This window comes from Arachis stenosperma, chromosome 2 (assembly GCF_014773155.1).
Source record: "Arachis stenosperma cultivar V10309 chromosome 2, arast.V10309.gnm1.PFL2, whole genome shotgun sequence".
Taxonomy (NCBI): domain Eukaryota; kingdom Viridiplantae; phylum Streptophyta; class Magnoliopsida; order Fabales; family Fabaceae; genus Arachis; species Arachis stenosperma.
Genome location: NC_080378.1, coordinates 18,425,785 through 18,569,963, shown reverse-complemented (window position 1 = coordinate 18,569,963; position 144,179 = coordinate 18,425,785). Strand labels below are relative to the sequence as shown.

Below are 144,179 nucleotides of genomic sequence, written 5' to 3'. Positions count from 1 at the left end.
AGCGCTTGTTGGGAGGCAACCCAATGTTATATTTAATCTATTTCCCTTTGTTATTTTATGTTTTCTTTAGGTTGATGATCATGGGAAGTCACAAAATCAGTTGAAAAAGCAAAAACAGAATGAAAAATAGAAAGAAAAATAGCACACCCTGGAGGAAGATCTCGCTGGCATTTAAACGCCAGTAAAGGCAGCAAATGGGCGTTTAACGCCCAGTCTGGCACCATTCTGGGCGTTTAACGCCAGAAAGGGGCACCAGACTGGCGTTAAACGCCAGGAAAGGGCAAGAAGCTGGCGTTAAATGCCAGAAATGGGCACCAGCCCGGCGTTTAACGCCAGAATTGACATGAAGAGCATTTTTGCTCGCCACTTGGTGCAGGGATGAATTTTCCTTGACACCTCAGGATCTGTGGACCCCACAGGATCCCCACCTACCCCACCACCCTCTCTCTTCTTCCTCATCCATTCACCAATCACCTCAACCACTCTTCTCCAAAAACTCCTCACCTATCAAATTCCATCTTTCTCTTCACCACTCACATCCATCCTTCATAAAACCCCACCTACCTCACCATTCAAATTCAAACCACTTTACCTCCCAAACCCACCCATTCATAACCGAACTCTACCCCTCTCTCCACCCCTATATAAACCCATCTTCGCTCCTTCATTTTCACACAACCTAAACACTACTTCTCCCCATTTGGCCGAATCACAAAGACATCTCCATCTCCTCTATTTCTTCTTCTTCTACTCTCTTCTTTCTTCTTTTGCTCGAGGACGAGCAAACCTTTTAAGTTTGGTGTGGTAAAAGCATTGCTTTTTGTTTTTCCATAACCATTTATGGCATCCAAGGCTGGAGAATCCTCTAGAAAGAGGAAAGGGAAGACAAAAGCTTCCACCTCCGAGTCACGGGAGATGGAGAGATTCATCTCAAGGGTGCATCAAGACCACTTCTATGAAGTTGTGGCCATGAAGAAGGTGATCCCTGAAGTCCCTTTCAAACTCAAAAAGGGTCAACTTTGATCAAAGGTTGGACCAAGTCCTCATGGATACCACTAAGAAAAGGATGGAGCAAACAAGAGATCTCACTCATGGACATGAGCATGAGAAAACTCCTCATCATGAAATCCCTGAGATACCTCAAGGGATGCACTTTCCTCCACAAAATTATTGGGAGCAAATCAACACCTCCCTAGGAGAATTGAGTTCCAACATGAGACAACTAAGGGTGGAGCACCAAGAACATTCCATTCTCCTCTATGAAATTAGAGAAGATCAAAGAATCATGAGAGAGGAGCAACAAAGGCAAGGAAGAGACATTGAGGAGCTCAAGCACTCCATAAGATCTTCAAGAGGAAGAACAAGCCGCCATCACTAAGGTGGACCCGTTCTTTAATCTCCTTATTCTTTATTCTTCTGTTTTTCGAATTTTTATGCTTATGTTTATCTATGTTTGTGTCTTATGATCATTAGTGTCTTACTGTCTATGCCTTAAAGTTATGAATGTCCTATGAATCCATCACCTTTCTTAAATGAAAAATGTTCTTAATTGAAAAAGAGAAGAATTACATGAGTTTTGAATTTTATAACAGATTAATTATTTTGATGTGGTGGCAATGCCTTTGATTTCTGAATGTATGCTTGAACAGTGCATATGTCTTTTGAATTTGTTGTTCATGAATGTTGGCTCTTGAAAGAATGATGAAAAAAAGACATGTTACTGAGGATCTGAAAAATCATAAAAATGATTCTTGAAGCAAGAAAAAGCAGTGAATACAAAAAAAAGAGAGTATATGCGAAAAAAAAGAAGAAAAAAAACGAAAAGAAAAAGAAAAAGAAAAAATAAAGTCGTGATCCAAGGCAAAAAGAGTGTGCTTAAGAACCCTGGACACCTCTAATTGGGGACTCGAGCAAAGCTGAGTCACAATCTGAAAAGGTTCACCCAGTTATGTGTCTGTGGCATGTATGTATTCGGTGGTAATACTAGAAGACAGAGTGCTTTGGGCCACGGCCAAGACTCATAAAGTAGCTGTGTTCAAGAATCATCATACTTAACTAGGAGAATCAATAACACTATCTGGATTCTGAGTTCCTATAGAAGCCAATCATTCTGAATTTCAAAGGATAGAGTGAGATGCCAAAACTGTTCAGAGGCAAAAAGCTAAAAGCCCCGCTCATCTAATTAATACTGATCTTCATAGATATTTTTGGAATTCATTGCATATTCTCTTCCTTTTATCTTATTTGATTTTCAGTTGCTTGGGGACAAGCAACAATTTAAGTTTGGTGTTGTGATGAGCGGATAATTTATACGCTTTTTGGCATTATTTTTAGTATGTTTTTAGTATGTTTTAGTTAGTTTTTAGTATATTTTTATTAGTTTTTAGTTAAAATTCACTTTTCTGGACTTTACTATGAGTTTGTGTGTTTTTCTGTGATTTCAGGTATTTTCTGGCTGAAATTGAGGGACCTGAGCAAAAATCTGATTCAGAGGCTGAAAAGGACTGCAGATGCTGTTGGATTCTGACCTCCCTGCACTTGAAGTAGATTTTCTGGAGCTACAAAAGCCCAATTGGCGCGCTTTTAACTGCGTTGGAAAGTAGACATCCTGGGCTTTCCAGAAATATATAATAGTCTATACTTTTTCCGAGATTTGATGGCCCAAACTGGCGTTCCAAATCAGCTCAAAACTGCTCGGCATTAAACGCCGGAACTGGCACAAGAATGGGAGTTAAACGCCCAAACTGGCACAAAAGCCGGCGTTTAACTCCAAGAAAAGTCTCTACACATGAAAGCTTCAATGCTCAGCCCAAGCACACACCAAGTGGGCCCGGAAGTGGATTTTTATGTCATTTACTCATTTCTGTAAATCCTAGGCTACTAGTTCTCTACAAATAGAACCTTTTACTATTGTATTGTCATCTTGGTTCTTCTGGTTCCCACTCTGTGGCCGAAGCCAATGATCACCTTTGTTCTTATGTATTTTCAATGGTGGAGTTTCTACACACCATAGATTAAAGTGTGGAGCTCTGCTGTACCTCGAGTATTAATGCAATTACTATTGTTCTTCTATTCAATTCAGCCTATTCTTGTTCTAAGATATTCATTTGCACCCAAGAACATGATGAAAGTGATGATTATGTGACGCTCATCATCATTCTCACTTATGAACGCGTGCCTGACAACCACCTCCGTTCTACAAGCAAACAAGGCTTGAATGTTTATCTCTTGGATTCCTTAATCAGAATCTTCGTGGTATAAGCTAGAACTGATGGCGGCATTCAAGAGAATCCGGAAGGTCTAAACCTTATTTGTGGTATTCTGAGTAGGATTCAAGGATTGAATGACTGTGACGAGCTTCAAATTCCTGAAGGCTGGGCGTTAGTGACAGACGCAAAAGAATCAATGGATTCTATTCCAGCCTGATTGAGAATCGACAGATGATTAGCCGTGCTGTGACAGAGCGCGTTGAACATTTTCACTGAAAGGACGGGACTGTAGCCACTGACAACGGTGATGTCCAACATACAGCTTGCCATGGAAAGGAGTAAGAAGAATTGGATGAAGACAGTAGAAAAGCAGAGAGACGGAAGGGACAAAGCATCTCCATACGCTTATCTGAAATTCTCACCAATGAATTACATAAGTATCTCTATCTTTATGCTTTATTCATATATCATTCATAACCATTTGAATCTGCCTGACTGAGATTTACAAGGTGACCATAGCTTTCTTCATACCAACAATCTCCGTGGGATCGACCCTTACTCGCGTAAGGTTTATTACTTGGACGACCCAGTGCACTTGCTGGTTAGTTGTGCGAAGTTGTGATAAAGAGTTGAGATTTCAATTGAGCGTACCATGTTGATGGCGCCATTGATGATCACAGTTTCGTGCACCATCTTTCCATCCAGGGACCCATTTGTCCCTAACTTCAATCCACCTTATTACATGTGCACCGTTACGGTGATCTAGGCCCAACACACGCCAACTCAGCGACACATCACCCCTCTCCGTTACGTTTGGGAGAGTATTTTGCACGGAAGGATCGATCCGTCACATATTTTGAATAGTGAGGGGCGTTTTTGTATTTTTAGATCATGAGGAACGAATTTGTCTACGATTTAAAAGCTCAGGGACTAATTTGTCCTTTTTCCTAAATTTTAAATCTGTTACTGGCTTGTTCTTGTTTGTTCTGGGTTGATTAACTGTTACTGGCTTGTTCTTGTTTGTTTTGAATTGATTTACTGGCTTGTTCTTGTTTGTTCTGGGTTGATTAACTGATACTGGATTACTGATTAATGATAAATTGATACCGATAAATTGTTACTGGTTTGTTCATTCTTTTATTTATTTTTTGTTGTTAAATTTTGTTAAAGTTTCTTGATGATAAATTTGAGTTGGTGCTTAATACTCTTGTTGTATCACATAGCTCACTACTAGTGCCTGCTGTTCGTGTTTGTTTTTTAGTTCAGAAATTATCAAATTATATTAATTATTGAATGGCACTGCTCACTACTACTATGCTGTGTTGTACTCTGGTTTGTGTCTTCTTCGCTGCTGTGCTGTGTTTTTTGGCTCTCTGCTGTTCACTGCAGAGCTTTTTTGTGTTTAATTAAGTTAATTAAACCTATGTTTTGGGCTTAATTGTGCCTAGATTGTTAAGTTAGTTAATTCAGCATATGTTCTGCTATGCTGTTGTTGTGCTGATGTTTTGTGTTTTGTGATTTCTTTGAGTAGTGATGTGCTGCTGAAAATTGAATTGCTGCTGTTTTGTGTGTGTTTGTGTTTGTTTTACTATTTTGTGACTTAATTATGCCTAGATGGTAACTGTCTTCAAGATTTATTGATTTCAGTTATGTAGGATTTTGTGTTTTTCTTTGCATAATGATGTGCTGCTAGAGACTCGATTGCTGCTGTTTTGTGTTTGTATTTTACTGTTTTTGTGACTTAGTTATGCTTATATTGGTGACTGTTTTTATGATTTATTGATTTTAGTTATATAGTATTTTGTGATTTCTTTGCGTAGTTATTTTAGAAAATAATTTTGCCTAAAGATTTTTTTTAAAAAATGAAAAAATATATACTGAATTTTTTTCTCCGATTTTTTTTATAGTACTCTCTAAGTTACTTTTGAAATATTTTAACTAAAAATTAGACTAAATAGCAAATACATAATAATTTACAACAAATAGAAATATGATATATCAACTTGAGCCAAAATATTATTTTTTTAAAGAACTATTTTTAAAAAATAAAAATAGAAAAACTTTACTTACACCATGGCTGAAAAGTGACATCTTGTGTGCCAGTCCAAGACCTCCCTAGAAGAGACGAGAAAACAGTGACAAAAGAAGATACTCGGCTCGCAGGCCCTTCTCCCTCTCCCACTGTTGGTCGCGGCGGCGCTCTCTTCCTCCTCTGTTGCCATCTATGACAACTCGAATAGCACCCGGTGTTGGCGCCAACTTGCTTGGCCAACACTCTGCCGAGAGGAATCAGGACGCCACCGCCTATGTCGGCAATCTGGACCCCCAAGTTCCTGAGGAGTTGCTCTGGGAGCTTTTCGTTCAGGCTGGCCCTGTCGGTTCGTCTCTTTCTCTCTCTTTCTCTCTCTATCTCTCTCCAAATCTGCTGTTGTTTTCATTAGGGTTTGATATCATTCTTGCGCCTCTTCAGTTAATGTCTATGTTCCCAAGGACAGAGTCACTAACCAACACCAGGGATAAGGATTTGTTGAATTCCGTAGTGAAGAAGATGCTGACTATGTAAGTCACTACTACTACTATTATTGTTATTCAGTTGATTGTTATGCTTTGTTCTATTTCTCTATAGGTCATAGTTGTATCAGCTGCTTATTGAATTTCTTTTCCATTGCAGGCCATCAAGGTGCTTAATATGATTAAACTTTACGGCAAGCCAATTCGTGTAAATAAGGTCTGTGGTTTTTATTATTATGACTCTCTTTGTGCGTTGGTATTTAAGTATGAAACCTTGAGTGTATGTAGAATGTTAAGGTCAAGCATTTCAAATGCCAAAAAAAGATGCAAAATAGCTGTGAGAAAGTATAGGGAACAACTTGTAGTTGGCCAACATTAGCTGATCTTTCTTTTTTAATTCTAAAAGTTCTCATTCTGTGGACGATTTGAGGTTTAGGTTTTATAATTTAGTGTTAAGGATTTAAAAACAGTTGGCAGATGTTGGCCAAAAAAAGTTGTCTCCCTAGAGTTACTCAATAGCTGTAGGGAAATTTACAATGTTAAGTTCGATGAATGAATAGATGAAAACAGATACGGTCAGGACAAAGCTAGAGTTGTGCCTATTGAGGAGAAAATGATTATTAACCCATCGAAGGTGGTTTAGTTATGGGAGGAAATGACCAAGTAGATTATCTAGTGCGAGAAACATGAATCTGTTAGATGCTGATGTGGTTGATAAGGGTAGAGGAAGGTTAAATATAGAGGAAACCATTAGAAGTATCTTTTGTTCAATGATTTTGCTAAAATATATTCTTTGTGGGATGGCATTGTTTTATCCATACAGCCAACCCACGTTAACTTGTGCTAGTGGTATGAGATCTGATTGTTTTCCTTTTTAGACTTTAGAGGTGCCATTCCATGTATTGGTCCATGAAACCATCACATTTGTCTGGCAGAGATGAGTAGCGAATGTGTTTGGTTAGTGGATTGCCGTGATTCTTACAAAACTTTAAATGTTTACTTTTGGAATTAAGTGATTCGAACGTTTAACAGTAGAGTATGGAGGCAATAAAGGAAAAAATTATTGATCTAAAACTCAACCCTACACTTCATTGAGACACAATGAATACTTGCTAGTGCATACAGTAGCACCCTCGCACCTTAAAAGCTCTCTGACATTCACAAGCACTATACACTTAAAGTTCGTTTTTTTTGTCGCACACTTCTCACTTCACTTTGCACATGCTAACTTGACATGATACACACTTCCCTCACAGCTGCTCACTTCACAGTTCACTCCTTATTGTTACATACCAGTTCTATGCAAAATATTAACCTAAATCATTTTCCCAAGTCATCTCTCGTTGCAAGATGTTAGTATGTCACTTTTTCCTGCGCATGGAATAAGTCCTTCGTATTTACATTAGTTTGTATGAACATTCGTGTTTTCCGTATATGCCCTGCTGTGTTTCTTCTATCTCATGTCAATGTCCTCACCATATGATTAGAGTATTGATTATTTTATTTTATTATTTAAATTTTTAAGGCAACCCAAGATAAGAGCTTGGATGTGGGGGCAAACCTTTTCATTGGCAACCTTGATCCTGTAAGTTACCAAGTTATGCAAGTGCTCAACAAGTTCACATATGTTGAACATTGAAATCTAACATAATTGTTCCTGATGTTACTACAGGATGTAGATGAGAAGCTCTTGTATGACACTTTCAGTGCATTTGGAGTTATTGTTACTAATCCAAAGGTTATTTTCTTCTAATATCTTTCATTACTTCTAGAAGCATCATGATTGTATAGCTTAATTAACGGCTTCTTGCAAGTAGCAGTTGCTAAGTACTTTTCATTTTCCCCTTATCTGCATTTCTCAGTAGAACAACCAGATATTATTGTTTTATCCTCTGATCACTGGTCCATTCATTTTTGAGCACTTAGCAGTTAGCTGTATACTCCTAAAATGTTTGTGGTCTTACTAAATGAATTTGATGCTGTTCCAATGTATCCTCCAAGAGAAAAGTTTTCTAATTAGTTTTCCATTAAACGGGTTGGGTGGATCCATAAAGTGGAATTTTGGTTTAGCACTTTATTTGATTGGTTGAGTGTTTGATGCCGGTTGAAACTATTGACAATTTTGATTCTTTGATAATTGTCTTAGTCTCTTGTAGTTAAATATATGCTGTCAAGTAAACAATAATTCTAAATCCTCCTAAGCTACCCTTCTAATAATGCTTCAAATTACTAAATAAAAAAAATTCTCGAATGCTTATGTTCCCAAGTATTGATTGCTCATACAGTTTTTCATGTAATATTTTCCTTTTAAGTACTTAGATGATTATTAGGAGGATATAGCAAAACCTAAATCAAATTATACTTCCTTGCCCATCTCAACTCTGCATCGTACAGGGATTGATTTCCCTGAAAATTATGCACATGATCTGATGTTCAGGCCCCTTTTCTTTATACAGATTATGAGAGATCCTGATACCGGAAATTCCCGTGGTTTTGGCTTCATTAGCTATGATTCATTTGAGGCATCTGATTCAGCTATTGAGTTATGCCAGTATATTTGAAATTTCGGATCATTTTTAGGAATGTAGGTGACGACTTTCATCCATTATGCTTGCAATTTCAGCCTTGTTTTTATGCTTTGGCTAGTATCAGCTGCAAATACTCTAGACAATGTCCAAAGAATACTTATACTTGTTTGTTCCCCTTTTAAAATAAAATGTGTTTTGATTTTGTTGTCAATTCTGAATCAAAATCATTCTTAATTATAAAATATGATCTGGACGAAGCATTCCTGTATCACTAACAATGATATTATTTTACACTCCATAGGCGATGAATGGGCAATATCTTTGCAATCGCCAAATTAGTGTCATATGCTTACAAAAGAGACACTAAAGGGGAACGGCACGGAACGCCAGCAGGTCAGCCCCTTTTTGTTTTTGTCACTGTGATTAGGTCGCCTTTTGTCACAATACCATATGCTTATGTTTTATGTTTGATGCAGAAAGAGTTTTGGCTGCAAGCAATCCCACTGCGCAGAAGAGTAGGCCTCATACGAGATTCGCCAGTGCACCTCCAACACTCGCTAATATGTTGCTCAGGCTAATGGTACCGTTGCTGTTCCGGTGCCTCCTCACCCGTTTGCTAATGGAGTTGCTCCACCTCCCATTCCTGCCCTCCGACCACCACCACCCCCACCTCAAGCAGCAGCATTTCAGCCAATGCCAGGAGCTGGGCAACCAGCATGGCATCAACAGCAGCCTGGCTCCCGCCTGGAATGCCCCCACCTCAGGTCCAGCAGTTCCGGCCACCTCCATCTGGTATGCCAATGCCGCCACCTCCACAAGCTGTTTCGGCTCCTCCAAGGCCTCTTCCGCCACCAGCAGGAATGGTACGCCAACCACCTGTTTGGCGACCACAACCACCACCACCGCAGCAACAGAGTGGACGACCTATGGCATATCCTCAACCCTCAATGCCTCCACCACCTTCCTATAGCCAGATGCCGCCACCTCAATGAAGGAATTCAACCCGTTTGGAAGGATCCAGTGTCCTATTATATTGAATTTCGCCACTGATTTTTAGCGTTATGTTTCTTAATTAATGTGGTATTAATGTGGTATTAGATACAGTTGCTATCGGCATCCTTGACACTAGGACAGTTAACAATATAATTAGAATCCAAAGGAGAGATGCTCAACTCTTTAGCCTTGGGTTTGATATTGTTTTTAAGTCACTAATTTTCCAGAGTTCTTTCAAGCAATGGTGAATTGTGAAGGTGAATGAAAAATAGGAAGTAAATATCCAATCTGCCTGTTTTATTTCTGCGATAGACTAAGCCTCCCCTAACAAAAGAACAAGTGACAATGCGGCCTTAATCTTTGCTTTGTGAGATGCATTAGATCTTCTGAATCTGATAGTGAAGTCTGTTAAGAGTAAGCAGAGTGAGTTTTTGTCATGTGAACTCTGTTGTGAAAATTGAATTGGTAATTGAGTTGGTTATATTATTGGTTCATTAATTTATTGGTTTAATTAGTAGATCACTTATTGATTTGGTTAATTTGGTTATTATTAAATAATTATATAAAATTTGAATATTTTGTATAATAAATATTTTTAATATTTTTTATATTAAAATAATTATTATTTTTTAAATTTTTAATAACAAATTGATTATTCTATATTTATTATATTATTATATACTATGTGCAATTATTAAAAAAATAACACCGATTTCATGGAAGACTTTTTCTTGAAGGACCAAGCAAAAGTCGTTGAAACTCTCATGGTTGATGATGAATGAACGGTTATGAGAAAAGTTTTGGATTAGAAGAAAATGAGGAAATGCTATTGGAGCTCTCTGTCCCATCACCGAAACTTTTTCGATTGATATATTAATGTTTTTCTTTCATCATGACGTCATGCTTTTACGTTTAGGTATTTTTGTCAAATTTTAAAATCTTTCGAGAGTTATTTCGGTGCTTTCACTATTTTGTCTTTCACGTTTAACAATCTTTCGAATTTCGATTTTAGTAGTTTATTCTTTTTTTTCTCTCCAATTTAGGAGAATTAAGGAGAGAGAAAAAAACTCATACATTGTCATTCTTTTTAATCGTAAAAACTATTAAACATCCAAACAAAAGAATATCATGTTCCTCATCATTTGTTTTTCTACCCTTCTTTTCTATTTCATTGTGATTTAACAGTAACTGAAATAATTTAAAATTAAAACTTATATTGGATATCATATTTGAAATGATATTAGTATTATATATCATGTTATTTTAATAAAAAATTAGTGAAATGTTACCACCTGTGTACTATTAAATGAACATTGTAACGTTATTATTATAATATTGTTATTATAACGATGTAACAAAAATCTAATTAAAATATACTCAAATAAATTAAATGTACTCGGTTATGCTCTTGCATTTTATTATTCTATTTTTTGTTATTTTATTATCAATTTAATAGAAAAATAGATTCAAATCAATTTAACGTAGGTTTTTTTTTCAATTATTTACAAAATTTTAATTTTTCTCTCAATCTAAATACATAAAAATTTCAATTTTCACGTCCATAAAATTATTAATTTTGTAATTCTATATTTTTTATTTTAGTTAAATTTTTAGAATTTAATTAAAATTATTTGAAATAATTGAAATATAAATTAAAATGAGACTAAATATTGAAGTGACAAATTTCACATTAAATTTTAAATTAAGTTTTATGGTCAAAAAAATATGTTAGATGGTATTTTATAAAATCCAAAATAAAATAAAATAAAAATAATGCATTAAAAATGCTCTAAGTAACTCTCTCCTTCAAGAACTTGGATAACTGGTTTTGAAAGTCGGATTAAACCGGTCGATCGAATCAATCCAGCCAAAAATTAGAAGGTTTTGCAGTTCAATCCAGAAAAAAAATCAGTTGTTAAAACCGTCCTAAATCGGCTCGGTCCGCTGATTGAATCAAACAAGGTTGAGAACCGGTACGAACTGGTCAAATCCAGAGTGAATCGGTAAAAACTGGTCAAACTCGATAACACTGGTTCGACCGAACCGCTGAAAGTTAAAATTTTTTAAAATAAGTGGGGTGGATTTCGAACCCCTATCCTCAAAGAAAAAACAGCAAGTCACAACCACCAGGCTGTCACACTTCTAGTTAATATCTTTACAAATTATTTTATATATATAGATATCTTTTATCAAATAATTTATTTCTATTTAATTTTAGTTATAAACTCACTCATTTTTAAATTAATTATATTTTTATTTAACAATAACTATAAATTTACTTATTTTTTCTTTTCATAATCATATAATATCTATTAATATTATTTTTTAATAAATGCTTGTAGTATATAATAGATATAAATTAATTAATAAATTATTAAAATTTGAAAATAATTATATAAAATATTTATGATAGAGTAAAATTAACAAAATACTTATTATTCATGTTTCATATAATTTTAGAATAGCTAGATATTATTAAAATGTTAGTAAAAATATGTATTTTAAATTTTAATTTTAAATTTTAAATTTTTGACTACTTTTTATTTTTTATTTACATAGGATCGGGTTAATCGGTTCAATCAGTAACCCACCGGTTGAACCAATAATCCAGTAATCTAATAATTTGACCGATTTGATTACTGGTTCGGCTCTGACAACTATAAAAAAACCATTATTTTAAAAATCATTTTAAAATTATTGAACCGGTCAGAAACTGACCGGTCGAATCGAAATGGGACTCGGCCGGTTTTTATGAAAACGGCGTCGTTTTTGCGTTTTGTTTAAAATAGAAGTGCCCGTTCTCGTCCGCAGTCTAAGCCCTCCCCCCCCTTCTTTTCGAGCCCCATTCCTCAGTCTCATCTATACTCTCATTATTTCTCCCCAAAGCACAACCCTAGCCTCCATCGCGCCGCCATTGCTCACCGTCGCCGCCTGCTTCGACGCGGTCGTTCGCCAATCCTCCATTCCCCCAACGCCAGCGTCTCTAGGTCCTGCTCCGCCGTCGTCCCTCGGTCGTGTTCATCGCCAGCTCGCCAGTGTTCGTCGCCAGCTTCCCGTCGTCTGTGGCTCTCCCTCAAATCTCTGGTCACTGCCCTCGCCGAAGGTAGTGCTCGGATGCTCCGTCAGTGCTCGGTGCTTTTTCTTGGTTGATTGGCTTTGCTCACTGCTTGATAATAAATTTTAAATCTGTTACTGGCTTGTTCTTGTTTGTTCTGGGTTGATTAACTGTTGGCTTGTTCTTCTTTGTTCTGAATTGATTTACTGGCTTGTTCTTGTTTGTTCTGGGTTGATTAACTGTTACTGGATTACTGATTGATGATAAATTGATACCGATAAATTGTTACTGGTTTGTTCATTCTTTTATTTATTTTTTGTTGTTAAATTTTGGTAAAGTTTCTTGATGATAAATTTAAGTTGGTGCTTAATACTCTTGTTGTATCACATAGCTCACTACTAGTGCCTGCTGTTCGTGTTTGTTTTTTAGTTCAGAAATTATCAAATTATATTAATTATTGAATGGCACTGCTCACTACTGCTATGCTGTGTTGTACTCTGGTTTGTGTCTTCTTCGCTGCTGTGCTGTGTTTTTTGGCTCTCTGCTGTTCACTGCAGAGCTTTTTTGTGTTTAATTAAGTTAATTAAACCTATGCTTTGGGCTTAATTGTGCCTAGATTGTTAAGTTAGTTAATTCAGCATATGTTCTGCTGTGCTGTTGTTGTACTGATGTTTTGTGTTTTGTGATTTCTTTGAGTAGTGATGTGCTGCTGGAAATTGAATTGCTGCTGTTTTGTGTGTGTGGTGATTGTTTTACTGTTTTGTGATTTAATTATGCTTAGATGGTGACTGTCTTCATGATTATTTATTTCAGTTATGTAGGATTTTGTGATTTCTTTGCATAGTGATGTGCTGCTGGAGATTGAATTGCTGCTGTTTTGTGACTTAATTATGCCTAGATGGTGACTGTCTTCAAGATTTATTGATTTCAGTTATGTAGGATTTTGTGTTTTTTTGCATAATGATGTGCTGCTGGAGACTTGATTGCTGCTGTTTTGTGTTTGTGTTTGTGTTTTACTGTTTTTGTGACTTAGTTATGCTTACATTGGTGACTGTTTTCATGATTTATTGATTTTATTTATATAGTGTTTTGTGATTTCTTTGCGTAGTGATTTTAGAAAATTATTTTGTCTAAAGATTTTTTTAAAAAAATGGGAAAATATATACTGAATTTTTTCCTCCGATTTTTTTATAGTACTCTCTAAGTTACTTTTGAAATATTTTTTTAATTTTTTGCCCACTATGTGTGTTTTGGTTGTTTTTAATTATGAATTTTGATGTTTAAAGTAGTTGTGAATTTTTAATATTAAATTATGAATAATTTATTACATAAAATTGTAAAATTTTAAATTTTATTAAGTTAGGAATTATTAAATTTATATATTTAAAATTATATATAAATTTTTTAATAATTTTATTTAATATTTAATTAAACCAGTTGAAACCTGGTCGAACCAATAAATTATTAAACCAATGATTTTACCTGTTTATTGACCGGTCCGGTTTTCGCAACCTTGATTATTTGTTTAGTCCTTAAAAAATATCACTGAAAAAGATATTTTAACAAACAAGAAAAGAAAAAATATTTTCAAATATTTGTGTTTTAAAATAAAAATATATAATTAAAAAAACTAGATGTTTTCTTCAAAGACCCTACAAGAACCCTAATACCGAAGCATGAGTTGCAAAACACCATAACTGACACGACAAGGGTGCTTTCTCTTCTTTCTCCTACTCTCTCAATCGGCTTTCTCACCGGTAGCATGAATTCCGGCGGCGGAGCATAGTCCATCGGTGACTTAACAGCACTTATAGGTTCTTCTCTCTTCATTTCCGCTCTCTGACTCTGCTTTCTTTTCCCTTTAAGAATCTCATCCTCTGTTTACTGTTTTTCCTTATTTGGGTTTCTTCTTCTTCTTCCTGTTTGTGTTGGCTGTTCAGTGGTGATTAAGTTTAATTAGGATTCGACGATGTTATCTACATGTTCTGTTTTACTTTTACTTAGACTATGGAGGCGATTATGATGATGAATGGTTCTGACAGTGTACGATTTCTTGTTTTCGAACATTTGTATATGTCATATATAGATACAGAATGATGTTACGTGTGTTTGTCCAAATAGCTCTTGATAACGTGCCATCTTGCATGTTGAATGGTTGATACTTGTTATGATACTGGTGTTTATTGTGGATGAACTTTGATGTGATGCAGTTATAAATTTATTTAGTTTCAGCAATGTCGTCATCATCCGAAGACGAGTCAATGTCCGAGATGGAAGAACAAGAGAATCAGAATAAAGAAATGAAGCATGAAAATGGAGTGCTTGATTGTATAATGAGCATGGAAAGTGTGCCCACAAAGCTCCCTCCACATCTTGAGCTTCTCAGGACCCGGGTCCTCTACAACAACGATGTTCCTCAGCATGTAAAACCTTGCTATCTCTATGTTCATTTTTTATTTTAGTCTGTTTTTTCCTTATGGTTCTCTCAAATCCAGTTTGTAATTTTGTTATTTTGGAATTTGTGTTCTGTGTTTGTATGATAGGAGTTAATGAGTTTCAATGAAAACTTGTAGTTTTTTTTCTCAGCTTATTTCACTTTTTGAGTGATTAAGTAATAAGTATATGCTGGTTCTAAATTTTCTTTTCTTTTTCTTTTTTATCGGTTGCTTGCTATTTATGTTTTCCTATGTTGATGTTTGTAGACAGATACCATACAGTATTCTGGTGCTTATGCAGCATTAGGTGTTGATAATAGCTTGCGGTTAGATAATTTCAATCAAAACTTCAAAGTTGAAGTGAAGCGGCTCACAGATGATGACATAGAGTTTGATATGATTGGTATTGATCCTTCACTTGCCAATGCATTTCGAAGAATCCTTATATCAGAGGTGAAATGTTTATTTAATACTTTCCTCAATATTTATAATCAGTATGTCAGACTTGTTTATCTTAAATATTGCATCATTTATAGTCCATTTTGAAGTGCTTTGGTACATTTGGTTGGAATAAAAGGTTCCTTAATGATTCTTTTTTTAATGCCTTTGATGTTCCTCTCTAGCCGATATTAAGAGGGATTTGCATCCATTGTTACATAGTGTACCCATGTAGGTCTTAGCTAACTTTCTCATATTTATTTGTGGATTTCGTATCCTCATCTTTATGCTTTCTCCTCAATGAAATTTCTTTTTCTAATACAAAAAGTATTTATTTAATTTTTTTCACAATCTCAGCCAAATATTACGTTCAAAGAGTTGATGAATGAATTCCAACTGGCTATTGTTTGTCTTTTCTTTTTTTCGGTTGATGATGTCAAAAACAAGGATGTTACTTTGCTTTGATGCTTTAGCCAAACAAAAATTTCTTTGATAAACTGTGGACCAGAATTACCCCTGGGAGTGTATAACATCTTCTGGCAGTGTTATTTTCACCTTGATATGTTGGCCTTTCATAGTTTCTTTCTCTCCAATTTTATGTTTTGCCATTAATAGTTTGATGGAGATTATCAAATTCTGACGTGATTGTTATAAATTTAGGTACCAACAATGGCTATTGAAAGAGTTTACATTGCAAACAATACATCACTTATACAAGATGAAGTTCTATCCCATAGATTAGGCCTCATACCAATCAGTGCTGATCCCAGGCTATTTGAATATCCAGGTCTGATTTCTATGTTGTCACCTAATTTGTTTCTGATTACGTAAATATCTTTCTTGTATGGCAGACTTGAATTTGTGTAGATCTCGTAATATGGCAGACTTGAATTTGTCTCCCTTTTTTTGTTGTGAATAGATAATGCTGGGGATAATAGGAATGAAAAGAATACCATTGTCTTCAAACTACATGTTGCTTGCCATAAAGGACAGCCACGTATGACCGGTAAATGAGTCTGGCTCTTGCTTGATATTCAAATGTTGCATTTAATTTTATTTGGCTATTTTAACTTTAATCATATTAGCAATCTTTCTTGTTTGATGATGTTGCAAAATGCAGTGAGATCAGATCAACTAAAGTGGTTACCTAATGGGAGTGAGCTTATAGCTGAAGATGCCAAACTAAGTGCAAGTTCAAAACCGAAGACATTTACATCTTTTACTTGCAGTCAAGAATCGATTCCCGAAATTTCGAGCAATCCAATTGGTCCCAAATATTTGGATATTATATTAGCTAAACTTGGACCTGGTCAGGTAAAAATTCTATCTACCTCACTATTTAGGGTAACATACATTTCAATTGAGTGCTTGGTAATAAATAAACTGGAAAAAGGAATTTATATTGGGTGAGTTTTATGTGTTATATATACTGCGTGCCATTTGTGTGTACTGATGTAGTAGTCCTACGTGCTTTTCAATTGGAAACTTATTGAGCATAGTGCTTGAATAAGCAAATTTGAATTGGAAACTATCAGGTCTCCCTCCCCCTTTCTTTCCGAGAAAGACTCACTAGCAGTAATTCTAACCTAATATTTGGTTCACTGTATATGTGTTTTATTAGGAAATTGAACTTGAAGCTCATGCAGTTAAAGGTGTTGGTAGAACACATGCAAAATGGTCACCTGTTTCCACTGCTTGGTATCGGATGCTTCCGGAGGTAAGGGAATATAAGATATCAGTGTTGCTCAAATTTACGCACTACCAGAACTTACAGAAACTTGGCCTCTGTATGTTTGACTTATATAGGTTGTCCTCTTGGAGAACATTGAGGATGATCTGGCCGTCAAACTACAAGAAAAATGTCCAGTTGGATTATTTGACATTGAAGATATTGGGGAAGGTATTTTTGTTTTTAGATCCATGCTTCTTGCATCAGATATATCTTTCAATTGTTGACCACATATTCTCTGGAAATTGCCATTGCTTTTGCATCAATGCCTTTTCCGTATTGTATACAACGTTCTGTAAATTACGCAAATGATGTAAAGTTTCCCTGTTCGGTAATAACTAGATACCGAGTTAATGTTGGACAGGCAAAAAAAGGGCCACGGTAGCCAGACCACGAGATTGCACTCTGTGTAAGGAATGCATTAGAGAGGGAAAAGAATGGGAAGATCGTATATCGTTACGTCGTGTTAAAGATCACTTCATTTGTAAGTACTATGGTTCTTGCTGAAATTGTTAAATTAGGCCTTCAAATTGTCTAAAGTTGTCTAATTTTTTTCTTTTCTTTTTTGTATAAAAAATACTAAAGCACATGTAGGGCACTGAGAGACAATTCCAAATAACAATGAGTAAACCAAAGAGAATATAATACTGTGTAAACCAAAAACATAATGTGTAGTGCAAAATTGCATAACAAGCATTCTGCCACCATATTTGACCTCTCTCTCTCTCTGTCCTTATTTTACTTATGTTTATTTGAAAATCTATGTTTCAAAGTAATCTTGTATAATTTTTCTGATAGGGATTATTATTTTGATAGGTTCTCAAAATTACTTGTATATCTTTTACTTCTTTTTTTCTTCTTCACCCTTGTAGTTACTATTGAATCAACTGGAGCATTGCCCCCTGAAGTGCTATTCACTGAAGCTGTGAAGATTCTGGAAGACAAGTGTGAACGAGTAATTACTGAGTTCTCTTGATTTTCTGTGTGGTATCTTGCAACGAAAGTAATGGTGAAAATGTAGTAGTGCATGATTACACATGGTTTGTATTGTTATTATCTTTATCTAGTCCTCTAAGAATATTTTTTTTTTTTTGATATAAAAGCTCTCTTTTCTTGTAGTGAATTCAACCCTTTTAGCAAATAGGAAAACTGATTGGAGATTTTATAAAAAAAACATTCCTCGTTTTAACAATCTAATTAAAGGCTGAAATTGTTCCCAAGGTGGAATACTTGATTTAATTTATACCTCTGAAGCCAAACAAAAAGATAATTACAAAATGGGAAAATAACTTTTTCCTTTGAAATTAATTTATCCCCTATGAATCCAAACCAAAATAAGCTTAACATATAATAAATAATTACTGTACAGCAATTGAGCAACGCATTTTAAGTCAGTTAGTTACCCACAACTGAAAGGTTTAGGAAACTTGAAAGGTAGAAAGTCAAGTAACACTACAGATAGTAACATGAAACCATGCTAGTCTTTATATCCCATGTGGTATTGTCCCCCCGTACAATTGTAGATTTAGATAAATTATTTTAGTATCACATGGTTTTATAGGTTTAAGAAAATTACTTAAAAATGACTGGAGTTTAAAAATGAGTTTCCGTCACATTACCTTTGACTTCATCCCACTCAAAAACTAACATGAATGATGTAGAGAACCACAAATATTAGTGTTGTAAAGCTGTGTTTGGAACAGAGACTGAGATTGAACTTAATTTAAATATTGTGTTTGGTGTAGAGTATATATGACTGAGTTATGTCTTAATATCCTATTTGATTTAAGATAGAAACTGAAATGATTCAAGTTACCTTAATAACCCTATTATATTTCAGTTTAAAAAAAAACCTTAGCCCCTGTAATTGAAAGTAGCATTCAACCCCCTTCGTCAAAGCACTTCATCCTCGTCGCTGGCAGCAAAAGACAAACCCAGTGGAGCAAATCTCGCACGTATTTTCTTGTGTGCATTGCTTCTCAATCACGGCGCCATGAATCATGTCACAGAATTGTGATATCGACGCCTCCTCTTCCCATGACGTTAGAGCACACCACTGCGAAGAGACATTGATTTCGGCGGCGCTTCTGGGTACCACGTTGCTGGTCACTGCCGTGATGTTAGTGGGTGTTTGCCGTTGAATCCTTCTTTGTCTCTTTCTTTAATTTACTGTTTGAGAAATTGAACCACAATGGAAATTGAGAAAGAAGACAATATTTTACCCTAAAAATTTCATTAAACAAGGGTAATGAATTATTATAAATATAGTGGGGTACTTTATGCAGAAACTTACGTAAATTTTAGTCTTCATCTCCAAAAATTTCAGTTTCATGTGTCTCTATTTTTTAGAGAGACTGAAGAGACTAAAATTTTAGAGACAGAAACTAAAATTTTAGTATCAATCTCTTGTCACCAAATATAATACTGAATCCTAATTCTCCAATCTCAGTCCCAATCCCCACTATCAAATACAGCCTTAGTGTCATTAAAACTATTTTTAAATATGGGATAAAACTACAAAGTAAACAACAAAAATCAATTATAGCAAAACATTACACTATATGATCTACCACATTACGAAGGTAACAAAAAAATTGCTTACAAAAAATAATGATTATATTTCTGATTCGTCTGAGTAGGATTTGCTGAGGTATAGCGTTCCCGAGCACTTCGTTTTCTCCTGTGAAGAGCTATACGTCGGTCCTGGGCGAAATACCGCGGTGGGAATACCTGCACAAGATACTCCGACGCTCAAGTCAATAGAAGGCTATTTGAATATAATTAAAATAATATGAAACTTAGAGAAGAACTTGATTCTATCGAGATTGCATATTCGGCTTTATAGATGAGTCCTCTTACCCGTTGCATAAGTATGTCCGAGATATTTGGTTGTTTATTGAGTGTTCGTTTGAGGGGAGCGGATTTCGCTGACCATCTTTGTGTTATTCAAATATTCGGGTCCGATTATGTCGAGTTTATTATTTTGTTCCGAGCTTCTAGGTGGCCGAGGTATGCGTTACGTATCATAGCCCCCAAGCTTGCCTTGGTTTTAAACAGAATCAAAGTGAGCTTTATATAGATTTTGTGCATACCCCGGCCAGTTAGATTTGGTGTTTGTGTTGTGTCTGTAGCCCCCAAGCTCGGCTTGGTTTTGTAAGAAATTTGAAATGTTCCTGCATTTAATGTGTGTCTTGTCCTTCGCGCCATTCTGACTTGATGGATGTGAAACATGTCCCGCTTTTCTAGGTACCCTTGTCCGTTGCATTTGGATGAGAGTTAATGCTCCTTTTTTCGACGATACCGATTAAATTCTGGTGGTTTTGTAACCATTTGGTTATGTAGGTGTTATGTTTTCTTGTACCTTTTGAGCTTATTTTGCTTTATTGTTGATTTTTCCTGAAGAGAACTTGTTTCCTCTTTTTCTGAGAATGAGTAAGAAAGGTCAGTGTTGATTTTTCTTTTCTTACTTGTTATTTCCTTCTTGCTGTTTATTCTGTCTCTTGATGGGGAAAGGGAATGAAAGTGACCCATGTGGTTGGGTTGATGCCAGGGTTAAAGGTTATTCTTCTCAATTCGATGATGATGAGTCTGTGAAACTGTTGGGGTCGGATTTATGGGTTAGGGAGGGGAGTAATATTAGAATAGAATTATTACTTTGTCAAAAAGATGACCGTGTCTGTGACCAACTGAGTGACTGGTCCTTTTTCTACATGTATAGCTGTCTTTTTACTGAACTGGGTGTCAGGCTTCGCTTTACCGAGTTTGAGTGTGGGGTATTGTATTGGTTAAATTGCGTTCCAACCCAACTTCACCCAAATTCTTGGGGATTTGTTCGGGCCTTTGAAATATTAATGGAGGTTTTAGGTCATCCTCCATCTCTCAGGTTGTTCTTTTCACTGTTTCAAGCTAAAGGGGTGGGTCTAGGCTTGTGGGTGAATTTGAGTAGCTATCTCCGTCGAGCGATATTAGGCTTGTATAAATCCTAGTTCGAAGATTTTAAGTCTATGTTTGTCAAAGTTAGGAGTATTCCTGAGAAATTTTCCTTTTATCTGAATGAACATCTTATAGAGAAGTTCCCCTTGTCGTGGTGTCCGGAACCCTACCAAGTGTTAGATGCAGACGATAGGTTCCCTGATGATGATATTGTCATGGAGTTTCTGTTTAAGTCTCTAGGTCCGAAAGGGTTGTTGTCAATTGCTGAACTGTTGAAGTGGGACACTGATAGGCAGGCTGTGTTGGATCATATAGGTAATTTTGAGTTTTGGTGTTTTGCGATTTCTTTTTGTTATCTGTTCTGATTATGCTTCATGTTTTTGTCTTTGTAGCTGAGAAAGCTCCCACCATCACCACTGCTGGGTTGAAGTCGTTTTTTAGCCAGCACAGGAAAAATGAAAAGGAAGCCTCTAGTAACGTAGAGAAGGATGCTGCAACTGCTTTTGTTCAACATGGTCCGAGTATAAAACCTAAGCAAAAGAGGGGTCAAGTGGAGGGTAGCGTTGCGGAGATGTTTGAGGGTTAGGGAGTTTCGCGCCAAAACTTCTCTGTGCCAAACACACAATAATAATCTAATTACTATATATACCCATATGTATTTTTAATTTTTTACCCACTATGTGTGTTTTGGTTGTTTTTAGTTATGAATTTTGATGTTTAAAGTTGTTGTGAATTTTTAATATTAAATTATGAATAATTTATTATATAAAATTGTGAAATTTTAAATTTTATTAAGTTAGGAATTATTAAATTTATATATTTAAAATTATATATAAATTTTTTAATAATTTTATTTAATATTTAATTAAACCAGTTGAACCCTGGTCGAACCAATAAATTATTAAACCAATGATTTTACCGGTTTATTGACCGGTCCGATTTTTACAACCTTGATTTTTTGTTTAGTCCTTAAAAAGTATCACTGAAAAAGATATTTTAACAAACAAGAAAAGAAAAAATATTTTTAAATATTTGTGTTTTAAAATAAAAAATATAATTAAAAAAACTAGTTGTTTTCTTCAAAATCCCTACAAGAACCCTAATACCACAGCTTGAGTTGCAAAACACCATAACTGACTCGACAAGGGTGCTTTCTCTTCTTTCTCCTACTCTCTCAATCGGCTTTCTGACCGGTAGAGTGAATTCCGATAGCGGGACATAGTCCATCGATGACTTAACAGCACTTATAGGTTCTTCTCTCTTCATTTCCGCTCTCTGACTCTGCTTTCTTTTCCCTTTCAGAATCTCGTCTTTTGTTTACTGTTTCTCTTTATTTGGGTTTCTTCTTCTTCTTCCTATTTGTGTTGGCTGTTCACTGGTGATTAAGTTTAATTAGGATTTGACAATGTTAACTGCATGTTCTGTTTTACTTTTACTTAGACTATGGAGGTGATTATGACGATGAATGGTTCTGATAGTGTACGATTTCTTATTTTTGAACATTTGTATATGTCATATATAGATACAGAATGATGTTACGTGTGTTTGTCCAAATAGCTTTTGATAACGTGCCATCTTGCATGTTGAATCGTTGATACTTATTATGATACTGGTGTTTATTGTGAATGAATTTTGATGTGATGCAGTTATAAATTTATTTAGTTTCAGCAATGTCGTAATCATCCGAAGACGAGTCAATGTCCGAGATGGAAGAACAAGAGAATCAGAATAAAGAAATGAAGCATGAAAATGGAGTGCTTGATTACATAATGAGCTTGGAAAGTGTGCCAACAAAGCTCCCTCCACATCTTGAGCTTCTCAGGACCCGGGTCTTCTGCAACAACGATGCTCCTCAGCATGTAAAACCTTGCTATCTTTATGTTCATTTTTTATTTAGTCTATTTTTTTCTTATGGTTCTGTCAAATCCAGTTTGTAATTTTGTTATTTTGGAATTTGTGTTCTGTGTTTGTATAATAGGTGTTAATGAGTTTCAATGAAAACTTGTAGTTTTTTTTCAGCTTATTTCACTTTTTGAGTGATTAAGTAATAAGTATATGCTGGTTCTAAATTTTCTTTTCTTTTTCTTTTTTATCGGTTGCTTGCTATTTATGTTTTCCTATGTTGATGTTTGTATACAGATACCATACAGTATTCTGGTGCTTATGCAGCATTAGGTGTTGATAATAGCTTGCGGTTAGATAATTTCAGTCAAAACTTCAAAGTTGAAGTGAAGCGGCTTACAGATGATGACATAGAGTTTGATATCATTGGTGTTGATCCTTCACTTGCCAATGCATTTCGAAGAATCCTTATAGCAGAGGTGAAATGTTTATTTAATACTTTCCTCAATATTTATAATCAGTATGTCAGACTTGTTTATCTTAAATATTGCATCATTTATAGTCTATTTTGAAGTGCTTTGGTACATTTGGTTGGAATAAAAGGGTCCTTAATGATTCTTTTTTTAATGCCTTTGATGTTCCTCTCGAGCCGATATTAAGAGGGATTTGCATCCATTGTTACATAGTGTACCCATGTAGGTCTTAGCTAACTCCCTCATATTTATTTGTGGATTTCGTATCCTCATCTTTACGCTATCTCCTCAATGAAATTTCTTTTTCTAATACAAAAAGTATTTATTTAATTTTTTTCACAATCTCATAGCCAAATATTACGTTCAAAGAGTTGAAGGATGAATTCCAACCGGCTATTGTTTGTCTTTTTTTTTTTAGTTGATGATGTCAAAAACAGGGATATGTTACTTTGCTTTGATGCTTTAGCCAAACAAAAATTTCTTTGATAAACAGTGGACCAGAATTACCCTTGGGAGGGTATAACATCTTCTGGCAGTGTTATTTTCACCTTGATGTGTTGGCCTTTCATAGTTTCTTTCTCTCCAATTTTATGTTTTGCCATTAATAGTTTGATGGAGATTATCAAATTCTGACGCGATGGTTATAAATTTAGGTACCAACAATGGCTATTGAAAGAGTTTACATTGCAAACAATACATCACTTATACAAGATGAAGTTCTATCCCAAGCTATTTGAATATCCAGGTCTGATTTCTATGTTGTCACCTAATTTGTTTCTGATTACGTAAATATCTTTCTTGTGTGATAGATAAAATTTTATATAGGTTGTTTTGCTGTTTGTGTAGATCTCGTAATATGGCAGACTTGAATTTGTCTCCTTTTTTTGGTTGTGAATAGATAATGCTGGGGATGATAGGAATGAAAAGAATACCATTGTCTTCAAACTACATGTTGCTTGCCATAAAGGACAGCCACGCATGACCGGTAAATAAGTCTGGCTCTTGCTTGATATTCAAATGTTGCACATGATATTGTGCGTGCGCACAACTTGTAAATTTGAAGGGTGTGTGTGTACACCAGAGTGTGCGAACGCTCTCAACTGTAAGCATCTCCCTTTGTGTGCGTGCGTACCTGTGTGCGCATGCACGTTTTCAAAGATTTACAGGGTGCACGTGCGCACAAGGTTGTGTGTACGCACAAGTAAAGATATGACCTTTGTTCAGAGCACACGCACGGCAGTGTGCGTGGGCACACACACCAAAAATTACAAATTCTGCAACATCATAGAATTTCAGATTTTCGACACCAACTTCCAACGATCATATATTTTTCTACAAAATTTCGATTTCCACAAAATCTATACCGTTTTAAAGCCCTTTGAATTATCTTTAATTTGATATAAAATTCAATCAAATTCAATAATTGTAGCTCAAGATATGATCCACCAAAGTTGGCCTAAAATCTATTTTTACCGAAAATACTAAAAATTCAACTTTACCAAAACTCTCAATTCAAGCAAAGTTACTCACAACCCAAACAATACCCAAAACAACACAAAAGTCCATACTAATCATTCATCAACTCAACCATCAATAATGTCCCAATTTCACCAATTCCACACCATCAAAATCATTAATCATCAACAATATCAACAAACCCTCATCAACAACAATAAATCACAACCTTCATCAAACCTCTATAATCATTAAAAAATCAACAATCAGTATCAATAATATCATATATCCTACATCCCAAAACTCTATATCATCATCACCCCACAACTTATATTCAAACATCAAATTCACACACAATTAAACATACACCCAAACATTCAATCCCATCTTAAGGTCAACTAGCCTAAGTTTCACGAAACATTACATATTACATAAAGAAAATCGAAACCATACCTTGGCTGATTACCCTCCACGCACAAAACCACTTCACCACAAGCTTTCAAGCCTTCACTCAACACCAAATAACACCAAGAACACTCTATAACATGAAAAAAAAAAAGAATCAAAGCTAGGGTTTATGACATTCCACTAAACACAAGGGTAGAGTGATATCTTACCTTGCCCAACAAGTTTTGGGGTAAAATCCACTACTTAGCCAAGCTAGATTACACCTAAACAACAAGAACACAAAAAAACTCAACAACTCAAAGAGCCATTTTTGAAAATGACATAGGGTAGAGAAACTAGGAAGGAAAGAGTGAGTTTCTTACCACTTTGTTTTGCTAGAAACGATGGGCTCGACAAGAGTTTTGCGTGGCCGCAAACGGCTCGTCAATCAGAGCACCGTAGCTCAAGATATGGCTCAAAGAAGGAGAGAGTGAATAGTGTTCTTCTTCTTCTTCCTCTCTTACCTAAAAAATCAGCGCCCCTTGTGTGTGTGTTATGAGCTGAAAAAAGGCTCATTAAAGGGTGTATATGTGTTGGGCTTAGGCCCAACTTGGACCCAGTCCAACCGCGTAGCATTTTTGGTTCGTTTGGCCCAACTTTGGGCCAAACCTTTAGGATAAGTGTCTGGTTTGCTATTTCAAATACTTTTCTAAGATTTGCTACTGTTTTATTCTCTCTCACGCAGCGCTAGACAGACTTAAGCCAGTACTGCCGGCTAATCTACCGGTACGCGTTTTTACCCGAAAATTTTCAAAAGAAAACATTTTTCCACTCAGAAAAATCCACAGAATCCGAATCTCACATTTATATTTTAGAAAAACAATTTTATTTCGAACTTATTCCAGGCCATAAAATTATTCTATTCTACTTAAGCGGTTTTTTGTGAAAGCCTCGGTTCTTACAAAAAACCCGTTTTATTACTAACTACGAATAATAAAATTTTGTACTCTAACCGACTATTTGTTCTTTCTCTATTAATTTTTAAATTAAATTTTTTTATGAACTTTATATGTATTTTTATATATATATATATATATATATATATATATATATATATATATATCCGGTGGGTACGTTTAGAACCTGGCCGTTGTTCCGAACAAAACCTCAAAACCTGCCTGAATTGAGTAGGGACGGAGCTGATACCCGCAAGTACTGGTTAGATTGTCATTCTTAAGCTTGAGTAGATTTAAAATGGCTTAAAAAAATGTACAAAAAAGGGCAAATAACATAGGTACCTGTTCATACTTTGACCCAAATAAATCATGACCAAGGACTTTACAAGGATCTTGTCATTCTAAGGAATCTCAATAAGCTTGCAGGTCCAATACAACAAGACTATGAATCCACCGACCCGACTTGTGTTGAGAAACGTGGTTTATAACCCATGCTCAACCCGATTTGCACAGTAAGCAAAGCTTGGTCATCCTGCTACTTCAGACACTATTTGCATATCATTACCCTTCACTCTTCACAACTTAGAATAACCTCCCAAGATACAAGAAAAGAAAATTGTCCACTATCCATAAATAAAGTGGTGACTAAGTCATCACACTTTATAAATATCCTGTTCAACTCAGGTATTTCTTGATCTCAATTCACTTAAACTTGCATGAACTCTTACTGATTTAAATATCAGAGTCCCTTGCATGTACTCCCTACCATTATTCATACAAGAAATTTGAGAGATTCCTCGTCTCTAGTGGACAAATCAAAAAGATTTTAACTCAAAGGAGTCTGGACCTCACGTTTAGGCCCACTTCAAGTATTTTCTTAAAATAGTATCTTAAAACATAGTTTTTACCAGAATGTAGTAATAACTTTAGCCTATGTTTGAGAGTATTAAAAAAAGAAGTAGCATAGAATGGAATGACTAGGTGAATCATGTTTGGAAGAACTTTTAGAAGGAGAAATGACATGTTCAAGGTGGATTGGTGGAACAATGTTCTGTTAAATATTACCTGTCATCCAAAATTAGTATTTTTTTACGAATAAACTACTAAAAGGATACCCAAAAAATTTTAGCTTGACAAAAAGGAACATGAAAGTTGTAAAAAGATAAAATAACCCCAAAAAGATTTTAGAGTTTGACAAAAACACCCAACATAAAAGCATGATATCACATTGAATAGAAATACTGACTTGACTACCGAAAGTGTTCAGTGAGAGAACCTTAAATCCTAATTTTTCGAAATCCCGTCCTTTACTTTTTTTTTTTACCTTATTACCTTCCGTATCAAACAATCATGGAAGGTTTTTATCGTCACCATCACCATCCCCATCCTTTCTTTTACACCTTCACCATCACTAGCACCACCACCACTGCCGTAGCAACAACAAGCACCTTCAACATCGCACTATGGATGAGCAACAGAATATGCAGCAAGCTTCCTCAGAGGCTCATCGATCGCATCCTTGCCTTCTTTCCTTTTTCTGCTTTTTTTCCGAGCTTGTTCTATATACAAAAGATGGTATGCCCTTCTCTTCAAGAACTCTTTTCTTGAATTGTACCTTCAAGTCTCACCCAAACACCATTGATTCATCTTCTTCAACTACAAAATCCGCAAAAAACTACATCTACAAGAATAACAACAACAACAATGGTGCCACTTCCACTTCCACCAACCACAACAATAAGGATTCACCAATCTCATGGAAGACCTTTTCTTGGAGGAGCAAGCAATCATGGATTTCATTGAGCAAGATCATCTTGCAAAGGTATGAAAAGGGTTTTGGATTGGAAGAAAAGGAGGGAAGGTATTGAAACTCTCATGGTTGATGATGAATGAACAGTTATGAGAAGTGTTTTGTATTGGAAGAAAATGAGGAAACGTTATTGGAGCTCTTTGTTATATCACCGAAGCTTTTTCATCGACAAATCCATAGTTGTCAGAATTGAACCGGTGATCGAATCGGTCAAGTCACTGGATTACTGGATCATTAGTTCAACCGGTAGATTTCTGGTTGAACCGATTGATTCGGTCCTATGTAAATAAAGAACAAAACATATTCAAAAATTTAAAATTAAAATTTAAAATATATATTTTCACTAATATTTTAAAAATATATAGTTATTCTAAAACAATATGAAACAAGAACAATAAGTATTTTGTTGATTTTACTCTATCATAAATATTTTTATTTTGTTTTTATATTAAAATAACTATTATTTTTGAATTTTAATAATTTATTAATTTGTTTTTATCTATTATACTATTATATACTACAAGTATTTATTGAAAAATAATATTAATAGATATTATAAAATTATAAAAAAATAAGCAAGTTTATAATTATTGTTAAATAAAAATATAATTAATTTAAGAATGAATGAGTTTATAACTAAAATTAAAATAAATTAAATAGAAGTAATTATTTGCTGAAAGATATTTATATGTATTTTAATTTGCATATGTATTACTACCAAGCTTAACAGCTTGGTGGTTGTGACTATTATTTTTCTCCTTGATGAGGGGGTTCAAACCCCATCTTTCACATTTTGGTGAAATTTTGAAACTCAAGCGGTTCGGTCGAACCAGGCTTACCGATTTTGACTAGTTCACTCTGAGTTTGACCAGTTCGTATCGGTTCGTTATCTGGTGCGGTCTGATCATCGAATCAGACCGATCAAGAATTCGGTTCACCAATTTTTTGGTCAAACTGACAGGTCCGGTCCGGTTTTAATAACAATGGACAAATCAATGTTGTTTGTTCACTATCACGCCATGATTTTACGTTTGGGTATTTTTGTTAAAATTTAAAATCTTCCGGGAGTTATTTTGGTGCTTTCACTATTTTATCTTTCACGTTTAATAATTTTTCGCGTACCATTTTTGTAGTTTACCTCCTTTATTTTTACCCTCCAATTTAGGAGGATTAAGGAGAGAGAGAAAAAAAAACTCATACATTATCATTCTTTTTAATCATAAAAGCTATTAAACATCTAAACAAAATAACATCATGTTCCTCATCATTTTGTTTTATTACTCTTCTTTTCTATTCTATTGTGAGTCAACAATAAACCGAAATAATTTCAAATTAAAATTTATATTGGATATCATGTTTAAAATGATACTAGTATCAGATATTGTATTTTAATGAAAGATTAGTGAAATGCTATCACTTGTATACCATTAAACGAATATTATAATGTGTCAACGAGCTATAACTCAAATGGTATCGTTTCTTCATCCTCATCTAGAGGTCTTGAATTTGAGTCTCACTCTTAACTTTAAAAAATAAAAAATAAACATTTTATTATTCTATTTTTTATTATATTCTTATCAATTTGATAGAAAAATAGATTCAAATCAATTTAACATAAATTCTTTTCTCAATTATTTACAAAATTTTTATTTTTTTTCAATCTAAATACATAAAATTCTCAACCTTCACATCTACAAAATTATTAATTTTGTTATTCTATATTTTTTATTTTAGTTAAGTTTTTTCAATTTAATTAAAATTATTTGAAATAATTAAAAATAATTTAAATGTAAATTGAAATGAGACTAAACATTAAATTTGACAAATTTTACATTAAATTTTAAATTAAAGTTCATGATATATAATAACATAAATATTTTATATGGCATTTTATAAAAGTCAAAATAAAATAAATTAAAACATTGCATTAAAAATGCTCTAAGTAACTCTCTCCTTCAAGAACTTTGATAATCATTTTTTTCCTTTGAAAGACTTAGGTCCAGTTCAAATAAATAATTTAAATAAGTTCTTTTGAAAAAAGAGCTTAAAGTATAAAGACTTTTATTAATATCAGCTTATAAATAAGTTATTTTGTGTTTGGATTTTTAGTTATAGAAATACTTATTTTAAAGTTGTAGCGTTTGGATAAATAACTCAAAAAATATAATTCTTTTACATAAGAAAATGGAAATTAAAATAACGATGACAATAAATACTTCAATATTGAATGTTGATTTTACAATATCTAATAATTAAGATTACAATCGTTTAGGCAATTGATTCTTTATTTGCTCTCTTATTAGTTCTATTTTTAGACAATTGATTCTTATCACGTAATATCATTAGAAATTGGTTCTTCTACTTCACTTTCACCCATAACGGTGTTCTTGTATGTGGTGAATAATAATAAAATTTTAATTCACAATAATCTTCTTGATGGCAATACCAAAGAAATTACTATGTAGTTAGTGTTTGCTGTTTTATTATGTATGATATGGTAGGTAAAAATAAAAAACAAATATAAAATGTGTGTCAATGTATATTTTGTTGCTATTTTTTATTTTTTATTTTTACTCCTATTAGTCTCCTCCTTTATTGGAGTCAAGAACTTGTTATAACTAACTATAAAAATAATAGTAAGATATATAAAAATAAAATCATATGTGAAAAAAATAAAATTAAAATTGAAATTTCATACCACACACGATGTTAAATACAAATTTAATAATAAAAATAAAGTGACAAAATGATAAAAAAATAATTGGAGGGAATATATGCTAGTTCAGATGGAACATTATTTTAAGAGTAAAGGACAAATAGGTCCTTAACCTTTTTCCGCGGACATTTTCGTCCCCAAGGATTGGAAAATACATTCATGTCCCTGACCCTTCCAAAATGCGGACAAATTGACCCCTCCATTGAAGTGACTCTGTTGGACTCAACGGAAAACGCTGACGTGGCTCCCGTGGCGCTGACATGGCCATTACGGGAGCACACGTGGCATGTAGAGATTTCCCATCACAACAAATCCTGGGTTTTTAGACATTTATTGGAACCATTTTTAGTTCCTCCATTTCGCAAAGTTTATGCCCATCACTTATAATTAGCACCTTGTAAGTATCTTCTTCCTCACTCTTGTAAATCAAGGAAAATTACATACCCTTTTACTTTTGTGTAAGGAAATGAGTGATTTTTAATTTTGGAGTGTGGCAAAAATTGAATTTGGGGATTTTAGTTCATGCACGGTGTCTGCGTACCCTTTTTGCTCCAATGATTAATTTTTTTCCTTCAATTTGTTTCAACTATGTTATTTGCAATGTAGGGTTTGTGATTGGGTTCTGCAGGAAGAATTTTTGTTTAATTCAATGTTGTTTTAGGTTCTGCAAAAAGTGATTCTACAACTAAAAAATTGCTATATAATTAAAAAAGTTTGAAAGTGAATTTTTTTAATTTAACCAAATATAAGAAAGAAAATTGATTATTTTTAGTATTTATTTGTTTATTTTGGTTTTTTGGCTGAATAAACTGAATCAAAAACACCATTATTTCTCTGAAATTCCAAGTTGCTAAAACACATTTTTTGCTTTGAAAGAGTTCTGTTTTTTTGAGCTTGCATTGTAGTAGAGGAAAAACATACATCAACATTGTAGGTTCCGCCCTTACTATGATCCCACTGTGAACGGTGACAATGTTTGGATCTTTTTAATTGAAGGAGGAACCAAAGCAAAAGAAAATAATAAAGTGGAGAAGTACAAAATAATATGTGAGTTGTTCGAAGAAGAAGCTACCAGAAAATATAAGCCTTCGAGGTCCTGGTGATGCCTTGTGGAATATAGGGTTGAGAACGAGAGATGATACCTTGTTTCTATGCATATAAACAGTTTCCCAGTGATTCCACGGGTGTGCTTCGCGGCGACGTTGTCACGACGCGAGGAGCACTGAACAGTCATGTGGAGGCAGTGCTGAGTTCCAACGGTGGTTGTGGAGGGTGCGCATGGGGAGGGGAGTAGAGTGTGTTAGGGTAAGCGAGGGAGTGGAGAGGGAAAGAGATGGGGCAAGGAGAGGAGGGACAGCGTAGGTGGTGGTAGAAGAGGGAGTCAGGGGGCAGGAGGTGGTTGGGGTTGGAGGTGGCTGAGGACAGTGACCCACTTCACCGTTTCTGTGGAAGGATTAGGGCTCATAAATGTGAAAGATTGCGGGTTTGGGTGAAACGACACCGTTTTAGGGTGGGAGGACTAATATGTCCGATTTTGAAAAGCTACACATTTTGGTGTGAGAGGACTAATATGTCCTGTTTTGAAAAGCTACATGCCACGTGTGCTCCCGTAACGGCTAGATCAGCGCCACGGAGCCACGTCAGCATTTTTCGTTGAGTCCAACGGAGTCACTTCAACGAAGGGGTCAATTTGTCTACATTTTGGAAGGGTCAGGGACATGAATGTATTTTCCAATCTTTAGGGACGAAAATGTCTGCGAAAAAAAAAGGTCAGGGACCTATTTGTCCTTTACTCTTATTTTAAATGTTGGTAGAGGGTTAATATTTTCAGCAGATGAATCGTTACATAAAAATGATAGTAGAAGGCTAGTGCTACTAACAGATGGAACCTTGCTTGAAAATGGTGGTGGAGGGCCAGTATTTCTAGAAGAAAAAGGAAACATTTTCACAAAGTCAAGAATGAAAGTGGATCTTTCTTGTTTTGAAGTCAATTTTTTTTAAGAAAGAGATAGAATGACTTATCGAAAAGGAGAAGTCATGTATTTTTACTTTTTCAAAAAACTGTGAATTAACTTTTTAAAAAATTAAAACTTTTTTTTAAATGATGTCAAACATGTGTATTGTGTTTTTTTATAATTCAAAAGCAAAAAACAAATAGCTTCTACTGTTTTCAAATGGGCTCTTACTCCTTGTTGACGGGCTTTTATTTTTTTTAAAAAAAATGCCCGTAAGTAGTTTTTATACATGGTTAGTGATAAAGTGAAATACAAAAAGTTTTTCAAAAGATATAAATATATTTTTGTTATATTTTTTAAATTGTTACCTGTTAAACCATAAATGCTTTTATTTATAGGTTTAAATAAGTTTTTTATCCTTATAAATTATCTATCTTTTGCATAGTTCTAAAAATTGAACTAAATCTATCGGCTCAATTAGATTAACTAAAAATTGGTTGCCATTTTCTAGACCAATCTAATTGACTTCATAAATTATTGGTCAAAAAACTGGTTGAGACAGTTAACTGGCGAACTGTCGGAACTAATCGGTTTTTTAGAGGGTTTTTGATTCAGTATTACTGATGAACGGATTTTTGTGTGGTAAAGAATTTCACAATAAATTCTCGTTGCGAGTATAGTTTCTAAACCAACAAAGAATCCTTTCATACAAAAAATTGGTTGTCACAAGTACAAACCCCTAATAAAACTAATAACCGAAGTATTTAAACCTCGGGTCATTTCTCAAGGAATTGCACGGAAGTGTGTTACTATTGGTTATGGAAAAGTATATTTTTGGGGTTTTTGAGAAGGGAAACAAGAAAAGTAAATTGCAGGGGGATTTAAATGATAAAACGGTCTTGGCAAGGTTGGTGGTCAAGGATCTCTATCCGTATCACTAACCACAACATGAGAATTGGCAATGATCAATCCCATTAAATCATCCTCTAACTAGTAGTAAAGGAAAGTTAAATGAGCTATATCAATCCAAGTCTATAAGTCCTAGCTCTCCACCAATTCAATTAGTGAGAACTAGAGTTAATGTCTCTAATCATCAATTACTTGGACATTAGTAACTCAAGAGTTCCTAAGTTACCTTACCAATCCAAGAACATAAAATCTACTCTAACATCCTTCCAAGAATTTTATCAAACACTTGGTAGGTACAAAATAAAAGTATAGAAAATTAACAAGAGAATATTAAATCTAAACAACTAATTGCAAACAGATGAAGAGAGAAACAATAAACATGAAATACTTCAAATTGCATTAAAAGGGAAATTGAATCTAAAATGAAGAGTTCATAAACCAAATTAGCAAAATAAGGAAATCACAAAGACAATTAGATAACTAGAGTGCTAGAATAGTAGAATGTAGAAGAGAAACTAAATTAAAGGAACATTGAACCTGGATTTGAGAAGAAATAAATCTAAAACTAAGATAAACCCTAAAACCTAGAGAGAGAAGCCTCTCTTTCTAGAAACTACATCTAAAACCTAAATTGTGAATAATGATTGAATCCCCAATTCTGCTCCACTTCCAGCCTCTAATCTATGTTTTTCTGATACGCTGAACTTTTGCACGATCAACGCGTACGCGTGATGCACGTGTGTGCGTTTTTAAACGCAAGGCAACCATGGCAAATTTTATATCATTTTGAAGCCCCAGATGTTAGCTTTCCAACGCAACTAGAACCGCCTCATTTGAACCTCTGTAGCTCAAGTTATGATCGATTGAGGGCGAAGAGGTCAGGGCTGACAGCATTAGCAATTCCTTCAATTTCTTGTATTCCTTCCACTTTTGCATGCTTCCGTTCCATCCTCTAAGCCATTCCTGCCCTATAAACCCCGAAATCACTTAACGCACATATCAAGGCATCGAATGGTAATAAGAGAGGATTAAAATTAGCAAATTTAAGGCCAAAGAAGCATGTTTTCAATCATAAAATCAGGAATGAAAATGTAAAACATGCGAATTCAATGAATAAGTGTGAGATTAGTAGATACAATCCACTCAATTAAGCACAAGATAAACCGTAAAATAGAGGTTTATCAATCTCCCCATACTTAAACATTAGCATGTCCTCATGCTAAGCTCAAGAGAACCTATAAGAGAGTGAAGAAGAATGGTAGAATATATGAAATGCAACCTATCTATATGAATGCAACTAAATGTGAAATGCTTTCACCTACTTGGTTAAAAATAGATAAACCTTTTCAAGAACAAATATGAATTGGATTTCACTAATTCAAATCATAAAAATGAAGTACAAATAGACTTGCAAGAAGAAGATAGCTCATGAAAGCCGGGAACAAAGAATTGAGCATCGAACCCTCACCGGAAGTGTATACACTCTAATCACTCAAGTGTTTAAGGGTCGATTCTCTAAATTCTCTACTAATCTTGCTCTCTAAAGCTTGCTCTTCTTCTACCAATCAACAAATAATTTGATGCACAAATACACATATCAAGAGGTCTTTTAAGGGTTGTAATGGGGTTAGGGTCAAGGTAGGATTGTATTTAGTCAATTGGACTAAAATTTGTATCCTTGATTAACCTAAACTTACCACCTAACCTAAGACAATCCATGTAATTACAATGCAAAATCCAACTGCCCATTAACTGTGTTTACCACATATTCATGCATTCCAATTTTGAGTACAGCACATATGCATTGCTATCACCATATACTTTGGGGCATTTTGTCCCCCTTTTTATTATTTGCTCTTTTTCTTTTCTTTTTCCCCTTTTTTTTTCTTTTGTTTTTCTCAATGTATATGATTAAATTATTGAATGCAATAAAAAGTGCTCAACTATTGTTTTGCACATTTTCACAAGAATATACAACACCCAATTCTCAAACCGAATATTTTCAATCCCAATTTCCCCACACTTAATTCGTGAGCACTCTCACTAGTCTAAGCTAACCAAGGATTCAAATTAGGGACATTATTATTTTCCGATTAGAGTTAGTGTTGAGCTAAAGTAAAGAACAAATGGGTAAAATAGGCTCAACTTTGGTTTGCAAAGGATAATGAAAAGGTAAAGGCCATATGGGTATGTAAGCTCAGTGAAAGAAGGCCTCAATCATATAAGTGTATGCATACACCAAATAATGGAAATATAGAATTAAGCAAGGCAAAGATCACAATTATAGAGAGAACAACACACACCAAAACAAAATATTGGTTGATAAAATGCAACCAATCGAATAGGCTCAAAATCTCACTGATTTTGTGTGTTCGAGCTCTAAACCACGTTCCAAAATAAAATTTCCTCAAACAAGTTTAACAAAAATTTAATTCAAATTAGTGAAATGCTATAAAATAATTTCTTGGAAAAGAGTTCATCACTTCAACCAAGCAGTGGTAGAATATGCACGAAATCAAACAAACATGCAAATGTAGCAACTAATTTAACAAAGAAAATATAAACGTTGGTGTTGGGACAGGAAAGTAACTAACCCACGGAGATCGGTATCGACCTCCCCACACTTAAAGATTGTACCGTCCTTGGTGCATGCTGAGATGTGCAAGTGGACGGGTTGCTACAACTGATGCTTTTCACCCAAGGTTGTTGGTGGACGAAATTGTGATCACTACAACTTCTCACAACTAACCAGCAAGTGTACTGGGTCGTCCAAGTAATAAACCTTACGCGAGTAAGGGTCGATCCCATAGAGATTGTTGGTATGAAGCAAGCTATGGTCACCTTGTAAATCTTAGTCAGGCAAACTCAAATGGTTATGAATGATGAATAAAACATAAAGATAAAGAGAGATACTTATGCAATTCATTGGTGGGAATTTCAGATAAGCGTATAGAGATGCTTGGTCCCTTCCGTCTCTCTGCTTTCCTACTGTCTTCATCCAATCCTTCTTACTCCTTTCCATGGCAAGATGTATGCAAGGGTTTCACCGTTGTCAGTGGCTACCTCCCATCCTCTCAGTGGAAATGTTCAACGCACCCTGTCACAGCACGGCTATCCAGCTGTCGGTTCTCGATCATGTCGGAATAGAATCCAGTGATTCTTTTGCGTCTGTCACTAACGCCCCACAATCGCGAGTTTGAAGCTCGTCACAGTCATTCAATCATTGAATCCTACTCAGAATACCACAGACAAGGTTTAGATCTTCCGGATTCTCTTGAATGCCGCCATCAGTTCTAGCTTATACCACGAAGATTTCGGTTAAAGAATCCAAGAGATATCCACCCAATCTAAGGTAGAACGGAGGTGGTTGTCAGGCACGCGTTCATAGGTGAGAATGATGATGAGTGTCACGGATCATCACATTCATCAAGTTGAAGAACAAGTGATATCTTAGAACAAGAACAAGCGGAATTGAATAGAACAATAGTAATTGCATTAATACTCGAGGTACAGCAGAGCTCCACACCTTAATCTATGGTGTGTAGAAACTCCACCGTTGAAAATACATAAGTGATGATAGTGATCATTGGCTTCGGCCCCAGAGAGGGAACCAGAAGAACCAAGATGAAAATACAATAGTAAAATGTCCTACTTATAGAGAACTAGTAGCCTAGGGTTTATAGAGATGAGTAAATGACATAAAAATCCACTTCCGGGCCCACTTGGTGTGTGCTTGGGCTGAGCATTGAAGCATTTTCGTGTAGAGACTCTTTTTGGAGTTAAACGCCAGCTTTTATGCCAGTTTGGGCGTTTAACTCCCATCCTTGTGCCAGTTCCGGCGTTTAACGCTGGGAATTCTGAAGGTGACTTTGAACACCGGTTTGGGCCATCAAATCTTGGGCAAAGTATGGACTATCATATATTTCTGGAAAGCCCAGGATGTCTACTTTCCAACTCCGTTGAGAGCGCGCCAATTGGGCTTCTGTAGCTCCAGAAAATCCACTTCGAGTGCAGGGAGGTCAGAATCCAACAGCATCTACAGTCCTTTTTAGTCTCTGAATCAGATTTTTGCTCAGGTCCCTCAATTTCAGCCAGAAAATACCTGAAATCACAGAAAAATACACAAACTCATAGTAAAGTTCAGAAAGGTGAATTTTAACTAAAAACTAATAAAAATATACTAAAAACTAACTAGATCCTACTAAAAATATACTTAAAATAATGCCAAAAAGCGTACAAATTATCCGCTCATCAGTTGTGCAGATGGACTTGTTGGTTGCCCCATTGAGAAGCTTTCCCTTACCCTTCTCGGTGGCCATCCTGAAAGAAGAGAAAAAGGAAGAAAAGTAACCCAGAAACAAAGATAGGAAAACAAATAGAAAATGGGTGAGTTGATGCCAAATAATGAGGATCTCAACTATATGGTAGCTACAACATGCAAGTGAGAAAATAGTAGAAGCAAATGGCATATGAATAGTGCAAAAATTGCAATAATAGGGGAGAGAGTGTGGGTAATGAAAGATAATAGAAGTGCATATCAATGCAAATAGGATACAAGTATTATAAAAATTAGCATTGACTTATAATTAATAACACCCAACAGTTTAAAATAAGTCACGAAGCACCAAAATAATTCAAGAAAAGATGCAATAGTTGAATAAGAACATTTAACACCAATGGTAAAAGAAGAAATTAGAAAAGGAGATAAAAATATGAATAAAATTAAAATGCAATGAAGGAAAGTATGCAAATGCAGTACGTAAAAGGGAATAAGGATGAGAAGAACGTGAGAAGAAAGAATTAGGATTGAGAGAGAATTAAGATTTGGGAGGAGGGTTTGAAATCTGGGCGGCGCGCTGGTTTAGTGATGCGGCGCATGCGACGCGCATGCGTACAGCACGCGGACGCGTGGGGCACGATAAGATGAAGGGACGCGTAAGCTTCCAATGCGCGGACGCGTGCCTCAGGTTGTGCCAGTCATGTGAGTCCAGCCTCGCGCACGCACAACTTTCTATTCATTGCGCACTGGGGTCAAAGTTGCACGCGTGGATGGGCAAGTGTTAAAAAGGACGTGCACGCGTCAGGGACGCGTACGCGTGAGTGAATATGTGCCTCTAGCACAGTACCAGCCCTAGATCAGCACAACTCTCTGGTCAAACACAGATTTACGCCGATTTCCTCATCCACGTGGACGCGCCATAGACGCGTTCGCGTGGGTCGCCAAAAGTGGAAACGACGCGCACGCGTACGGTAGGCGTACGCGTGGGCTTGATTGTGCCTAAAGCACGTTTCTCGCCCAGCTCCTGCGCCATTTTCTGTTCAATCCACCATATTTCGCATTCATAGAGGACACGTTCGCGTACAAGGCGCTTGCACGTCGAATGCCTCTTTTTTTTTTTATGCAGAATGCAAGTGATGATGCAAAATGTATGCATGACACTGATAAAATTAAAACAAAAGAAAACTAAGAAAGAAAAGGAACGATCATATCATGGTGGGTTGTCTCCCACCTAGCACTTTTAGTTATTGTCCTTAAGTTGGACATTTGGTGAGCTCCTTGTCATGGTGGCTTGTGCTTGTACTGATCCTTGAATCCCCACCAATGTTTGTAATTTCAATAGCCTCCGAGGTCCCAAACTAGGTGCATACAACCTTTAAGCAAGTTAAAGCAAGTGACAAGTCCCCAAGAGTGTTGATTGTTGGAATGAATTCCGGGGTCCCAAACCTTGCTTTTACACCCGTCTTCTTGTTGATCATCATTTCTCCACTTGGGTTGTAAGCAGGATGATTTCTTATTGAAGCGTCCAAATAACTTCCTAGACCCATTCAATTGAGCTCTACACCAATCCTTGCACTTCAATTTGGAGCATGCAACCATATCGAACCTTGCCTGACAATGCCTACCACCAACCATCTCCCTTTTACTCTTAAAGCCACAAAGAGTTCGAAGTTGACCATCCGTCTCAAGTAAACCATATTCAAGTGGGAAAGTAAAGGTTAAGGATAAGAATTTTACCCACTTAAATATTGTATTGGATGGTGATGGCTTTGGGAGAGGTGTTTCTAATGATCTTGCAAGCTCCACTCCCTTGTGTTCTTTCTTGACAACTTCCACCTCTTTGCAGGCTTCTTAAATTTCAACCTCTTCCTGTTGGTAGCTTTCTTCCAATTAAATCTCTTCATCATTTCTTACCAAGGGCATGGGAGGTTGTGCCTCCTTTCTCTTTAATCTCCATCTCTTGATCAACTTCTTCAAAGTCTTCAACCATGATATGCCTTGGAGGTTGTTCACCCTCCTCAACATCAATTTCAAACGTCGTGGAAGGAGGCTCTATGACTTGTCTTTCCCATGGAGGTTCCGCATCTTCTAAGTCTTCAACCACTTCCTCTTTTTTGATAATTTTGGCCTTCTCCACTTGCTCTAATATAAAATCAAACTCCTCCTTGATGTCACTTAGTGTAGAGTTGTCTTCAATGATGGAGCTTCCCTCTTGTTCAACCTTCACTAATTCATCAACTACTTCATTTTCAAGGGTCTCTCCCACCTCCACCTTTTGGGCCTCCTCTTGCTTCTCTTGAAGTATGTGTGTGTGAAACTGATCCATTACGTCCCTAAGGCGATCCCTTCACTATTGTTCCAGGTCAGTAGTACCATTGGGATCATGTTGCTCTTGGATTGATGGATATGGGTATTCTTACACGGAGGGTGGTGGTGCATTAAAGCTTGAGGGTTGAATAGTGGAGGTAGAGAGCTGGTCCATGCGGGATATAAGATTTTGGATTTTAGAGGTGTGACCAATGAGAGTAGAGATAAGTGTGGTTGGAAGCTCTCTTTGCCCTTGGCGAATAACACTAAAGGTATCACCTATGGGAGCTTGGGGTGGATAGGAAGGTTCATTTGTTGGAAGAAAAGGCTCATAATACGGAGATGATTCTTCTTGATAAGGGTGTGGAGATGGTGTATATTGAGGTGGTGGTTCTTGGGAGTAATTATGTTAGAATGGGGGTGGTTCTAAGTATGGCTCATAAGGCTCTTGGTATGGTGGGTAAGGATTAGGGTCATATGGGGGTGTTTGGTGGTAAGGGGCTTGTGAGTATGGTGGTTCAAAATTATGTTGAGGAAGGGGTTCATAGGCATATGGTGGTGGTTGTTGATGCTCACCATAGGCATTATCTTGGTATGTCTCTTGGATGGGTGAAGAGAGAGACTTTTGCGTGGTATAGAATTCAGAATAAATTCCTGTTGCAAGTATAGCTTCTAAACCAACAAAAGTCCTTTCTTACAAACGTTTTGGTTGTCACAAGTAACAAACCCCTGAATAAATTGATAACCGAAGTATTTAAACCTCGGGTCATCTTCTCAAGGAACTGCAGGGAGGTATGTTCTTATTATTGGTTATGAGTTTTGTAAACCAGGGTTTTAAAGGTAAGGAGAGAGAGTAATTTAAATGGCAATTAAAATGAATAAATAACTGTATAATAAACTCTTAGCTAGATATGAGAAATTGGAAGTCCTATCCTAGTTATACTTATTAATGGTGATGAGAATTGAGTTTTAATCCCACTTAGTTAGCCTTTACTAAAGCAAAGGAAGGTCAAGTGACTAATTAGTTTGATCCTCAGGTCTTAGTCAATTCCTAAGAAAGAACTAGAGTTATTGGAGTTTAATTCAATTAGCAAAAACAACAATTATCGATCACGTTGAGTTTGACAACTCATGAATTACCAATTGCTTAACCAAGGCCAAAAGGGGAAAAGTAAACTTACTCGAATAAAAATGTCTTCAGATTGGAAGCAACAGCAATATAAATGAAAGAAAGCAATCATCAACTCAAATACCTCAAATAACATTTATTAAGAGAATCATATGTAACATGGAAGAGTTCATAAATTAAATTGACAAAGTAATTAAAAAGGGAACATTGAACCTGATAAAGAGTTGGAATACTAACTTGAAATAATAAGAAATCCTAAACCTAAAACCTGAGAGAGAGGAGAGAACCTCTCTCTCTAAAAACTACATCTTAAACTATGAAAAGTGAATAATTGAAGACCTCCTTCTGAATGGATGCATTCCCTCACTTTATAACCTCTAATCTGTGCTTTCTGGACTTGGATCTGGGCCAAAAAAGGCTTCAGAAATCGCTGGGAGCGTTTTCTGTAATTTCTGGTGCGTGACGTCTGTCACGCATCTGCGTGGATCATGCGGTCGCGTCATCTGGAGTTTTCCTTGTCACACGTTTGCTTCGGTCATGCATCCGCGTCATCTGTGTTCTGCTTAAGGCGCGCGTTCGCGTCGTTGCCTTTTCGCGCTGGGTATGCGGCCGCGTCGTCCATGCGTTCGCGTCGATGCCAGTTTCTGCAGAAACTCCATTTTGTGCTTTCCTTCCATTTTTGTATGTTTTCTTTCCATCCTTTAAGTCATTCCTACCTTTAGAATATCTGAAACTACTTAACACAAAAATCACGGCATCGAATGGTAATAAAGGGTAATTAAAATAAATAATTTTAAAGCATAGGAAACATGTATTTCACATATATCACATAATAAGGAAGGGAAAATAAAACCATACAATTTACATGAATAAGTGGGTGAAGGATTGAATAAATCTCTTGAATTGAGCACAATATATATCATAAAATATGGGTTTATCAATGGGCGCTTGGTCATAGTATGTTAGTGGAGGTTGGTGCCATGAAGGTTGTCCGTAAGCTTGAGGCTCCTCCCACCTTTGATTGTCCCATCCTTTATGCATGTTCGCAATGTAATCTCCATTTCCTACAACAAAATTAGATCCAAACTCATAGCCAAAGTTGTGAGAATTCATAGTAGCAAATAAAACAAAACTAATGAAATAAGTCCAAAAACTAACAAAAACTAACAAACAAGTAAAAAGCAACTATTTACAATAACCAATAATAAGGCACATGTTTGCATTTCTCCGGCAACGGTGCCATTTTGATGAATGGATTTTTGTGTGGTAAAGAATTTCACAATAACCTCTCGTTGCGAGTATAGTTTCTAAACCAACAAAGAATCCTTTCATACAAAAATTTGGTTGTCACAAGTACAAACCCCTAATAAAACTAATAACCGAAGTATTTAAACCTCGGTCGTCTCTCAAGGAATTGCAGGGAAGTGTGTTACTATTGGTTATGGAAAAGTATATTTTTGAGGTTTTTGAGAAGGGAAACAAGAAAAGTAAATTGCAAGGGGATTTAAATGATAAAACGGTCTTGGCAAGGTTTGGTGGTCAATGATCTCTATCCTTATCACTAACCACAACATGAGAATTGGCAAGGATCAATCCCATTAAATCATCCTCTAACTAGTAGTAAAGGAAAATTAAATGAACTATATCAATCCAAGTCCATAAGTCCTAGCTCTCCACCAATTCAATTAGTGAGAACTAGAGTTAATGGCTCCAATCATCAATTACTTGGATATTAGTAACTCAAGAATTTCTAAGTTACCTTACCAAGCCAAGAACATAAAATCTACCCTAACATCCTTCCAAGAATTTTATCAAACACTTGGTAGGTACAAAATAAAATTATAGAAAATTAATAGGAGAATATTAAATCTAAACAACCAATTGCAAATAGATGAAGAGAGAAACAATAAACATGAAATACTTCAAATTGCATTAAAAGGAAAATTGAATCTAACATGAAGAATTCATAAACCAAATTAGAAAAATAAGGAAATCACAAAGACAACTAGATAACTAGAGTGCTAGAATAGTAGAATGTAGAAGAGAAACTAAATTAAAGGAACATTGAACCTGGATTTGAGAAGAAACAAATCTAAAACTAAGATAAATCCTAAAACCTAGAAAGAGGAGCCTTTCTCTCTAGAAACTACATCTAAAATCTAAATTGTGAATAATGATTGAATCCTCAATTCTGCTCCATTCCTAGCCTCTAATCTGTGTTTTTCGAGCTTGAAATTGGGCCAAAAACAGCCTAGAAATCGCCCCCAGCGATTTCTGATACGCTGAACTTTCGCATGATTCATGTGTACGGATGATGCACGCGTGCGCGTCCTTAAACGCCAGGCAAATATTTCAAATTTTATATCATTTCGAAGCCCCGGATGTTAGCTTTCCAACGCAACTAGAACCGCCTCATTTGAATCTCTATAGCTCAAGTTATGATCGATTGAGTGCGAAGAGGTCAGGGTTGACAGCATTAGCAATTCCTTCAATTTCTTGTATTCCTTCCAATTTTGCATGCTTCCTTTCCATCCTCTAAGCCTTTCCTGCCCTATAAACCCTGAAATCACTTAACACACATATCAAGGCATCGAATGGTAATAAGAGAGGATTAAAATTAGCAAATTTAAGGCCAAAGAAGCATGTTTTCAATCATAGCACAGAATCAGGAATGAAAATGTAAAACATGCGAATTCAATGAATAAGTGTGAGATTAGTGGATAAAATACACTCAATTAAACCCAAGATGAACCGTAAAATATAGGTTTATCAATTACTATTCAAAACGGCAACGTTTTACTTTTTTTAAAAACCCTAAAACCCATGACCCCCATGCCCCAACGCAGCAGTCGCACTCTCACCCCTCTCCTCTCTGAAATTTTGAAATTGGAAGAACAATAAACTCAGAAAAGAATCCTAGCCACCTAATCCAGCCGCCCGCAGCCACCTCAGCCACCACATCCGCCACAATCCCGTAGCCCCGTCGTGTGTACAGGAATCGCGGGTTGAAGCTCCGTCGCCATCTCAGGAGCTGTGTCGCCATCGTAAGAAGCTCCGTTGCCGTCCTACGAAGCTGTGTCACCGTCATAAGAAGCTCCCTCGCCGTCGTGTGGAAGCTCCGTAGTCGTCGCCGTCTCCTCTGTTCGAGCTCGCTCTCTCTGTGTTCACTGTCTCCGCTGTCGTCGCCGTCACTCCCCTTCCACCTGCCTGCTGGTAAGCAGTAAGCACTGTGACTTGAAATCATTTTTGCTGGTTTTAGTGTTTTACTGTTGTTTGAAATAGAGTTGTTGAGTAGCTGAATTTTGTTTATTGAGTTGATTTTGTTTGCTAAAGTTAATTTTATTCATGATTCTTTCAAATTTGTTTGCTGGGTTAATTTTGTTCATGATTTTTGTGAACTGGATTTTGCTTGCTTCAGTTAATTTTGTTCATGATTCTGTCAAATTTTTTTGCTGAGTTAATTTTGTTTGCTTGAATTAATTTTGTTCATGATTCTACAATGTTGGATCATATTATATATGGTAATTTTTTAATTTGTAAAAATTAGATGGTATTATTAATATTGTATGTTATGAAATTTGAAACTCTCTTCTTTTTGATAAAACATTTTGCGAGGTGAATGTAAGTATGAAAAAAATAAAGATATGTTAAATGTAAACATTAAGTGATTTAATTTTATTTATAAAAATGAATTTATCTTTTCTCCATCTACTACCACAAGATAATTTGAGTCTTATATGTCTAACATAAACACATCAATTATGGGTTCAAAACTTCAAATAAATAGTATAATTGCTTAAGAAATTAATAAAAAAAATTGTATAGACATGAATATAATAATGAAAATGTGTACATGCCTTCGTTATGCATTTAGCATTGTCTACGATGCACATTATCCTACTATCTGCCAAAGAAAGTGCCTTGTTTGATATTATGTCCATGATTTCCTTTTTCTCCATTTTTGCAACAAGATTTGGATCAAACCCCACAAAAACTTCTCTGTGCCAAACACACAATAATAATCTAATTACTATATATACCCATATGTATTTTTAATTTTTACCCACTAGGTGTGTTTTGGTTGTTTTTAGTTATGAATTTTGATGTTTAAAGTTGTTGTGAATTTTTAATATTAAATTATGAATAATTTATTATATAAAATTGTGAAATTTTAAATTTTATTAAGTTAGAAATTATTAAATTTATATATTTAATTAAACCACTTGAACCCTGGTTGAACCAATAAATTATTAAACCAATGATTTTACCTGTTTATTGACCGGTCCGGTTTTCGCAACCTTGATTTTTTGTTTAGTCCTTAAAAAATATCACTGAAAAAGATATTTAAACAAACAAGAAAAGAAAAAATATTTTTAAATATTTGCGTTTTAAAATAAAAAAATATAATTAAAAAAACTAATGTTTTCTTCAAAAACCCTACAAGAACCCTAATACCATAGCATGTGTTGCAAAACACCATAACTGACTCGACAAGGGTGCTTTCTCTTCTTTCTCCTACTCTCCCAATCGGCTTTTTGATGCGTGAGCATCTTTCCTATCTTTTCCTAGTGAATTTGCATTTAAATTATTGGGTTTAATCAAGAATTAATTATCTTTTAGCCACTATGGATGCTACTTTGAGTCTTGTGCAATTCTGTTTATTTTAGGTAGCATTCAGCTGGATTTGATGGAGTTTCTGCAGAAGAAGAGATGAAGGCGAATGATGTTGCCAACCCTAACCTCTCTGCACTCAAACCTAAATATCTCGAGCTACAGAGGTCTAATGGACATGATTTTAGTGGCGTTGGAAAGCTAACTTCCAGAGCTTTCCAACAATATATAATAGTCTATACGTCTTCTCTGAACTCGCTGCCAAGGCTGCACCTAACTTGAGATTTCTCAAGTTACGCGCAAGACACAACAACATTACGCGAGATTGGTCCTGCCCACTTCAAGTTAGGCGCACTAAAGCCCAAGTTAGGAAAAGCTTCACTCAACTAAACTCCAATTCATACTGCCAAGCCCAAGTTAGGCGTGGATCCTAGTGAAGCCAAGTTGTCCCCATCCATCAATTGAAGATTTGCTGATTGCTATAATTAATTCTAATTTAAATTCAAATTTTAAAAATAGGAAAAGATATTATTTTAGTTTTAAAGATAGATTTTAAATTTATTAGGATTAGTTATAAAAGGGGGAAACTTTCCTTCCCTAGGGGATTCAGATCCATCAGATTGGAACTCAGTACATTTTACCTAAATCCTTATTTTCTCCTTTCTATGAGCAACTAAACCTCCATTGTTAAGGTTAAGAGCTCTATCTATTGTATGTATTGATTTTATTATTTCTCTATTTTAATTCATATCTTGATTTATATTTAAGAATTGTTTTCGTTCTTTATTTTATGAATTTGGGTGGAACGGAAGTATGACCCTCTTTCTATTTGAGTTCTTCTATAACTTGGAAAAGCTCTTTACTTGAACAACAGCTTGAAAACAAATTCTCCTAAATTTTAATTATCTGGATTTAACGGGATACGTGACATATAATCCTTTTATTTTTGGGTAATTAGAGTTTTTGTAGTATATAAACTGGAATTTGATCATCACCCTCTAAAATCCATCAAGAACCTGGAGATTTAAATGGGTCAATTAACCACAAAAGTTAATAAAATTGATCAGAGGACCACTAATAGCCTTCCTGGTAACATAATTCCAAATCCAAGAGAGGAATGCAAGGCTATCACCGTAATAAGTGAACAAGTGGCAAGTACGGAAGCACAAGTTATGCAGGAAACCAAAGCCTCCATTAGAAACTTAGAGGTGCTAGTGGGCCAACTGAGCAAGCAAATACTTGAGAGATCTGCAAGTACATTTCAAGGGTTAATCTGTGGTTAGAAATAATCGCACCACGGTGTCTTAACAGCACTTATAGGTTCTTCTCTCTTCATTTCCGCTCTCTGACTCTGCTTTCTTTTCCTTTTCAGAATCTCGTCCTCTGTTTAATGTTTCTCCTTATTTGGGTTTCTTCTTCTTCTTCCTGTTTGTGTTGGCTGTTCACTGGTGATTAAGTTTAATTAGGATTTGATGATGTTAACTGCATGTTATGTTTTACTTTTACTTAGACTATGGAGGCGATTATGATGATGAATGGTTCTGACAGTGTACGATTTCTTGTTTTTGAACATTTGTATATGTCATATATAGATACAGAATGATGTTTCGTGTGTTTGTCCAAATAGCTCTTGATAACGTGCCATCTTGCATGTTGAATAGTTGATACTTGTTATGATACTGGTGTTTATTGTGGATGAACTTTGACGTGATGCAGTTATAAATTTATTTAGTTTCAGCAATGTTGTCATCATCCAAAGACGAGTCAATGTCCGAGATGGAAGAACAAGAGAATCAGAATAAAGAAATGAAGCATGAAAATGGAGTGCTTAATTACATAATGAGCTTCGAAAGTGTGCCAACAAAGCTGCCTCCACATCTTGAGCTTCTCAGGATCCGGGTCCATTGCAACAACGATGCTCCTCAGCATGTAAAACCTTACTATCTCTATGTTCATTTTTTATGTTAGTCTGTTTTTTCCTTATTGTTCTCTCAAATCCAGTTTGTAAGTTTATTATTTTGGAATTTGTGTTCTGTGTTTGTATGATAGGTGTTAATGAGTTTCAATGAAAACTTGTAGTTTTTCTTCAGCTTATTTCACTTTTTGAGTGATTAAGTAATAAGTATATGCTGGTTCTAAATTTTCTTTTTCTTTTCTTTTTTCTCGGTTGCTTGCTATTTATGTTTTCCTATGTTGATGTTTGTAGACAGATACCATACAGTATTCTGGTGCTTATCCAGCATTAGGTGTTGATAATAGCTTGCGGTTAGATAATTTCAGTCAAAACTTCAAAGTTGAAGTGAAGCGGCTCACAGATGATGACATAGAGTTTGATATGATTGGTATTGATCCTTCACTTGCCAATGCATTTCAAAGAATCCTTATAGCAGGGGTGAAATGTTTATTTAATACTTTCCACAATATTTATGATCAGTATGTCAGACTTGTTTATCTTAAATATTTCATCATTTATAGTCCATTTTGAAGTGCTTTGGTACATTTGGTTGGAATAAAAGGGTCCTTAATGATTCTTTTTTTAATGCTGTTGATGTTCCTCTCTAGCCGATATTAAGAGGGATTTGCATCCATTGTTGCATAGTGTACCCATGTAGGTCTTAGCTAACTCTCTCATATTTATTTGTGGATTTCATATCCTCATCTTTATGCTATCTCCTCAATGAAATTTCTTTTTCTAATAACAAAAGTATTTATTTAATTTTTTTCATAATCTCATAGCCAAATATTACTTTCAAAGAGTTGAAGGATGAATTCCAACTGCCTATTGTTTCTCTTTTTTCTTGGTTGATGATGTCAAAAACAGGGATATGTTACTTTACTTTGATGCTTTAGCCAAACAAAAATTTCTTTGATAAAATGTGGACCAGAATTACCCCTAGGAGTGTATAACGTCTTCTGGCTGTGTTATTTTCACCTTGATGTGTTGGCCTTTCATAGTGTCTTTCTCTCCAATTTTATGTTTTGCCAATAATAGTTTGATGAAGATTATCAAATTCTGACGTGATGGTTATAAATTTAGGTACCAACAATGGCTATTGAAAGAGTTTACATTGCAAACAATACATCACTTATACAAGATGAAGTTCAATCCCATAGATTAGGCCTCATACCAATCAGTGCTGATCCCAGGCTATTTGAATATCTAGGTCTAATTTCTATGTTGTCACCAAATTTGTTTCTGATTACGTAAATATCTTTCTTGTGTGATAGATAAAATTCTATATAGGTTGTTTTTCCATTTGTGTAGATCTCGTAATATGGCAGACTTGAATTTGTCTCCTTTTTTTGGTTGTGAATAGATAATGCTGGGGATGATAGGAATAAAAAGAATACCATTGTCTTCAAATTACATGTTGCTTGCCATAAAGGACAGCCACGTATGACCGGTAAACGAGTCTGGCTCTTTGGTGCACAAAATTGCAATCACACTTTTGCAATCCCGCACAACTAACCAGCAAGTGCACTGGGTCGTCCAAGTAATACCTTACGTGAGTAAGGGTCGATCCCACGGAGATTGTTGGCTTGAAGCAAGCTATGGTTATTTTGTAAATCTTAGTCAGGATATCAGAAATTATCAGGATTGATTGTGAAAAGCAAAAGAACATGAAATAAGTACTTGTTTTGCAGTAATGGAGAATAGGTTGAGGTTTTGGAGATGCTCCATCTTCTGAATCTCTGCTTTCCTACTGTCTTCTTCTTCAAGCACGCAAGGCTCCTTCCATGGCAAGCTATATGCAAGGGTTTCACCGTTGTCAGTGGCTACCTCCCATCCTCTCAGTGGAAATGTTCAACGCACCCTGTCACGGCACGGCTATCCATCTATCGGTTCTTAATCAGGCCGGAATAGAATCCAGTGATTCTTTTGCGTCTGTCACTAACGCCCCGCCTTCAGGAGTTTGAAGCTCGTCACAGTCATTCAATCATTGAATCCTACTCAGAATACCACAGACAAGGTTTAGACCTTCCGGATTCTCTTGAATGCCGCCATCAGTTCTAGCTTATACCACGAAAATTCCGGTTAAAGAATCCAAGAGATATCTACTTAATCTAAGGTAGAACGGAGGTGGTTGTCAGGCACACGTTCATAGTTGAGAATGATGATGAGTGTCACGGATCATCACATTCATTCGGTTTAAGAACAAGTAATATCTTGGAATGGAAGCAAGCATGATTGAATGAAAAACAGTAGTAATTGCATTAATCCATCAAGACACAGCAGAGCTCCTCACCCCCAACCATGGGGTTTAGAGACTCATGCCGTGGAAGGTATACAAAGAAACGTGTAAAGTGTCATGAGGTACAGATACAATGTCAAAAGATCCTATTAATAGTGAACTAATAACCTAGGGTATACAGAAATGAGTAAATGACATAAAAATCCACTTCCGGGCCCACTTGGTGTGTGCTTGGGCTGAGCATTGAAGCATTTTCGTGTAGAGACTCTTTCTGGAGTTAAACGCCAGCTTTGGTGCCAGTTTGGGCGTTTAACTCCAATTTTTATGCCAGTTCCGGCGTTTAACGCTGGAAATTCTGAGGGTGACTTTGAACACCGGTTTGGGCCATCAAATCTCGGGCAAAGTATGGACTATCATATATTGCTAAAAAGCCCAGGATGTCTACTTTCCAACGCCATTGAGAGCGCGCCAATTGGGCCTGTGTAGCTCCAGAAAATCTACTTTGAGTGCAGGGAGGTTAGAATCCAACAGCATCTGCAGTCCTTTTCAGTCTCTGAATCAGATTTTTGCTCAGGTCCCTCAATTTCAGCCAGAAAATATCTGAAATCACAGAAAAACACACAAACTCATAGTAAAGTCCAGAAAAGTGAATTTTAACTAAAAACTAATAAAAATATACTAAAAACTAACTAAATCATACTAAAAACATACTAAAAATAATGCCAAAAAGCGTATAAATTATCCGCTCATCACAACACCAAACTTAAATTGTTGCTTGTCCTCAAGCAACTAAAAATCAAATAAGATAAAAAGAAGAAAATATACTATAGACTCCAAAATATCAAAGAAACTAAGCTCCAATTAGATGAGCGGGACTAGTAGCTTTTTGCCTCTGAACAGTTTTGGCATCTCACTCTATCCTTTGAGGTTCAGAATGATTGGCATCCATAGGAACTCAGAATTCAGATAGTGTTATTGATTCTCCTAGTTAAGTATGATGATTCTCAAACATAGCTACTTTCTGAGTCCTTGCTGTGGCCCAAAGCACTTTGTCTTCCAGTATTACCACCGGATACATACATGCCACAGACACATAATTGGGTGAACCTTTTCAGATTGTGACTCAGCTTTGCTAGAGTCCCCAATTAGAGGTGTCCAGGGTTCTTAAGCACACTCTTTTTGCCTTGGATCACAACTTTATTTTTTTTCTTTTCTTTTTCTCTTTCTTTTCTTTTCGTTTTTTTTGTCTTCACTGCTTTTTCTTGCTTCAAGAATCACTTTGATGATTTTTCAGATCCTCCATAACAGTTCTCCTTTTCCATCATTCTTTCAAGAGCCAACAATTTTAACATTCTTAAAACAACAAATTCAAAAGACATATGCACTGTTCAAGCATTCATTCAGAAAACAAAAAGCATTGTCACCACATCAAACTAATTCAACTAGTTTCAAAGATGAATTCGAAATCCTGTACTTCTTGTTTTTTGTGATTAAAGCACTTTTCATTTAAGAGAGGTGATGGATTCATAGGACATTCATAGCTTTAAGGCATAGACACTAAGATACTAATGATCATGTAATAAGACACAAACATGGACAAACATAAGCATAAAGATTCGAAAAATAGAAGATAAAGAACAAGGAGATTAAAGAACGGGTCCACCTTAGTGATGGCGGCTTGTTCTTCCTCTTGAAGATCAAATGGAGTGCTTGAGCTCCTCGATGTCTCTTCCTTGCCTTTGTTGCTCCTCTCTCATGATTCTATGATCTTCTTTAATTTCATGGAGGAGGATGGAATGTTCTTGGTGCTCCACCCTTAGTTGTCCCATGTTGGAACTCAATTCTCCTAGGGAGGTGTTGATTTGCTCCCAATAGTTTTTTGGAGGAAAGTGCATCCCTTGAGATGAATCTCTCCATCTCCCATGGCTCGGAGGTGGAAGCTTTTGCCTTCCTCTTCCTCCTTCTAGAGGTTTCTCCGGCCTTAGGTGCCATAAATGGTTATGGAGAAACAAAAAGCAACGCTTTTACCACACCAAACTTAGAAGGTTTGCTCATCCTCGAGCAAAAGAAGAAAGAAGAGCGAGAGTGGTGGGGTAGATGGGGATCCTGTGGGGTCCACAGATTCTGAGGTGTCAAGGAAAAGTCATCCCTGCACCAAGTGACATGCAAAAATGCGTTTTGAGCCAATTCTGGCGTTAAACGCCGGGCTGGTGCCCATTTCTGGCGTTTAACGCCAAGTGCTTGCCCTTTTCTGGCGTTTAACGCCAGTCTGGTGCCCCTTTCTGGCGTTAAACGCCCAGAATGGTGCCAGACTAGGCGTTAAACACCCATCTGCTAGCCTTACTGGCGTTTAAACGCCAGCAAGTTCTCCTCCAGGGTGTGCTGTTTTTCTTTCTGTTTTTTATTCTGTTTTTGCTTTTTCAGTTGATTTTGTGACTTCTCATGATCATCAACCTACAAAAAACATAAAATAACAAAGGAAAATAGATAAAATATAATCATTGGGTTGCCTCCCAACAAGCGCTTCTTTAATGTTAGTAGCTTGACAGTGGGCTCTCATGGAGCCTCACAGATGTTCAGAGCAATGTTGGGACCTCCCAACACCAAACTTAGAGTTTGAATGTGGGGGTTCAACAACAAACTTAGAAGTTGGTGGTGGCCTCCCAACACCAAACTTAGAGTTTGACTGTGGGGGCTCTGTTTGACTCTGTTTTGAGAGAAGCTCTTCATGCTTCCTCTCCATGGTTACAGAAGGAGAACCTTGAGTCTTATAGTTTGCACTGTCTGCAAGCCACGGAGCTTCCTGAATAGCAAATAATTGCTCATCCGGAAAGGTTTCAGAGATCTCAGTAGGAAGGAGGGATGCTCCTGCTACTGGTTCTATCCTTGACAGGTGATCAGCTACTTGATTCTCTGTCCCTTTTCTGTCTCTTATTTCTATATCAAACTCTTGCAGAAGCAATACCCATCTTATGAGCCTGGGTTTTGAATCCTGCTTTGTGAGTAGATATTTAAGAGCAGCATGGTCAGTGTACACAATCACTTTTGATCCTACTAAATAAGATCTGAACTTGTCAATGGCATAAACCACTGCAAGTAACTCCTTTTCTGTGGTTGTGTAGTTCTTCTGTGCATTATTTAGAATACGGCTGCCATAATAAATGACGTGCAGAAGCTTATCATGCCTTTGTCCTGATGCTGCCCCAATGGCATGGTCACTGGCATCACACATTAGTTCAAATGGCAATGTCCAATCTGGTGCAGAGATGACTGGTGCTGTGACCAGCTTAGCTTTCAGGGTCTCAAACGCCTGCAGACACTCATTATCAAAAATAAATGGAGTGTCAGCAGCTAGCAGATTACTCAGAGGTTTGGCAATTTTTGAAAAATCCCTTATAAACCTTCTGTAGAATCCTGCATGCCCCATAAAGTTTCTGATTGCCTTAACATTGGCAGGTGGTGGTAATTTTTCAATTACCTCTACCTTTGCCTTATCCACCTCTATTCCATTGCTTGAAATTTTGTGCCCAAGGACAATTCCTTCAGTCACCATAAAGTGACATTTTTCCCAGTTTAAGACCAAGTTAGTCTCTTGGCATCTTTTCAGAACAAGTGCTAGATGGTTAAGGCAGGAGCTGAATGAGTCTCCAAATACTGAAAAGTCATCCATAAAGGCTTCCAAAAATTTCTCTACCATATCTGAGAAGATAGAGAGCATGAACCTCTGAAAGGTTGCAGGTGCATTGCACAGACCAAAAGGCATCCTTCTGTAGGCAAATACTCTAGAAAGACATGTAAATGCTGTTTTCTCTTGGTCTTGAGGATCTACTGCAATTTGATTGTAACCTGAATAGCCATCCAAAAAGCAGTAATATTCATGACCTGCCAGTCTCTCTAGCATCTGGTCTATGAATGGTAAAGGAAAATGATCCTTCCTGGTGGCTGTATTGAGCCTTCTGTAGTCAATACACATACGCCACTCTGTAACTGTTCTTGTAGGAACCAGTTCATTCTTTTCATTATGAACCACTGTCATGCCTCCCTTCTTTGGGACAACATGGACAGGGCTCACCCAGGGGCTGTCAGAAATAGGATAAATAATCCCAGCCTCTAGTAACTTAGTGACCTCTTTCTGCACCACCTCCCTCATGGCTGGATTTAGCCGCCTTTGTGGTTGAACCACTGGCTTAGCATCAACCTCCAATAGGATCTTGTGCATGCATCTTGCTGGGCTAATGCCCTTAAGATCACTTATGGACCACCCAAGAGCTGTCTTGTGTGTCCTTAGCACTTGAATTAGTGCTTCCTCTTCCTGTGGATTTAAAGCAGTGCTTATGATCACTGGAAAAGTGTTACCTTCTGCCAGAAATGCATATTTCAGGGATGGTGGTAGTGGCTTGAGCTCTGGTTTAGGAGGTTTATCTTCTTCTTGGGGAATTTTCAGAATTTCTTTTATTTCCTTTAGTTCCTCCAGATCAGGCTGAACATCTTTAAAGATGTCATCTAGCTCTGATTCAAGACTTTCAGTCATATTGACATCCTCCACCAAAGAGTCAATAATATCAGTGCTCATGCAGTCATTTGATGTGTCTGGATGCTGCATAGCTTTGACAACATTCAACTTGAACTCATCCTCATTGACTCTAAGGGTTAATTCCCCTTTTTGGACGTCAATGAGGGTCTGTCCAGTTGCTAGGAAAGGTCTTCCTAGAATGAGAGTTGCACTCTTGTGCTCCTCCATTTCCAGCACTACAAAGTCAGTTGGAAAGGCAAATGGTCCAACCTTGACAATCATGTCCTCAATTATGCCTGATGGATATTTAATGGAGCCATCAGCACGTTGGAGGCATATCCGGGTTGGTTTGACTTCTTCAGTCAACCCAAGCTTTCTGATAGTGGATGCAGGTATTAGATTGATGCTTGCTCCAAGGTCACACAGGGCTGCCTTGGTGCAAGCACCTTCTAATGTGCATGGTATCATAAAGCTTCCTGGATCTTGAAGCTTTTCTGGTAAGCTTTTCAGGATGACTGCACTGCATTCTTCAGTGAGAAATACTTTTTCAGTTTCTCTCCAATCCTTCTTATGACTTAAGATCTCTTTCATGAACTTAGCATAAGAAGGTATTTGCTCAAGTGCCTCTGCAAATAGAATTTTTATTTCAAGAGTCCTTAGGTAGTCTGCAAAGCGGGAAAATTGCTTATCCTGCTCCGCTTGGCGGAGTTTCTGAGGATAAGGCATCTTGGCTTTATATTCTTCAACCTTAGTTGCTGCAGGTTTATTCCTTACAGAAGTGGTTGGAGAAGCCTTTTTAGAGGGGTTACTATCAGCACTCTCAGGTGTCTGATTCCCCTTTTGCGTTTGAACGCCAGGATTGGGTGGAAAATGGGCGTTTAACGCCAACTTTTCCCCCTTTTCTGGCGTTTGAACGCCAGAACTGGGCAGGGAATGGGCATTTAACGCCAGCTTTCCCTCCTTTTCTAGCGTTTGAACGCCAATAGTATTCCTCTCTGGGCTCTTACTGTCCTTAGAGGGATTTTGGATAGTGGTTTGGCTCTCCTCTGTCAATTGTTCCTTATTTGGCTTTTTGCTCTTTTGAGTGGTGTTGTTCAATGTCTTCCCACTCCTCAGTTGAACTGCTTGACATTTCTCTGTTATCTGTTTAGATATTTGCTGTTTTGCTTGATTCAACTGCAGTTCTATGTTCTTGTTAGCAACTTTAGTTTCATGGAGCATCTCTTTAAATTCTGCTAATTGTTCTGTCATCAGGAGCAATTGTTGATTAAGCTCAATCATCTGTTCTTGAGGATTAGGATCAGTGGCTACTGCCATGACTTCCTCTTTTGGGGAAAACTCATTGCCAGAGTACAAATATTGATTTCTAGCAACAGTGTCTATGAGCTCTTGAGCCTCTTCAATTGTCTTCCTCATGTGTATAGATCCACCAGCTGAGTGGTCTAAAGACATCTGAGCTTTTTCTGTAAGCCCATAGTAGAAGATGTCTAACTGTACCCATTCTGAAAACATTTCAGAGGGGCATTTTCTTTGCATACCTCTATACCTCTCCCAGGCATTATAAAGGGATTCATTACCCTCTTGTTTAAATCCTTGGATGTCCAGCCTTAGCTGTGTCATCCTCTTTGGAGGGTAAAAGTGATTCAGGAATTTGTCTGATAACTGTTTCCATGTCTTTATGCTTGCTGTAGGTTGGTTATTCAACCACCTCTTAGCTTGATCTTTTACAGCAAATGGAAATAGTAATAGTCTGTAGACATCCTGATCCACCTCTTTATCATGTACTGTGTCAGCAATTTGCAAGAATTGTGCCAGAAACTCAGTAGGTTCTTCTTGTGGAAGACCGGAATACTGGCAATTTTGCTGCACTATGATAATGAGTTGAGGATTTAGCTCAAAGCTGCTTGCTTTGATGGGAGGTGTACAGATGCTACTCCCATATGCAGCTGTAATGGGGTTAGCATATGACCCCAGAGTCCTTCTGGACTGTTCAATTCCATTTATGTCCATGATGGATAAGGGAAATAATATGGATTGCAAGTAGATAAAAATATTTTTTTATTTTTATTTTTATTTTTTTAAATGACCGAAAAATGAAATAAAAACAAAAGGAAAATAAAATAAAATAAAAAAAATTCGAAAATTAAAAGAGAATAAGATCAAAACAAATTGAAAACTGAATCAATTAGTTAATTAAAAAGATTTTGAGATTAGCAATTAGAAAGATATGATTGAAAAGTTTTTATGAAAAAGATTTGATTTTTGAAAAGAGGAAAGAGAAAAACAACAAAATGACACCAAACTTAAAATTTTTAGAAAATCAAACACTAATTTTCGAAAATTTTTAAGGGAAAAACACAAAGAGAACACCAAACTTAGAATTTTTATGGATCAAAAAGGGACTAAGGACATGCAAATTCGAAAATTAAAAGAAAAGCAAAAGCATGCAATTGACACCAAACTTAAAATATGAAACTAGACTCAACTAAAAGACTCTAAACCAACAAAAACAAAACAGTCCTAATCTAAGCAACAAGATAAGCCGTCAGTTGTCCAAACTCGAACAATCCCCGGCAACGGCGCCAAAAACTTGGTGCACAAAATTGCAATCACACTTTTGCAATCCCGCACAACTAACCAGCAAGTGCACTGGGTCGTCCAAGTAATACCTTACGTGAGTAAGGGTCGATCCCACGGAGATTGTTGGCTTGAAGCAAGCTATGGTTATCTTGTAAATCTTAGTCAGGATATCAGAAATTATCAGGATTGATTGTGAAAAGCAAAAGAACATGAAATAAGTACTTGCTTTGCAGTAATGGAGAATAGGTTGAGGTTTTGGAGATGCTCCATCTTCTGAATCTCTGCTTTCCTACTGTCTTCTTCTTCAAGCACGCAAGGCTCCTTCCATGGCAAGCTGTATGCAAGGGTTTCACCGTTGTCAGTGGCTACCTCCCATCCTCTCAGTGGAAATGTTCAACGCACCCTGTCACGACACGGCTATCCATCTGTCGGTTCTCAATCAGGCCGGAATAGAATCCAGTGATTCTTTTGCGTCTGTCACTAACGCCCCGCCTTCAGGAGTTTGAAGCTCGTCACAGTCATTCAATCATCGAATCCTACTCAGAATACCACAGACAAGGTTTAGACCTTCCGGATTCTCTTGAATGCCGCCATCAGTTCTAGCTTATACCACGAAGATTCCGGTTAAAGAATCCAAGAGATATCTACTTAATCTAAGGTAGAACGGAGGTGGTTGTCAGGCACACGTTCATAGTTGAGAATGATGATGAGTGTCACGGATCATCACATTCATTCGGTTTAAGAACAAGTAATATCTTGGAATGGAAGCAAGCATGATTGAATGAAAAACAGTAGTAATTGCATTAATCCATCAAGACACAGCAGAGCTCCTCACCCCTAACCATGGGGTTTAGAGACTCATGCCGTGGAAGGTATACAAAGAAACGTGTAAAGTGTCATGAGGTACAGATACAATGTCAAAAGATCCTATTAATAGTGAACTAATAACCTAGGGTATACAGAAATGAGTAAATGACATAAAAATCCACTTCCGGGCCCACTTGGTGTGTGCTTGGGCTGAGCATTGAAGCATTTTCGTGTAGAGACTCTTTCTGGAGTTAAACGCCAGCTTTGGTGCCAGTTTGGGCGTTTAACTCCAATTTTTATGCCAGTTCCGGCGTTTAACGCTGAAAATTCTGAGGGTGACTTTGAACGCCGGTTTGGGCCATCAAATCTCGGGCAAAGTATGGACTATCATATATTGCTGAAAAGCCCAGGATGTCTACTTTCCAACGCCGTTGAGAGCGCGCCAATTGGGCCTTTGTAGCTCCAGAAAATCCACTTCAAGTGCAGGGAGGTCAGAATCCAACAGCATCTGCAGTCCTTTTCAGTCTCTGAATCAGATTTTTGCTCAGCTCCCTCAATTTCAGCCAGAAATTACCTGAAATCACAGAAAAACACACAAACTCATAGTAAAGTCCAGAAATATATTTTTTGCCTAAAAACTAATAATATTCTACTAAAAACTAATTAAAACATACTAAAATCTACATGAAATTACCCCCAAAAAGCGTATAAAATATCCGCTCATCACAACACCAAACTTAAACTGTTGCTTGTCCTCAAGCAACTAGATTAATAAAATAGGATTAAAAGAAATTAAGAAGTAATAATATTTTAGAGTTTTTAAGTGGAGCTCAGATTCTTATTAGATGAGTAGAGCTTGTAGCTTTTTGTTTCTGAACAGTTTTGGCATCTCCCTTTATCCTTTGAAATTCAGAATGATTGGCATCCATAGGAACTCAGAATTCAGATAGTATTATTGATTCTCCTAGTGTAGTATGTTGATTCTTGAACACAGTTACTTTATGAGTCTTGGCCGTAGCCCTAAGCACTTTGTTTTCCAGTATTACCACCGGATACATAAATGCCACAGACACATGACTGGGTGAACCTTTTCAGATTGTGACTCAGCTTTGCTAAAGTCCCCAGTTAGAGGTGTCCAGAGCTCTTAAGCACACTCTTTTTGCCTTGGATCACGACTTTAACCACTCAGTCTCAAGTTTTTCACTTGGACCTGCATGCCACAAGCACATGGTTAGGGACAGGTTGATTTAGCCGCTTAGGCCTGGAATTACTTCCTTGGGCCCTCCTATCCACTGATGCTCAAAGCCTTGGATCCTTTTTACCCTTGCCTTTTGGTTTTAAGGGCTGTTGGCTTTTATTCCTTTTCTTGATCCAATGATTTCTTTTTTTTTTTTTGGAGTCAAGAATCAACTTCATGATTTTTCAGATCATCAATAATATTTTTCGTGTTCCTCATTCTTTCAGGAGCCAACATTCATAAAATTCAAGATAAAAATTATGTACTGTTCAAGCATTCATTCAGAGAACAAAAAGTATTGCCACCACATGTAATTAATTATAATTTTTTTTATTAAGAACTCGAAAAATATAAATTACTTCTTTATTCTAAAAATCTACTACTTTATTCATGTCTGATGATGATGAGAAAATTAAATTATAACTTAATTGGAAATAAAACCAGAATAGATATGTTAATTACTACTACTACTACTACTATATCTTCTAAGGTAAATTTCTATAATAACACTATCACAGAGTTAAAGCTAAAATTATAACTCAACAACCTGTGTTTTGAGAAGTAGATGTTCCTCTAGTCTGTGGGGTGCTTTTCAAGGATTAATTTCTGGCGCTTCAACTCCCTTAGATCACGCCCTTGCTCTTCTTGTTCCTTAAGCAGTTTGCAAAGCATGCTACTTTGATTGTTCTGTTCTTCCTTTATTTGGTTCATAGCTTCTTGCAATTTGGAAATAGATGCTTCAATATGTTCCCAATATTCGAATTGAGGAAGTTATGGGAGGACTTCCTGTGCTCTCCTCTTGATTGGATCATCCTGCAGCTGTTGTCTGTCCATTGATATTCTAGTGATTGGCCTTTCAACTGAGATATACTCTGTTATTCCCATCTTTACTCCAGCATCTCTGTAGAGCATAGAAATTAAGCTTGGATAGGCTAATCTGGCATCCTTGGAATTCCTGTTTGCTATTTTGTATAGTTCACACGAGATCAATTGATGAACTTCTACTTCTTTTCCCAACATGATGCAGTGAATCATCACTGCTCTTTTAATAGTAACTTCAGAACGGTTGTTGGTGGGTAATATGGAATGCCCAATAAAATCCAAGCAGCTTCTGGCTACTGGTTTGAGATCTTCTCTTTTGAGTTGATTTGGGATGCCAGTCGTGCCGGTAGTCCACCTGGCTTCAGGGATGCATATATCCTCTAGAATCTTGTCCAAGCCTTTATTTACCCTCATCATTCTCCTATTAAGGGAGTCTGGGTCATCTTTCAATTGAGGAAGCTTAAAGATTTCCCTGATTTTGTCAGGATGGGTATGAACAATCTTTCCTCTGACTAAGGTCCGATGATCATAGAGGGCAGCTCCAATTATTCTTTGCCTGTCTGTCTGCCATAGATTAGCATAGAACTCCTGAACCATATTCCTTCCCACTTTCGTTTTAGGATTGGCTAGGATTTCCCAGTTCCTGTTTCGAATTTGCTCTTGGATCTCTGGATATTCATCTTCCTTCAGGTCAAATTTGACTTCCGGGATCACTGATCTGTGACTCATTATTTTGTAGTAGTGGTCTGAATGTTCTTTAGTTAAAAACTTCCCTTGATTCCAAAGTGGCTTTGGAATATTCTCTTTCTTGCCTCTTGGGTTGGGTTGTTTTCCTTTAGGGGCCATGATCAAAGTGAGAATGTTTTTGTGATCACGGATAACCACACCAAACTTAGAGGTTTGCTTGTCCTCAAGCAAAAGAAAAGAGAGAAGAGGAATAGGAGGAGAGCAAGTGGGGAATGGTGGATGGTGAAAGGGGCGCCGAAAGTTGATATAAAGGGAGGGGGTGGGTATTCGAAAATAAGAAAAAGATATAAGATAAAAGATATGATTTATAAAAGATAAACATGATAAGAAAAGGATATAATTTAAAAAGATATGAATGATATTTAAAAATAAATTTGAAATATATAATTTGAAAAATATTTTAAAAGATAATGAAGTTTGAAAAGAAATTGGAAAAAGAGTTGGATTGGATTGAAAATCAATTGTCTTTATGGATTAAGATGCATATAAAATCTTTGAAGTAGGGATTTCAAAAATTAGAGATTTTAGAAATTAGGATTAAAAATTTTTTGAAATTGAAGGATGATATTTGGAAACATGTTTATGCAAGAAATCATGAATTAAAACATAAAAATTAGAAAATTTTTGAAAAAAACGAATTTTACCTCCTCTCCACCATCCTGGCGTTAAACGCCCAAACGCTGCATGTTTTGGGCGTTTAACGCCCAATTAATGCTTCTCCTGGGCGTTCAACGCCCAGCTGTTGCTTCTTTCTGGCGTTGAATGCCAGGAAGTCCTTTGTCACTGGGCGTTTTTCTGAACGCCCAGGACGCTGTCAATTTGGCGTAAACACCCAGAAGGTGCTTCTTTCTGGCGTTCAACACCCAGAAGATGTTCCTTTCTGGCGTTTAACGCCCAGATGGCTACCCTTACTGGCGTTGAACGCCCAGTGGGTGCTTCTTTTGGGCGTTCAATGCCCAAAACGTTTCTTACTGGCTTTTTGATGCCAGTGAGCTTTCCAAATTTCTCTGTAACTCTGTGAATTCAATCAATTGCTATTTTACCCTTTTAAGATACTCTGACATATACCTGTAAAGAAAAGAAAATTTATTTAATTAGTAAATAAACTTTGTAAATGGCTGGGTTGCCTCCCAGCAAGCGCTTCTTTATTGTCTTTAGCTGGACTATTACTGAGCTCTAATCAAGTCTCAGTTTTGAGCATTCTCGCTCAAAATTGCTTTCAAGATAATGTTTAATTCTTTGTCCATTGACAATGAATTTTTTGTTAGAGTCATTATCTTGAAGCTCTACGTATCCATATGGTGATACACTTGTAAATACATATGGACCTCTCCACCGGGATTTTAATTTCCCAGGGAATAATTTGAGCCTAGAATTAAATAGCAGAACTTTCTACCCCGGCTCAAAGACTCTGGATGACAATTTCTTATCATGCCATTTTTTTGCTTTCTCTTTGTATATTTTTGCGTTCTCGAAAGCATTGAGTCTAAATTCCTCTAGCTCATTTAACTGAAGCAATCGTTTTTCTCCAGCTAACTTGGCATCAAGGTTCAGGAATCTGGTTGTCCAGTAGGCCTTGTGTTCCAGTTCCACTGGCAAGTGACATGCCTTTCCATACACAAGATGGTATGGAGAGGTCCCTATAGGGGTCTTGAATGCTGTTCTGTATGCCCACAGAGCATCATCCAAGCTCCTTGCCCAATCCCTTCTACGGTTAATTACAGTTGATGACAAGTCATCATATACCCATTTTTCAAGCTAATTTCACATGTTTTATTAGTCTTTATACACTTTCTTGCATCCTAAGTAAGTGATTTGGAGTGAAAATGCATAACTTCTTTAAATCAAGCAACCACCATGAAATTAATGTTAACTCATGAGGTTTAAGCTAATTTTAATTGAATTTTAATTGATTTATAAGCCTTATGAATTTAGTGATACTTGGAGTGGTTGTTTTGGTTTATTTTAGGTGAAGAAAAGAATAAAAGAGAAAAGCGTGGACTAAGAAAGCGTGACCCAAGGAGAAGGAAGCGTGGTCAAAGGAAGGAAAAGTGTGCCGCATGCAATAGGGGAGGCAAGCATTGCCCTCCACAAGGGCACACTGCCCTCTAGGAGGGCAACATAAGGGAACAAGGCATAAAAGGCAACTCTGCCCTGCCCACTACAAGGGCAGAGCACAAATGTGTGCCTTGGAATCAAGAAGAAGAAAATGTTGCCCTGCCCTCCACAAGGGCAGTATCGGGCTCACAAGGGGAGAAAATCAAAGGAAAATGTCTCCAAATGCTTGCCACAAGAGTTGAACACGGGACCATGAGGAAGCAAGGAACTAAGTTCCATTACCGTGCCAAGAAAGCCAAAGAAAATGAATAAGCGTGTGTAACAGCCAGGATTCGAACGCGGGACTTCAGTTTGGAAACACTGCCCTGCCCTCCGTGAGGGCAGGGTAGCATTTTGTGTGGCATGATTCTGGCGCACCAAGAAACGATCCTGGCAGCACCAGCGCGCACCACAGCACGATCCTGGCAGCACCAGCCCGCACCAAGCCGCACCACACATCAATTTTCTGCCCTGCCCTCCACAAGGGCAGGGCAGCCTCCTGGAAGCTATTATTTTGGGCCGAAAATTTAATTAAAATTCTAATTTAATTCATTTCTTCACCAAATCAAAAGCCCATCCAAATCCCAAAATCCAAGAATAGAAAGTGTATAAATAGGAGCTAGTTTGATGTAATTAGGACCTTTTACTTGACTTTTGAATTGTGCACTTTCTTTGAGCTTTGAATTTTTGCAACTTTTCTTGAGAGAATTGACCGAGATTTCAGAGGATTAAGGGGGAATTGATTGATCTCCTTCCTCGTGCTTGCTCGGGCAATTCCACTTTTCTTTTTCTGAGCTTTGGGTGTGAGAAATTGAGGAAATTCTGTCTCAATCTCCATTCAAAATCTCTTCAAATCTTCTTCTGCAAAATTGAGTTTCATTTCAATTTCCTTTACTGCTTCTTCTTCTATTTCTTGTTAATTGCTTTGAGCACTTGGATCTAGGAAGGTAATTGAGATCTAGGCTCTGCTACCTAGTCTCTTGAGCCCTGAGATCCCAATTTACTTTTGGTTCTTCTGTGAACTTTGCTGCACTTTAATTTTAATTTCTGTTTGAATCCTCATTGCTTCCAATTCAATTTCTGTTCTATTAATTGTGGCAATTCAATTTCTCTTTGTTTAGATTCTGCAATCCCAGTCCTCAAATCCCTTTTATATTCAAGCCATTTACATTTCTTGCCATTTAAGTTACTGCACTTTCTATTTCTTGCACTCTAAGTTTCAGTTATTTACTTTCTTGTTCTTTAAGATTCAGCAAGTTTACTTTCTTGCTCTTTAATTTACTGCAATTTCCCCCTCTCCCTTTACATTCCAAGCAATTTAGTTTCTGTTAAATACAACCCACTCAACCAAAACTTGATTCGCTTGACTAAATCAACCACTAAACTAAAATTGCTCAATCCTTCAATCCCTGTGGGATCGACCTCACTCATGTGAGTTATTATTACTTGATGCGACCCGGTACACTTGCCGGTGAGTTTTGTGTTGGATCGTTTTCCACACATCAACAGTCTGTTCCAGGATTCTCTTAAGTTCTCTGTTAGAGACTTCAGCTTGCCCATTTGTCTGTGGATGATATAGAGTGGCTACCCTGTGGCTAACTCCATAACGAACCAAAGCAGAGTAAAGCTGTTTATTGCAGAAATGAGTGCCCCCATCACTGATTAATACTCTAGGGGTTCCAAATCTACTGAAGATGTGTTTCTGGAGGAATTTTAACATTGTTTTAGTGTCATTAGTAGGTGTTGCAATAGCTTCCACCCATTTGGATACATAATCCACTGCCACCAGAATATAAGTGTTTGAGTATGATGGTGAGAAAGATCCCATGAAGTCAATGCCCCATACATCAAACAACTCAATCTCCAAGATCCCTTGTTGAGGCATGGCATAACTGTGAGGCAGATTGCCAGATCTTTGGCAACTATCACAATTAAGCACAAACGCTCGGGAATCTTTATAGAGAGTAGGCCAGTAGAAGCCACATTGGAGGACTCTTGTGGCTGTTCGCTCACTTCCAAAATGTCCTCCATACTGTGATCCATGGCAGTGCCATAGAATCTTCTGCGCTTCTTCCTTAGGCACACATCTACGGATTACTCCGTCTGCACATCTCTTGAAGAGATATGGTTCATCCCAAAGATAGTACTTTGCATCTGTGATCAATTTTTTTGATTGGAGCCTACTGTACTCTTTGGGTATGAATCTCACTGCCTTGTAGTTTGCAATATCTGCAAACCATGGCACTTCCTGGATGGCAAAGAGTTGCTCATCCGGAAAGGTTTCAGAGATGTCAGTGAGAGGGAGGGACGCCCCTTCTACTGGTTCTATTCTGGACAGGTGGTCTGCTACTTGGTTTTCTGTCCCTTTTCTGTCTCTTATTTCTATATCAAACTCTTGCAGAAGCAACACCCATCTGATGAGTCTGGGTTTTGAATCCTGCTTTGTGAGTAGATATTTAAGAGCAGCATGATCAGTGTACACAATCACTTTTGATCCTACCAAATAGGATCTGAACTTGTCAATGGCGTAAACCACTGCAAACAGCTCTTTTTCTGTGGTTGTGTAATTCTTCTGTGCGTTATTTAAAACACGACTGGCATAGTAAATGACGTGCAGAAGCTTGTCATGCCTCTGTCCCAATACTGCACCAATGGCATGGCCACTGGCATCACACATCAATTCAAATGGTAATGTCCAGTCTGGTGCAGAGATGACTGGTGCTGTGACCAGCTTAGCTTTCAGGGTCTCAAACGCCTGCAGACACTCCTTATCAAAGATAAATGGCGTGTCAGCAGCTAGCAGATTGCTTAGAGGTTTGGCGATTTTTGAAAAATCCTTTATAAACCTCCTATAGAATCCTGCATGCCCTAGAAAGCTTCTGATTGCCTTAACATTGGCAGGTGGTGGTATTTTTTCAATTACCTCTACCTTAGCTTGATCCACCTCTATTCCCTTGTTCGAAATTTTGTGCCCAAGGACAACTCCTTCAGTCACTATAAAGTGACATTTTCCCAGTTTAAAACCAGGTTAGTCTCTTGACATCTTTTCAGAACAAGTGCTAAATGGTTAAGGCAGGAGCTGAATGAGTCTCCAAATACTGAAAAGTCATCCATGAAGACTTCCAGAAACTTCTCTACCATATCAGAAAAGATAGAGAGCATGCACCTTTGAAAGGTTGCAGGTGCATTACACAAGCCAAATGGCATCCTTCTGTATGCAAATACTCCAGATGGACATGTGAATGTCGTTTTCTCTTGATCCTGGGGATCTACTGCAATTTGATTATAACCTAAATATCCATCCAGGAAGCAGTAGTATTCATGACCTGCTAGTCTTTCTAGCATCTGGTCTATGAATGGTAAAGGAAAATGATCCTTTCTGGTGGCTGTATTGAGCCTTCTATAATCAATACACATACGCCACCCTGTAACTGTTCTTGTAGGAACCAGTTCATTTTTTTCATTGTGAACCACTGTCATGCCACCTTTCTTAGGGACAACTTGGACAGGGCTCACCCAGGGGCTGTCAGAAATAGGATAAATAATCCTAGCCTCTAGTAATTTAGGACATGGTTGAACCACTGGCTTGGCGTCACCCTCCAATAGGATCTTGTGCATGCATCTGGCTGGGTTGATGCCCTTAAGATCACTGATGGACCACCCAAGAGCTGTCTTGTGTGTCCTTAGCACTTGAATTAGTGCTTCCTCTTCCCGTGGCTCTAAGGTAGAGCTTATGATTACAGGAAAGGTATCACCTTCTCCCAGAAATGCATATTTTAGGGATGGTGGTAATGGTTTGAGCTCGGGTTTGGGAGGTTTCTCATATTCCTGAGGGATTTTCAGAGGTTCTATTATTTTCTCTGATTCCTCCAAATCAGGCTGAACATCTTTAAAGATGTTATCTAGCTCTGATTCGAGACTCTCAGCCATATTGACCTCTCTTACCAGAGAGTCAATAATATCAACACTCATGCAGTCATTTGGGGTGTCTGGATGTTGCATGGCTTTGACAACATTCAACTTGAACTCCTCCTCATTGACTCTCAAGGTTACTTCCCCTTTTTGGATGTCAATGAGGGTTCGGCCAGTTGCTAGGAAAGGTCTTCCTAGAATGAGAGTTGCACTCTTGTGCTCCTCCATTTCCAGCACCACAAAGTCAGTAGGAAAGGCAAATGGCCCAACCTTGACAATCATGTCTTCAATCACGCCTGATGGGTATTTAATGGAGCCATCAGCAAGTTGAAGACATATCCTGGTTGGTTTGATTTCTTCAGTCAAACCAAGCTTTCTGATAGTAGATGCAGGTATTAGGTTGATACTTGCCCCAAGATCACATAAAGCTTGCTTGGTACAAGTACCCGCTAATGTGCATGGTATCATAAAGCTCCGAGGATCTTTAAGCTTTTCAGGTAAGCTTTTCAGAATGACTGCACTGCATTCTTCAGTGAGGTAAACTTTTTCAGTCTCCCTTCAATCCTTCTTATGACTTAAGATCTCTTTCATGAACTTAGCATAAGCTAGTATTTGCTCAAGTGCTTCTGCAAATGGAATCTTTATTTCAAGAGTCCTGAGATAGTCTGCAAAGCGGGCAAATTGCTTATCCTGTTCCGCTTGGCGGAGTTTTTGAGGATAAGGCATTTTGGCTTTGTATTCCTCAACCTTAGTTGCTGCAGGTTTTGTTACCTGTAGAAGTGGGTTGGGAAGCCTTTTTAGAAGGGTTGTTATCAGCACTTGTATGTGACTGATCTCCCACTGGCGTTTGAATGCCAGGGGTGGAAGCTGGAGTGGCATTAGGCACCATCTCCTTATCTGTCACTGGCGTCTGAACGCCAGAACTATGCTTCCCTTGGGCGTTCAACGCCGGATTCATGCTTGTTTCTGGCGTTGAACGCCAGAAATGAGCATGGTCTGGGCGTTCAGCCCCAGACTTATTCCTCTCTAGGCTCTGATTGTCCTCAGAGGGATTTTGAGTAGCCCTTTGTTCATTTCTTGGCTTCCTGCTGCTTTGAAGTTAGGTATTTAATGTTTTCCCACTTCTTAATTGAACTGCTTGGCATTTTTCTGCTATTTGTTTTGACAGTTGCCTTTCTGTTTGTTTTAACTGTACTTCCATATTCCTGTTAGCCATTCTTGTTTCATGTAGTATTTCCTTGAATTCGGCTAACTGCTGGGTTAGAAAGTCTAATTGCTGATTGAATTCATTAGCCTGATCCACAAGACTGAGTTCAGCAGTTATTGCTTTAGCTCCTTCTTTCATGGAAGGTTCACTGCTTAGGTACATATGCTGATTTCTGGCAACTGTATCAATAAGCTCTTGAGCTTCTTCAATTTTTTTTCTCATATGTATAGATCCACCAGCTGAGTGGTCTAGAAAAATCTGAGCTTTTTCTCTAAGTCCATAGTAGAAGATGTCTAATTGCACCCACTCTGAAAACATTTCAGAGAAGCATTTTCTTAGCATCTCTCTGTATCTCTCCCAGGCATCATAAAGGGATTCATTATCTCCTTGTTTGAAGCCTTGGATGCTTAGCCTTAGCTGTGTCATCTGTTTTGGAGGGAAATAGTAATTCAGGAATTTTTCTGACAGCTGTTTCCATGTTTTTATGCTGTTCTTAGGCTGGTTATTTAACCACCTCTTAGCTTGATCTTTTACAGCAAATGGAAATAGTAATAATCTGTAGACATCCTGATCTACTTCCTTATCATGTACTGTGTCAGCAATTTGCAAAAATTGTGCCAGAAATTCTGTAGGTTCTTCCTGTGGAAGACCGGAATACTGGCAGCTTTGCTGCACCATGATAATGAGCTGAGGATTCAACTCAAAGCTACTAACTCCAATGGAGGGTATACAGATACTACTCCCATATAAAGCAGTAGTGGGGTTAGCATATGACCCCGGAGTCCTCCTGGACTGTTCATTTCCACTTAGTTCCATGATGGAATAAAGGAGATGATATGTATGTTGATATTATTTATTTTATAAAATAAAATAAAAACGAATTAAACAAAAGAAATTGAAAATATTTTGAAATTGAAATCTGAATTTCTATATAAAAATTTCGAAAATATAGTTTGGAATTAGTTAGAAAAGATATTTTTTTGAATTTTGAATTTTATGATGAAAGAGAAAAACACACAAAAGACACAAGACTTAAAATTTTTAGATCTAATGCTCCTTATTTTCGAAAATTTTGGAGGAAAATACCAAGGAACACCAAACTAAAAAATTTTAAGATCAAAACACAAGAAAGATTCAAGGACACCTTGAAGATTCACAAGAACACCAAGAACAAAAGAAAGAACACCAAACTTAAAATTTTTAGAAAACCAAGACAAATTTTTGAAAATTAAAGAAAACTTAACAAGAAAACACCAAACTTAGAGTTTGGCACAAGATTCAATCAAGAAAAATTATTTTTGAAAAAGATTTTAAAGAAGATACCCAATTATGAAGAACAACTACTAATGCTCCAGCCAATTGGGCAATAACTTCAGTGTTGATTTTAAAGATGTATTATATTTATGGATAAAAGTATAATTTTTGAAAGTTAATGTTTTGAAAAAGCACAAGAAAAACAAGAAAAGACACAAAACAAGAAAAACTCAAGATCAAACAAGAAAAATAAACAAGAACAACTTGAAGATCAATGAAGAACAAAGAACACAAGTTCGAAAATTTAAAGAAAAATATAAAATATGCAATTAACACCAAACTTAGAACAAGACACTAAACTCACGAAAATTAGCAATTGATTAATAAAAATAATATTTTTGAAAAGAAAAAATTTTTTCTTGAAAAGAAACTATCCTATCAGGATTTAATGACTCTATAACAATAAAAATAAATTATTCCTAATCTAAGAAATAAAATAAACCTTTAGTTGTTCAAACTCGAACAATCCCCGGCAACGGCGCCAAAAACTTGGTGCACGAATTTGTAATCCGTACAACTAACCAGCAAGTGCACTGGGTCGTCCAAGTAATACCTTACGTGAGTAAGGGTCGATCCCACGGAGATTATTGGTTTGAAGCAAGCTATGTTTATTTTATTATTCTTAGTCAGGATATCAATCAAAATTATCAATGGGAATTATTAGATTGGAAAAATGAAAGAGAATAAAATCGTACTTGTTGTGAAGTAATGGGGAATATGTTGGAGTTTTGGAGATGCTTTGTCCTCTGAATTTCTGCAATGTAATATTCAACTCAATTGTTTGTAAAGTCCGTCTACGGCAAGCTGTATGTAGGGTGTCACCATTGTCAGTGGCTACTTCCCATCCTCTCAGTGAAAACGTTCCAGATGCTCTGTCACAGCACGGCTAATCAGCTGTCGGTTCTCGATCATGTTGGAATAGGATCCATTGATCCTTTTGCGTTTGTCATCACACCCAGCAAAGGCGAGTTTGAAGCTCGTCACAGCCGTTCAATCCTTGAATCCTACTCAGAATACCACAGACAAGGTTTAGACTTTTCGGATCCTCAAGAATGGCCGCCATCAGTTCTAGCTTATACCACGAAGATTCTGATTAAGGAAGCTAAGAGATGCTCATTCATTCTGATATAGAACGGAGGTGTTTGTCAAGCACGCGTTCATGGGTTGAGGAAGGTGATGAGTGTCACGGATCATCACCTCCTTCACAATTAAGCGCAAATGAACATCTTAGATAGGAACACACACACGTTTGAGTGAAATAGAAACAATTGCATTAATTCATTGAGACGCTGCAGAGCTCCTCACCCCCAACAATGGAGTTTAGAGACTCATGCTGCCAAAGAGTGTATAATTCAGATCTGAAATGTCATGAGGTACAAGATAAGTCTCTAAAAGTTGTTTAAATAGTAAACTAGTAACCTAGGTTTACAGAATGTGAGTAAACTAAGATAATTGGTGCATAAATCCACTTATGGGGCCCACTTGGTGTGTGCTGGGGCTGAGACTAAAGCTATTCACGTGCTGAGGCTTTTCTTGGAGTTGAACTCCAAGTTATAACGTGTTTTGGGCGTTCAACTCCGGATCATGACGTGTTTTTGGCGTTTAACTCCAGACAGCAGCATGAACTTGGTGTTCAACGCCAAGTTACGTCATCTATCCTCGTGCAAAGTATGGACTATTATATATTGCTGGAAATCCCTGGATGTCTACTTTCCAACGCCATTGAGAGCGCATCAATTAGACTTCTGTAGCTCCAAAAAATCCATTCCGAGTGTAGGGAGGTCAGGATCCAACAGCATCAGCAGTCCTTTTTCAGCCTAACTCAGATTTTTGCTCAGCTCCCTCAATTTCAGCCAGAAATTACCTGAAATCACAGAAAAACACATAAAATCATACTAAAGTCCAGAAATATGATTTTTGCCTAAAAACTAATAATATTCTACTAAAAACTAATTAAAACATACTAAAATCTACATGAAATTACCCCCAAAAAGTGTATAAAATATCCACTCATCACGTGCCTTGAGCAGAACACAAATGACGCGTACGCATGACCGTAGCAAACGCGTGACAAGGAAAACTCCCAGATGACGCGACCGCGTGACCCACGCGGACGCGTGACAGACGCCACGTGCAGAAACTGCAGAAAATGCCCCTAGCGATTTCTAAAACCCTTTTGGCCCAGATCCAAGTCCAGAAAACATATATTAGAGGTTATAAAGTGGGGAAATGCATCCATTCATGAGGAGATCTTCCAATTATTCACCTTTCATAGTTTAGATGTAGTTTTTAGAGAGAGAGGTTCTCTCCTCTCTCTTAGGATTAGGATTAGGATTTCTTTCAATTTTAGGACCGCTTATCTTCATTACAGGTTCAATGTTCCTTTAATCTGATTTATCTTTTACTTTCATTTATTCTAGTGCTGTGATTTGTCTATCTCTCTTTTTCATTACTTATGTTGCCAAATTGGCTTATGAACCCTTCATGTTAGGATTTTCTATTTAATATAATTTGAGGTATTTTAGAATTATGATTGCTTTTCTTTATTTATATAAATAATTTAGATTTTTTCCTTTTAGCTTTGGTTGATTAATTGGTAACTCTTGAGTTGTCAAACTCATCGTGATTGATAATTGTTATTTTTGCTAATTGAATTGAATTCCACTAACTCTAGCCCTTCCTTAGGAGTTGGCTAGGACTTGATGATCTAACTAATTAGTCCACTTGACTTTCCTTTGCTTTAGTAAGGGTTAACTAAGTGGGATTAAAACTCAATTCTCATCACCATCGATAAGGATAACTAGGATAGGACTTCCAAATTTTCGTACCTTGCCAAGAGTTTTATTAGATATTAATTTATTAATTCCTGCAATTTATTTTCCTTGTTCAACCCTTTTAAAACCCAAAATTCCACCTTTTCCACAGCTAATAATAAGTCATACCTTCCTGCAATTCCTTGAGAAGAGGACCCGAGGTTTGAATACTTCGGTTTATAAATTTTGTTGGGTTTGTTACTTGTGACAACCAAACGTTTGTACGAAAGGAATTCTTGTCAGTCTAGTAGCTATACTTGCAACGCGAATTTATTTGCAAAAGAATTCTAGATCGTGCGAGAGTTTCGCTCGTCAAAATGGCGCCGTTGCCGGGGAATTGCAAACGTGTGCCTTATTATTGGTTATTGTAAATATTTTTCTTTTACTTGTTTATTTGTTTTTTTTCCTTTTATTTATATTAGCTATTATGAATTCTCACCCTCTCGCTTTGAGTTTGGTTCTAACTTTGTTGAAAGGAGTGGAAGCTATAATAGGAATATGCATCAAGGTCTAAGCAATCAAAGATGAATGGAGCCAAGAGGATCTGATCAACCCTTTAAGCAATAACACCCTCCAAGATATCATGGGCAAGGATCACTCTACAATGCATACCAAGCTGATAGATATGGTGGACCCCCTTGTAATTACCAACAAGCCCTGCCCTGTGCTTATAGATCATCCTCTCAACATAGCTTTGAACCACCACACTAACAAGTTCCTTTTCACCATTCATCACCGTATGACCCTTATCCACCACAATTCCAATCCAATTACTCCCAAGAACAACCACATTCTTATTATGAACCCTCTCCCCCAACCAATGAACCCTCATATCCACCCCATTCTCCAATGCATGACGAAATTCGTATTCTTCTTCAAGGGCAAGCGAAGATGCAAAGGGACGTACTGGAACTCACTACTGCCTTAACCGAGGTAGTAAATAAATTAGCTTCCCAACATCTGAGCACTCAAAGTACTCCCATGGCTACATGTGGAGAATCAAAAGAAGAGCGTAGCATGAAGGAGACACTAGAAACTTCGGTGGACAATGAGGAGCATGGCTTTGTATTGGAACAAGTGGAGGAAGCCATAATAGTTGTAGAGGAAGAAGTGGTTGAAGATTTAGGAGATGATGAACCTCCATGGGAATCGAGAATTGTAAAGGATTCCGCTGAGAAGTTCGAAATTGATGCCAAGGAGGATAGTGCACAACCTCCAATGCATATACCTTGTGAAAAATTGGACGGAACAGACCAAGAAATTGATCCCATAGGCAGCGATGATCATGAATCAAGCTCTCCTAGTCACGAACTTACATCCGCAACTGAACTCATTGAGCCTGAAGAACCTTATCCAAGTGAATACGAAGATGATGTCGAGGTAGATTTCTCTCAGCCTCCAACTTATGACTTAAGTGACGAGGAAGACATAGAAGACTTTGATCAAGACGCAGTTGCAGTTGCAGAGTTTTGCAAAGAAGTGAAGGAATTCACAGAAGAATACAAGGGAGTAAAGCTTACAGAACCACTGGAAACACCTATTCCAAGGCCATTACCACCTAATACAAGCTTCAAGTGGGTACATTCCTTAACCTTTATCTTTACTTTTCCACTTGAATATGGTTTGCTTGAAATAGATGACCAGCTTAGAGCTCTCTGCGACTTTAAGAGTAAGAGGGAAATGGCTCGTAGTCAGAGCTGGTGTGCAAGATTCAATAGGGTTCCACGCTTTAATTCGAAAAGTGCAAAGATTGGTATCAAGTTCAATTGAATGGGTCTCGGAAGGCGTTTGGTCATCTTGGTGAGAATACAATTTCTAAACCGCCCGGATGGAAGAATATAGGTCAAGACAAAGGCGGATTTAAAATCAAAGTTTGGGATCCTGGAATCTATTCTGACATTCGTCACCCCGGGAGCCTGAGAATCTGTTTGAAGCTGCTCAAAAGCTTTACATGCCTAGTTTGGGACCCCGGAGGCTGTTGGCATTCCAAACATTGGTGGAGATTTCTGGATGAATTTAAGCACAAGCCACCATAACATGAAGCTCATCAAATGTCCAACTTAAGGACTTTAACTAAAGAGATCACCCACAATATTAGCACTGTATATTGCATACTGCATAATTACAAAAAAAAAAAAGAGATCACCCACACGAGCACGCAGGCCACGCGTGGGCGTGAAATGGAAATCGGCGTAAAAATCCAACGCCCAGAAAGTTGGGCTGGAATCGTGCGGCTGGTGTGCGTTTAGCACAAAACGGCCCACGCGTTCGCGTCCCTGACGTGAACGTGTCACTTGCAAAACAATCATCCCACGCGAAAGCTTGAGTGACGCGTCCGCGTCGCATGGATATAATGGCCCCCTAAATGGAGACATAGAATTGCGCTGAAACGACGCTGGAAGTGTGCGTCTAGCACAATTTTCAACGACGCAGTCGCGTGCCTCATGTGTCCACGTCACCCATCTTTTACCCAACCCATGCGATTGCGTCAATCACGCGACCGCGTCGAACCCATTTCACCCTAGTCACGCGATCGCGTGCTCCACGCGTTCGCGTGGACTCAAAATCACTAACCCCCTTACCCACGCGAAACCCTACCCGTGGCGCCCCCATACCCCCTTTTCTTCTTCTCTTCTCTGCAACCACCCCCTCCTCTGCAACCACCACCACCGCGCCCAACCACTGCAACCACCCAGACCCGACCGGTACACCACCACAACCACCTAGACCCGCTGCAACCCCCTCTCTTCTTTCTCCCCTTCTTCCCTTCCCGCTCACCCACCGCCGCCTTCCTCCGCCACTGTCCCCCACCACGGCCAACCTCAGACCGCCGCCTCCCACCACCGACCACCACCACAGCATCACCACCCTCGCCCCCTTCTTCCTTCCTTTACCCCTCGCCCAACCCAACCTCCACCCCAACCCTGCTCCACCACCACGCCGCCGTGCTCCCTCCCAGTGCCGCCGCATCACCACCACCATCTCTCTGCCCTCATCTCTGTTCCATACATTTGTACTTCTACACACCAGGTTTCGCCATACTGCGATTCCTCTTTTCGATTCCTTAGTTAGTTTTTCAATTTTTGTTCAGAATAGGATAGTTAGAGATGCATGTTTGTAGTGGATTTTAGGTGGTTAAGTAGCTAGGATGTGGTTAGTGGATTTAGGCCTGATAATTGTGCCGTTCTTGCTACTTGTTTTAACTATTTTGCAATCCTGATTTTGCTGTGATGATCATATTGTTCATACATTGTTCTTCCATGTTTCTTGATGCTGTTACACTGCTCTTTCATTTGTGTCTATTTGCAGCTTTATTTAAATTCATATGAACTAATTTTTCCTATTGTTTATTACCCAGGAACATCCAATTTTAGCCGGAATGCTGCCCAATTTTCTGCAAATTGTTTCATTTTCATTCATGTATTGGTTTTGGCAATTTTGCATTTTGCATTACTTACCTATAACCAAACCAATTCATGAATGCACGGACTCGCATTCTTATTCCTTTCGATTCCCTGGTTAATAACTTGCATTATTGATGATTTCATTTTAATTTTAGCTACTCCGGTATCTATATGAATTATCATCAATAACCTGATATCCTTTCTTGACTATGAGTTGATTATTCTTTAAACTTGTGAAATTTATTGTTAACTAGGAAACCATTATCATGCCCCCTACTTTAACTTCCTTTTTACTGACTCACTGCTTTCACTTTCTAACTTCCTTTTCACCTATTCCCACTTGTAACTCTCTAACTTCTCTTTTTGCTTTTTAACTAACTACTTTAACTTTCTAACTCAAGGCATGACTATTGTTTTTCCTAACTAACATGAATTCTACTTATAATATATTTTGGATTGTGATTTTTCATCTCAGATTTTTAACTCAAATACAGTCCATAATGCACATATATTTAACTCATTTCATAATTCTACTGCTCTTTTGTCACTATGTGCTTATATTGCTATTATTCTATTTGCCTACTTATTTTCCTGCTTTTTTTCTTCAATTATATCCTGGAATTTCTGCTTTTCAGGATGTCTGACCCTCAGCGCAAAGGAAAAGGCAAAGCAACCACTGGTAAAAGGAAAAGAGGCGAATCCTCTATGTCCATCCTGGACATTCTGCATGATGACTCCTGGCGGGAAAAGCACTTTACCCCGCAGGAGAAGGCTGACCAGCTCCTCACTGCCACAGATCCAGTTAAATTTGCAAACAGATACTGTGAGCTAAAGTATCCAGTGTTTGCCACTTCCAGGAATCTGTACCTGGAAAGAACTCTGAAAATTTCAAAAGAACTACAGCAGTACACCTCCGAACAGATAAAACAGAGAGGCTGGTTCTTCTTGGAGAGAAACTTGACAGAGGTCAATGCTTCCTGGGTCAGAAAGTTTTACTGCAACTATTTCAATACTTCCCTGGATGTAGTGCACCTCAGAGGGAAACAGATTTTGGTCACTGAGGAAGCTATTGAGGACATCCTCCACCTTCAGCCTAAATCAGATCAGCCTGACGGTTACCAAAAGGCTGAAGAGGATATGCGCTTTATGAGATTTGACTGGGATGCTGTCAAGCAGAGGATAGCCCTTGATCCTACTGTCCCATGGGTCATGGGAAAGAATACAGCAATGCCTAAGGAAATCAAGCTGATTTACCTGAATGATGAGCCTTGGCTCTGGCACCAGATTCTGAGTAACTATGTGATGCCGAGCACTCATGAGACAGAGCTGCCCGCTGCTATGATCACCCTCATCTGGTGTGTGATGGAGGGTAAGGACCTGTATCTGCCACGTTTCATCCGGTATTATATGGCCAGGGTCCATGTCAGAGGCACTCTTCCTTTCCCTTATCTGGTCACCCAGCTAGGCTGCTGAGCTGACGTGCCTTAGGAGCTGGCTGATGCGAAGCCAACTGCTGTAGACTGCAAGAAGATCATTCCTCACAGCAGAAAGTTTCAGGCTTTAGGCTACATACTCCCATTCCTCACCGCTTCTGGTGAGGCAGCCACATCTTCAGCTGCCCCTTCTGCCTCCACTGCTGCACCAGCCTCATCCACTGCACATCCACCTACTCCTGAGCCCATTTATCATTTGGTGCATCGCCTCTTCGCGCGCCTGGATCGTATGGAGTGTCGCAACAAGTGGCGCTATGAGAACCTTAAGTTGATGATCTGATCCAGCAGCGACATCCCCTCCGAGCCTGACACCCCTTCTGATACATCTGAGGTGGAGGCGAGCGATCATAAGGAGGAGACACATGGCCAGGCTGAGCAGGCAGGACCAGAGCAGGCTGCGTCACAACATGAGGAGCCACACCAGATCTAGGCCGCAGACCCAAAGATTCCTCTACAGTCAGAGCCTCCACTGCAGTAGACCGATCATCCTACACTTATCCAGCCTGCAGACCCTCAGACCACCATAGAGACACCAGCAGCCCATCCTTCCGGTGACGACACTTCTTCACACCCAGCTTGAGTGAGCATCGAGAACAATGCTATATTTTAAGTGTGGGGAGGTCGCCATCCCTGGCTTATCTTTTTGGTGAACCACTACAGACTCTTCTATCTTATTTTGTTTATTTTTCTGTATTTTTATTTTTATTTTTATTTTTCAGTACTTGCACATTGTTCTTTTGCTGTATTTTTACTTTATTTCTGCATTTTACACTTTAGTTTATATCTTAGACATTTAGTTTAGTTTGCAATTCCAAACTTATTAGTTATAGAATATGTGGATTAATTAGTATAGTTTACCCTTTTAGCATATAATAGTTTGGTTTAATTGAAAATAAAAGGAGTAAACTAGAAACTTTAGTAAATTAAAACAATCCACACACCTTGTATATATAGCATTACATGTTAGTTAGTTAACAACATTTCTTCAAGGAGGAATACTAAAATTTTAAGGGCCACCCTAAGATTTACATAGAGTTGAATGGGAACTCTTGATTTCTACTTGCATGACATGTATAACTGATATATGATTTTTGAGCTGGAGAACACACAGCCTGTGAGTTTTGAGCTTAATTGTATGGTTACATTCAAACCATAAATTTCATTCCTGTGTGTTTTGCCCTTCTTTTTCATTCTGGTGTTCTTTACTTTGTTTTAATCTATATGTCCAATATAGAATATAGATACATACCAAGAGATGATTGAGGCCTTCATTTGAATTTTTCCTCAGTTATCCCAATTTAGCCTACCTTTTACATCACCCTTGTTATCCCCCTTGAGCTTTTTAATCCCCTCTTGTTCTATAACCACATTACTAGCCTTAAGCAGAAAAACAAAATAAAAATCCCAAGTTGAATCCTTGGTTAGCTTAAGATAGATATTGTGTACAATTTAAGTGTGGAGAATTTTATGGGAACATGGGATGATAGAAACAAAGTAGGGATTTAAAATGAATAAGTTATTTCAGAAATTTGGGAAGCATGCTCATGTGAAATAAAAATAACTAAATTACCATGTGCATAAAAATCACAATAAAAAAATAAAATAAAAAAATAAAACTTTTATTTTCAGTATTTAAATAAGGGGATACAAAAATTCCCCAAATACAAAATAAAAAGAATCAATGCACATGGGACAAAATTTCAAAATTAAATTTAATGCATGAGCTTGTAATACAAAGTGGGAAAATTTGGGTAAATAGGTAAAGGAACTTTAAATTATATAAAGTATGTATGTTAGGTGAGATCTTAGACTAATCAAGGATTCACTTTGTTAGCTCACTTAGCCTTATACATATACCCTTACCTTTACCTTGGCCCCATTACAACCTCGAAAAAGACCTCATGATTTTTGTATGTCTGTATTCCATATCTGTTGATTGGTTAGATGAAGAACAAAGTTTTAGAAAGCAGGGATAGAAAAAGAATAGAGTGATTAACCCAATAAACACTGAGTGACTAGAGAATAAATACAAAATCCAATGAGGGTTCAATAGCTCATCACCATATATCTCTGCTTAATTGTTAATTGTCTTGCAAGTTTGTGAAATATTTTTACCCATCTCAATTGTAAAAGTGCTTTAACATTATCTAGGGTTTGGCTATGCATATATGATTCCTTGAGGATATGAATTAATTTAACTACATGTAAGCTTTATATACAAGTGAATAATAACTAGAATTGCATGACTCATTTAGGTAGTTGCATTTAGAATAGAATGCATTGCATGAGATTCCACCATTCTAACTTTACCCTTTCTCTTGGATTTAGCATGAGGACATGCTATTGTTTAAGTGTGGGGAGGTTGATAAACCCATATTTTATGATGTATTTCGTGCTCAATTTAAGTGATTTATTCAATCCTTCACCCACTTATCCATGTAAATTGCATGATTTTACTTTCCCTTCCTTATTATGTGATATATGTGAAAAACATGTTTCCTATGCTTTAAAAATATCCATTTTAATTACCCTTTATTACCATTCGATGCCGTTATTTGTGTGTTAAGTATTTTCAGATCTCTCAAGGTAGGAATAGCTTAGAAGACAGAAAGGAAACATACAAAAATGGAAGGAAAGCACAAAAATAGAGTCTTGAAGAAAAAAGGCAGCGACGCGAACGTATAGACGACGCAGCTGCGTGCCTAGCGCGAAAAGGCAGCGACGCGTACACGTGACCGAAGCAAACGCATGACAAGGAAAACTCCCAAATGACGCGACCGCGTGACCCACACGGACGCGTGACAGACGCCACGTGCAGAAACTGCAGAAAATGCCCCTAGCGATTTTTGAAACCCTTTTGGCCCAGATCCAAGTCCAGAAAACATAGATTAGAGGTTATAAAGTGGGGGAATGCATCCATTCATGAGGAGATCTTCAAATTATTCACCTTTCATAGTTTAAATGCAGTTTTTAGAGAAAGAGGTTCTCTCCTCTCTCTTAGGATTAGGATTTCTTTCAATTTTAGGACCACTTATCTTCATTATAGGTTCAATGTTCCTTTAATCTGATTTATCTTTTACTTTCATTTATTCTAGTGCTTTGATTTGTCTATCTCTCTGTTTAATTACTTATGTTGCCAAATTGGCTTATGAACCCTTCATGTTAGGATTTTCTATTTAATATAATTTGAGGTATTTCAGAATTATGATTGCTTTTCTTTATTTATATAAATAATTTAGATTTTTCCGTTTTAGCTTTGGTTGATTAATTGGTAACTCTTGAGTTGTCAAACTCATCGTGATTGATAACTATTATTTTTGCTAATTGAATTGAATTCCACTAACTCTAGCCCTTCCTTAGGAGTTGGCTAGGACTTGAGGATCTAACTAATTAGTCCACTTGACTTTTCTTTGCTTTAGTAAAGGTTAACTAAGTGGGATTAAAACTCAATTCTCATCACCATCGATAAGGATAACTAGGATAGGACTTCTAAATTTTCGAACCTTGCCAAAAGTTTTATTAGATATTAATTTATTAATTCCTGCAATTTATTTTCCTTGTTCAACCCTTTTAAAACCTAAAATTCCACCTTTTTCATAGCTAATAATAAGTCATACCTCCCTGCAATTCCTTGAGAAGACGACCCGAGGTTTGAATACTTCGGTTTATAAATTTTATTGGGTTTGTTACTTGTGACAACCAAACGTTTGTACGAAAGGAATTCTTGTCAGTCTAGAAGCTATACTTACAACGCGAATTTATTTGCAAATGAATTCTAGATCCTGCGAGAGTTTCGCTCGTCAATGAGCTTATAGCTGAAGATGCCAAACCAAGTGCAAGTTCAAAACCAAAGACATTTACATCTTTTACTTGTAGTCAAGAATCGATTCCAGAAATTTTGAGCAATCCAATTGGTCCTAAATATTTGGATATTATATTAGCTCAACTTGGACCTGGTCAGGTAAAAATTCTATCTACCTCACTATTTAGGGTAACATACATTTCAATTGAGTGCTTGGTAATAAATAAACTGGAAAAAGGAATTTATCTGTAGCTCTTCATAGAGATTGGATGAGTTTTACGTGTTATATATACTGCGTACCATTTGTGTGTACTGATGTAGTAGTCCTACATGCTTTTCAATTGGAAACTTATCGAGCATAGTGCTTGAATAAGCAAATTTGAATTGGAAACTATCAGGTCTCCCTCCCCCTTTCTTTCCGAGAAAGACTTACTAGCAGTAATTCTAACCTAATATTTGGTTCACTGTATATGTGTTTTAATAGGAAATTGAACTTGAAGCTCATGCAGTTAAAGGTGTTGGTAGAACACATGCAAAATGGTCACCAGTTTCCACTGCTTGGTATCGGATGCTTCCGGAGGTAAGGGAATATCATATATCAGTGTTGCTCAAATTTACTCACTACCAGAACTTACAGAAACTTGGCCTCTGTATGTTTGACTTATATAGGTTGTCCTCTTGGAGAACATTGAGGATGATTTGGCTATCAAACTACAAGAAAAATGTCCAGTTGGATTATTTGACATTGAAGATATTGGGGAAGGTATTTTTGTTTTTAGATCCATGCTTCTTGCATCAGATATATCTTTCAATTATTGACCACATATTCTCTGGAAATTGCCATTGCTTTTGCATCAATGCCTTTTCTGTATTGTATACAACGTTCTGTAAATTACGTAAATGATGTAAAGTTTTCCTGTTTCATAATAACTAGATATTGAGTTAATGTTGGACAGGCAAAAAAAGGGGCCACGGTAGCCAGACCACGGGATTGCACTCTGTGTAGGGAATGCATTAGAGAGGGAAAAGAATGGAAAGATCGTATATCGTTACGTCGTGTTAAAGATCACTTCATTTGTAAGTACTATGGTTCTTGCTGAATTTGTTAAATTAGGCCTTCAAATTGTCTAAAGCTGTTTAATTTTTTTACTTTTCTTTTTTGTATAAAAAATACTAAAGCACATGTAGGGCGGTGATAGACAATTCCAAATAACAATGAGTAAACCAAAGAGAATATAGTACTGTGTAAACCAAAAATATAATGTGTAGTACAAAATTACATAACAAGCATTCTGCCACCATATTTGACCTCTCTCTCTCTCTCTCTCTCTCATGCCTTATTTTACTTATGTTTATCTGAAAATCTATGTTTCAAAGTAATCTTATGTAATTTTTCTGATAGGGATTATTGTTTTGATAGGTTCTCAAAATTACTTGTATATCTTTTACTTCATTTTTTCTTCTTCACCCTTGTAGTTACTATTGAATCAACTGGAGTATTGTCCCCTGAAGTGCTATTCACTGAAGCTGTGAAGATTCTGGAAGACAAGTGTTAACGAGTAATTACTGAGCTCTCTTGATTTTCTGTGTGGTATCTTGCAACGAAAGTAATGGTGAAAATGTAGTAGTGCATGATTACGCATGGTTTGTATTGTTATTATCTTTATCTAATCCTCTAAGAATATATATTTTTTTCTTTTGATATAAAAGCTCTCTTTTCTTGTAGTGAATTCAACCCTTTTAGCAAATAGGAAATTTGAATGGAGATTTTATAAAAAAAAAACATTCCTCGTTTGAACCATTTAATTAAAGGCTGAAATTATTCCCAAGGTGGAATACTTGATTTAATTTATACCTCTGAAGCCAAACAAAAATATGATTACAAAATGGGAAAAGAACTTTTCCCCTTGAAATTAATTTATCCCCTATGAACCCAAACCAAAATAAGCTTAACATATAATAAATGATTACTGTACAGCAATTGAGCAACGCATTTTAAGTCAGTTAGTTACCCACAACCGAAAGGTTTAGAGAACCAGAAAGGTAGAAAGTCAAGTAGCACTACAGGCAGTAACATGAAACCATGCCAGTCTTTATATCCCATGCGGCATTTTCCCCCATGCAATTGTAGATTTAGATAAATTATTTTAGTATCGACACATGGTTGTATAGGTTTAAGAAAATTACTTAAAAAGGACTAGAGTTTAAAAATGAGATCCCATCGCATTACCTTTGACTTCATCTGAACATAACTACACTCAAGTGAACTCAAAAACTAACATGAATGATGCAGAGAACCACAAATATTAGTGTTGTTAGGCTGTGTTTGGAACAGAGACTGAAATTGAACTTAATTTAAGTATTGTGTTTGGTGTAGAGTATACATGACTGTGTTATGTCTTAATATCCTATTTGGTTTAAGATAGAAACTGAAATGATTCAAGTTACCTTAATAACCCTATTATATTTCAGTTAAAAAAAATGCTAGCCTCTGTAATTGAAAGTAGTATTCAACCCTCTTCGTCAAAGCACTTCATCCCCACCGCTGGCAGTAAAAGACAAACCCAGTGGAGCGAAGCCTGCACGTATTTTCTTGTGTGCATTGCTTCTCAATCGCGGCGCCATGAATCATCTCACAGAATTGTGATATCGGCGCCTCCTCTTCCCATGACGTTAGAGCATGCCACTGCGAAGAGACATTGATTTTGGCGGCACTTCTGGGTACCACATTGCTGGTCACTGCCGTGATGTTAGTGGGTGTTTGCCGTTGAATCTTTCTTTGTCTCTTTCTGTGATTTACTGTTTGAAAAATTGAACCACAATGGAAATTGAGAAAGAAGACAATGTTTTACCCTAAAAATTTCATTAAACAAGGGTAATGTTGAATTATTATAAATATAGTGGGGTACTTTATGCAAAAACTTACATAAATTTTAGTCTTCGTCTTCAAAAATTTCAGTTTTATGTGTCTCTATTTTTTGGAGAGACTGAAGAGACTAAAATTTTAGAGACAGAAACTAAAATTTTAGTACTAATCTCTTGTCACCAAATATAATACTGAATCCTAATTCTCCAATCTCAGTCCCAATCCCCACTATCAAATATAGCCTTAGTGTCATTAGAACTATTTCTAAATATAGGATAAAACTACAAAGCAAACAACGAAAATCAATTATAGCAAAACATTACACTATATGATCTACCACATTACGAAGGTAACAAAAAAAATTCGCTTTCAAAAAATATTGATTATATTTCTGATTCGTCTGAGTAGGATTTGCTGAGGTATAGCATTTTCAAGCATTTTGTTTTCTCCTGTGAAGAGCTATACGTCGGTCCTGGGCAAAACACCGCGACGAGAATACCTGCACAAGATACTCCAACGCTCAAGTCAATAGAAGGCTATTTGAATATAATTAAAATAATATGAAACTTAGAGAAGAACCTGATTCTGCCGAGATTGCATATTCGGCTTTATAGATGAGTCTTCTTACCCGTTGAATGAGTATGTCTGAGATATTTTGTTGTTTATTGAGTGTTCGTTTGAGGGGAGCGGATTTCTCTGACCACCTTTGTGTTATTCAAATATTCGGGTCTGATTATGTCGAGTTTATTATTTTGTTCCGAGCTTCTAGGTGGCCGAGGTATGGGTTACGTATCATAGCCCCCAAGCTTGCCTTGGTTTTAAATAGAATCAAAGCGAGCTTTATATGGATTTTGTGCATACCTCGGCCAGTTAGGTTTGGTATTTGTGCTGTGTCTGTAGCCCCCAAGCTCGGCTTGGTTCTATACGGAATTTGAAATGTTCCTGCATTTAATGTGTGTCTTGTCCTTCGCGCTATTCTGACTTGATGGATGTGAAACATGTCCCGCTTTCCTAGGTACCCTTGTCTGTTGGATTTGGATGAGAGTTAATGCTCTTTTTTTTTGACGATACAGATTAAATTCTGGTGGTTTTGTAACCGTTTGGTTGTATAGGTGTTATGTTTACTTGTACCTTTTGAGCTTATTTTGCTTTATTGCTGATTTTCCTTGAAGAAAAATTGTTTCCTCTTTTTCTGAGAAAGAGTAAAAAGGGTCAGTGTTGATTTTTCTTTTCTTACTTGTTATTTCCTTCTTGCTATTTATTCTGTCTCTTGATGGGGAAAGGGAATGAAAGTGACCCATGTGGTTGGGTTGATGCCAAGGTTAGAGGTTACTCTTCTCAATTCGATGATGATGAGTCTGTGAAATTGTTGGGGTCGGATTTATGCGTTAAGGAGGGGAGTAATTTTAGAATAGAATTATTACTTTGTCAAAAATATGACCGTGTATGTGACCAACTGAGTGACTGGTCCTTTTTCTACATGTATAGCTGTCTTTTTACAGAACTGGGTGTCAGGCATCATTTTACCGAGTTTGAGTGTGGGTATTGTATTGGTTAAATTGCGCTCCAACCCAGCTTCACCCAAATTCTTCGTGATTTGTTCAGGCCTTTGAAATATTAATGGAGGTTTTAGGTCATCCTCCCTCTCTCAGGTTGTTCTTTTCACTATTTCAAGCTAAAGGGGTGGGTCTAGGCTTGTGGGTGAATTTGAGTAGCAATCTCTGTCGAGCGATATTTGGCTTGTATAAATCCTAGTTCAAAGATTTTAAGTCTATGTTTGTCAAAATTAGGAGTATTCCTGACGAATTTTCCTTTTATCTGAAGGAACATCTTGTGGAGAAGTTCCCCTTGTCGTGGTGTCCGGAACCATACCAAGTGTTAGATGTAGATGATAGTTCCCTAATAATGATATTGTCATGGAGTTTCTATTTAAGTCTCTGGGTCCGAAAGGGTTGTTGTCAATTGCTGAACTGTTGAAGTGGGACACTGATAGGCAGGCTGTGTTGGATCATATAGGTAATTTTGAGTTTTGGTGTTCTGCGATTTCTTTTTGTTATCTGTTCTGATTATGCTTTGTGTTTTTATCTTTGTAGCCGAGAAAGCTCCCACAATCACCACTGCTGGGTTGAAGTCGTTTTGCAGCCAGCGTAGGAAAAATGAAAAGGAAGCCTCTACTAACATAGAGAAGGATGCTGCAGCTGCTGTTGTTCAATATAGTCCGAGTATAAAACCTAAGCGAAAGAGGGGTCAAGTGGAGGGTAGCGTTACGGAGGTGTTTGAGGGTAAGGAAGATTCGTGCCAAAATTTCTCTGTGCCAAACATACAATTATATTTAATATTTGATTAAACCAGTTGAACCCTGGTCGAACCCATAAATTATTAAACCAATAATTTTACCGGTTTATTGATCGGTCCGATTTTCACAACCTTGATTTTTCGTTTGGTCCTTAAAAAATATCACTGAAAAAGATATTTTAACAAAGAAGAAAAGATAAAATATTTTTAAATGTTTGTGTTTTAAAATAAAAAAATATAATTAAAAAAACTAGATATTTTCTTCAAAAACCCTACAAGAACCCTAATACCACAGCATGAGTTGCAAAACACCATAACTGACTCGACAAGGGTACTTTCTCTTCTTTCTCCTACTCTCTCAATCGGCTTTCTCACCAGTAGCGTGAATTCTGGCGGCGGAGAATAATACATCAGTGACTTAACAGCACTTATAGGTTCTTCTCTCTTTATTTTTGCTCTCTGACTCTGCTTTCTTTTTCCTTTCAGAATCTCATCCTCTGTTTACTGTTTCTCCTTATTTGGGTTTCTTCTTCTTCTTCCTATTTGTGTTGGCTGTTCACTGGTGATTAAGTTTAATTAGGATTTGACGATGTTAACTGCAAGTTCTGTTTTACTTTTACTTAGATTATTGAGGTGATTATGATGATGAATAGTTCTGACAGTATACGATTTCTTATTTTTGAACATTTGTATATGTGATATATAGATACAGAATGATGTTAGGTGTGTTTGTCCAAATAGCTCTTGATAACGTGCCATCTTGCATGTTGAATCATTGATACTTGTTATGATACTGGTGTTTATTGTGAATGAACTTTGATGTGATGCAGTTATAAATTTATTTAGTTTCAGCAATGTCATCATCTTCCGAAGACGAGTCAATATCCAAGATGGAAGAACAAGAGAATCAGAATAAAGAAATGAAGCATGAAAATGGAGTGCTTGATTAGATAATGAGCTTGGAAAGTGTGCCAACAAAGCTCCTTCCACATCTTGAGCTTCTCATGACCCGGGTCCTCTGCAACAACGATGCTCCTCAGCATGTAAAACCTTGCTATCTCTATGTTCATTTTTTATTTTAGTCTATTTTTTCCTTATGGTTCTCTCAAATCCATTTTGTAATTTTATTATTTTGGAATTTGTGTTCTGTGTTTGTATGATAGGTGTTAATGAGTTTCAATGAAAACTTGTAGTTTTTTTTCAGTTATTTCACTTTTTGAGTGATTAAGTAATAAGTATATGCTGGTTCTAAATTTTCTTTTCTTTTTCTTTTTTATCGGTTGCTTGCTATTTATGTTTTCCTATATTGATGTTTGTAGATAGATACCATACAGTATTCTGGTGCTTATGCAGCATTAGGTGTTGATAATAGCTTGCGGTTAGATAATTTCAGTCAAAACTTCAAAGTTGAAGTGAAGCAGCTCACAAATGATGACATAGAGTTTGATATGATTGGTATTGATCCTTCACTTGCCAATGCATTTCGAAGAATCCTTATACCAGAGGTGAAATGTTTATTTAATGCTTTCTTCAATATTTATAATCAGTATGTCAGACTTGTTTATCTTAAATATTGCATCATTTATAGTCCATTTTGAAGTGCTTTGGTACATTTGGTTGGGATATAAGGGTCCTTAATGATTCTTTTTTTCATAACTTTGATGTTCCTCTCTAGCCGATATTAAGAGGGATTTGCATCCATTGTTACATAGTGTACCCATGTAGGTCTTAGCTAACTCTCTCATATTTATTTGTGGATTTCGTATCCTCATCTTTATGCTATCTCCTCAATGAAATTTCTTTTTCTAATACAAAAAGTATTTATTTAATTTTTTTCACAATCTCATAGCCAAATATTACGTTCAAATAGTTGAAGGATGAATTCTAACCGGCTATTGTTTGTCTTTTTTTTTGTTGATGATGTCAAAAACAGGGATATGTTACTTTGCTTTGATGCTTTAGCCAAACAAAAATTTCTTTGGTAAACTGTGGACCAGAATTACCCCTGGGAGTGTATAACATCTTCTGGTAGTGTTATTTTCACCTTGATGTGTTGGCCTTTCATAGTTTCTTTCTCTCCAATTTTATGTTTTGCCATTAATAGTTTGATGGAGATTATCAAATTCTGACGTGATGGTTATAAATTTAGGTACCAACAATGGCTATTGAAAGAGTTTACATTGCAAACAATACATCACTTATACAAGATGAAGCTCTATCCCATAGATTAGGCCTCATACCAATAAGTGCTGATCCTAGGCTAATTGAATATCAAGGTCTGATTTTTATGTTGTCACCTAATTTGTTTCTGATTACGTAAATATCTTTCTTGTGTGATAGATAAAATTTTATATAGGTTGTTTTGCCATTTGTGTAGATCTCGTAATATGGCAAACTTGAATTTGTCTCTTTTTTTGTTGTGAATAGATAATGCTGGGGATGATAGGAATGAAAAGAATATCATTGTCTTCAAACTAAATGTTGCTTGCCATAAAGGACAGCCACGTATGACCGGTAAATGAGTTTGGCTCTTGCTTGATATTCAAATGTTGCACATGATATTGTGCGTGCACACAACTTGTAAATTTAAAGGGTGTGTGTGTGCACCAGAGTATGCGTGCGTACCTGTGTGTGCATACACATATTTTCAAAGATTTACAGGGTGCGCGTGCGCACAAGGGGGTGTGTACGCACAAGTAAAGATATGATCTTTGTTCAGAGCACACGCACATACCAAAAATCACAAATTCTGCAACATCACAGAATTTCAGATTTTCGACACCAACTTCCAACGATCATATCTTTTTCTACAAAATTTCGATTTCTACAAAATCTATACTATTTTAAAGCCCTTTAAATTATCTTTAATTTGATATAAAATTCAATCAAATTCAATAATTGTAGCTCAAGATATGATCCACCAAAGTTGGCCTAAAATCCATTTTTACCAAAAATACTAAAAACTCAACTTTACCAAAACTCTCAATTCAAGCAAAGTTACTCACAACCCAAACAATACCCAAAACAACACAAAAGTCCATACTAATCATTCATCAACTCAACCATCAATAATGTCCCAATTTCACTAATTCCACACCATCAAAATCATTAATCATCAACAATATCAACAAACCCTCATCAACAACAATAAATCACAACCTTCATCAAACCTCTATAATCATTAAAAATCAACAATCAATATCAATAATATCATGTATCCTACATCCCAAAACTCTATGTCATCATCACCCCACAACTTATATTCAAACATCAAATTCACACACAATTAAACATACATCCAAACATTCAATCCTATCTTAAGGTCAATTAGCCTAAGTTTCACGAAACATAATATATTACATAAAGAAAACTGAAACCATACCTTGGCTGATTGAGTAGAGACAGAGCTGATACCCGCAAGTACTGGTTATATTGTCATTCTTAAGCTTGAGTAGATTTAAAATGGCTTAAAAATGTACAAAAAAAGGCAAATAACATAGGTATCTGTTCATACTTTGACCCAAATAAATCATGACCAAGGACTCTACAAGGATCTTGTCATTCTAAAGAATCCCAATAAGCTTGCAGGTCCAATACAACAAGACTATGAATCCACCAACCCGACTTGTGTTAACAAACGTGGTTTATAACCCATGCTCAAACCTATTTGTGCAGTAAGCAAAGCTTGGTCATCCCGCTACTTCAGACACTATTTGCATATTATTACCCATCAGTCTTCACAACTTCAATAACCTCCCAAGATACAAGAAAAGAAAATTGTCCACTATCCATAAATAAAGTGGTGACCAAGTCATCACACTTTATAAATATCCTGTTCAACTCAAGTATTTCTTGATCTCAATTCACTTAAACTTGCATGAACTCTTGCTAATTTAAATATTAGAGTCCCTAGCATGTACTCCATACCATTATTCATACAAGAAATTTGAGGGATTCCTCCTCTCTAGTGGACAAATAAGAGATTTTAACTCAAAGGAGTCTGGACCTCACGTTTAGGTCCACTTCAAGTATTTCCTTAAAACAGTATCTTAAAACATAGTTTTTACCAGAATGTAGTCATAACTTTAGCCTATGTTTGGGAGTATTAAAAAAAGTAGCATAGAATGGAATGACTAGGTGAATCATGTTTGGAAAAACTTTTAGAAGAAGAAATGGCATGTTCAAGGTGGATTGGTGGAACAATATTCTGTTAAATATTACCTGTCATCCAAAATTAGTATTTTTTTACGAATAAACTACTAAAATAATACCCAAAAAATTTTAGCTTGACAAAAAGAAACTTGAAAGATGCAAAAAGATAAAATAACCCCAAAAAGATTTTAGAATTTGACAAAAACACCCAACATAAAAGCATGATATCCCATTGAATAGAAAATACTGACTTGGCTACCGAAAGTGTTGAGTGAGAGAACCCTAAATCCTAATTTTTCAAAATCCCATCCTTTACTTTTTTTTCCTTATTACCTTCCTTATCAAACAATCATGGAAGGTTTTTATCATCACCATCACCATCCCCATCCTTTCTTTTACACCTTCACCATCACCAATACTACCACCACCGCCATAGCAACAACAAGCACCTTTAACATTGCACCATGGATGAGCAACAGAATATGGAGCAAGCTTCCTCAGAGGCTCATCGATCGCATCCACGCCTTCTTTCCTTTTCCTTCTTTTTTCCGAGCTTGTTCTATATACAAAAGATGGTATGCCCTTCTCTTCAAGAACTCTTTTCTCGAATTGTACCTTCAAGTCTAACCCAAACACCACTGATTCATCTTCAACTACAAAATTCGCAAGAAAACTACATCTACAAGAACAACAACAACAACAATAGCGCCACTTCCACTTTCACTAACTACAACAATAAGGATTCACCGATCTCATGGAAGACCTTTTCTTAAAGGAGCAAGCAATTATGGATTCCATTGAGCAAGACAGTCTTACAAAGATACGGAAAGGATTTTGCATTGGAAGAAAAGGATGAAAGTCATTGAAGCTCTCATGGTTGATGATGAATGAACGGTTATGAGAATGGTTTTGGATTAGAAGAAAATGAGGAAACACTATTGGAGCTCTCTGTCCCATCACCGAAACTTTTTCGATTGATATATTAATGTTTTTCATTTATCATGACGTCATTTTTTTACGTTTGGGTATTTTTGTCAAATTTTAAAATCTTTTGAGAGTTAGTTCGGTGCTTTCACTATTTTGTCTTTCACGTTTAACAATCTTTCGAGTACCATTTTAGTAGTTTATCCTTTTTTTTCTTTGCAATTTAGGAGAATCAAGGAGAGAGAAAAAAACTCATACATTGTCATTCTTTTTAATCATAAAAGCTATTAAAGATCCAAAAAAAAGAATATCATGTTCCTCATCATTTATTTTTTTACCCTTCTTTTCTATTTCATTGTGAGTTAACAGTAACTAAAATAATTTAAAATTAAAACTTATATTGGATATCATATTTGAAATGATATTAGTATTAGATATCATGTTATTTTAATAAAAAATTAGTGAAATATTACCACTTGTGTACAATTAAATGAACATTGTAACGTTATTATTATAATATTGTTATTATAACGTTGTAACAAAAATCTAATTAAAATATACTCAAATAAATTAAATGTACTCAGTTATACTCTTGCATTTTATTATTCTATTTTTTGTTATTTTATTATCAATTTGATAGAAAAATAGATTCAAATCAATTTAACATAGGTTTTTTTCTCAATTATTTACAAAATTTTAATTATTCTCTCAATCTAAATACATAAAATTTTCAATTTTCACGTCCATAAAATTATTAATTTTGTAATTCTATATTTTTTATTTTAGTTAAATTTTCAAAATTTAATTAAAATTATTTGAAATCATTTAAATATAAATTAAAATGAGACTAAATATTGAAGTGAGAAATTTCACATTAAATTTTAAATTAAGTTTTATGGTCAAATAAATATGTTAGATGGTATTTTATAAAATCTAAAATAAAATAAAATTAAAATAATGCCTTAAAAATGCTCTAAGTAACTCTCTCCTTCAAGAACTTGGATACTTGGTTCTGAAAGTCGGATCAAACCGGTCGATCGAATCAATCCAGCCAAAAACTAGAAGGTTTTATAGTTCAGTCCAGCAAAAAAACTAGTGTTGTTAAAACCGGACTGAACTGGCCAGTTCGACCGAAAAACTGGTGAACCGGACTCTAAATCGGCCCAATCCGCTGATTGAACTGAACAAGGTTGAGAACTGGTACGAACCGGTCAAACCTGGAGTGAATCGGTAAAAATCGGTCAAACTCGATAATACTGGTCCGACCGAACTGCTGAAAGTTATAATTTTTAAAAATAAGTGGGGTGGGTTTCTGGTATGCAAAATTGTGATCGTTCATTCCTTGGTAACGGCGTCAAAAACTTAATACGCACGTTCATAATTTTAGTTCTTTGTCACAACTTTGCACAACTAATCGGCAAGTGCACTAGGTTGTCCAAGTAATAAACTTTACGTGAGTAAGGGTCGATCCCACGGAGATTGTCGGCTTGAAGCAAGCTATGGTCACCTAGTATATCTCAGTCAGGCAGATTCAAATGGTTATAGAGTTTTGATAATTAAAATATAATTAAAATATAAAATAGGATAGAAATACTTATGTAATTCATTGGTGAGAATTTCAGATAAGCGTATAGAGATGCTTTTGTTCCTCTTGAACCTCTACTTTCCTACTGTCTTCATCAAATCCTTCATACTCCTTTCCATAGCAAGCTTTATGTAGGGCATCACCGTTGTCAATGGCTACTTTCCATCCTCTCAGTGAAAATGGTCCAAAATGCACTGTCAACGCACGGCTAATCATCTGTCGGTTCTCGATCATACTGGAATAGGATTCAGTAATCCTTTTGCGTCTGTTATTACGCCCAACACTCGCGAGTTTGAAGCTCGTCACAGCCATCCCTTCCCAGACCCTACTCGGAATACCACAGATAAGATTTAGACTTTTCGGATCTCAAGAATGGCCGCCAATAATTCTAGCCTATACCACGAAGACTCTGATCGTCGATCAGGAGGCTAAGAGATACACATTCAAGCTTGTTTACATGTAGAACGGAAGTGTTTGTCAGGCATGCGTTCATAAGTGAGAATGATGATGAGCGTCACATAATCATCTCATTCATCATGTTCTTGTGTGCGAATGAATATCTTAGAGAAGAAATAGGCTTGAATTGAATAGAAAAACAATAGTACTTTGCATTAATTCATGAGGAACAGCAGAGCACCACACCTTAATCTATGGTGTGTAGAAACTCTACCGTGGAAAATACATAAGAACAAGGTCTAGGCATGGCCGAATGGCCAGCCTCACCAAATGGAATATGAATTCGAAAATAGGGAAAAAGACCCCTAGTACAATAGTAAAAAGTTCTACTTATACTAAACTAGTTACTAGGATTTACAGAGATAAGTAAATGATGTAGAAATCCAGTTCTGGGTCTAATTGGTGTGTGCTTGGGCTGAGCCTTGAGCTTTCATGTGTAGATACTCCTTTTGGAGTTAAATGCCAGTTTGTAACCTGTTTCTGGCGTTTAACTCTGCTTTGCAACCTATTTCTGGCGTTTAACTCTAGAATAGGGCAGAGAGCTGGCGTTGAACGCCAGTTTGTGTCGTCTAAACTCGGGAAAAGTATAAAATATTATATAATGCTGGAAAGCCTTGGATGTTTACTTTCCAACGCAATTGAGAGCGCGCCATTTGGACTTCTGTAGCTCCAGAAAATCCACTATGAGTGCAGGGAGGTTAGCATCCAACAACATCTGCAGTCCTTCTTCAGCCTCTGAATCTGATTTTTGCTCAAGTCCCTCAATTTCAGCCAGAAATTACTTGAAATTACAGAAAAATACACAAACTCATAGTAAAGTCCAGAAATGTGAATTTTATTTAAAAACTAATAAAAATATACTAAAAACTAACTAAATCATACTAAAAACTATGTAAAAATAATGCCAAAAAGCGTGTAAATTATCCGCTCATCACAACACCAACCTTAAATTGTTGCTTGTCCCCAAGAAATTGAAAATCAAATAGGATAAAAAGAAGAGAATATACTATAAATTCCAAAATATCAATGAAACTTAGCTCCAATCAGATGAGCGGGATTAGTAGCTTTTTGCCTCTGAACAGTTTTGGCATCTCACTTTATCCATTGAAGTTCAGAATGATTGGTATCTATAGGAACTTAGAATTTAGATAGTGTTATTGATTCTCCTAGTTCAGTATGTTGATTCTTGAACACAGCTACTTTATGAGTCTTGACTGTGGCCCTAAGCACTTTGTTTTCCAGTATTACCACCGGATACATAAATGCCACAGACACATAATTGGGTGAACCTTTTCAGATTGTGACTCAGCTTTGCTAGAGTCCCCAATTAGAGGTGTCCAGGGTTCTTAAGCACACTCTTCTTTTTGCTTTGGACCTTGACTTTAACCGCTCAGTCTCAAGTTTTCACTTGACACCTTCACGCCACAAGTGCATGGTTAGGGACAGCTTGGTTTAGCCGCTTAGGCCATGATTTTTATTCCTTTAGGCCCTCTTATCCACTGATGCTCAAAGCCTTGGATCCTTTTTATTACCCTTGCCTTTTGGTTTTAAGGGCTATTGGCTTTTTGCTCTTGCCTTTTGGTTTAAAGAGCTTTTGGCTTTTTCTGCTTGCTTTTTCTTTTTCTTTCTTTTTTTTTCGCCATTTTTCTTTTCTCTTTTTTTTTTTCCGCAAGCTTTTGTATTCACTGCTTTTTCTTGCTTCAAGAATCAATTTTATGATTTTTCAGATTATCAAATAACATTTCTCCTTTTTCATCATTCTTCAAGAGCCAACATATTTAACATTCATAAACAACAATATCAAAAGACATATGCACTGTTCAAGCATTCATTCAGAAAACAAAAAGTATTGTCACCACATCAAAATAATTAAACTAATTTCAAGGATGAATTCGAAACCATGTACTTCTTGTTTTTTTATTTTTAGAACAGTTTTCATTTAAGAGAGGTGATGGATTCATAGGACATTCATAGCTTTAAGACATAGACACTTAGACACTAATGATCATATAGTAAAGACACAAACATAAATAAAACATAAAGCATAGTAAATGAAAAATAGGAAAATAAGAACAAGGAGATTAAGGAACGGGTCCACCTTAGTGAGGGTGGCGTCTTCCTCTTCTTGAAGAACCAATGGTGCTCTTGAGCTCCTCTATGTCTCTTCCTTGTCTTTGTTGCTCCTCTCTCATAGCTCTTTGATCTTCTCTAATCTCATGGAGGATGATAGAGTGCTCTTGGTGCTCCATCCTTAGTTGTCCCATGTTGGAGCTTAATTCTCCTAGGGAAGTGTTTGCGAGATGATTTGGAGATTCCTCCCCCCGCAAATCCGCCGTGTATCATGTGGACATGCCTTTCTGGTGTATGAGGTGTCTATTCGGTTTGTCCGACATCCTCTGCTCTTCTTCTTTTTCTATGCTCATCGTCCCAGGTGGCTAGATACCGATCTAGCTTCCCCTCTCTTACTAATTTTTCTATGACATTTTTTAAATTGAAATACTTATTGGTGGAATGCCCGCGGATTCGATGATATTCACAATATTCAGCCCGATTTCCTCCTCCTTTTTTGCCTTTGAGTGCTCGGGCTGGAGGTATTTTTTCAGTGTTGCAAACCTCTCTGTAGACATCCACAAGAGACACATGAAGGGGGGTGTAATTGTGGTATTTTTTATTCTCTCTCCATGTCGATCTTCCTTCTTTTGGATTCTTTGTCTTTGTCCCGGGAGGTGAATCCAGATTTTGAGGTCTCTCCTAGTCGAGAGCTTTTCTCCATGTTGATGTACTTCTCTGCTCATTCTTGCACTTTATTTAGAGATAAAGGGTCCCTCTCGCAAGCCATTAATGAGGCCCATAATGGCGGCCTCTGTTGGTAGTTTTGTATGTCCAGGCACGTTTTGTTGAATCTTTCCATGTAGTTGCGGAGGGTTTTCCGTTCTCCTTGCCTGATTCCTAATAGACTTAGAGCGTGCTTTGCCTTGTCTTTTTGGATGGAGAATCTCGCCAAAAATTTCTTGGCCAAGTCGTCGAAACTCGAGATGGACCTAGGAGGTAGATTGTCGAACGATCTAATTGCCGTCTTTGTTAAAGTAGTCGGAAAGGCTTTGTAACGAACTGCATCTGAGGCGTCGGTGAGGTACATTCTACATCTGAAATTGCTGAGATGATGGCCGGGATCTATAGTGCCATCGTATAAGGTCATATCTGGGAGTTTAAAGTCCTTTGGGATTTTGTTCTTGATGATCTCCTTGGTGAATGGATCTTGTTCCTTGCGGGAGTTGTCCTCATGAGGGGGATCGGTTGGCTTTGGTCTTGAGATCAGCTTCGAGTTTTAGGAGTTTGTCCTCCAATTCCTGGTGTCGCCTTATCTCCCTTTGTAGGTCTTTCTCAGCCTCCCGTTGATGTAAAGCTTCTTTTTCCAGTTGTTTTAAACAGTCTTGAAGTGCCTCCATGGCTCCCACATTTGAAGAATTCTTTTCGTTGTTAAGTTGAGGAGTATCCTTTGGTGTAGTGTCTGCATTTTTGTGTGGCGTTCTATCCTCTAGACCTGAATCGTGGTTGTTGTTGTGGTTATCCGCCATAGTGATGGGATGACTTCCAGGTTCCCCAGCAACGGCACCAATGTTCCGAGGGTTACCTGAAACTGTAGGTCGATCTCAGACGAGATCTTCTGTATTGGTCGGCACTGTTGAGTCCGACTTGATGATGGTAGCTAGAGCCATAGTGTTCGACTTGTTGGACTTGGTGGTGGTGCTGATCCTTCGTCGCCGGAGGGTGGTGGTACCTGCAAGGGACTCCGATGCTTAAGTTAGCAAGGGTATTAAGCAGGTTTTTAGTAAAATCAGAGTATGAGTTATACCTGGGTGCTCCAGTGTATTTATAATGGTGTGGAGTGACCTTTCTGGAGATAAGATAGTTATCTTATCTTATCTTATCTTCAAGGGAACCGCCTTTATCTCTATAGGCTTGGACTGCCTTAGGATTTGGGTCGTGTTCCTCTGTTGGGCCTTTTTTGGGCTCTTCCTGGTGATTTGGCAGAGCCTTTTGAGAAGAGGTCGGTAGCTTGACCTGAAGAGGTCAGTCGCTTTATCTGTAGAACATCCCGAGTCGGACAGCGCGACCCAGGGTATGAACATGTCTCAATGTTTGGAAGTGGATATGGGTCTTTGGGACACGTCTTGTTCAAGTCAGTGTAATAGACGTACATCCTCCACTTGCCATTTTGCTTTTTGACCAACACCACATTTGCCAGCCATGCCGGATATTTAATCTCTTTGATGAAGCCGGTTTCTAGGAGGGCTTGTACTTGCTCTTCCACCACTTGGGCCCATTCAGGTCCGAGCTTCCGTCTTCTTTGCTGAACAGGTCGCGATCCAGGGTACACTGATAGCTTATGCAACATGAGTTCGGGATCTATCCAATGGTGTGAACTTCCTTGCTTTTTTCTCTCAGGTTCAGGCTTTCATTATAGCACTTCCTTGCCAATTTCTGGTCTCCCTGATGGTTGCAATTCCCTCTAGTGTTGGCAATTTCATGCAAAGGTGGGGGATAGACACCACTGCTCCAAACCGATTTAGGGTAGTTCTGCCTATTAAAGCATTGTAGGCCAAACCCATATCGACGACTATGAAGTCGATACTCAGAGTTTTGGACTTCGCCCTTTTTCCAAAATTTGTATGTAGGGGTACGAATCCTAGTGGCTTTATCGGTGTATCCCCCAGCCCATATAAGGTATCAGGGTAAGCTCTTTATTCCTTTTCATCCAACCCCAGCTTATCAAACACTGGCTTGAATAGGATATCAGCCGAGCTCCCCTGATCCATCAGGGTTTTGTGTAGATGGGCATTGGCAAGGATCATGGTTATCACAACTAGATTGTCATGTCTAAGAATGATGCCTTGCCCATCTTCTTTAGTGAAAGAGATTGTTGGGAGGTCGAGAGCTTCGCCCCCGACCTAGTAGACTTCCTTCATGTGCCTTTTGCGAGATGACTTTGTGAGACCACCTCCAGCAAACTGGTCCACGAAATCACAATCACACTTTTGCAATTCCGCACAACTAACCGCAAGCGCACTGGGTCATCCAAGTAATACCTTACGTGAGTAAGGGTCGATCCCATGGAGATTGTCGGCTTGAAGCAAGCTATGGTTATCTTGTAATTCTTAGTCAGGATATCTGTAATAATGCTGAGTTTCACTTTTGAAAAGTAAAAGAACATAAAATAAATAATACTTGTTATGCAGTAATGGAGAACAGGTTGAGGTTTTGGAGATGCTCTGTCTTCTGAATCTCTGCTTTTCTACTGTCTTCTTATTCACGCACGCAAGGCTCCTTCCATGGCAGGCTGTATGTTGGTGGATCACCGTTGTCAATGGCTACCATCCGTCCTCTCAGTGAAAATGGTCCAAATGTGTTGTCACCGCACGGCTATTTATCTGTCGATTCTCACTCATGTCGGAATAGGATCCATTGATCCTTTTGCATCTGTCACTATGCCCAACACTCGCGAGTTTGAAGCTCGTCACAGTCATCCTATCCCAGATCCTACTCAGAATACCATAGACAAAGTTTAGACATTCCGGATCTCAAGAATGCTGCCAATTGGTTCTAGTTTATACCACGAAGACTCTGATCTGAACCAGGAGGCTAAGAGATATGCACTCAATCTAAGGTAGAACAGAGGTGGTTGTCAGGTATGCGTTCATAGGTTGAGAATGGTGATGAGTGTCACGGATCATCACATTCATCAGGTTGTAGTGCGAGTGAATATCTTAGAATAGAAACAAGAGTGATTGAATAGAAAACAGTAGTAATTGCATTAATCCCTTGAAACACAGCAGAGCTCCTCACCCACACCCATGGGGTTTAGAGACTCATGCCGAAAGAAATACAATATGAAGTGTAAAAATATCATGAGGTATAAAATGAATCACTAAAAGTGGTTTTTATAATAAACTAGTGACCTAGGGTTACAGAAAATGAGTAAGCTAGGATAGTTAGTGTAGAAATCCACTTCCAGGGCCCATTTGGTGTGTACATGGGCTGAGCATTGAAGCTTTCACATGTATAGACTTTTCTTAGAGTTAAACGCCAGCTTTTGTGCCAGTTTAGGCGTTCAACTCCAGCTTTTATGCCAGTTCTGGCATTTAACGCCAGAATAGGGTAGAAAGTTGGCGTTTAAACGCCAGTTTGCGTCCTCAAAACTCGGGCAAAGTATGAACTATTATATATTGCTGGAAAGCCCAGGATGTCTACTTTCCAAAAAATTGAGAGCGCACCAATTGGGCTTGTGTAGCTTGAGAAAATCCATTTCGAGTGCAGGAGGGTCAGAATCCAACAGCATCTGTAGTCCTTTTTCAGCCTCTGAATAAGATTTTTACTCAGGTCCCTCAATTTCAGCCAAAAAATATCTGAAATTACAGAAAAATACACAAACTCATAGTAAAGTCCAGAAATGTGATTTTTGAATAAAAAATAATAAAAACATAATAAAAACTAACTAAAATATACTAAAAACATACTAAAAATAATGCCAAAAAGTGTATAAATTATCCGCTCATCACAAACCCTCCTGAGATCATGTGTATGTGTCTTTCCAGGATCTGTGGTGTCGGGTGATAAACCCCATTTTTAGGGTTTATCTTGTGTTGAATTTAGAGTATTTTGATATACTTTTCTCACTTTTAGCCAATGAATTAGCATGGTTTTTTTATCTCTCCCATATTTGTGCTTGAATGTAAAAACATGCTTTCTGAGCCTTTATTTTGTAATTTTAATTCATCCTTGATTCCATAAGATGCCTGATGTGCTTGCTAGGAATCTCAGGATAAAATAGGCTAGGCATGGATCAAAGGAGCAAAGAAGGAAGCATGCAAGTGGAGAGAAGCACAAAAAGCCAAAGAATTGATCTCGGCCAAGGACGCGCACGCGCACAAGGCGCTCGCGCGCATATTGGGATATTAGCCACGGACGCGTACGCATACCGTACGCATCCGCGCCGAAGGCAGCACGTGATTTTTAAATAGAACTCGTGCCCAGCGATTTTTGGAAAGTTGTGGGCCTAGTTGCAACCAATTTTGGCGCCAAAGTACTTTAAAGGACCAAGGATTGAAGGGGAAGGCATGTTATGTTTCATTAGGACTTTAGATATAGTTTAGAGTTAGTTTTCTAGAGAGAGAAGCTCTCACTTCTCTCTAGAATTAGGATTAGGTTTAGGTTAATCTCTCCTCTTAGATCTAGGTTTAATTCATGCTTTAATTCACTTTTCCTTTATCAATTCTTACTCTTCTCTTCTTCCTCTTTCTAGTTTTGTGCTTTAATCATTGTAATTCTTCACTTTGTTGTGGATGTAGTGTTGTTCTTTTGTTTTCTTTCAATAAAGCAATTTGAGGTAATTCATGATAATTGTGATTTCCTTGATTGTTGTTGTTAATTCTTTGCATTCAATTGTAGTTAGAATTCATTCATGTTGTAATTTACTATATTTCTCTTTTGTGCCTTCCAAGTGTTTGATGAAATGCTTGGAGGGATGTTAGAGTAGAATTTTATGTTCTAGACTTGAGAAGGTAACTTAGGATTTCTTGAGTTACTAGTGTCCAAGTGATTGATAATTGATAGCCATTGACTCTAGCCTTCATTAATCCAAATAGTGAAAAGCTAGGACTTATGGACTTGGATTGATATAACTCACTTGACTCTTCTTTGCTATTTGATTAAAGGATAACTAAGTGGGATTAATCTTTGCAACTACCATACTTGTGGTTAATGATGATGATAAAGACCCTTGACAACCAAACCTTGCCAAGACCATTTTGTTAATAAAATTTCCATACCATTTACTATTCATATTTCTCATCTAAAACCCCAAAATAAACAAGTCTATAACCAATAACAAGAACACTACCCTGCAAGTCCTTTAAGAGACGACCCGAGGTTTAAATACTTCGGTTTATAGATTTTAGGGGTTTGTACTTGTGACAAACAAAATTTTTGTATGAAAGGATTATTGTTGGTTTAGAGACTATACTTTACAACAAGATTTCATTAGTAGAATTCTAAACCGTCAAAAATCCAATCATCAAAATGGCGCCGTTGCCGGGGAATTGCAATGGTGTTGTGTTATTGGTTATTGTACATATGTGAATATTGTAAATAGCTTGTCTTTTGCTTGTTTACTAGATTTTGTTAGCTTTATTTTGTTTTTCCACTATGAATTCTCACTTTGGCGATGAGTTTGGTCCTAATTGTGTTGTAGGAAATATGAACTTCAATGATAACATGTACCAAGGATGGAACACTCCAAGATGGGAGGAGCCTTAAGGAATTGATCACTCCTATTGGCAACAACCTCTGGACACTTATAGGTATAATTCACATCCTAATGCATGTCAATTCAATGGCTATGGTGAATCTTTTTGCGATAATCAACCACCACTATATGCCTATGAACCCTATCCTCAACAAGAGGCTCAACTATACTCACAAGCCCCTTTCTACCAAGTACCTTTATGTAACACTTATCCATCATATGACCAATCACCCACACCACATCCTTGTGATAATTATGAGCAAGAACCCTTAGAACCACCACAACACTATCAAGATTACTACCAAGAACCACCTCAAAGCACACTACCTCCACACCCTTACCAAGAGAAACCACCTTCTTATTATGAACCCTCTTTCCAAAATAATGAACTTCCCTACTTACCCCAAGCCCCAATAGACGATTCTCTCACTTTGTTACTCCAAAGATAAGAAGTCATGAAGCGGGATACATTTGAGTTTGTGACTAATTTGACCAAGGTGGTGCACGCTTTAGCCCACCAATGTTTGAATACTCAAGTTGTCTCCGTAGCCCCATGTGAAAAGCCTAAGGAAGAGCAAAGCATGGAGAAGATATCGGAAAACCCAGTGAAAAAGGAAGAATCGGTAGCAGTGGAGCAATTGGAGAAGCCTATGGTTCTTGAAACAAAGGAGGAAGTGGTCCAAGATCTAAGAGATGTGGAACCACCATGTGAATCTCAACAACTTCCAGAACATATCAAGATTGAAGAATATGAGGAAGTCAATCAAGAAATAGATTCAATCATGGAGAAATGTCTATCTATAATTGAATTTCTTCCTAGTAGACATAGAGTTGGAATAAGAGAAGAGTGTGCACAACCTCCCATACCCTTGGTGAACAATGAAGAAGAGAATGAATTGAAAGAGAGCTACCAAGGAGAAAAAGTTGGCATGGTGTATCTTGAAATTGAAGAATATGAAGAGATTGATCAAGAAATGGATTTATTCATCAATGAATTCCTATCCAAAATTGAAGCACCTCCCATGGGCAAGAAACCGAAGTTCTTGAAGATAACACCAAGCCAAGTAATAATAGGGAAAATGTTGAAATTGAAGAAATTGGTCAAGAGGTGGAAATACACAAGGAAGAGCACAAGGAAGTAGACCTTGTATTGTCTAAGTGTGGGGAGGTCTCCCTTCCCGAGTCACCATCCAACACGACATTCAAGTGGGTAAAATTCTTATCCCTAAGCTTTACTTTCTCGCTTGAATATGGTTTGATTGAAACGGATGGACAACTTAGAGCTCTTTGTGGAATTAAAAGTGAGAACGAGTTGTGTAGTGGTTGCAAGTTAGGAATTAGGCTCATTAAGGTCAAAGCTTCAAGGTATAGGAATGATGATTGGAAGAATGCCACTTTACAAGGGTCTCGACGGAAGACTTGGTGTGTTAAAGAGAATTCTATATGTCAACCACACAGAAAGAAAGAGTATGAAGATCAAGCTGAAGATGGGTGCAAAGATAAGATATGGGATCCCAGTTCGCTATGTGAAGACCAACTATGGGGACTCATATCTTGGGTGGAACTTCACCCAAGCTTAGTGAAGATGGTTGGAAATTCTATCAACCAATTGAGAAGCAAAGATCCTTGGAGATTCAAGGATGAGTACAAGCACAAGCCACCATGACAATAAACTCCTCAAAATGTCCAACTTAAGGACTTAAACTAAAAGTGCTAGGTGGGAGACACCCCACCATGGTAAACTCTTCCCAATCTCTTTTAGTTTTATTTGATAAATGGTTTAAGTTGCCATTGTAAGTAAATCTTCATTTCATATAGATTTGTTTGTATAAATTGATTGTTAGCATAGTCACATGTATGTTGTGCTTAGTAGTAGATGAAAAAAATCAAATTGAAATTTTTTGTGAATTGTGTGATTTTTTTGATTGAATAAAGAGTTGTAGGGAGCTCTTGGGCAAAAAATTTTTTCTGCTTATTGGAAAAAAAAAGAAGAGGGGGAAATGACGCGTGCGCATGCTGTACGCGCACGCGTCCATGAGCGGATACACCACCATACATTTTCCAAAGAGTTGGGCCGCTCTTAGGCGAACATTGTGCTTTTAGCCCAACTCGCTCCACATGGACGCGCATACCGTGCGTGCACGCCCATGCACCCTTAGGGGAAAGCACGCAGAAGCGTACTTGCCGTGTACGCGTCCCTAGGCTAATAGCAGCAGCCCATACACTCCCCCGAGAGTCATGCTGATGCTGGGCCAACACTAAGATCCTGGCCCAACCTCCATCACGCGGACGCGCACTGCGCGCCTTCGCGCCCATGAGTCTATTAGAGTATGCGTGCGCTCGCACACTTACCGCGTGCGCGCAGATCCAGTGATGCAACTTCCAGGCCAAGGACCTGAGAGTTGTGCCAACTTTGGGCCAACATTAAGCCTCCAGCCCAACTCACCTAGCACGCGTAAGCGCTCAAGGCGCGCACGTGTTGGCTTTTAAATTGTGTAACCCATTTGACTTAATTTGGTTTTCTCTTCCTTGGGTTTATGTTACACAAAAATGCATTTCACACTCGTCACACCAATTATTACATAGCTAGTAACCATGACATTGATGATATCCTTTCAATTGATTGCTCCTCTTGCAATTTCATATTTCATCATCAATGACGGCTTTGCCCTCTTCGATGTGAGCATCCTTGCTTTCTAAGCTTTGTGAACCATCATACCGCTAACCTTTGAACTAGATTTTCTAACTTCTAACTTGTTCACCTAGCTAACTTTTCTCTTGGTTTTAAACTAACCATTGGCCTTTCTTTTGGGTATGATGCTCATTGGGCTTAATAAACAAGCATGATATGTCTAATACTTCAATTCTTGGTTTATGGCTATGTTTTCTGTGCTTACTTGCTATCCAAGTTTTCTGTTTTCTTTCACATCATGGTTGCTCGCCATCCATCTTACATCCTGAGAATGTCTTACTTGCTATTTGCCTACTTGCTTAATTGCTTATTCTAATTTTCAGGATGTCGGACAAAGGAAAGGCCGTAGCCACTACTTCCAAGAAAAGGAAGCACTCTAAGACCTCTACCCCTTCTCCCTATGCAAATTATGCTAAGAATCCGTTGAGTGAGACGGATAAGGAAAATTAGTTACTACCTTCCACCGACCCCATAAAACTCCCAAACCTTTATTGTGAGCTTCGCTTCCCAAATTATCGGAAAAAGAACTTGAATATTGAGAAGAAACTAGTCCTCCCCAATGATGACGCGCCATCACTAGCCGCATTCTAGAGTTAGGTTTGGACTTTGTTGATAGGGATCTGGGGAACATTAACATCTCATTGGTCAAAGAGTTCTACTGCAACTTCTTCCGTGCCACTCTTGATTCCGTACAGCTTAGGGGTAGAGAGGTTATGATTACTGAGGCTGCCATTGAGGAGGCATTGCAGTGCCGACACCTTACTGATGACACCTGCGCTCATCAGCAGGCAGACACAGCTATCCACTGCAAGACTTTTAACTATGAGGCACTTAAGCGAGTGATTGCCATACCAGATGCTCCATGGGTAATGGATTCGGGCAACACAAAGCCCAAAGAGATGCTTTTTGCTCATTTGACTAGAGAGGCTAAGACTTGGCAGATGATCTTCGCCCACTATGTCCTGCCCACTACCCACTTTTCTGAGATCCCGATAGACATGTTGACCCTGATTAGCTGTGTCATGGAGGGTAAGGAGGTATATTTCCCCCAATTGATCTGGCAGAGCATGTGGCGAGCACACATCTGTGGCCTACTCCCATTTCCTATATTGGTTACTAGCATGGCCACTCTAACTGATGTTCCTTGACAGGATGATGATGTGACACCACCACCCCCGGAGGACGACGACAAGGAGGTTACTATTCCTTGGGGTGGCTGGGTGCACGAGAAGCCCCCAGCTAGACGCTGTTCTAGGGCTAGAGCGGTTGTGGAGGCAGCTAAACCTTCCCCCTCCACAGCAGCAGCCCCATCCTCTTCTACAGCCCCTTCAGCCTCAGCAGCCCATGTGCCACCACCGTAAGCACCTGAGCTGACATACCTATTGGTTCAGCGTCTTTTTTGGTTCATGGAGCGTAGCAACCGCCAACTCATGCGCTGCCTGGATTGGATTGACCAGGTGTTTATCTCCTAGAGTATCGAGCTACCTCCACTCCCGGATTCTCCAGCCTCTGATGAGCAGGATCAGGAGGAAGAGCATATAGCAGAGCCAACTCAGTAGGATGCACCCGCAGCGACACATGACACCACAGAAATCCAGTAGCCCCCTGAGACATCTCAGCCAATACCACAGCCACAGCCAAAGCCAGAGCCTACCAGTGTACCTCTCCCTGATCCTCAGGATTAGCATCGAAGACGATGCTTGATCTTAAGTGTGGGAAGGTTGCCGGTGGCACCATTAGAGGACCGGTGAAATCTTTCGACTATTTCCTAGTTATATTGCCTAGTTATCTTATTTTGCACACTTTTGTATATATTTGGCATTTTGGTTTATTTTGGATACTTTTACCTTAGTTGTTGCATACCTTATCATTTTGGATTTTAGATATTTTGGATGCTAGATTTCATACTTTTAGTTGGATTTTTCTTTATATGGTTATCTTTTTAGCTTATGGTTGTGATTAGAAGTTGTTGCGAAATTGTCAAGACCTAGTTAGCCCTTTTTGCATAAGAAATTGTTTTTGATTGAAAAAGGAAAGGGTAAACTAGGGAATTTTTTAGAGTCTCTCAATCACAACAATGCTTAGTCAAATATTGATATTTTCCAAGGAACTTAACTATAGGGCACCAACCCAATTGATTGGAAAAATTTTGTAAAACTTGCTTGAATTCTATATTTTGTGAAGCATGTTTTGAGCTAAGAACACGAGCAAGTGAGTTTTGAGCCTATTGATGTGGTTACATTTTATAACCACTTATTTTTCTTTCTTGTGTGCAATTATTCTCTTTCTATGATTGTGATCCTTGATTTGCCTAATTCTATATGTCCAATTACTCCTTGTATTCATACATTTATATGATTGAGGCCATTACTTCATTAGCTCACTTAACCAAATAGCCTACCTCCTACCGTCCATTGCAACCAAATTTTGAGCCTATGCTTAACCCAATTATTCTTCATTTTAGCACATTACAAGCCCTAAAGCGGAAAACAATAAAAGTCCCTTGTTTGGATCTTTGATTGGCTTAGACTAGTGAGAGTGCTTATTTTCAAGTTGGGGAAGTTTGGGAACACTGGTTGGGATAAAAGGGGATGTTTTGTATTTTTGTATTTGGGAATTGGATGTATGCTCATGTATTGATAAAGTGTAAGACTTTATGCATTGATGTTCTTGAAAAAAATGAAATAATGAGAAAAAAATGAAAAGAAAAAGAAAGAAAAAAAAGGGGAAAATAATAAAAAGGGGACAAAATGCCCCAAAGCAAGCTCAATAAGAGATCAATGCATAAGTGTTGTGAAATGAAAAGAAAATGCATGAGTAGATGAAAAGTGAAAGAGGGGTAGTTAGGTTAGAATTCAATGATATAGGTCACTATATAGGTTAGGTGGAAAAGTTTAAGCTCATCAAAGGTCCAACTCTAGTCCACTTATCCATATATGATCCTACCATAACCCTAGCCCCATTACAACCTATGAAAGACCTCATGATGAATGTATGCATGCATGGATTAAGTATTGATTGTTAGAAGATCAAATCTTGGAAAAACATGATTAGAAGAGAACTGAGTGAATTAACCCTTAAACACTTGAGTGAAAAGAGGATGTTTTGTATTTTTGTATTTGGGAATTGGATGTATGCTCATGTATTGATAAAGTGTAAGACTTTATGCATTGATGTTCTTGAAAAAAAAATGAAATAATGAGAAAAAAAAACAAAAAGAAAAAGAAAGAAAAAAAGGGGAAAATAATAAAATTATAAACGTTGGATTATAAAATAATATTAAAAATAAGATTATTGAGAATACTAAAATAAGAATACGATGTAAAAAGAATACTAAATTAACATTCTAACATTAATACTTAAAATTTAAGAAAAAGTAACATATTTGATTATATATATATATATATATATATATATATATTTAGTTATAATTAAAAATATATTTTACAAATTTTTATATGTTATTTTTATTTTAGTAACTAAATATTAATTTTATTATAAAATTAATTAATAAGATATATTTAAATATTTAAATTAAAATGATAGGATAATATAAAAAAATTATTTAAGTTGATATCTATTTTAGTAACTTTTTATCTAAAAGTGCTTTTAAATAGTGTAATCCAAACAACATTTATTTTACTATAATTTATTTTGATATAAAGATTACCAAACATAAATCACCTTAACATAAATTTACTTTTCATCAAAATCAAGTTTGCAAAATCAATTTTATGCAAACTCCTGTTTGTAAATGTAATCCAAACATGCATACATTGTTGCGAGAGATGTGGAATTGTCAACTGCGAGATATAGAAGATGGATAATATATTCTCTCAAATTTTTTCTTCTGACAATTACCTCGAAAGATAATGAGATTTATAACAAAAATATTCTTTCTGATTCCTGATCTTTACTTTTATGAGACTGATTAGTCCTTCTATCAATATTTTTTTCTGTATTAACAGAATAAGCCTACATGGCATGTTAAACTGTTGATTTATCCATTAAGAACCAACTAGAATTAATAAATTCTTTTTTATTAGGAGTCTTGTGTTTTTTAAGGATAATTATCAAGGCCATTTAGTTGTTATTTTTTATTTTTATTATATTTTTCAAATATTAACTAAATTTACAATGTAAAACTAAAAAATATTAGTAATTTTTAAATTGTTTTTACTTATAAAAATTAAATGGAGGATATATTATTGATTAACGTGTCACATAAGTATATTTTGAAGAGAAATCTTTGACAGAGACTCTAACCAATCTCACGGAGTTAAATATCAAGGGCCGAAAAGGTTTTTTTTTTTTGTTTGGGGACCTCGTAGTCCTTCGGAGAAATTATCAGGATCGAGTTGGGTATTCACTCTTTTTTTAACAATTGAGAGTAAAGTGTGATTTCTAACCCTTTGGTGGGCGAAATCGTGATTCATTCTTTTCACTTCAACAATCCAAGGTAATGGCTCCAAAGACTTGGTGCACAGAACCACGGTCCAAAATTAACTTCACAGTCTCGCTCAACTAACCAGCAAGTGCACTGGGTCGTCCAAGTAATACCTTACGTGAGTAAGGGTTGATCCCACGGAGATTGTTGGTATGAAGCAAGCTATGGTCACCTTGTAAATTCCAGTCAGGTTAAATAACTAAATTAAGAGATTATAGGATTAAATTAAATAAACTGAAAATAAAGATAAAGTTACTCATGTAATCCAATGGTGGGAATTTCAGATAGGCGTATGGAGATGCTGTGTTCCTTCTGAATCTCTGCTTTCTTGCTGCTTTCATCCAATTCTTCTTACTCCTTTCCATGGCAAGCTGTTTGTAGGGCATCACTGTTGTCAATGGCTACATCCCATCCTCTCAGTGAAAAAGGTCCAAATGCTCTGTCACAGCACGGCTAATCATCTGTCGGTTCTCAATCAGGTTGGAATAGAATCCCTTGATTCTTTTGCGTTTGTCATCACGCCCAGCCTTCAGGAGTTTGAAGCTCGTCACAGTCATTCAATCCCAGAATCCTACTCAGAATACCACAGACAAGGTTTAGACTTTCCGGATTCTCATGAATGCCGCCATCAATTCTAGCTTATACCACGAAGATTCTGTTGGGGAATCTAAGAGATATGCGTCCGGCCTAAGGTAGAACGGAAGTGGTTGTCAGTCACGCGCATTCATAGGTGAGAATGATGATGAGTGTCACAGATCATCACATTCATCAAGGTGAAGTGCAACGTATATCTTGGATTAAGAATAAAATTGATTTGGATAGAAAATAATAGTAATTGCATTGAAACTTGAGGTACAGCAGAGCTCCACACCCTTAATCTATGGTGTGTAGAAACTCCACTGTTGAAAATACATAAGTAAAAGGTTCAGGCATGGCCGAATGGCCAGCCCCCATGGTCTAAGGACTAGGCATCCAGAGATGTCTAATACACTAGTAAAAAGTCCTATTTATAATAAACTAGCTACTAGGGTTTACATGAGTAAGTAATTGATGCATAAATCCACTTCCGGGGCCCACTTGGTGTATGCTTGGGCTGAGCTTGATCTATCCACGAGCTGAGGCTTTTCTTGGAGTTGAACTCCAAGTTATAACGTGTTTTGGGCGTTCAACTCCGGATCATGACGTGTTTCTGGCGTTTAACTCTAGACAGCAGCATGTACTTGGCGTTCAACGCCAAGTTACGTCGTCAATTTCCGAATAAAGTATGAACTATTATATATTGCTGGAAAGTTCTGGATGTCTACTTTCTAACGCCGTTGAGAGCGCGCCATTTGAAGTTTTGTAGCTCCAGAAAATTCATTTCGAGTGCAGGGAGGTCAGATTCCAACAGCATCAGCAGTCCTTTTGTCAGCCTTTTTCAGAGTTTTGCTCAAGTCCCTCAATTTCAGCCAGAAATTACCTAAAATCACAGAAAAACACACAAACTCATAGTAAAGTCCAGAAATGTGAATTTAACATAAAAACTAATGAAAACATCCCTAAAAGTAGCTTGAACTTACTAAAAACTACCTAAAAACAATGCCAAAAAGCGTATAAATTATCCGCTCATCACCCTTCAATGCAATTCTCTCATATTTTCTCTTGGTTCTACTTATTAAATTAATGGTGAGAGTTTACACTTTATTTCAATTGTTAAAAAAATTTAAAATCCCAACTGTTCCGAGGGTTACCTGAAACTGTAGGTCGATCTCGGACGAGATCTTTTGTGCTGGTCGGCGCTGATGTGACCGACTTGTGGGTGGTGGCCGGAGCCGCTGATGACTAGATTCACTACCCATTTCAAAAATTAGGGAATTAGTTCTTTTGGCAAGCGTATCAAAATTATCGCCAAGTAATAACCCACAGTGGAGTGGGATCGTATCTATAGAGATTGGTAAATTCAAGCAGTTTTAATTGATTGATGAATTAGTCAAGCGGATCAATAAGATTGTGAAGTGCAGAATTGTAAATGACATAAATGTAAATGACTAGAATATAAAGAAAAGCAATAAAGTGCAGAATGTAAAGTGCTGAATCATAAATGACTTGAATGTAAATGGGAATGGGGAATTGCTGAATGTAAAATTAAGCTGTAAAGAAATGGATAGATAAGAATGGAGAAATTCATTGAGATTGGGAGATGTTGTCTTTTTGGATCAAATCTAGCTTATATCTTCTTCAATCATGCAACTCATTGACCTCTTGGCAATCATGATTGATTGAGCCCCAATCCCTTGGTGACTCAATCTCTCAGATCTTGATCAATAGTCAATTCCTTGGTCTAATTGATCATGAAGAGAGATATACTTGGTCCCTGATTATACCACACACCCTCATAGGTTCAGGTAGAGGGGGGATTATATGTCACGTATCCCATCACCAAAACCCAGAATCTACTCAAGTGTGAGAAGGGATTTCAAGCATGGTTTCATGTTTCCTTTCCCAAGGTTCCCATGAAACCCAATTGCATTCAATCTCTTTCCCAAGATAATTGAACACTAAGCATTAAAAATGAAATTCCTTCTAGAAAATCAAGAGAAGATGAAAAGAAGAAGAATTTCACTATTATCAATCCATCAAATACAACAGAGCTCCCTCTCTTAAAGAGAGGGAAGTTAGCTACCCATAGCTTCAAAAGTACTCAAAAGTGGAGTGTAAAAGTGAATCTAAAACTAACTGCTTAACCCCTCTTCAGTACTCCTTGGGGGTATTTATACTACTCCAAGTAGAATAAAAGAATTACAAAAGTGAAAAGGGAAAATTACATTTTGGAGGGAAAAGAAAACACTCAATAAGCGTGACTTCTTAGCTGGCATGTGGCTGGCGCTTTACCGGCGTGTAGGGATGGAAAAAGGCCAGGCGGCCTGCCAGGGGCCTGCAGCCTGGCCTGTGTTTGGCCTAGCCTGACCTGGCCTATTATAAAATAGGTAGAGGCCCAGGCTCTTTTAAAAGGCTTAATACATTAATACGCTAGGACCAGGCTCACTAATTAGCCTTATAGGCCTGCCTGTGCCTGTTAAAATATAATTAAATATATAAATAATTATTTATTATTAATAAAATTATGAGATATTTTAAATTTTTTATATTTTATTATAAATATTTTTGTATATTTTAAATATGTTAAAAGTTTAAATTTTTTTATAAATATTAAATATATGACATATTACATATAACTATTTTTATTAAAAAATATTTTTTTTAAATAATATTTTTATTTTTGTAAGAAAAAATTATCTGGCCTTTTAACAGGCTTCAGGCCAGGCCAGGCCTAGTACTTTATAAAGAGCCTATAACAGGCTGCAGGCTGGGCTCAGGCCAATCAACTGTATGACAGGCCAGGCCTGTTAAGAGCAAAGCCTGGCCTGGCCTGGCCTGTTTCCACCCTTACCGGCGTGTCACGTGCCCTTCAAACTAGCTTGGCGTGCCACGCTCAATCCTCCAAGTGGCACGCTCATCCCTTTGCCAACCTTGGCATGCCACGCCTTCGAACTCAAGTGGCACGCCATAGTGGAATTCTTGTGTTGGCATGCCACGCCTTCGAGCTCAAGTGGTACGCCCTTTGCTTTTTCCAGTTTCCTTTGCCTCTGGAAACTTGAACTAGCATGGCACGCCCAGGGTTTGGCGTGCCACACCTTTGTTGTGTGCTTGGCTAAGCTCCTCTGGAAAGTTGTACTAGCGTGGCACGCCCAGGGTCTAGCGTGCCACGCCCCATTGTGAGTGAGTGGTTCCTCTGTTTGGCGTGCCACGTCACGAACTCAAGTGGCACGCCCCAATGCTTCTTTGCCCTCTGAATGACACTGGCATGCCACGCCTGGTTACTCAAGTGGCATGCCTAAGTGAAGAATAGTGAATGGCGTGCCACGCCTTCGATACCAAGTGACACGCCCCATGTAATTGGCCTCTTCCATTGATAGGCAAAATTGTGATTTATGCTTGAATTGTTGTTCGAAATTAATTCCCCAGTAATGGCTCCAAAAAAACTTGGTGCTTGACGTTAGGATTTTTGCCAGTAAAGAATGTCATAAAAACAGTCGCGTTGTAGATATAGTCTCTAAACCGACAAAAATCCCTTCGTACAAATGTTTTGGTTGTCACAAGTAACAAACCCCTTTAAAATTGATAACCAAGTATTAAACCTCGGGTCGTCTTCTCAAGGAATTGCAGGGAGGTATGTTCTTAGTATTGGCTATGGAGATTGTAAATTGGGGGTATTTTAAAGTATGAGATAAAAAGCAACAATAGTAAATAGCAGAGGAAATAAAATAATAGCAATAAAAAATAAACTCTTGGCAAGGTATTAAGAACTGGAGGTCCTATCCTAGTTATCCTTATCAATTGTGATGAGAATTGGATTCTTCCCCCACCTTATTAACCTCTAACTATGGAGGTAAGTTAAGTGGCAAATTAATTCTAATTTTCAATCAATAATGAGTTTGATAACTCAAGAGTTACCAATGTCTCAACCAAAACCAAAAAGAAAATAGTAAATTTACTGAATAAAAATTGTCTTCAGATGGGAAGCAGTAATCATGTAAATAAAAGAAAGCAATCATGAATGGAAATACCTCAAATAACATTAATTAAGAAAATTATATGTAACATGGAAGAGTTCATAAATTAAATAAAAATAAAGAACCTGGGATTGAGAGTCACTCCTAAAACTAAGAGAAGTCCTAATCCTAATCCTAAGAGAGAGAGGAGAGAACCTCTCTCAAAACTAAATCTAAATAATCATGGAAAAGTAAATTATGAAAAGCCTCCTTCTGAATACATGCATTCCCCCACTTTATAGCCTCTAATCTGTGTTCTCTGGGCCGAAAACTGGGTCAGAAATAGCCCAAAAATCACTTCCAGCGCTTTCTGGTCCGTACAGGTCGCGGAAAAGTGACGCGGCCGCGTCGTTCACGCGACCGCGCGGATTGGTTGTTGGCTAGGTCACGCGTCCGCGTGATGCACGCGTTCGCGTCGCCTGGAGTCAAGGCAAATATAGCAAATTATATATCAAATCGAAGCCCCGAACGTTAGCTTTCCAACGCAACTGGAACCGCGTCGTTTGGACCTCTGTAGCTAAAGTTATAGCCGTTTGAGTGCGAAGAGGTCAGGCTGGACAGCTTAGCAGTTTTTCCAACTTCTTGCATTCCTTCCACTTTGCATGCTTCCTTTCCATCCTCCAAGCCATTCTAGCCCTGTAATCTCTGAAATCACTTAACGCACATATCAAGGCATCTAATGGTGATAAGAGAGGATTAATAATAAGCAAATATAAGTCCAAAGAAGCATGTTTTCAATCAAAGCACATAATTAGGAAGGGAAATGTAAAACATGCAAATAGTATGAATAAGTTGGTAAAGAGTTGATAAAATCCACTCAATTGAGTACAAGAAAAACCGTAAAATATGGGTTTATCAGTGCTCAATACCATGGTCTAAATATAACCTCACAACTTCGCTCAACTAACCAGCAAGTGTACTGGGTCGTCCAAGTAATACCTTACGTGAGTAAGGGTCGATCCCACAGAGATTGTTGGTATGAAGCAAGCTATGGTCATCTTGTAAATCTCAGTCAGGCGGATAATAATTGATCATTGGGTTTTCAAAAATATAAAGAGATAATTAATTTATTAATAAAGGATAGAAATACTTATGTAATTTCATTGGTAGGAATTTCAGATAAGTGTATGGAGATGCTGTATTCCTTTTGAATCTCTGCTTTCCTACTGCATCCATCCAATCCTTCTTACTCCTTTCCATGGCAAGCTGTATGTAGGGCATCACCATTGTCAATGGCTACATCCCATCCTCTCAGTGAAAAAGGTCCAAATGCTCTGTCACGGCACGGCTAATCATCTGTTGGTTCTCGATCATGTTGGAATAGAATCCCTTGATTCTTTTGCGTTTGTCATCACGCCCAGCAATCGCGAGTTTGAAGCTCGTCACAGTCATTCAATCCCAGAATCCTACTCGGAATTCCACAGACAAGGTTTAGACTTTCCGGATTCTCATGAATACCGCCATCCATTCTAGCTTATACCACGAAGATTCTGATTAAGGAATCCAAGAGATACGCACTCTAGCTTTCGCTTGTAGAACGGAAGTGATTGTCAGGCACGCGTTCATACGGATGGATGATGATGAGTGTCACGGATCGTCACATCCATCAGGTTGAGGTACGAATGGTATCTTAGAACAGGAATAAATCGAATTGAATAGAAAATAATAGTAATTGCATTAAAACTTGAGGTACAGCAGAGCTCCACACCCTTAATCTATGGTGTGTAGAAACTCCACCGTTGAAAATACATAAGTGATGAAGGTTCGGGAATGGCCGAGAGGCCAGCCCCCAAGGTCTAAGAACTAAACGTTCCAAGATGTCTAATACACTAGTAAAAAGTCCTATTTATAATAAACTAGCTGCTAGGGTTTAAAGAAGTAAGTAATTGATGCATAAATCCACTTCCGGGGCCCACTTGGTGTATGTTTGGGCTGAGCTTGAATGTTACACGAGCTGAGGCTTATCTTGGAGTTGAACACCAAGTTGTAACGTGTTTTGGGCGTTCAACTCTGGTTTTTGACGTGTTTCTGGCGTTTGACTCCAGAATGCAGCATGGAACTGGCGTTGAGCGCCAGTTTACGTCATCTAATCTCGAACAAAGTATGGACTATTATATATTTCTGGAAAGCTCTGGATGTCTACTTTCAAACGCCGTTGAGAGCGCGCCATTTAGAGTTCTGTAGCTCCAGAAAATCAATTTCGAGTGTAGGGAGGTCAGATTCCAACAACATCAGCAGTCCTTTGTCAGCCTTCTTATCAGAGTTTTGCTTAGGTCCCTCAATTTCAGCCAGAAAATACCTGAAATCACAAAAAAAACACACAAACTCATAGTAAAGTCCAGAAATGTAAATTTAACATAAAAACTAATGAAAACATCCCTAAAAGTAGCTAGATCATACTAAAAACTACCTAAAAACAATGCCAAAAAGCGTATAAATTATCAGCTCATCACAACACCAAACTTAAATTGTTGCTTGTCCCCAAGAAACTGAAAATCAATTAGGATAAAAAGAAGAGAATATACTATAAATTGCAAAATATCAATGAATATTAATTCTAATTAGATGAGCGGGACTTGTAGCTTTTTGCTTCTGAACAATTTTGGCATCTCACTTTTTCCTTTGAAGTTTAGAATGATTGGATTCTCTAGGAACTTAGAATTTTAGATAGTGTTATTGATTCTCCTAGTTAAGTATGTTGATTCTTGAACACAGCTACTTTTATGAGTCTTGGCCGTGGCCCTAAGCACTTTGTTTTTCAGTATTACCACCGGATACATAAATGCCACAGACACATAATTGGGTGAACCTTTTCAGATTGTGACTCAGCTTTGCTAGAGTCCCCAGTTAGAGGTGTCCAGAGCTCTTAAGCACACTCTTTTTGCCTTGGATCACAACTTTAACCACTCAGTCTCAAGCTTTTCACTTGGACCTTCATGACACAAGCACATGGTTAGGGACAGCTTCATTTAGCCGCTTAGGCCTGGATTTATTTCTTTGGGCCCTCCTAACCGTTGATGCTCAAAGCCTTGGATCCTTTTTACCCTTGCCTTTTGGTTTTAAGGGCTATTGGCTTTTTATGCTTGCTTTTTCTTTTTCTTTTTATTTTTTTTGCAAATTTTTTGCTTTTTCACTGCTTTTTCTTGCTTCAAGAATCAATTTCATGATTTTTCAGATTATCAATAACATTTTTCTTTGTTCATCATTTTTTCAAGAGCCAACAATTTTAACATTCATAAACAACAAGATAAAAAATATGCACTGTTCAATCATTCATTCAGAAAACAAAAAGTATTGTCACCACATCAATATAATTAAACTAAATTCAAGGATAAATTCGAAACTCATGTGCTTCTTGTTCTTTTGAATTAGAAACATTTTTCTTTTAAGAGAGGTGAAGGATTTATGGAATTTATTTATAGCCTTAAGACATAGTTACTAAACACTAATGATCATGAAGTAGAGACACAAATATAGATGACATAATAAGCATAAAAACAAAAAAATAGAAAAAAATAAGAATAAGGAATGAGTCCACCTTAGTGGTGTCTTCTTCTTGAAGGACCAATGATGTCCTTAAGCTCTTCTATGTCCATTCTTTGCCTTTTTTGCTCCTCCGTCATTGCTCTTTGATCTTCTTTTAATTTTCTCTTCAGAGTCCTTTCAGGTTCAGGGTCAGCTTCAACAAGAATGCCTTTTTTTCTTGTTCCTGCTCATATAGGGAAGAAGAGAACAAGAAAAGAAAGAGGAATCCTCTATGTCACAGTAAAGAGGTTCCTTATTGTTAGTAGAAGAAGAAAGGGAATAAAGAAAGGAGAATCCAAACAGAAGGGTAAGGATAGAGGCAGTGATTGGAGATGAAGAGAGGTGAAGAGAAGTGTTAGTAAATAAATAAAGAAATAAAAGAAGAGAAGAGAGAGAGAATTCGAAAATAATTTTGAAAAAGTAGTTAATGATTTTCGAAAATTAAAGATAAGATATAATTAAAATTAAAATTTAAAACAATTAAAAAGAATTTTTGAAAAAGAGATGAGATATTTTCAAAAATTAAAGAGGGAAAAGTAGTTAGGTGGTTTTGAAAAAGATTAGAAACAAACAAAAAGTCAAATAGTTAGTTGGAAAAGATATTAAAATCAAATTTGAAAAGATAAGAAGATAAGAAGCTAGAAAAGATATTTTAAAATCAAAATTTTTTGAAAAAGATAAAATTTTGAAAAAGATATGATAAAAAGATAAGATAAGAAGATATGATAAAAAGATATGATAAAAAGATAAGATTCTTAAGAAAAAGATATTTTGAAAAAGATTTAATTTTTAAAATTAAAATTGATTACTTGACTAATAAGAAACTAAAAGATAGGATTCTAGAATTTAAAGATTGAACCTTTCTTAGCAAGAAAGTAAAAAACTTCAAATTTTTGAATCAATCACATTAATTGTTAGTAAAGTTTCAATTTTTTTTTGAAAAAAAAAGATAAGAAAAAGATCTTGAAAATAAATTTTTAAAATTTCGAAAATTATTAAAAAAATGAAAAAGATGTGATTTTTAAAAAAGATTTTGAAAATATAAGATTTTTAAAATTGAAAATTTTGACTTGACTTATGAGTAACAACTAATTTTAAAAATTTTTTTGACTAAGTCAACTTAAATTTTCGAAAATTTGGAGAAAATTAAGGAAAAGATATTTTTTTGATTTTTTTTTTATTTTTAATGATGAGAGAGAAAAATACAATTATGACCCAAAACATGAAAATTTTGGATCAAAACACATGATGCATGCAAGAACACTATGAATGTCAAGATGAATACCAAGAACACTTTGAAGATCATGATAAACATCAAGAACATATTTTTGAAAAATTTTTGATGCAAAGAAAACATGCAAGACACCAAACTTATAAATTTTTAATGCTTGGAAAATATGAATGCAAAGATGCACATGAAAAATAACAAAAGACACAAAACAAGAAATCATCAATATCAAACAAGAAGACTTACCAAGAACAACTTGAAGATCATGAAGAACACCATGAATGCATGAATTTTTTGAAAAAAATGCAAGAACAATATGAATATGCAATTGACACCAAACTTAAAAATTGACTCAAGACTCAAACAAGAAACTCCAAATATTTTTGGTTTTTATAATTTTATGATTTTTTTGTATTTTCTTTTATTTTTTCGAAAAATTAATTTGAAGAAAAGAATAAGAAAATTCAAAATTTTTAATAAGAATTCCAGGAATCTTAGCAATGTTAGTCTAAAGCTCCGGTCCAGGAATTAGACATGGCTTCATAGCCAGCCAAAACACTAGACATGGCCAATGGCCAGTCATGCTTTAATTGAAACATCCTATACGGTAGCCAATTTACTGAGAAAGACAAAGAAGCTCTTCTCTAAGGATGAGTGAAACCTCGGTCCAAAAGAATTTAGACATGGCTTTTATAGCCAGCCAGGCTTCAACATGCTTTATGAAACTCTAGAATTCATTCTTAAAAATTTAGAATAATTTTCGAAAATAGATGAGAAATTTTTGAAAAATATTTTTGAAAGCTTTTTGAAAAGAAAATAAAAAAGAAAATTACCTAATCTAAGCAACAAGTTGAACAGTCAGTTGTCCATACTCGAACAATCTCCGGCAACGGCGCCAAAAACTTGACACGCAAAATTGTGATTTATGCTTGAATTGTTGTTCGAAATTAATTCCCCAGTAATAGCTCCAAAAAAACTTGGTGCTCAATACCATGGTCTAAATATAACCTCACAACTTCGCTCAACTAACCAGCAAGTGTACTGGGTCGTCCAAGTAATACCTTATGTGAGTAAGGGTCGATCCCACAGAGATTGTTGGTATGAAGCAAGCTATGGTCATCTTGTAAATCTCAGTCAGACAGATAATAATTGATTATTGGGTTTTCGAAAATATAAAGAGATAATTAATTTATTAATAAAGGATAGAAATACTTATGTAATTTCATTGGTAGGAATTTCAGATAAGTGTATGGAGATGCTGTATTCCTTTTGATTCTCTGCTTTCCTACTGCATCCATCCAATCCTTCTTACTCCTTTCCATGGCAAGTTGTATGTAGGGCATCACCATTGTCAATGGCTACATCCCATCCTCTCAGTGAAAAAGGTCCAAATACTCTGTCACGGCACGGCTAATCAATTGTTGGTTCTCGATCATGTTGGAATAGAATCCCTTGATTCTTTTGCGTTTGTCATCACGCCCAGCAATCGCGAGTTTGAAGCTTGTCACAGTCATTCAATCCCAGAATCCTACTCGGAATACCACATACAAGGTTTAGACTTTTCGGATTCTCATGAATACCGCCATCAATTCTAGCTTATACCACGAAGATTCTGATTAAGGAATCCAAGAGATACGCACTCTAGCTTTTGCTTGTAGAACGGAAGTGGTTGTCAGGCACGCGTTCATACGGATGGATGATGATGAGTGTCACGGATCGTCACATCCATCAGGTTGAAGTACGAATGATATCTTAGAACAGGAATAAATCGAATTGAATAGAAAATAATAGTAATTGCATTAAAACTTGAGGTACAACAGAGCTCCACACCCTTAATCTATGGTGTGTAGAAACTCCACCGTTGAAAATACATAAGTGATGATGGTTTGGGCATGGCCGAGAGGCCAGCCCCCAAGGTATAAGAACTAAACATTCCAAGATGTCTAATACACTAGTAAAAAGTCTTATTTATAATAAACTAGCTGCTAGGGTTTAAAGAAGTAAGTAATTGATGCATAAATCCACTTCCGGGGCCCACTTGGTGTATGTTTGGGCTGAGCTTGAATGTTACACGAGCTGAGGCTTATCTTGGAGTTGAACGCCAAGTTGTAACGTGTTTTGGGCGTTCAACTCTGGTTCGTGACGTGTTTCTGGCGTTTGACTCCAGAATACAGCATGGAACTGGCGTTGAGCGACAGTTTACGTCATCTAATCTCGAGCAAAGTATGAACTATTATATATTGCTGGAAAGCTCTGGATGTCTACTTTCCAACGCCATTGAGAGCGTGCCATTTGGAGTTCTGTATCTCCAGAAAATCCATTTCGAGTGCAGGGAGGTCAGATTCCAACAACATCAGCAGTCCTTTGTCAGCCTTCTTATCAGAGTTTTGCTCAGGTCCCTCAATTTCAGCCAGAAAATACTTGAAATCATAGAAAAACACACAAACTCATAGTAGTGTCTAGAAATGTGAATTTAACATAAAAACTAATAAAAACATCCCTAAAAGTAGCTAGATCATACTAAAAACTACCTAAAAACAATGCCAAAAAGCGTATAAATTATCAGCTCATCATCCATCCTCTCTGGAAACTTATACCAGCGTGCCACACCTAAAGGTTGCGTGCCACGCCCATGATCTTGTCTTGTTCCAGTAGTTGGCGTGCCACGCCTCGGCCTTCAAGTGGCACGCCATAGTGACATGCTTGGATTGGCGTGCCACGCCTTCGACACCAAGTGGCACGCCCTGTCTTTAGTTGCCTTCAGCTCCTTCTCTGGATTATTGTACCAGCGTGCCACACCATACTGCTCAAGTGGCACGCCCATGCATTTGTGCACTCTTCAAGCTTGGCGTGCCACGCCTGGGTTCTCAAGTAGCACGCCCAAGTGACTTCTTGGATCTGGCGTGCCACGCCTTCGACACCAAGTGGCACGCCATAGTGGAGGTTCTTCTTGAGATGGTGAGTTGGCGTGCCACGCCCCTTTGCTCAAGTGGCACGCCCATAGTAGTTGATGGGTCAGGCGTGGCACGCCCTTTTTGTGTCCTCCATTTTGCTTTCTGGGATTTTGTACTAGCGTGCCACGCCCAGTCTCTGGCGTGCTGATGAGCGGATAATTTGTACGCTTTTTGGCATTGTTTTTAGTATGTTTTTAGTATGATCTAGTTAGTTTTTAGTATATTTTTATTAGTTTTAGTTAAAATTCACTTTTCTGGACTTTACTATGAGTTTGTGTGTTTTTCTGTGATTTCAGGTATTTTCTGGCTGAAATTGAGGGACCTGAGCAAAAATCTGATTCAAAGACTAAAAAGGACTGCAGATGCTGTTGGATTCTGACCTCCCTGCACTCGAAGTGGATTTTCTGGAGCTACAGAAGCCCAATTGGAGCGCTCTCAACCGCGTTGGAAAGTAGACATCCTGGGCTTTCCAGCAATATATGATAGTCCATACTTTGCCTAAGATTTGATGGCCCAAACCGGCGTTCAAAGTCACCCTCAGGAATTCCAGCGTTAAACGCCGGAACTGGCACCAAAATGGGAGTTAAACGCCCAAACTGGCACCAAAGCTGGCGTTTAACTCCAAGAAGAGTCTCTACACGAAAATGCTTCATTGCTCAGCCCAAGCACACACCAAGTGGGCCCGGAAGTGGATTTTTATGTCATTTACTCATCTCTGTAAACCCTAGGCTACTAGTTCTCTATAAGTAGGACCTTTTACTATTGTATTTACATCTTTCAATCATCGGAGCTTTTGATCATGTTTTTATGATTGAACCCTCTTTGGGAGGCTGGCCATTCGGCCATGCCTAGACCTTGTTCTTATGTATTTTCAACGGTGAAGTTTCTACACACCATAGATTAAGGTGTGGAGCTCTGCTGTACCTCGAGTATTAATGCAATTACTATTGTTCTTCTATTCAATTCCGCTTGTTCTTGTTCTAAGATATCACTTGTTCTTCAACTTGATGAATGTGATGATCCGTGACACTCATCATCATTCTCACCTATGAACGTGTGACTGACAACCACCTCCGTTCTACCTTCGATTGGGTGAATATCTCTTGGATTCCTGGTACACGATGCATGGTTGATCGCCTGACAACCGAGTGCTCGCCTGACAACCGAGCCAGCCATTCCGTGAGATCAGAGTCTTCGTGGTATAGGCTAGAACTGATGGCGGCATTCAAGAGAATCCGGAAGGTCTAACCTTGTCTGTGGTATTCTGAGTAGGATTCAATGATTGAATGACTGTGACGTGCTTCAAACTCCTGAGGGCGGGGCGTTAGTGACAGACGCAAAAGAATCACTGGATTCTATTCCGGCCTGATCGAGAACCGACAGATGGATAGCCATGCCGTGACAGGGTGCGTTGAACATTTCCACTGAGAGGATGGGAGGTAGCCACTGACAACGGTGAAACCCTTGCTTAAGCTTGCCATGGAAAGGAGTAAGAAGGATTGGATGAAGACAGTAGGAAAGCAGAGAGACGGAAGGGAAGGCATCTTCATACGCTTATCTGAAATTCCTACCAATGAATTACATAAGTATCTCTATCTTTATCTTTATGTTTTATGCGTTTATCACCATACCCATTTGAGTTTTCCTGACTAAGATTTACAAGATGGCCATAGCTTGCTTCATACCAACAATCTCCGTGGGATCGACCCTTACTCGCGTAAGGTTTATTACTTGGACGACCCAGTGCACTTGCTGGTTAGTTGTGCGAAGTTGTGTTTATGCCATGGTATTGAACACCAAGTTTTTGGCGTTCATTACCGGGGATTATGAGAGTTGTGAAAAGTATTGTTCACAATTTCGCGCACCAAGTTTTTGGCGCCGTTGCCGGGGATTGTTCGAGTTTTCGGCAAGCTTTTGGTCCGGTAACATCAGTGCCAAATTTTTGATCCGGCAACAGCACCAAGTTTTTGGCGCTGTTGCCGGGGATTGTTCGAGTTTCGACAACTGACGGTTCATCTTGTTGCTTAGATTAGGTATTTTTTTCGGAATTCTTGAAGATGAATTCTAGAGTTTCATGATGATTTGTTGAAGTCTGGCTGGCTGTGAAGCCATGTCTAATTTCATTGGACCGAGGTTTCAACTTATCATCACAAGAGCTTGTTGATTTTTATCAATCTTGCTGTTGGAGCAGTGATCTGCTAAGGCTTGGCTGGCCATTGGCCATGTCTAGTGTTTTGGACCGAAGCTTTCTTTGAAAGCTTGGCTGGCTGTGAAGCCATGTCTAATTCCTGGACCGGAGTCTTAGACTAGCATTGCACTGATTCCTGGAATTCTCATTAAGAATTTTGATATCTTTTTCCACTTAATTTTCGAAAATCCAAAAAAAAATTACAAAATCATAAAAACAAAAAATATTTCTTGTTTGAGTCTAGTGTCTCATCTTAAGTTTGGTGTCAATTGCATGCATTCATTCATGTGTCTTAAGGATCTTCAAGTAATTCTTGATGATTTTCGTGCTCTGATCTTTGAATTCTATTGACTTGAGTGTTTTGTGTGTCTCATATGCATTCTCATTTTGTTAGTGTCAGTAGTATACAAACTGCTAAGTTTGGTGTCTTGCATGCATTGTTATTTGATTTTAGTTGCATTTTGATTATTCCTTATTATTAAAAATCCAAAAATATTTTTAATTTGTGTCTTTTCAAGTCAATCATACAGAGAATTGAAGATTCAGAACATACAGCAGAGGAATTGCACAGAAAAAGTTGGGCGTTCAAAACGCTCAGTGAAGAAGGACAGACTGGCGTTTAAACGCCAGCCAGGGTACCTGGTTGGGCGTTTAACGCCCAAAAGGGTAGCATTTTGGGCGTTAAACGCCAGAATGTGCACCATTCTGGGCGTTTAACGCCAGGATGGCACAAGGGGGAAGATTTTGTTTTCAAATCAATTTTTTTTTAAGTTTTCAAAATCTTTTCAAAATCTAAACTTTTTCAAATCAAATCTTTTCAATCAAATCTTTTTCAAAATCAATTTCTTTCTATTTTTAAAGATACTTGCTATCAATTAATGATTTGATTTAACATTTCAAGTATGTTGCCTTTTCTGTTGAGAAAGGTTTAATGTTTGAATCATATCTTTTCTTGATAGCCAAGTCATTGATTTTAAACATCAAATCTTTTTAAAATGTTTTTCAAATCATATCTTCTCAATCACATCTTTTTAAAACCAATCAGATCTTCTCAATCACATCTTTTTCAAAATAGTTTTCAATCAAATCTTTTTAATTTCTAATTTCAAAATCTTTTTCAAAAATCATTTTTCTTTTTTTTACTTAGTTTTCGAAAATTAAAGACTTTTTTTTTCAAAAACGTTTTCAAAATCTTTTACTTGATTTTCGAAAATGACTTCCCTTCTTCCCACATCCTTCTATTTATGGACTAACACTATTCCTTAATGCGAAATTCGAACTCCATCTTCTTTGATAAGTTCGAATTTTCTACTTCTGTCTTCTACTTTTCTTTTCCTCTGACACCTAAAGGAATCTCTATACTGTGACATAGAGGATTCCACATTTTCTTGTTCCCTTCTCTTTCTTATGAGCAGGAGCAAAGACAAAAGAATTCTTGTTGAGGCTGATCCTAAACCTGAAAGGACCTTGAAGAGAAAGCTAAGAGAAGCTAAAGCACAACTCTCTGTAGAGGACCTAACCGAATTCTTCAAAGAAGAAGAACACATGGCAGCCGAAAACAACAACAATGCCAACAATGCAAGGAAGGTGCTGGGTGACTTTACTGCACCTACTCCCGACTTCTATGGGAGAAGCATCTCTATCCCTGCCATTGGAGCAAACAACTTTGAGCTTAAGCCTCAATTAGTTTCTCTAATGCAACAGAATTGCAAGTTCCATGGATTTCCATTGGAAGATCCTCATCAGTTTTTAGTTGAGTTCTTGCAAATCTGTGACACTGTCAAGACTAATGGGGTTGACCCTGAGGTCTACAGACTTATGCTATTCCCTTTTGCTGTAAGAGACAGAGCTAGGACATGGTTGGACTCTCAACCTAAAGAAAGCCTGGACTCTTGGGAAAAGCTAGTCAATGCCTTCTTGGCAAAGTTCTTTCCACCTCAAAAATTGAGTAAGCTTAGAGTGGAAGTCCAAACCTTCAGACAGAAGGATGGAGAATCCCTCTATGAAGCTTGGGAAAGATACAAACAATTAATCAGAAAGTGTCCTTCTGATATGCTTTCTGAATGGAGCATCATAGGTATTTTCTATGATGGTCTCTCTGAACTATCCAAAATGTCTTTGGATAGCTCTGCTGGAGGATCTCTTCATCTGAAGAAGACGCCTACTGAAGCTCAAGAACTGATTGAAATGGTTGCAAATAACCAATTCATGTACATTTCTGAAAGGAATCCTGTGAACAATGGGACTAGTCAGAAGAAAGGAGTTCTTGAGATTGACACTCTGAATGCCATATTGGCTCAGAACAAAATATTGACTCAACAAGTCAATATGATTTCTCAAAGTCTGTCTGGAATGCAAAATGCACCAAACAGTACTAAGGAGGCTTCATCTGAGGAAGAAGCTTATGATCCTGAGAACCCTTCAATGGAAGAGGTGAATTACATGGGAGAACCCTATGGAAACACCTATAATCCTTCATGGAGAAATCATCCAAATTTCTCATGGAAGGATCAACAGAGACCTCAACAAGGTTTCAACAACAATAATGATGGAAGAAATAGGTTTAGCAATAGCAAGCCTTTTCCATCATCTTCTCAGCAACAGACAGAGACTTCTAAGCAGAATACCTCTGACTTAGCAACCATGGTCTCTGATCTAATCAAAACCACTCAAAGTTTCATGACTGAAACAAGGTCCTCCATCAGAAACTTGGAAGGACAAGTGGGTCAGCTGAGCAAGAAAATTACTGAACTCCCTCCTAGTACTCTTCCAAGCAATACAGAAGAAAATCCAAAAGGAGAGTGCAAGGCCATCAACATGGCTGAATTTTGGGAGAAAGAAGAGGCAGTGAACGCCACTGAGGAAGGCCTCACTGGACGTCCACTGGCCTCCAATGAATTCCCCAATGAGGAACTATGGGAATCTGAGGCTCAAAATGAGACCATAGAGATTCCATTGGACTTACTTCTGCCATTCATGAGCTCTGATGAGTATTCTTCCTCTGAAGAGGATGAGTATGTCACTGAAGAGCAAGTTGCTAAATACCTTGAAGCAATCATGAAGCTAAATGACAAGTTATTTGGAAATGAGACTTGGGATGATGAACCCCCTTTGCTCACCAAAGAACTAGATGACTTGTCTAGGCAGAAATTACCTCAAAAGAGACAGGATCCTGGGAATTTTTCAATACCTTGTACCATAGGCACCATGACCTTCAAGAAGGCCTTGTGTGACTTAGGGTCAAGTGTAAACCTCATGCCTCTCTCTGTAATGGAGAAGCTAGGGATCTTTGAGGTGCAAGCTGCAAAAATCTCACTAGAGATGGCAGACAATTCAAGAAAACAAGCTTATGGACTTGTAGAGGATGTTCTGGTAAAAGTTGAAGACCATTACATCCCTACTGATTTCATAGTCCTAGAGACTGGGAAGTGCATGGATGAACCCATCATCCTTGGCAGACCCTTCCTAGCCACAGCAAAGGCTGTGATTGATGTTGATAGAGGAGAGTTGATCATTCAAGTGAATGAAGAATCCTTGGTGTTTAAGGCCCAAGGATATCCCTCTGTCATCATAGAGAGGAAGCATGAAGAGCTCCTATCAAAACAGAGCCAAACAGAGCCCCCACAGTCAAACTCTAAGTTTGGTGTTGGGAGGCCACAACCAACTTCTAAGTTTGGTGTTGAACCCCCACATTCAAACTCTAAATTTGGTGTTGGGAGGTTCCAACATTGCTCTGAGCATCTGTGAGGCTCCATGAGAGCCCTCTGTCAAGCTACTGACATTAAAGAAGCGCTTGTTGGGAGGCAACCCAATGTTATATTTTATCTATTTTCCTTTGTTATTTTATGTTCTTTTGTAGGTTGATGATCATGAGAAGTCACAAAATCAATGAAAAAAGCAAAAACAGATTGAAAAACAGAAAGAAAAACAGCACACCCTGGAGGAGAGCGTGCTGGCGTTTAAACGCCAGTGAGGCTAGCTGTTGGGCATTTAACGCCCAGTCTGGCACCATTCTGGGCGTTTAACGCCAGAAAGGGGCACCAGACTGGCGTTAAACGCCAGAAAAGGGCAAGAAGCTGGCGTTAAACACCAAAAATGGGCACCAGCCCGGCGTTTAACGCCAGAATTGGCTAAAAACGCATATTTGCATGCCATTTGGTGCAGGGATGACTTTTCCTTGACACCTCAGGATCTGTGGACCCCACAGGATCCCCACCTACCCTACCACTCTCTATTTCTTCTTCACCCATTCACTAATCACCTCAACACCTCTTCCCCAAAAAAACCCTTCACCTATCAAATCCCATCTTTCTCTTCACCACTCACATCCATCCTTCATAAAACCCCACCTACCTCACCATTTAAATTCAAAACTACTTTCCCACCCAAACCCACCCTCAATTGACCGAACCCTACCCTTCCCCCTCTCCTATATAAACCCATCTACACTCCTTCATTTTCACACAACCTAAACACTACTTCTCCCCCTTTGGCCGAACACAAAGCCATTCCCTTCTTCCTCATTTCTTCTTCTTCTACTCTCTTCTTTCTTCTTTTGCTCAAGGACGAGCAAACATTTTAAGTTTGGTGTGGTAAAAGCATTGCTTTTTGTTTTTCCATAACCATTTATGGCATCCAAGGCCGGAGAAACCTCTAGAAAGAGGAAAGGGAAGGCAAAAGCTTCCACCTCCGAGTCATGGGAGATGGAAAGATTCATCTCAAGGGTGCATCAAGACCACTTCTATGAAGTTGTGGCTTTGAAGAAGGTGATCCCTGAGGTCCCTTTTTCACTCAAAAAGAGTGAATATTCGGAGATCCGACATGAGATCCGAAGAAGAGGTTGGGAAGTTCTTACCAACCCCATTCAACAAGTCAGAATCTTGATGGTTCAAGAGTTCTATGCCAATGCATGGATCACCAAGAACCATGATCAAAGTGTGAACCCGAACCCAAAGAATTGGCTTACAATGGTTCGGGGGAAATACTTGGATTTTAGTCCGGAAAGTGTAAGGGTGGCATTCAATTTGCCCATGATGCAAGGAGATGAACATCCTTACACTAGAAGGGTCAACTTTGATCAAAGGTTGGACCAAGTCCTCACAGTTATATGTGAAGAGGGCGCCCAATGGAAGAGAGATTCAAGAGGGAAGCCGGTTCAATTGAGAAGGCATGACCTCAAGCCCGTGGCTAGGGGATGGTTGGAGCTTATCCAACGCTCAATCATTCCCACTAGCAACCGGTCCGAAGTTACCATAGACCGGGCTATCATGATCCATAGCATCATGATTGGAGAAGAAATAGAGGTTCATGAGGTTATATCCCAAGAACTTTATAAGGTGGCGGACAAGTCCTCTACCTTGGCAAGGTTAGCCTTTCCTCATCTCATTTGTCACCTCTGTTATTCGGTTGGAGTTGACATAGAGGGAGACATTCCCATTGATGAGGACAAGCCCATCACTAAGAAGAGGATGGAGCACACAAGAGACCCCACTCATCGTGAGCTCCCTGAGATTCCTCAAGGGATGCACTTTCCTCCATAAAACTATTGGGAGCAACTAAACACCTCCCTAGGAGAATTGAGTTCCAACATGGGACAACTAAGGGTGGAGCACCAAGAACACTCATTCATCCTCCATGAAATTAGAGAAGATCAAAGAATCATGAGAGAGGAGCAACAAAGACAAGGAAGAGATATTGAGGAGCTCAAGCACTCCATAGGATCTTCAAGAAGAAAAACAAGCCGCCATCACTAAGGTGGACCCGTTCTTTAATTTCCTTGTTCTTTATTTTTCTGTTTTTTGAATTTTAGTGCTTATGTTTATCTATGTTTGTGTCTTGTGATCATTAGTGTCTTAGTGTCTATGCCTTAAAGTTATGAATGTCCTATGAATCCATCACCTTTCTTGAATGAAAAATGTTCTTAATTGAAAAAGAGAAGAATTGCATGAATTTTGAATTTTATAACAGTTTAATTATTTTGATGTCGTGGCAATACTTTTGTTCTCTGAGTGTATGCTTAAACAGTGCATATGTCTTTTGAATTTGTGGTTCATGAATGTTGGCTCTTGAAAGAATGATGAAAAAGGAGAAATGTTACTGAGGATCTGAAAAATCATTAAAATGATTCTTGAAGCAAGAAAAAGTAGCGATTCAAAAAAAAATCGAAAAAAAAAAGAGAGAAAAAGAAAGAAAAAGAAAAGAAATAAAGTTGTGATCCAAGGCAAAAAGAGTGTGCTTAAGAACCCTGGACACCTCTAATTGGGGACTCTAGCAAAGCTGAGTCACAATCTGAAAAGGTTCACCCAATTATGTGTCTGTGGCATGTATGTATCCGGTGGTAATACTGGAAGACAGAGTGCTTTGGGCCACGGCCAAGACTCAATAAGTAGCTATGTTCAAGAATCATCATACTTAACAAGGAGAATCAATGACACTATCTGGATTCTGAGTTCCTAAAGAAGCCAATCATTCTGAATTTCAAAGGATAGAGTGAGATGCCAAAACTATTCAGAGGCAAAAAGCTAAAAGCCCCGCTCATCTAATTAATACTGATCTTCATAGATGTTTTTGGAATTCATTGTATATTCTCTTCTTTTTATCTTATTTGATTTTCAGTTGCTTGAGGACAAGCAACAATTTAAGTTTGGTGTTGTGATGAGCGGATAATTTGTACGCTTTTTGGCATTGTTTTTAGTATGTTTTTAGTATGATCTAGTTAGTTTTTAATATATTTTTATTAGTTTTTAGTTAAAATTCACTTTTCTGGACTTTACTATGAGTTTGTGTGTTTTTCTGTGATTTCAGGTATTTTCTGGCTGAAATTGAGGGACCTGAGCAAAAATCTGATTCAGAGGCTGAAAAGGACTGCAGATGCTGTTGGATTCTGACCTCCCTACACTCGAAGTGGATTTTCTAGAGCTACAGATACCCAATTGGTGCGCTCTTAATTGCGTTGGAAAGTACACATCCTGGGCTTTCCAGCAATATATGATAGTTTATACTTTGCCTAAGATTTGATGGCCCAAACCGGCGTTCAAAGTCACCCTCAGGAATTCCAGCGTTAAACGCCAGAACTGGCACCAAAATGGGAGTTAAACGCCCAAACTGGCACCAAAGCTGGCGTTTAACTCCAAGAAGAGTCTCTACACGAAAATGCTTCATTGCTCAACCCAAGCACACACCAAATGGGCCCGGAAGTGGATTTTTATGTCATTTACTCATCTCTGTAAACCCTAGGCTACTAGTTCTCTATAAGTAGGACCTTTTACTATTGTATTTACATCTTTCAATCATCGGAGCTTTTGATCATGTTTTTATGATTGAACCCTCTTTGGGAGGCTGGCCATTCGGCCATGCATAGACCTTGTTCTTATGTATTTTCAACCGTGGAGTTTCTACACACCATAGATTAAGGTGTGGAGCTCTGCTGTACCTCGAGTATTAATGCAATTACTATTGTTCTTCTATTCAATTCCGCTTGTTCTTGTTCTAAGATATCACTTGTTCTTCAACTTGATGAATGTGATGATCCATGACACTCATCATCATTCTCACCTATGAACGTGTGACTGACAACCACCTCCGTTCTACCTTCGATTGGGTGAATATCTCTTGGATTCCTGGTACACGATGCATGGTTGATCGCCTGACAACCGAGTGCTCGCCTGACAACCGAGCCAGCCATTCCGTGAGATCAGAGTCTTCGTGGTATAGGCTAGAACTGATGGCGGCATTCAAGAGAATCCAGAAGGTCTAACCTTGTCTGTGGTATTCTGAGTAGGATTCAATGATTGAATGACTGTGACGTGCTTCAAACTCCTAGCAGGCGGGGCGTTAGTGACAGACGCAAAAGAATCACTGGATTCTATTCCGGCCTGATCGAGAACCGACAGATGGATAGCCGTGCCGTGACAGGGTGCGTTGAACATTTCCACTGAGAGGATGGGAGGTAGCCACTAACAACGGTGAAACCCTTGCTTAAGCTTGCCATGGAAAGGAGTAAGAAGGATTGGATGATGACAGTAGAAAAGCAGAGAGACGGAAGGGAAGGCATCTTCATACGCTTATCTGAAATTCCTACCAATGAATTACATAAGTATCTCTATCTTTATCTTTATGTTTTATGCGTTTATCACCATACCCATTTGAGTTTGCCTGACTAAGATTTACAAGATGACCATAGCTTGCTTCATACCAACAATCTCCGTGGGATCGACCCTTACTCGCGTAAGGTTTATTACTTGGACGACCCAGTGCACTTGCTGGTTAGTTGTGCGAAGTTGTGTTTATGCCATGGTATTGAACACCAAGTTTTTGGCGTTCATTACCGGGGATTATGAGAGTTGTGAAAAGTATTGTTCACAATTTTGCGCACCACGTGCCACGCCCACATGCATGCTTGGATCTCCCTTCTGTAATTTAGTACTGGCGTGCCACGCCTAGCTCCTGGCATGCCACGCCAGTGTATTTTTTTTTGTGTTTGCTCTAAGTGGCACGCCAGTTTCACACGCCTAGCTTCTTGTTTGTCTTCTACCCATTTTTGGATGCCTTTTTCACTTGAAATTCAGCACAACTCATCTCAGAGTAGTGTACCATAATATTCATCAAATAATGCATGAATTGTACTGATCAAATGGGATTTATGCTCTTTTATGTTCTTCTTTATGCAAGAAAGAAGGGTAGATGATGCAAGTCATCACAACACCAAACTTAGGCTTTGCTTGTCCCAAGCAAATCAATGTGAGTAAACCTTTATATCTTGAGGCCTTGGCTTCGAATGATTGCAATACAACTAAGAGTAAAAGTAAGTGTCCAGCACATGTATGAATGTTTTAATTATCATGGAAAGCTCTTGGACCCTTGAGGGTTCCTTCAGGTATAGGCTTCAGGGGTCCTTTCTATTGATTGTCACCTTGAAGTAGTAAGGGTTGTTTTGCTTTCTTGACCACGACTCTAAGTGTTTTGTCTCAAAACAAGCCTTTAATTAGGCTTTCAATTAGCACTCCCAAACCAGTTGGTTTTAGGGTACTGGGTGTTGAGACACCCCTAAGAATTTACTTGCCCAGGTCTCTTCTTGACACATCTTCACCACAAGCATCTAGTAAGATCATTAATTCTTTTTGTGCTTTTTTAATGTTTCCTTTTCTATCTCAGTAGTTGATGCTCAAAGCCTTGGGCCTTTATTGTTTACTACCTCTTGGTTCTATGGATATTCAAGGAACACCCCTTAGTCTTCCTTTGTTATACCTTTTAGGACTAGTTGCTCTCCATGACTCATTTTCTTTTTAGTTCATCCAAGGTCCTACACTTAGTTTCTTGTTTCTTACTTTGTTTGATGATCCCTCTTGGCCTTGGTTTCTCTTATTGTTTTTGCACAACTCACACTAACTCTTATGGAGACAAGCTCTACTTGTATTTAAGTTAAAATGAAGACTTGAAATACATGACATTTTCTTTCTTGTAAAAAAAACTGTTCATACCCAGGGTCGAGCTGTCCGACGCGGGAGGTTCTACAGACAAAGCGACCGACCTCTTCAGGTCAGGATAATCTGACCTCTCCTCAAAGAGCTCGGCCAAGTCACTAGGAAAGCCCAAAGAAGGGCCCAAATGAAGGATCGCACACCAAAGCCCAAGGCAGTCCAAGCCTACAGGGAGAAAGGCGGTTCCCTTGAAGATAAGGTGACTGATGAGTGGATAATTTGTACGCTTTTTGGCATTGTTTTTAGTATGTTTTTAGTAGGATCTAGTTAGTTTTTAGTATATTTTTATTAGTTTTTAGTTAAAATTCACTTTTCTGGACTTTACTATGAGTTTGTGTGTTTTTCTGTGATTTCAGGTATTTTCTGGCTGAAATTGAGGGACCTGAGCAAAAATCTGATTCAGAGACCTAAAAGGACTGTAGATGCTGTTGGATTCTGACATCCCTGCACTCAAAGTAGATTTTCTGGAGCTACAAAAGCTCAATTGGCGCGCTCTCAACGGCGTTGGAAAGTAGACATCCTGGGCTTTCCAGCAATATATGATAGTCCATACTTTGCCCAAGATTTGATGGCCCAAACCGGCATTCAAAGTCACCCTCAGAATTCCCAGCATTAAACACCAGAACTGGCACAAGAATGGGAGTTAAACGCCCAAACTGGCACAAAAGCTGGCGTTTAACTCCAAGAAGAGTCTCTACACGAAAATGCTTCAATGCTCAGCCCAAGCACACACCAAATGGGCCCGGAAGTGGATTTTTATGTCATTTACTCATCTTTGTAAACCCTAGGCTACTAGTTCTCTATAAGTAGGACCTTTTACTATTGTATTTTCATCTTTTGATCATTTTTAGATCTCTAGATCATCTTGGGACATCTAGTTCTTAGATCATTGGGAGGCTGGCCTCACGGCCATGCCTAGACCTTGTTCTTATGTATTTTCAACGGTGGAGTTTCTACACACCATAGATTAAGGTGTGGAGCTCTGCTGTACCTCGAGTATTAATGCAATTACTATTGTTCTTTTATTCAATTCCGCTTGTTCTTATTCTAAGATATTCATTTGCACCCAAGAACATGATGAATGTGATGATTATGTGACACTCATCATCATTCTCACTTATGAACGAGTGCCTGACAACCACTTCTGTTCTACAAGTAAACAAGGCTTGAATGGATATCTCTTGGATTCTTTAACCGGAATCTTCATGGTATAAGCTAGAATTGATGGCAGCATTCAAGAGAATCCGGAAGGTCTAAACCTTGTCTGTGGTATTCTGAGTAGGATTCAATGATTGAATGACTGTGACGAGCTTCAAACTCGCGATTGTGGGGCGTTAGTGACAGACGCAAAAGAATCACTGAATTCTATTCCGACATGATCGAGAACCGACAGCTGGATAGCCGTGCCGTGACAGGGTGCGTTGAATATTTCCACTGAGAGGATGGGAGGTAGCCACTGACAACGGTGAAACCCTTGCATACAGCTTGCCATGGAAAGGAGTAAGAAGGATTGGATGAAGACAGTAGGAAAGCAGAGAGACGGAAGGAACACAGCATCTCCATACGCTTATCTGAAATTCCCACCAATGAATTGCATAAGTATCTCTATCTCTATCTTTATGTTTTATTCATCATCCATAACCAATTGAGTTTGCCTGACTATGATTTACAAGGTGACCATAGCTTGCTTCATACCAACAATCTCTGTGGGATCGACCCTTACTCGCGTAAGGTTTATTACTTGGACGACCCAGTACACTTGCTGGTTAGTTGTGCGAAGTTGTAGTGATCACAATTTCGTCCACCAGTGACCTCACTCAAAAGATAAAGATAAGATAAGATAATTAACTTATCTTATCTAAGAAATTCGCTCTACACCATTATAAATACACTAGAGCACCCAGGTATAACTCATACCTTGATTCTACAAACAACCTGCTTAATACCCTTGCTAACTTAAGCATCAGAGTCCCTTGCAAGTATCCCCACCCTCAGGTGACGAAGGATCAGCCGCACCACCAAGTCCAACAAGTCGGACAAAACTGCTCCAACCAGTACAGAAGATCTCATCCGAGATCGACCTACAGTTTCAGGTAACCCTCGAAACATTGGTGCCGTTACCGGGGAACCTGGAAGTCATCCCATCATTATGGCGAACGACCATGAGAACGACCACAATTCAGATCTAAAGGATAGAACACCACACAAAACACGGACACTACATCAAAGGATACTCCTCAACTTAACAAAAAGAATTCTCCAAATGCAGGAGCCGTGGAGGCGCTTCAAGACCGTTTAAAACAACTTGAAGAAGAGGCCCTATGTCAACTTGAGGCTGAGAAAGACCTACAGAAGGAAATAAGGCAACGCCGGGAATTGGAGGACAAACTCCTAAAACTCGAAGCCGATCTTAAGACCAAAGCCAACCGATCCCCTCATGAGGACAGCTCCCACAAAGAACAAGATCCATTCACCAAGGAGATCATGAAGACCAAAATCCCAAAGGACTTTAAACTCCCAGATATGACTTTATACGACGGCACTACGGATCCTGGCCATCATCTCAGTAATTTCAGAAGTAGAATGTACCTCACCAACACCTCAGATGCAGTTCGTTGCAAAGCCTTTCCGACTACTTTAACAAAGTTGACAATTAGATGGTTCGACAATCTACCTCCTAGGTCCATCTCAAGTTTCGACGACTTGGCCAAGAAGTTTTTGGCCAGATTCTCCATCCAAAAAGACAAGGCTAAGCACGCTCCAAGTCTATTAGGAATCAGGCAAGGAGAACGGGAAACTCTCCGCAACTACATGGAAAGATTCAACAAAATGTGCCTAGACATACAGAACCTAACAACAGAGGCTGCCATTATAGGCCTCATCAACGGCTTGCAAGAGGGACCTTTTAGCCAATCTATATCAAAAATACACCCCACATCTCTGAACGAAGTTCAAGAACGAGCAGAGAAGTACATCAACATGGAGGAAAACTCTCGACTGGGAGAGACCTCAAAATCCGGCCTCACCTCCCAGGATAAGGACAAAGAATCCAAAAAGAAGGAAGATCGACATGGAGAAAAGATCAAAAAATATCACAATTACACCCCCCTTCGGGTGTCTCTCGTAGATGTCTACAGAGAGGTTTGCAACATTGAAAAATACCTCCAACTCGACCACTCAAAGGCAAAAAAGGAGGAGGAAATCGGGCTGAATATTGTGAATATCATCGAATTCGCGGGAATTCCACTAATGAGTGCTTCAACTTAAAAAATGTCAAAGAAAAACTAGTAAGAAAAGGGAAACTAGATCGGTATCTGGCCACCCGAGACGATGAGCAAAGAAAAAGAAGAAGAGCAGAAGATATCAGACAAACCGAGCGATCACCTCGTACACCAGAAAGACATGTCCACATGATACACGGCGGATTCGCGAGGGGAGGAATCTCCAAATCATCTCGCAAAAGACATCTTAAGGACGTATATCATGTTGAAGGGAAGGAAGAAGCACCCGACATCCCCGCGATTACTTTCACCAAAGAAGACGCATCCGGCATCATATCAGGACACGACGATCCCATGGTCATCACCGTTATACTGGCAAATGCAAATTTCCACCGCACATTGATAGACCAAGGGAGGTCCGCCGACATCTTATTCAAAACTGCCTTTGACAAGCTCGGTTTGGAAGAAAAAGAACTTAGAGCATATCTGAACAGCCTGCTCGGACTAGGAGACACCCCAGTTCAACCGCTGGGATACATCTCGCTGCACACAACTTTCGGAAAAGGAAACTAGTCAAGAACACTTAAGATAGATTACATCGTGGTCGACGTAAGTTTAGGATACAATGCTTTAATAGGTCGGACAACATTAAATCAGCTCGGTGCAATAGTCTCGACTCCACATCTATGCATGAAATTCCCAACCGTAGAAGGGATAGCTATAATAAAAGCAGATCAGAAGATGGCACGCCGCTGTTACCACGAAAGTCTAAACCTTAGAGGAAGAGGAGAAAAATTTCACACAATCGAACTCACTGGAGTTCAGAGGCGGGAAGAACTCCGCCCATAACCCGAAGGCGAAATAGAGAAAGTTCAGATCGGGGATACCCCGGACCAAACGACCAGTATCGGTACAATCCTACAAAGAGACATAAAAGAATCGCTCATACAGTTCTTACGAGATAACGTCGACCTCTTTGCGTGGAAGGCCGCAGACATGCCGGGCATAGACCCTAAGTTAATGTGCCACAAACTAGCAGTCTACCCAGGATCTCGGCCAGTGCAACAAAGGCACAGAAAGCTCGGACCAGAATGCTCTCAAGCTGTGGAAGAGCAGGTACAAGCTCTACTGGAGGCAGGATTCATAAGAGAAGTCGAATACCCACTATGGTTAGCTAACGTCGTCTTGGTGGAAAAATCAAACGGAAAGTGGCGAATGTGCACTGACTACACTGATCTCAACAAAGCCTGCCCAAAGAATCCTTATCCGCTCCCAAGTATCGACGCACTGGTCGATGCTTCCTCCGGGTATAAATACCTCTCGTTTATGGACGCATATTTAAGATACAATCAAATCCCGATGTATCCACCCGACCAAGAAAAAACTTTTTTCTTAACCCCAAAAGCAAACTATTGCTACATCGTCATGCCTTTCGGTCTTAAAAATGCGGGAGCTATTTATCATAGATTAATGAATAAGGTCTTTTCGGATCACATTGGAAAAATCATGGAAGTCTGATAAACCCCGTTTTTAGGGTCTATCTTATGTTGAATTTAGATTATTATGATAACATTTTCTCACATTTAACCAATGAATTAGCATGGTTTTGTTATCTCTCCCGTATTTGTGCTTGAATGTAAAAACATGCTTTTTAAGCCTTTACTTTGGTAATTTTAATTCATCCTTGATTCCATAAGATGCCTTGATGTGTTTGCTAGTAATCTCAGGTTAAAATAGGCTAGGCATGGATCAAAGGAGCAAGGAAGGAAGCATACAAGTGGAGAGAAGCACAAAAAGCCAAAGAACTGATCTCATCCAAGGACGCACACGCGCACAAGGCGCTCGCGCGCACATTGCGATATCGATCAGGGGTGCGTACGCGTACCGTGCGCGTCCGCGCCGAAGGCCGCACGTGATTTTTAAATAAAACTCGTGCCCAGCGATTTCTGGGAAGCTATGGGGCCCAGTTGCAACACATTTTGGCACCAAAGAACTTTAAAGGACCAAGGATTGAAGGGGAAGGCATGTTATGTTTTCATTAGGACATTAGTTTAGTTTAGAACTAGTTTTCTAGAGAGAGAAGCTCTCACTTCTCTCTAGAATTAGGATTAGGTTTAGGTTAATCTCTCCTCTTAGATCTAGGTTTAATTCATGCTTTAATTCACTTTTCCTTTATCAATTCTTATTCTTCTCTTCTTCCTCTTTCTAGTTTTATGCTTTAATCATTGTAATTCTTCACTTTGTTGTGGATGTATTGTTGTTCTTTTGTTTTCATTCAATAAAGCAATTTGAGGTAATTCATAATAATTGTGATTTCCTTGATTGTTGTTGTTAATTCTTTGCATTCAATTGTAGTTAGAATTCATTCTGGTTGTGATTTACTATACTTTCCTTTTGTGCCTTCCAAGTGTTTGATGAAATGCTTGGACGGATGTTAGAGTAGAATTTTATGTTCTTTGCTTGAGAAGGTAACTTAGGATTTCTTGAGTTACTAGTGTCTAAGTGATTGATAGTTGATAGCCTTTGACTCTAGCCTTCATTAATGCAAATAGTGAAAGCTAGGACTTATGGACTTGGATTGATATAACTCACTTGACTCTCCTTTGCTATTTGATTAAAGGATAACTAAGTGGGGTTATTAATCCTTGCAACTACCATACTTGTGGCTAGTGATGATGATGAAGATCCTTGACAACCAAACCTTGCCAAGACCATTTTGTTAATAAAATTTCCTTACCATTTACTATTCATATTTCTCATCTAAAACCCCAAAATAAACAAGTCCGTAACCAATAACAAGAACACTACCCTGCAAGTCCTTTGAGAGACGACCCGAGGTTTAAATACTTCGGTTTATAGATTTTAGGGGTTTGTACTTGTGACAAACAAAATTTTTGTATGAAAGGATTATTGTTGGTCTAGAGACTATACTTTACAACGAGATTTCATTAGTGAAATTCTAAACCGTCAAAAATCCAATCATCAAAATGGCGCCGTTGCCGGGAATTTGCAATGGTGTTATGTTATTGGTTATTGTACATATGTGAATATTGTAAATAGCTTGTATTTTGCTTGTTTACCAGATTTTGTTAGTTTTATCTTGTCTTTCCATAATGAATTCTCATCTTGGCTATGAGTTTGGTCCTAATTGTGTTGTAGGAAATGTGCACTTCAATGATAACATGTACCAAGGATGGAACACTCCAAGAGGGGAGGAGCCTCAAGGAATTGATCACTCCTATTGGCAACATCCTCCAGACACTCATAGGTATAATCACCATCCTAATGCATGTCAACTTAATGGCTATGGTAACTCCTTTTGTGATAATCAACCACCACCATATGCCTATGAATCTTATCCTCAACATGATGCTCAACCATACTCACAAGCCCCTTTCTACCAAGCATCTTTATGTGACCCTTACACATCATATAACCAACCAACCGTACCATATTCTTATGATCATTATGAGCAAGAACCTTTAGAACTACCACAACCCTATCATGATTATTATGAAGAACCACCTCAATGCACACTATCTCCACAATTTTACCAAGAGGAACCACCTTCTTACCATGAACCTCTCTCCAAAATAATGAACCTTCCTACTCACCCCAAGCCCCAATAGACGATCCTCTCACATTGTTACTTCAAGGACAAGAAGTCATGAAGCGGGATACATTTGAGTTTGTGACCAATTTGACCAAGATGGTGCACGCTTTAGCCCACCAATGTTTGAATACTCAAGTTGTCTCCGTAGCTCCATGTGAAAAGCCAAGGGAAAAGCAAAGCATGGAGAAAATATCACGAAATCCAGTGAAAAAGGAAAAAGTGGTAATGGAACAATTGGAGAAGCATACGGTTATTGAAACAAAGGAGGAAGTGGTTCAAGATACAAGAAATACGGAACCGCCATGTGAATCTCAACAACCCCCAGAGCATATCAAGATTGACGAATACGGGGAGGTTAATCAAGAAATAGATTCAATCATGGAGGAATTTCTATCTACAATTGAATTTCTTCCTAGTGGATATGGAGTGGGAATAATAGAAGAGTGTGCACAACCCCCAATGCCCTTGGTGAACAATGAAGAAGAGAATGAATTGAAAGAGAGCTACCAAGGAGAAAGAGTTGGCATGGTGTATATTGAAATTGAAGAATATGAATAGGTTGACCAAGAAATGGATTTATTCATCAATGAATTCCTATCCAAAATTGAATCACGTCCCATTGGGCAAGAAACCGAAGCTCTTGAAGACGACACCAAGCCAAGTAATAAAAGGAAGAAGGTTGAAATTGAAGAAATTTGTCAAGAGGTGGAAATACACAAAGAAGAGCACAAGGAAGTAGACCTTGCATTGTCTAAGTGTGGGGAGGTCTCCCCTCTCAAGTCACCATCCAACACAACATTCAAGTGGGTAAAGTTCTTATCCCTAAGCTTCACTTTCTCGCTTGAATATGGTTTGATTGAAACAGATGGACAACTTAGAGCTCTTTGTGGAATTAAAAGTAAGAAGAGTTGTGTAGTGGTTGGATTTGGTATAAAGCTCACTAAGATCAAAGCTTTAAGGTATAGGGATTATGATGGGACAAGAACCACTATGTATGGGTCTAGAAGGAGGAATTGGTGGACTAAGGAGAATTCCATGTATCGACCGCCCTTATGTCAACCACTTGTACGAAAAAATCATGAAACTCAACTCCCGGATGGGTGTGAAGATAAGATATGGGATCCCGGTTCGCTATGTGAAGACCAACTATGGGAACGTATATCTTGGGTAGAACTTCACCCAAGCTTAGTGAAGATGGTTGGAAATTCTATCAATCAATTGAGAAGCAAAGAGCCTTGGAGATTCAAGGATGAGTACAAGCACAAGCCACCATGACAATAAGCTCCTTAAAATGTGCAACTTAAGGACTTAAACTAAAAGTGCTAGGTGGGAGACACCCCACCATGGTAAACTCTTTCCAATCTCTTTTAGTTTTATTTGATAAATGGTTTGAGTTGCAATTGCATGTAGATCTTCATTTCATATAGATTTGTTTGTATAAATTGATTGTTAGCATAGTCACATGTATGTTGTGCTTAGTAGTAGATGAATAAAATCAAATTGCATTTTTTTTGTGAATTGTACTATATTTGATTGAATAAAAAGTTGTAGGCATTATAGGAAGCTTTTGGGAATTCCTTTTCCTGCCTTTTCAAAAAAAAGAAGAAGAAGGGGGGAAAGACCCGCGCGCACGCGTCCATGAGCAAATGCACCACCTTATATTTTCCAGAAAGTTAGGCCTCCCTTAGGTGCGTATTAGGCTCTCAGCCCAACTCGTCCCACACGGACGTGCACAACGTGCGTGCGCGCCCATACACCCTTAGGGGAAAGCACGCGGACGCGCACTTGCCGCGTACGCGTCCCTAGGCTGATAGCAACAGCCCATATATATCCTCCTGAGAGTTATGCTGGCGTTGGGCCAACACTAAGCCCAGGGCCCAAACTCCATTGCGCGGACGCGCACTGCGTGCTTTCGCGCCCATGAGTCTATAAGAGTATGCGCGCGCTCGCGCAGTTGCCGCGTGCGCGCCGATCCAGTGACGTAACTTCCAGACCAAAATACAGAAAGTTGTGCCAACTCTGGGCCAACATTAAGCCTCCAGCCCAACCCCTAGCACGCGTGCGCGCACTGTGCGTGCACGCACCCTTACCAATTCTCACTGAGCACACGTAAGCACGCAAGGCGCGCACGCATTGGTTCCCAAATTCATCAATTCATGCGGACGCGCCCTATGCGCACCCGCGTCGATTTGAAAACAGGATAACCCTAGGGCGCGACGAACACTCGCGCAGACGCACCAACCACTCTCTTCTCCAACGCCTCTCCTACCCTCTCTTCTTCCCTGCCACACTCCGACCACCACGCCAGTGGCGACCACCGTCGCTCCCCCTACCCCCTCTCCCTCTCATCCTCATTCTCTCGTTCACAAGCATACCCCCTCTCTCTCTTACCCATCTTCTCCCTCTCTCACGGCCACAACTGGCGCACCTCCGCCGCTGCAGCTCTGCCGCCACCATCTGAGGTGGCAACTCTTTCTCTGCCTCTGCCTCACCCCTTGCCTATCCAGTCTAATTTCTGCTCTACCCCCATTCCAGGTTACCAGCCTCTGCTCCAAAATCTGCTCTATTTTCGTAGTTTATTTCTGCTGTTAGTGTTAGTTCTTGATAGTTGATTAGAATTTGATTTTTGCATGCTAGGATAGATAGAAATAACTGCGGTTAGGTAGCTAGGATGTGGTTAGAGGATTCTAGGCCTGATAATTGCTCCGTTTGTGCTCATTCTCTGCTTGATTACTTGTCTGTTGAATGCTGATTTTGAGTTGTTCTGTGTTCATACTAGTGTTGCCTTGCTGCTATATCACTGCTGCTATGTTTGATTGATACTGCCTAAGTCATGTGAATTCCCTGCTTGTTTGATATGTGACCTCAAGTAACTATTTGTGCTATGATTGCTATCCAAGAACGTCCAAATTACTGCCGGAATGCTGCCCGATTTTCTAAAAATCCCTGTATTTTTACTTAGATTGAACTTGATACTTTTCGAAATGAGTTTTAGAGAATCCATCAAGTTCAACTGCTAGATAACTTCGGGTTAGTTTATCCGTGCTTCATATGCTTCCCGTGAGTTGCTTTGAACCATTGCATGCTTTAACCTTTCCAATTAGTCAAATGCCTTTGATTTGTGCTATTTTTTACCATTTGACTTAACTTGGCAATCTCTTTAAAGCAAGGTCCATTCATTTACAATAATTGGTGACTTTTAATTGTGTAACCCATTTGACTCAATTTATTCTTTTTTCTCCTTGGGTTTATGTTACACAAAAAAATACATTTCACACTCATCACACCAATTATTGCATAACAAGTAATCGTAACATTGATGATATCCTTTCAATTGATTGCTCCTCTTGCAATTTTATATTTCATCATCAATGAAGGCTTTGCCCTCATCGATGTGAGCATCCTTGCTTTCTAAGTGATGAGCGGATAATTTATACGCTTTTTGGCATTGTTTTTAGGTAGTTTTTTGTAGGATCTAGCTACTTTTAGGGATGTTTTCATTAGTTTTTATGCTAAATTCACATTTCTGGACTTTATTATGAGTTTGTGTGTTTTTCTGTGATTTCAGATATTTTCTGGCTGAAATTGAGGGACCTGAGCAAAACTCTGATAAAAGGCTGACAAAGAACTGCTGATGTTGTTGGATTCTGACCTTCGTGCACTCGAAATGGATTTTATGGAGCTACAGAACTCCAAATGGCACGCTCTCAATAGCGTTGGAAAGTAGACATCCAGAGCTTTCCAGAAATATATGATAGTTCATATTTTATTTAATTTTAGACGACGCAAACTGGTGTTCAACGCCAGTTCCATGCTGCATTCTAGAGTCAAACGCTAGAAACACGTCACAAACCAGAGTTAAACGCCCAAAACACGTTACAACTTGGCGTTTAACTCGAAGAGAAGCCTCTGTACGTGTATAGCTCAAGCTCAGCCCAAGCATACACCAAGTGGGCCCCGGAAGTGGATTTCTGCATCAATTACTTATTTCTGTAAACCCTAGTAACTAGTTTAGTATAAATAGAACTTTTTACTATTGTATTCATAGTTTTTTGGCAATCTAGTCATTGATCATTCAGTCTTTTGATTACGTTTGGGGACTGGCCTCTCGGCCATGCCTGGACCACCATCACTTATGTATTTTCAACAGTGGAGTTTCTACACACCATAGATTAAAGGTGTGGAGCTCTGCTATACCTCGAGTTTTAATGTAATTACTACTATCTTTTATTCAATTCGGCTTCTTCTTATTCTAAGATATCCACTGCCCTTCAACATGATGAATGTAATGATCCGTGACACTCATAATCATTCTCACCTATTAACGCGTGACTGACAACCACTTCCGTTCTACCCTAGACCGAGCGCATATCTCTTGGATTCCTTGATCAAAATCTTCGTGGTATAAACTAGAACCCTTTGGCGGCCACTCTTGAGAATCCGAAAAGTCTAAACATTGTCTGTAGTATTCCGAGTAGGATTCAAGGATTGAATGACTGTGACGAGCTTCAAACTCGCAATTGTTGGGCGTGGTGACAGACGCAAAAAAATCTGGATTCTATTCTAACATGATCGAGAACCGACAGATGATTAGTCGTGCTGTGACAGAGCATTTGGACCATTTTCACTGAGAGGATGGGAAGTATCCATTGACAACGGTGACGCCCTACATACAGCTTGCCATGGAAAAGAGTAAGAAGGATTGAAGGAAGGCAGTAGAAAAGCAGAGATTCAACAGGGACAAAGCATCTCCATACACTTATCTGAAATTCCCACCAATGATTTACATAAGTATCTTTATCTTTATTTTATGCTTTATTTATTATTAATTTTCAAAAACCTTTATAACCATTATAATCTGCCTGACTGAGATTTACAAGATGACCATAGCTTGCTTCATACCAACAATCTCCGTGGGATCGACCCTTACTCACGTAAAGTTTATTACTTGGACAACCCAGTGCACTTGTGGTGCACGAAATTGCAATCACACTTTTGCAACTCCGCACAACTAACCAGCAAGTGCACTGGGTCGTCCAAGTAATACCTTGCGTGA

At 37.9% G+C, this 144,179-nt stretch overlaps 2 protein-coding genes, 1 non-coding gene and 2 pseudogenes across 6 annotated transcripts; 4 read left to right on the top strand and 1 right to left on the bottom strand.

Moving 5' to 3' along the window:
- Positions 1-5,230: 5,230 nt before the first annotated feature.
- Positions 5,231-8,531, top strand: LOC130960183 (uncharacterized; annotated as a pseudogene).
- Positions 8,532-12,070: 3,539 nt separating this feature from the next.
- Positions 12,071-18,093, top strand: LOC130962213 (uncharacterized). Of its 4 annotated transcripts, none has more exons than XM_057888357.1 (10): positions 12,071-12,344; positions 14,529-14,719; positions 14,999-15,184; positions 15,830-15,956; positions 16,089-16,175; positions 16,290-16,483; positions 16,791-16,886; positions 16,976-17,069; positions 17,263-17,382; positions 17,771-18,093. In XM_057888357.1, the coding sequence occupies exons 2-10, from the start codon at positions 14,531-14,533 to the stop codon at positions 17,872-17,874; spliced, it is 1,197 nt and encodes a 398-aa protein (XP_057744340.1). In that variant the 5' UTR covers positions 12,071-12,344; positions 14,529-14,530; the 3' UTR covers positions 17,875-18,093. The 4 variants fall into 4 exon arrangements, with proteins under 4 accessions (XP_057744340.1, XP_057744339.1, XP_057744338.1 ...); XM_057888356.1 differs by having other exon boundaries at positions 14,507-14,719; XM_057888355.1 differs by having other exon boundaries at positions 14,523-14,719; positions 17,771-18,092.
- Positions 18,094-47,995: 29,902 nt separating this feature from the next.
- On the top strand, positions 47,996-82,225 carry LOC130963706 (uncharacterized). Its single transcript, XM_057889810.1, has 9 exons — positions 47,996-48,052; positions 48,698-48,824; positions 48,978-49,055; positions 70,221-70,271; positions 80,621-80,760; positions 81,086-81,181; positions 81,271-81,372; positions 81,558-81,678; positions 82,078-82,225. The coding sequence occupies exons 1-9, from the start codon at positions 47,996-47,998 to the stop codon at positions 82,155-82,157; spliced, it is 852 nt and encodes a 283-aa protein (XP_057745793.1). The 3' UTR covers positions 82,158-82,225.
- Positions 82,226-85,383: 3,158 nt separating this feature from the next.
- LOC130962663 (uncharacterized) lies at positions 85,384-88,284 on the top strand (annotated as a pseudogene).
- Positions 88,285-124,760: 36,476 nt separating this feature from the next.
- On the bottom strand, positions 124,761-124,868 carry LOC130964440 (small nucleolar RNA R71). Its single transcript, XR_009080535.1, has one exon. It is a non-coding gene; the product is annotated as a small nucleolar RNA R71 (small nucleolar RNA).
- Positions 124,869-144,179: the final 19,311 nt, after the last annotated feature.

Bases quoted from the DNA above. Each gene is read 5' to 3' on its own strand.
- LOC130962213 (XM_057888357.1), top strand. From the start codon at position 14,531: ATGTCGTCATCATCCGAAGACGAGTCAATGTCCGAGATGGAAGAACAA. The intron at 15,957-16,088 runs GTCTGATTTCTA...TGTTGTGAATAG, and splicing joins CAGGCTATTTGAATATCCAG to ATAATGCTGGGGATAATAGG. The intron at 16,176-16,289 runs GTAAATGAGTCT...TGCAAAATGCAG, and splicing joins AGGACAGCCACGTATGACCG to TGAGATCAGATCAACTAAAG.
- LOC130963706 (XM_057889810.1), top strand. From the start codon at position 47,996: ATGATTGGTATTGATCCTTCACTTGCCAATGCATTTCAAAGAATCCTT. The intron at 48,053-48,697 runs GTGAAATGTTTA...TTATAAATTTAG, and splicing joins AAAGAATCCTTATAGCAGGG to GTACCAACAATGGCTATTGA. The intron at 81,373-81,557 runs GTTTTTAGATCC...AATGTTGGACAG, and splicing joins ATATTGGGGAAGGTATTTTT to GCAAAAAAAGGGGCCACGGT.